Source organism: Cricetulus griseus, chromosome 9, assembly GCF_003668045.3.
Source record: "Cricetulus griseus strain 17A/GY chromosome 9, alternate assembly CriGri-PICRH-1.0, whole genome shotgun sequence".
NCBI lineage: Eukaryota > Metazoa > Chordata > Mammalia > Rodentia > Cricetidae > Cricetulus > Cricetulus griseus.
In genome coordinates, this window is record NC_048602.1 from 26,020,702 (window position 1) to 26,156,686 (window position 135,985).

At 38.7% G+C, this 135,985-nt stretch overlaps 3 protein-coding genes and 1 pseudogene across 5 annotated transcripts; 3 read left to right on the forward strand and 1 right to left on the reverse strand.

Annotated features, from left to right (window-relative positions):
* Positions 1-6,253: 6,253 nt before the first annotated feature.
* On the forward strand, positions 6,254-72,193 carry LOC100751624 (bile salt sulfotransferase 1). Of its 2 annotated transcripts, XM_027434006.2 has the most exons (6): positions 6,254-6,386; positions 7,854-8,062; positions 15,310-15,436; positions 54,621-54,715; positions 64,530-64,707; positions 72,081-72,193. In XM_027434006.2, the coding sequence occupies exons 1-6, from the start codon at positions 6,254-6,256 to the stop codon at positions 72,191-72,193; spliced, it is 855 nt and encodes a 284-aa protein (XP_027289807.1). The 2 variants fall into 2 exon arrangements, with proteins under 2 accessions (XP_027289807.1, XP_035305429.1); XM_035449538.1 differs by lacking the exons at positions 54,621-54,715; positions 64,530-64,707.
* Positions 72,194-80,590: 8,397 nt separating this feature from the next.
* On the reverse strand, positions 80,591-109,055 carry LOC100751331 (bile salt sulfotransferase 1). 2 transcript variants are annotated; one of them, XM_027434008.2, is made up of 6 exons: positions 108,923-109,055; positions 107,215-107,423; positions 105,507-105,633; positions 91,918-92,012; positions 84,864-85,041; positions 80,591-80,703 (listed from the first exon to the last, which is right to left on the reverse strand). In XM_027434008.2, the coding sequence occupies exons 1-6, from the start codon at positions 109,053-109,055 to the stop codon at positions 80,591-80,593; spliced, it is 855 nt and encodes a 284-aa protein (XP_027289809.1). The 2 variants fall into 2 exon arrangements, with proteins under 2 accessions (XP_027289809.1, XP_027289810.1); XM_027434009.2 differs by lacking the exons at positions 84,864-85,041; positions 91,918-92,012.
* Positions 93,061-93,258, forward strand: LOC118237958 (annotated as a pseudogene).
* Positions 99,239-101,520, forward strand: LOC100752978 (regulator of nonsense transcripts 3B-like). The gene is given in 2 exon segments (XM_035449447.1): positions 99,239-100,330; positions 100,332-101,520. Coding segments are annotated over 2 exon segments (1,413 nt in total). The 5' UTR covers positions 99,239-99,274; the 3' UTR covers positions 100,689-101,520.
* Positions 109,056-135,985: the final 26,930 nt, after the last annotated feature.

Genomic DNA, 135,985 nt, shown 5'->3' on the forward strand with positions numbered 1-135,985 from the left:
GGGTTTGTGTTGAGAAACTCCCAGTGCCTTTGCTCAACTGGATGACTCCCATCCTCCCTATCCCCCACCAATGCCTCCAACTAGGGAGACACTGCAACCACGCCTCCTAAGGACTGGCTACATGTGTGCCTGACCACGCCCATCAGGGTGTGGTCAAGGTGATATCAGGGTGACATGGGAGAGGTTTTTAAGGGACAGACAAGGCACATGAGAGCTCTCTCGCCTTGATGCTTTGGCACTCTCTGGCTTGCTGTTGGTTGACATTTATCTATTAAAAGTTATCCTAACCTTAGACAGATATCATATCAGTTATTCACCACTTTATCCAACCCTTGCTCATATTTATGATCTCTTCTTTAGTTTTCATTGCTACATGTATAAGAACACACACACACACACACACACACACACACACACACACACACACACACACACCTGAGTCCATTTAGTTCTGTGTATATGTGAATGTAAAGCCGAGCACTTGTGACTGGACATCAAATATGGGGTTTTCACTGCTGAAGCATCTGATTGTATTTTCCTCTCTGCTCACAAGTGTATCATGAGTTTTTCCAATTATTTTCTCAAATCCTAGAGCAAGGAAAAGTATTCTTTCAGACCAAGTGTACTATGACATGGGAAAGCACCCTTTGTAGGTGATGATAGTATTACAGCTTTAGCAACCTGTTAAGGTTATAGCATGTCTTTAGATGTTTAGAGGTAAAGTTAGAGTGCACACAAGGGAATTCATTAACACCCCATAGTTAATTGTGAAACTAGATTCTGATAGGAAGTAACAGATACTGTAACAATCACCCAAAAGTTGTTGTGTTGAGCAACTTTGAACTTATTCAGAGATTATTCAGCAATATCTTTGAGCCTGAGTTCATGAACCACAACAGAATCTCAATAACAAGTATTAGGACATGGAAATTTGGTTTAATTTAATATGTTTTAATATAATTTAATTTTCAGATTGGTTTCAAAGGTGAAGAAATATTACAGAGATAATACAAATTATTGCCATGTACAATGATTTTATTAAAGTGTGTTTGTTTTGAGAATCTCATAGTGCCTTAGCTACCCTATATGAATCACATGCTCCCTTCCCCCCACCAATGACTCACTCCCTTTGCCACTATGTGATCTCTTATTTAATTGCTGCCTGGATATGATCACATGTATATATAATCTATGAGTCCAACTAGTCCTGTGTGTATGTGGATGTACCCTGGGCTGAGTACTTGTGAATTGACAGCAAAGATGTGATTTCACTTCCATTTCTGAGGCAGCTGATTCTTTCTCTTTTGACAGTTCTTGACCTGCTATATTCCTTCATCTCATGGTTAGACCATGTAGAATTTTCCTGTCTACAGTGGTATACAAACTGGTGCCCACTTGATGATTCCTTTGTGTAAATATAATATTCAGAGTCCATAGGTGTATTCCCCTGTCATGGCTAGGGGATATATCTTATCAATTGGGATCCTATGACTGTAGGGCATTCTGTCCTCTCCTCTCTGGTTTTCCCAAGCCATGGGTTGAAGGGACTCATCCAGGATATATAACTTGGAGTTGGGCACATTTCAGTCAATTATTCTCTGCATTTTATGCAGTTGTGGTACTTTGTGATAGTCTCCATATTTTGCAAAAAACATTTATTTTATGAAGATTGAGAACTATATTTACCTGTGCACCTAAAGATAGGCATTTAGAAAACAGTTAGAAAGTTTAAGAAACTGTCATTAGAATGCATAAACTACGAGTCATGGCTTTCCCTTTTCATGGGTGGGTCTTAGTCTAATTAGACAGTGCTTCAAACCCCCAAAATGGAAGTTCCATGATTCCACCATTGTGAATGTCTCCTCAGTCCAGTTTGTGTTGGGGTTCACAGATATCACATCTGGATAAGTCGACTGATTGCTCCTTTCCCTTTTCTGCTTTTACTTTATTAAAATCATTTCTTTGGGAATAGGTACTAGGTAAGTTTCAATTCAATTCCTCCAAAGTTTGAACCTGAATTTTATTGTGGCTTCTGCAACAGAGTCATGTTTTCTTGTTCTGTGACAATCAAGGACAGAAATAGCTGATTTAGTTTTTGAGGATTCTTGGAGTACACCAACCAACAGCTTGACAGGAGGTTTAGCATGCATGGTACTGGCATTTTCCTGCATAGTCCATGGCCAATGACTGGAGTCTTATCAATATAAATGGCATAACATCTTTAAAATGCATGTTAATATATACACATATACATGTATATATATATGTGTGATTTTAGGTAAATATGAGACAATATGATTGTATATATTATCCCTAGTGTTTCCTATAATTACTACTAAATATGTTTTTAAAAGCCATATGGACACCTGCTACTTTAATTTAGTTTGCATTATGTCATAGAGGGGAGATGATGTCCCAATTACAAATCATATGCTACTAAGTGAAATCTCAAGTACCAAGAATTGGTTACATCTTGTGGAGTCCCATAGAATCCCCACAAAACATTATAGGCTACTGTCAACGCTATTGGTTACCTTCCACAAAATGATGGTAAGACCTTATTCCTGAAGACAGAACTTAGCTTATAGAACTGAATATGGAGAAGCGGGGCTGGAGTACAACCAGAAGCATCATATCTACTGTCATTAATAGCACTAGAATGTACTCTGCACAATACAGAGGAAAGGGAAACCCAGTCTCAAACATCTAAAAATCATGTGACCTAGAACAGTGTCCTAACTTCACAATATATTAAATAATGGCACAACTATTATGTGAGTAATTAACAATCTTTTAATTGGATTAAAATCCAACTCCATCAGATGGATCCTACATCTTACACTGACAATGAGGCCAAGAACCCGATTCTACATAGGTCATGGACTTAAAGCAAAATCTATTAGTAGTATTCTGCTAAATGATCATGGCAATAAAATGACTCCTGATGACTTATTGCTATAACCAAAGCTCAGTGCATTGCTCAAATGTCATCAGAAAAGCAATTTTTTGCAGTTGATAGGAATTAACACAGAGGTTCAGAACTGGACAATGTGTGGACAGTGAGAAACTTGGAACACTCATTCTACAACAGGATGTTTTCATAAAATCCATCTACTCATGGCATTGAGATCTATGAAAACCAGAAAATGGATAAATTCTAGGAGCCATAAGTGTTGGCTGACTTAAACCAAACAGAGAATTCTTAAACAAAACAGGGATTGTGCACATATGGTACCATGCAGGACAGGTTCAAACAAGACAAAATTCCAGGACAGAGAAATGGAAGTAGAAACAAAGCCTCACTCTGAACAAAGAAGAAATATGCAATTGATTCCTTCTAGGAAAGCCAAAGTCAATTGTCTGCAATGAATTGTCACTGTTTGTATCAACCGTAATGCAGTGTACCTCTCATACCCAGGTGTATTTGGTGAACACAAAACAAACTCCAAAGTTATTTACTTGAGGAATGGTCTCTTAATTAATTTTTGTTTGGCTTGGGTTTTTGAAAGTTTATTTGTGCTTTTGTGTTTAGAGATACAGGATAAAGCTGAGTGGGTAGAAATTTGAGGATGTTCTGAAATTTGTTGGTATATGATGAAAACTATGAAAAATATATCACACTGAACAAATTAAATAAAAACATATGAAAAGAATTTTTAGAAAGTAAAAAAGTATCAGTAAAAAGTGCTGATCTGTTTAAAAACTGGAATATACTGAAAAAATGACTGTTATCTCTGACCAAAATTTTCTCAAGAGAAGAAATTAAAACAGCTAAGAACTAACTTTTAAATTGGTCAACATCTTTAAAATTAAGGAATTCAAAATTAAAACTACTTTGAGATATTATTTTACTCCAGTCAGAATAAATGGCGATTATTGAGAAAACAACCAAAATCTAATGCTGGTGAGAATAAATATTGGTGAATAAGTAGGGAAAAATCTGACCCTCATTAACTCTTAGTGTGATTGCAAACTGTAACAATCATTTTGAGAAACAGTGTGGAAATTTTATGACATGGCCCAGATACACTATTCCTTGGCAAATATGACAAATAATTTTATATTCTGATTCATAAATAGTTCCCTAGCCAGGTTCATTATTTCTCTATTCAAATATCTTAGGAAGGAATACAACATAAATGTCATTCATCCGATGAGTAACTGATGAAAATATGGTACATATATGCAATAGAATTCTAATGAGCTGTGGAAAAACCTGAAATCATGGCATTTCCAGGTAAAGGGGTAGATCTAGAAAGCATTTTACTGAGTGAGGTAACCCAGACACAGAAATACAAATACTAAATAATCTGTATTATGTGTGCTTTCTGTCTTCGAATATGTAGATGTGAGTTTATAAACAGGAATAAATGTGAAACCAAGTAAGTAAAATGGGACCAATTGGGGAAGCAACTCTAGATACTGGAATGGCATGCCGGTGCTACAAAGGGAGAAATAAAATAAGCAGAGGGTCTCTTAACTGCTTCTCAGTTCAGTCAATAATATGGAATGACATAGGGATAAGAGAGATAAACAATACTAAGGATGTTTGAAAAGACATAGAGAATCACATTATCTCATATTTATCTAGAAACACACATAATAAACCTGTATATGTGTATAAAATGTATTTTTAAGACTTTATGTCATCATCATCATCATCATCATCATTATCATCATCATCATCATAATATTCTCCCAAAGTGCCATGGACTATGTAAGGAAACCTCAGTACCATTCATGAGAAACCTCAACAAGTCAACTTGTTGGTCAGGGAAGTCCAAGACACCTCCAAAACCATATGAACAACATTGACTGACTCACAGAACTTGAAGATACAATTCTGTTGCAGAAGCTACAATGCACTTCAGATACAGAAATTGGAAGAATTGATCTGTAACTGACCTGGAATTTCTTCCATGAGAAGTGGCTTCCATGAGGTGAAAATCTCCAAAGGGAGAAGTGCAATCACTCAGGCTATCTAGGTGTGATCTACGTGAACTGCGACAAAACCTGGATTGGCAAGACGTTCACAATGTTTCAATAGTGGAGCTTTTACTTTGGGGCTTTGAAGCACTGTCTAATTGGACTAAGACCCATTCATCAATAGAGAAGCCATGCCTGGTACAATACACATTCTAATGGCAGTTTCTTAAACTACAATACTTTCTATCTGCTTTCAAAATGCCTGTCTTTAGACACACAGGTAACTACAGTTCTCACACCTCATCAAAGAAACTACTTTTTGCAATAAATGGAGACCATAAAAAAATCTCACAACTGGTGAAAATGTAGAGAATACTTGTCTCAATGGTGCCCAACCCCAACTTTTATATCTGCAATGAAACCCTTCAACACAAGGCTTTGGAAAAGCCAAAGATGAGTGGAAGAAAGCTCCCCCCCCCAAGGCACAGGATCACTGCTGATGCTATACATCTCCTAGACATGACAGGGAAATACACCTATTAAATTACAATAGTATATTTACACAAAAGAACCAGCAAATGGCACTTAGAAGGATGGGTAAATTCTACATGGTCTTCCCCCGAATGAAGGAATATAGCAAGGCAATGGCTGCCAAAAGACAAAGAATCATTTGCCTTAAGGGGGAATATCACATATTGGTTGTCCAGTCACAAGTGATCACCTGAGAACACATTCACATACACACAGAAATAAATGGACTCTGTAAGTTATATATATGAATATGATCATAGACACGTATCAATGAAGATTAAAGAAGAGATCATAAATATTTGAAAGGGAGAGAGGCATTGGAAGGGTAGAGGGAAGGTGGGAGGCAAACAATGCACCTAAGTCACTGTGACCTCAAAACACAAGCACTATTCTCATAAATGAATTTCACATGTTAAAATTTTGTATGGTCTCTGCTATTTTTATGCACATTTCCTACCATTCCGAAAGATGATTTAAATTAGAAAACATTTTAAATTATGCCCCATTTTCAATTTCCTAGTACTTGTTATTGAGTTTCTAATTTGGAATCATGAATTCGGGCTCACAAATGCTGTAGAAAAATATCTAAATGAGTTCACAGTTTCCCAATACAACAACCTTTGACCGTTTATTACAATATCCATTTCTCCCTATTAGTAGCTAGTTTTACAGTGAACTTTGGAATGTTAATGGTTACTTTTGTCTACACTATAAATTTTACCCCTTAAGATTTCCTACAAACTGAACAGGTGGCTACACCTGGAATCCAAACAGCACCCACAAGGAGCTCGTTGCCATGGCAGACTACATTTGGTTTGAAGGGACACCTCTCCCTAATCTACAAAATAACAAGGAAATACTTGAAGAATTTCTTCCTGAGTTTGTGATCAGAGATGAAAACATAATCATAGAGAGTTATCCAAAATCAGGTAAGGAATATCAGTAAAAGTGATCATAAATTTTATGAGGAATCTTAAGGCTTTGATCCTTATTCATTTGGGTGATAAATGAAGTGTTTTCTATATCTGATGTTTCAAATTCTTTGTGAGCATGGGGATCTGTGTGTGAGTTCATTTCCACTCAAACTAAGATGTCTACCTTGGTATGTACTGGTGGAGGATAAGTTAAGGCAAAATAGCAATGGCAGTGGATCTGAATGCAGACACTAATATTGCTGTGCCTCTGTGTGGCAGAGAGAGTGGAAGAGGGATGATAAGAATAAAGAGAAAAGATAGCATCAAAAAATGGCGTGGGTGAAAGAATATGGGGAGGAGAGGACACTGTCAGGTAGAACAACTACCGTGAAACTCAGGTAGTGGGAAGAGTCTTGCAATACAAGTACCCAAAAAGAGGCATCTTGGGTGTTGGGGAAGAGCTGTTGGATGGGTGTCGGAAGCACTGAACATTAGATAAGTATTAGGTTGCTGTGTAGCATGAATAACAAAAACAATGAGGCAGATATTGGGGTTCAAGCTGAAGATCAGAAAATCAAGGCTCTCTACCAAGGTTGAAATGAAGATCCTACCTTCCCTTTGACTGGAAACTGGATATCTCATCGAACCAATTGTTTTCCTTATATACCTTTGCTAGTGCTGGATATAAAATTTTGAGCTCCGTTACTCCTTTAGACTGACCCACTCTAGTACGGCACAGGGTCTTGGACTCATAGAGATCTATTTACCGCTGTAATTTAGGTCCTGGGATTAAAGGTTACTACCACTTCCTGGCATCTGTGGCTAACGAGTGTGGCAAGATTTACCTTCTGATCCCCAATCAAGTTTTGTTAGGTTATAAACATTATATTGCCACATTGCTGACATCAAAAGTTCAATAACACAGAATAGCCAAGGTCATTGGAATGCGTGCAAAAGATTCAGATATACGCCCAAAGAAAGAAACTAGAGAAATATCCATTGACAAATGAGCATGTAAAGAGAAATACAAGGGAGTGTGGTAACTAGACTCAACAGGATTTATTTACCTTACAGATAAGCAATACTCATACATTCACTGCAGCATGGATGTATCTCAACAGCATTCTTTTTAATAAAAGGAGCCAGAGTCAAGGACTGATTCCATGACTGCACTGCAGGCAAATATCTGAGATAGTTGAATTCCCTGTATGTAATGCGAATGATGGTGGCCCAGGAAGGAGGGAAGTTCAGTAGGCTGGTGGAGTGTATTGAGTGTAGAGTCTCAGATTTTCCAATTTAAGCATTGGGAATATAGAGGAGGAATATACTTTGTACTTACACCATTTGGACACTGAGAACACCATATGTTTGTGTGCTTGAAAGCAGCTGCACAATAAATTGTATAGGCATGTATTGTATTCTACTAGATGCTTTTTCAAGTAATTTTGAAGTGAGTTACCACATCTTTTTCTTGTTGTTCAGGAACTAACTGGCTGATTGAGATTGTCTGCTTGATTCAGAACAAGGGGAATCCAGAGTTGATTCAATCTGTGCCCATTTGGCAACGCTCACCATGGATAGAAACTAAAATAGGACATCAAACTTTAATCAATAATGAAGGACAACAACTGATTAGCTCCCACCTCCCCTTCCATCTTTTCCCGAAGACTTTCTTCAGTTCCAAGGCCAAGGTCAGTGTCCAGTGGTTGAGAAATCTTGACCAAATGCTCATTGAACTTATTCAACTATGATGGGCCCTAGAGCTCTGCCTGAAGTGCAGTCTGACTGTGCCGATTGTGGGAGGGAATCTGGGATTCACATGCAATAGGTGGTGCTGTTGTGTCCCCTCCTCAGAATACTCCTCAGAGTACCAGGATGTCAAACACCACATAGGGATCCTGGCCTGATATATGAGACAAAGTTAATTATCAACAAGAGCATTCAGGAAACTATAGGTACAAGTCAAACAGAGTATAAACTCTCATCTACAGTGAATATTACACTTTTGCTGTCATCAAAATTAATTAGATAATTTTGGTTTTACATAAACCCCATGCCTATTGGGTGAATCATACAAGGCATAGTTGTGCATAGGAGAAGCAGCCAGAAAAGGCACCAATAGTTTAGTCATGGACATCGCTTAAAGTACAGGCTCTTTGTACCTACTATGACTTGCCGTGTCTAGCTGTGCATTGAGAACAGTAGCTACAAGAATCACCCATGTCACCGATAGAGAATCCCCAGAAGGGATCAGAGATAGCCAGATTCTTACCTATTATAGCATCTTGTTAGTAAGGAAGTTCTCTGGAAATTCCTCCAACACAGTATATAAAAATTTTTATATTTAAACTACAGGGGGTAGACTTAGAGAGGCTATCTCTCTTGAAACTATCACAATTGAGTTGTATCCTATATTTCTGTGTTATCTGGATATGGCAAACTCTTGGCTGGAGGAATTGAGGCCAAAGGACATGAATTCTAGAATAACGTCACAAAGAGCATTGGTACAAAATATAGATATTATTTTATTAAAATTATTACTTATTTTCAATTTATTTATTTAATTTTTGTGATTATAATTACACACATCCTTTATCCTTCCTTTGCTTCCCTCCAAGTTTACCTATGTGTCTGTCCTTTGTCTCTTTCAAACTTATGGTCTCTTCTTTCATTAAATAATATCTGTACATGTATCTACATATTTCTCAATATTTAAATACAACTTGCTTAGTTGTATGTATGTTTTTAGGGGTGAGCAATTCACATTGTATAATCTATTGCTATGCATTGCACAGGGGATGTCAATTACTCTGACTCTACATTTCTTCATTGCTTGAATGTGTTGGTGTTCACCATTTGGCAATGACACACTGGCTTTATGATCTGCACAGTTTTTGGTTTGCCAAGATTGTATTTGTTGTATTTTTCCTAGATGTTTTAAATTTAAATTAGAAACAACTTTATTTTCCATATCAATCCAATTTCCCTTTCCATTTCAACCTCCCATGCCACCCACTATCCCCCTATCCCATCCCCCTTCTGCTCCCCAGGGAGGTGAGACCTTCCATGGGGGAATCATCAAAGTCTATTATATCATTTGGGGTAGGGCTTAGGCCTTCCCACATGTAACTAGGCTGAAAGAATATCTCCTATGGGAATGGGCTCCAAAAGTCCATTCATACACTAGGGATACATACTTTTTCTTTACTAGAGGCCCCATAGACTGCCCAGGCCTCCTAAGTGACACCCACATTCAGGGGGCCTGGGTCAGTCCTATGCTGTTTTCCCAGCTGTCAGTCTGGGTGTCATGAGCTCTTCTTATTTAGGTCAGCTGTTTCTGTAGGTTTCCTCAGCCTGATCTTGACTCCTTTGCTCATTAATCCTCTGTCTCTACAACTGGATTCTAGGAGTTCAGTTCAGTGTTTAGCTGTGGGTTTCTGCTTCTGAGTCCACATGCTACTGGATGAAAGCTCTAGGATGGCATTAAAAAATTCATCAGTCTCATTATATGAAAAGGGAATTTAAGGTAGCTTCTCCATTATTGCTTAGATTCTTAGTTGGAGTCATCCTTGTAGATCTCTGGACCTTTCCCTAGTGCCACAATTCTTTTTAAACCTACAATGGCTCCCTCTATTATGGCATCTCTTTTCTTGCTCTCCTCTATTCTTCCCCTGACTTGATCTTTTTCTCTCTTATGTCCTCCTCTCCCCTCCTCTTCTCCCCTTCTCATTCTCCTAACTCCTTCTCCCCTTTCCCCAAACTCCCAATTTGCTCAGGAGATCTTGTCCCTTTCCTCTTCCCCAGGGGACCATGTATGTCTCTCTTAGGTTCCTCCTTGTTTCCTAAATTCTCTGGTGGTGTGGGTTGTAGGCTGGTAATCCTTTGCTCTGTGTGTAAAATCCATATATGAGTAAGTACATACCATGTTTGTCTTTTTGTGACTGGGTTACCTCACTCAGGATGGTTTCTTCTAGTTCCATCCATTTGCCTGTGAATTTCAAGATTCCATTGTTTTTTCCACTGAGCAGTACTCCATTGTGTAAATGTACCACATTTTCTCTATCCATTCTTCACTTGAAGGGCATCTATGTTTCTTTCAGGTTCTAGCTTTTACAAATAATGTTGCTATGAACATAGTTGAACAGATACCCTTATTGTATGTACGTGCATCCTTTTGGTATATGCCTAAGAGTGGAATAGCTGGATCCTGATGTAGACTGATGCCCATTTTCCTGAGGAACCACCATACTGATTCCTTTTGTTGTTGTTGTTGGTGGTGGTTTTTTGGTTTTTCTTTTTTGGAGTTTTGAGGCAGGATTTCTCTGTCTTTGGAGCCTGTCCTGGAATTTGCTCAGTAGACCAGGCTGTCCTCAAACTCACAGAGATCCATCTGTCTCTGCCTCCCAAGTGCCAGGATTAAAGGCGTGCACCACCAACACCCAGCCCATACTGATTTCTAATGTGGTTGTAAAAGTTTGCACTCCCACGAGCAGTGCAGAAGTGTTCCCATTTCTCCACAACCACTCAAGAATGAATTGTTGGTGGTGTTTTTTTATTTTAACTATTTTGACAGGTCCAAGATTGTTTCTCACACTTATTTTGATTTGCATTTCTCTGATGGCTAAGGATGCTGAGCACTTTATTAAGCTATTTTAGATTATTCTATTGAGAAATCTCTATTTAATTCTGTACCCCTCTTTTTAATTGGATTATATGGTGTTTTGGTGACTAGCTTCTTGTTGACTGTGTCCTTTGACTTACAGAAGCTTCTCAGTTTCAGTAGGTCCCACTTATTAATTGTCGATCTCAATGTCTGTGTTACTGGTGTTATGTTCAGGAAGTGGTCTCCCATACCAATTCATTCAAGGACAGCTCGACCTCGTACTCTTCTAAGAGGCTCAGTGTGGCTTGATTTATGTTGATGTCTTTGATCCATTAGGAATTAAGTTTTGTTCATGACAATAGATATGGATCTATCTGCAATCTTCTTCATGTTATCATACAGTTATGCCAGCACCATTTGTTGAAGATGCTTTCTTATTTTTCATTGTACAATTTTAGCTTCTTTGTTAAAAATCAGGTGTTCATAGGTGTGTGGATTAATATCAAGGTTTTTAATTTGATTCCATTGGTCTTCCTGTCTATTTTTGTGCCAATACCAAACTGTTTTCAGTACGATAGCTCTATAATAGAGCTGGAAGTCGGGGTTGGGGTTGCCTCAGGAAGTTCCTTAATGTACAGTTTTGTTTTGGCTATCCTTTCAAGGTCTGTGAAGAATAGTTCTGGTATTTTGATGCCGATTGCATTGAATGTTTATATTTCTTTTGGCAAGATTGCCATTTTTACTAGGTTGATTCTACCTATCCAAGAGCATGGGGGATCTTTCCATTTTCTGGTACCTTCTTTAATTTCTTTCTTTAAAAACTAAAAGTTATTGTTATATAGATCTTGTACTTGTTTGCTTAGTGTTACTCCAAGATAGTTTATGTTTTTGTTGCTATTATAAAAGGCTATCTTTCTATGATTTCTCTCTCAGTCCGTTTATATAGTAGGGCTACTGTTTTTTTTCAGTTGATATTGTATCCTGCCACTTTGCTAAACATGTTTATCACCTGAAGAAGTTGCCTAGAAGAATTTTTTGGGTCAGCTATGTGAACTATCATATCATCTGCAAATAGTGAAAGTATGATTTCTTCCTTTACAATTTGTATCCCATTGATCTCCTATTGTTGTCTTCTTGCTCAAGTTAGAACTTTAAGTTCCATATTGAAGAGATAAGGAGACAGTGGATAGCATTGTCCTTTTCATGATTTTAGAGGAATCAAGTTTAGTTTCTCTCCATTTAGTTTGATTTTGGCTGATTTTGTTTACTGTATATTGTTTTTATTATGTTTATGTTTCTGTTATCCCTGATCTCTTCAGAGCCTTCATCATGAAGGGGTGTTGGATTTTTTCAAAGGATTTTCCAGCATCTTGTGAGAGGACCTTGTGTTTTTTATTCCTCAGCTTGTTTATATGGTTGATTACATTGATGGATTTTCATATATTGAAATATCCCTGCACCCCTGGAATAAAGAATACTTTTTCGTGCTGGATGATTTTTCTGAAGTTTTCTTGCATTCAATTTGCCAGTATTTTAATTAGTATTTTTGCATCAATGTTCATGAGGGAGTGTAGCTTGTAAGTCTCAATCTTAGTTGTGTCTTTGTGTTTTATAGCCTCATAAAAAGAGTTTGCTAATGATCCTTCTGCTTCTATTGTGTGGAACACTTTCAGGAATATTAGTATTAACTCTTTGAATTTCTGGTAGAATTCCGTACTGAAACCATCTTTCCCTGGGCTTTTATTTTGGTTGAGATAATTTTGATGACTGCTGTTATTTAATTAGGGGCTATAGGTCTATTTAAACTGATTATTTGTTCTTGATTTAATTTTGACAATTGATATCTATCTAGAAAATTGTCCATTTCCTTTAAACTTTTGAATTTTGTGTAGTACATGTTTTCAAAGTATGTTCTGATTATTCTCTAGATTTCCCCAGTGTCCATTGTTATGTCCACATTTTCATTTCTGATTTTGTTAATTTGCATGTTCTCTTTCTGCTTTTTGGTTAGCTTGGATAAAGGTTTGTCTATCTTGGTGATTTTCTTGAAGAACCAACTCTTTGTTATATTGATTCTATATATTGTTTTGTTTGTTTCTACTTTATTGATTTCAGCTCTCAATTTGATTATTTCCTGGCATCTACTCCTCCAGGGTGAGTTTGCTTCTTTTTGTTCTACAGCTTTCAGTTGTTCTGTTCATTTTTTAGTGTGGCTATTCTCCAGTTTCTTCATGTGGGCAATTTGTGCTATGAAGTTTCCTCTTAGAATTGCTTTCAGAGTATCCCACAGGTTTGAGTATGTTGTGCCTTCATTTTCATTGAATTCTAGGAAGTCTTTGAATCCTTCTTTATTTATTCCTTTACACAGGAGCGGTATAGTTGAGCATTGTTCAATTTCCATGAGTTTATAAGGTTTCTGCATTTTGTGTTGGTGCTGAATTCTAATTTTAAGCCATGGTGGCCTGCTAAGATAATTATTTTTATCTGTTGAGGTTTGCTTTATTGCCGAGTATGTGATCAAGTTTCTAGAATGTTCCATGTGGCATTGAGAAGAAGGTATATTCTTTTTGTGTTTGGATGGAATGTTTTATACATGTCTACTAAACTCAACTGGATCATAACTTCTGTTGCTTCTTTTGTTTCTTTGTTAAGTGTCTTGAAGTTCTGTCCAGTGCTGAGAATGTAGTGTTGATGTCTCCCACTACAAGTGTGTGGGTTTTAATGTGCAATTTGAATTTTACTAAAGTTTCTTTTACAAATGTGGGTGCCTTTGTGTTTGGTGCATAGGTGTTCAGAATTGAGACTTCATCTTGATAGATTTTTTCCAGTGATGAATATGAAATGCCCTTTTTTGTCTTTTTTGATTAATTTTAGTTTAAAGTCTAATCTGTTAGATATTTGGATAACTACACCAGATTGATTGTTAAGGTCATTTACTTGGAAAATATTTTCCCAACCCTTAACTCTGAGGTTATGTCTGTCTGTGAAGGTGAGGTGTGTTTCTTGTATTCAGAAGATAAAAGGATTCTGTCTTCATATCCAATTTTGTTACCTTGTGTCTTATTATAGGTGAGTTAAGACCGTTGATATTGAGGGATATTAATGACCATTGATCATTGATATTTGTTTGTTTTGGATTTGTTTTCAGTGGTGGTATGTATGACTTTTTACCATATTTCTGGCTTTTGGTTAAGTGAGATTATTTAATTGCCTATGTTTTTGTGAGTGTTGTTAACTTCCTTGCATTGGAGTTTTCCTTCCAGTATTTTCTGTAGTGCTAGATTAGAGGATATATTGTTTAAATCTGACTTAGTTATGGAATATATTGCTTTTTATCTATATTGATTGAAAGCATTGCTTGGTATTGTTGTCTGGGCTGGCATCCCTGGTCTCTTGGTGTTTGTATAATATATACCCAGGACCTCTGGCTTTCAGAGTTTCCATGGAGAAGTCACGTGTAATTCTGATAGGTGTGCCTTTTTATGTTACTTGGTCTTTTTCCTTTGCTGCTCTTAATACTCTTCCTTTATTTTGTATGTTTGGTGTTTGATTATTATGTATTGAGGGGACTTTTTTGTTGTCCACTCTATTTGGTGTTCTGTAAGCTTCTTGTACTTTCATTGGCATGTCTTTCTTTATGTTGGGAATGTTTTCTTCTATGATTTTGTTGAATATATTTTCTGTACCTTTGAGTTGTGTTTCTTCACCTTCTTCTATACTTAGTATTCCTAGGTTTGGCCTTTTCACTGTGTCCTATATTTCCTGTTTGTGAACAAAAAATGAAAAAAACATTTTTTGTTTGTGATTTTTTGGATTTAAGATTTTCTCTAGTCTATGAATCTATATATCCTAGTGTACCTCCAATACCTGAGATTCTTTCTTGCATTTCTTGTATTCTGTGGGTTATGTTTCATCTGTAGTTCCTTCTCATTTACCCAGCTTTTCTATATCCAGCATTCCCTCATACTGTGTTTTTATTGCCTGTATTTCAGCTTTCAAGCCTTTAACTGTTTGAATTGTTTCCTTCACTTGTTTAGTTGTTTTTCTTCACTTTCCTTGCTTTCTTTAAGAGATTTGCTTATTTTTTTGCAGTTTTTTGATTTGTCTTTCCGTCCATTTCTTGAATTTGTATTTGTTTTTTCTTCTATTTCTTTAAAGGATTTATCATTTCCTCTTTAGAGTCTATCATCGTCATGAATTTGTTTTTAAGGTCATTGTCTTCTGCTTCATCTGTTTTGGGATGAACATTTGATTGACCTTTCATATAACTTGTAGTAGTTAAAATGTGGGGAATGACACCATATTGACCTTTATGTACATGTTTTTCCATTTAAGATGATATATGTCATCAGAAATCCCAGAGATGTTCTTGTGTCTGGTTATTATTACTGGAGTAAGACAAAATTTGCCAAGAATCCAGAATCACTGACAACTTATTTTGAATGGTTCCTCAAAGGAAATGGTGAGTGTCTTATTTAATATAGGTGTTCAGGTAAGCTCAGAGACATTTTTAAGACAAGGAACATATAGCTTAGGCTGGTCTTGAACACTCTATATAGTTGGGGATGATTTTGAAGCTCTTTTTCTTCTGAATCTCCCTATTGAGTTCTTAGACTACAAGTACCTGCTATCATGTCCTGTTAGCTCATAATATCAAGAATGTTATGTAACTTGCCAATATTCCTAGACTTTAGTTTATACTGTAATACTCATTTGGTTCCCTATTGCCTCTATACTTTCAGCCAGTCTGTGGCTCCAAGGCTCATAACCATTTTGAATGTAATATTGAAGCCCTAATGTTCTCACACATCATAGCATAACAGGGCACAGCCATATCTTACACCATGACACACCATCCTGGCAGCAATAGGGTTTCTGGTCTTCCCAGTATATAGTTTGTGGGTATTAAGTGAGAAATTCTCCAAATAGACATTAAAATTTGGACACTTGTTTCACACTTGATGGCACTGTTTCAGAAGATTTATGAGTCACAACACTGAAGGAAGAAGTATATCTTTGAGTGTGGGCTTTGGGAGGTTTTTAATTACTTTTATTATGTTTATGCTTTTATTTTATGTCCTGAACACAGTTTTCCTTCCCTCCTCTCATCCAATTCCTTCCACCCACCTCTCTCTGTTCCCCACTCCCAAATCACTGATCTGTTTCTGTTCAGCATGGGTGTCAACAAAGCGTGCCATATCAAGTTCAGTTAGTACCAAGCTCCTCTGCTTGTATTAAGGCTCATCAATGCAACCCATTAGAAGTAATAGGTTCCCCAAAGTCAATCAATGCAATGAAGGTAGGCCCCGTTTCCACCACCAGGAGTCCCACAAGTAGAACAAGCTACACAACAGTCACACACATGTCGACACCCTAAGTCAGTTTTGTGCAGACTCCCTAGGTGTCAGTCCAGAGACTTTGAGCTTGTAACAGCCCATGTAAGTTGTTTTTGTGGATTCTTGTGAGATGACCTTGACCCATGTGGATCATCGAATCCTTAATCTCTCTCTTCAATAGTTGTCTTTGAGCTAGGCCCAGTGCTTGGCTCTGGGTCTCTGTATCTTTTTTCTGTCAGTCACAGGATGAAGGCTCTCTGATGGCAAAGTGGGTATTTCCAACCTGATTACAAGAGATGGCCAGTGAATCCCACTTATCTGTTATTGGTGACAGTCTTAGTTTGAGTTATCCTTATATATTCATGGGAGTTTCTCTTCCACCAGGTTTCTATCTGACTCCAAAATGCCCCCATTCAGATATCTCATTCATTCCTCTACCACTCCACCCATGCCCACAACCTAATCTGCCATGTCCCCATCCACACCAGCCCCCAGTCAACTCAAGAGATCTGTTCCATTTTCCTTTTCCAGGCATAACCATGGATTCTTGTCTTCCTCTGGGCCCTCTTTGTTACCTCTTCTCTCAGAGAATATGGATTGTAGCATGTTATACATTACTACACATCTAGTAGCCACTTATGAATGAGTACATATCATGTTTGTCTTTCTACATCTTGGTTACCTCACCCAGGATGATTTTTTTCTAGTTCTACCCATTTTCCTACAAATTTCCTGATGACATTTTTTTTAACCAGTTGACTAATACTCCATTATTTAAATATACATCAATTTCTTTATCTATTTTTGGTTGAGGGGTGCATAAGTTGTTTCCATATTCTGCCTATTATAAAAAAACACTGCTATAAATATAGGTCAACAACTGTCCTTGTTTTTGTTGTTGTGTTGCTGTTTCAGTTTTTCGAGACAGGGTTTCTCTGTGTAGCTTTGGAGCCTATCCTGGCACTCGTTCTGGAGACCAGGCTGGCCTCAAACTCACAGAGATCAGCCTACCTCTCCTCCCAAGTGCTGGGATTAAAGGTGTGTGCCTCCAACGCCTGGCTCAACAACTGTCCTTGTGGAAAGATACATCATTTGCATGTATGCCTAAGAATTGTATAGCTGGGTCTTGCCAGAGATTGCTTCTCAGTTCCAAGTGGAGTTTTTCATTGGTCTAAGTAATAAAACCAGCAGTCAAATATAGAGGAAAATGCTGAAAGATCAGAGAGAAGGAGCAAGCGACCAGCACACATTACCTCCTTAGCATCTCAGCAGACAAGAGAGTGAGTTTATGTTTCTCTCTATTCTTATCCTGTTTTCCTGTCTAACTCACTTCCTATTTGTCTGTACAGACCTCTAAACCTCTATGGTTAGCTAGTAGCATTCTCCATTCTCTGACCTTCAGACAGCCTTTATTTGCACAAGAAAGGTACCTTCTCAGAAAACTGAGAAAAATGGCATGTTGTTTTCCAAAGTGTCTCTACAAGATTCCAATACTGCCAGTAATGTAGGATTGTTAACTTGTGTCCACATCAAAAGGATAAGTTCTCAAGCCATTTCCAGTTTCTTCTCTGTTTCATCCTTGTAGTTAAATCAGTGAACTCTCAGATTCTTGCTCGGTAGCCCTGCCTGCCATTTGCTGCCCTTGCCACCTTTCCCTACATTTGTTCTCATGCCTCTAGAAACATAAGCCTTAATTAAGCTCTCTCTTGATTACTTAAGTTGCATTTGATCCTGATGTTTTATCTCAGCCACAGAAAAATAACAATTGTAATTCCCTTCTGACCACACTTCTTGTTTGTGTATTTTCTTGGTCTTTTGTTTTCATTGCCTTCTCATATATTAGCCCGACTGTCCATCATTTAAAGGTGCATCTTTCCAAATATTGAAAATCTTATTTTCTTCACTGTCAAAAATATTTTCATGGGCAGAGATCACTTTATAATGAGTTTGTCTTTATTTTGATATATAATAATTACAAATAATAAAAGGTTTCATTCTGACATGTTCATACATGTGTACAGGTATTTTTATCACATTAAAGGCCCACTAAACTCTCTTGTCCTCTTGCCATTCTTGCTGATTCTTTTCCTCTCCCCAAAGGGTTCTGCTTTGTTCTTCCATGTCCCATTTCTTCATGCGTGTGGTTGTGAGCCAGTGATGTCCATTGAGATTGCTTACTGGAGGATAGGGAAGGAATCATTTACAGAATCATGGGTGCCTTACTAGCAGCTACTCTACTGAAAAAAAATGTCTTCCTTCATCAGCAACCACTAACTACCTGTAAACCCTGGAAGGAGGGATGTCATGAGCCCTGTAAATTAACTACTATTAACTGCTTATGAAGCCACAGGAAAGGTGTGGTTGCTTGTAAGTCTCTCCTATCTGCTTGATAGAGTATGTTAGGGCACACTCTTATTTAGGTCTTGTACACAGCTACTATGAGTTAAAGACTGTTACATCCATATAACATTTAAAGGACCATATTCCATATCATCTTTAGGCATTTACATCATTTTTGTACCTTCTTCCTCTGTGTTTTTATGCCTACAGGTATTCTAGATGTCTCATTTAGGGTGAGCACTGAAAAGGCACTTATTGTCAGCATTTTGACCAGTGTTGAGTCTCCAAAATTACCTCTTCTCATTACAAGAAGTATCTTCTTTGACCAAGAAGACTGTAGTGATATATAAGGATAAAGTTAGCTATTTAGAAGATAATATGATGTGCACATCAATTTCATCTGGCTGAATGATAGTGATACTTTCAACACTAGTGTCTATTCCCTCCCCAACATGTAAAGTTGGCCATCTTGACCGTATCAGCTTTGAACTCTTCCTAATCAGAAAATGATTGCTTATCCTGATATTACAATTGCTATTACTTCATTGGTGATCATATCATATAAGGCTGTGTAAAGTACAGGTCAGAGTGTCCACAGCTGAGTAATGCTGTTGGTGACAATCTCCCATTATCAGACTGCATAACACTTTCTGTTACTATGAGAGCTGCTCATCAGAAAAGGATATTTCAGAGAACAAACATTCCTAGTTTGTTCTCTTATGTACTGTGGCAATTGTATGAAGACGTCTTTAAATATAGGATCTTGTCAACTAGTTTCTTGGGAAATTGACAACACTGACAATTGCCTATATTTTGGAGCCTCAGGCCATTTCTAGGCAATAACTCCTAGGGAGGTATCTTACCACTAGCTATGAAGTTTTCATACAATATCTTGTGATTTCTGGGAGCAGTATTGTACTCAGACTTAAACTTTTCAATATTTTAATGAAATTACAAACTAATGACTTTCCATAGGCATTTTCATAAATTCTTTGTTTTGGTTAATTTTATCCCTTATTCTCTGACACCACCAACACATTAACTCATTCAATATTATATTCCCTCCCTTAACATTCACAATATAGGTCTTCTGGAGCCCTTACCTGTGAGGAGAATTTGGCTGGGAGGGCTAGGGAGGAGGGTAGGGAGGATGAGAGGAGCTAGGGGGAGGAGGTGAAGGATGGGAGGAAGAACTGCAGTTGGATTTTAAAATGAATTCAAAAAATAAAAAAAATTGAAATAAGGAAATCATTATCCATGATTCCATCTCAAAATGGACTTCCTACTTTTTCGGAGTAGGGTGAATTCCAGTACCTCTCTCTCCCTCTCTCTCTCTCTCTCTCTCTCTCTCTCTCTCTCTCTCTCTCGTGTGTGTGTGTGTGTGTGTGTGTGTGTGTGTGTGTGTGTGTGTACATGTGTAATGAGGGATTAAGATCTAAATTGTTTCTACTAAACATAGTTATCCAGTTTCCATTGCATCATTTAGTGAAGATCGTCTTACTTCTAATGTATAATTGGAGCATTTTGTAAAAAAAAAAAAATCAGGTGCCTGCAGTTATATGAACTTATGTCTTGGTTTTCTATTCCATGAATCTATATATGTTTTGTATCAGTGCAGTGCTGGATTTTATTACTATGTCTCTGTAGTGTAACTTGGAATAAGGTACTGTTTTCTCAAGTATTAGTTTGATTATCTGGGAGGTATTATTTCATTTGAATTTATTATTGAAGTTGTTCTTTGAAAATTTCATTCCTTGTATAAATTATATTCTGATTGTTAAAACCTTTCAACCTATCTAACGATACTCTCATCTCTTCCAAGCCCCATGCCTTACAATTATCTTTTAAAACTTCCAGCAGCTGATGGAAGTAGAAGCAGAAACCCACACTAAACACTGAGCTGAACTGGAATCCAGTTGCAGAGAAGGAGCACTGATGAGCAAAGGAGTCCAGACCAGGCTGGTGAAACCCACAGAAACAGCTGACCTGAACAAGAGGGAGCTCAAGGCCCCCAGACTGATAGCTGGGAAACCAGCATAGGACTGATCCAGACCCCACAAACATGGGTGTTAGTGAGGAGGCCTCGGAAATCTATGGGGCCTCTTGTAGTGGATCAGTACTTATCCCAAGCATATGAATGGTCTTTGGTAGCCCATTCCACATAGAGGGATACTCCCTCAGCCTAGACACACAGGGGATGGTGGTGGGTAGGCTCTATTCCAAAGGATATGACAGATTCTGAAAATGCCCCATGGAAGGCCTTACCCTCCATGGAGAGCAGAAAGGGTAGAGGATAGGGTGTTATGGTGCGCAGGGGAGGAGGGGAGGGAGAGGGAACTGGGATTGACATGTAAAACAATCTTGTTTCTAATTTAAATAAAAACATAAAAATAACAAAAAGGAAAAAATACTTTATGTATGTTTATTTGAGAACCACATAATTTAGTCAAGATTAGGATCACCTGTGGGATAGCGGGTTTTGTAGTACCCGTTGAAACTTAGTTGGCACATCAATGGGGCAGAAATGAAGACAGAGATTTCTTGTCACCCTGAATTCTTTAGAATCCAGTACTTACAGGGTGTAGTAGTGTCCCAGGTGTGTTCTCCCCCATCCATGGTGTATCATTTGTGGGCCAGTCTTTGGCAGGCCCATGGGAAGCAGCCTCAGTCACTGTGAGATTATGCTGCACTTGCTCTGTTATGTGAACAAGTCAGAATTTTCCAACTGTTCTTTAGCTATTTCCAGCTCTTACATTCTTTCTATTCCATCTCCTGCAATGGAACTTGCGACTTAAGGGTAGTTCCATAATGTTCCATTTAGCAGGCACATCCAATCATTCTGTATTCATTTTAAGATTTTTTTGTATAATTACTTTAAAAACCATGATTGTGGTTGTGTTGAATCTGGACATTGCTTTTGGTAGGATGGCCATTTTTCACAAAATTAATCCTTTTAGTCTGTGAACAGGGGACACTTTCCCTATACTAGTATCTGTACCAGTTTCTGCCTTCAGTGTGCTGAGCTTTTCATTACAGAAGACTTTGAATCCTTGGTGTGTTTGTTATTTTTCTATTGCTGTGATAAATCACCATTAAAAGGCAACTTACTGAAGGAATTGTTTGTTTGGGACATAGGGTTCTAGACATGTGAGTCCATCAGGTCATTGACAGGAAGCATAGCACCAGATGGGCAGGCATGGCAGTGGAATAAAGCACCTAAGTTCTCATACCTCTTTCCACAAATAGGAAGCAAAAGTTATATAATCAGAATGGTGCCGGTACTTTGAAACCTTAAATCATACCCAGTAACATTGTTAGTATTAAGGCATCTGTATTGCCCTGCCCTTGGGTTTCTGACAGGATACCTTCTCAGCTGCAGACAGTAAGAGTACCACCTGTGTCCATTCACTATGTTCCCTTTTAAAGGGGTCCTATCCACCTTCCGTGTTTCTCTCTTTCTCTTTCTCTCTCTCTGTTTGTCCTCCTCTCTTTCCTTCTCTGAGTGTCTCTCTGTGTCTCCTCCTCTCTGCCTCTCATCTCTCCTATGTTGCTCCTGTCCCCAGAGGCCGGTCTCCACAACACCTCCCCCATTTTCCCTTCCCCTTACCTGTAATTAAATAAAACACCCCACATGTGCTCTGTTACATGGCATCTTTCTTTGTTGAGATGAATTTTAAATTACAGCAGACATGTTTCCTCCAACAAGTTCATATGTTCTAATCATCAAAAACATCTACCAACAGGGAACCAAGTATTCCAATGCCTGAAGATTATAGGGGACATCCCTTTTATTGTTTTGTATTGTGTTTTTTTATTTTACAAACCAATCTCAGTACCCCTGAATCCCCTCCTTCTGTTTCCACTTCCCCCCATCTAACCCCTCATCTACTCCATAGAGAGGGTGAGGCCTCCCACTGAGACTCAATGAAGTCTGTCCCAAAACCACATTAAGGCAAGACCAAGATCCTCTCACAGTGCGTAGGCTGAGCAAGGTGTCTCTCCATAGGAAAAGAGCTCCAAAAAGCCATTTCATGTGCTAGGGATAGATCCTGCCCACCCCACCGCACCCCACCCCCCGCCCGCCAGTGACGACACATATTGCCCAAGCAGTCCTCTATCACCCGAATTCAGAGGGACATTTTTTTTTTTTTTGGTTTTTCAAGACAGGGTTTCTCTGTGTAGCTTTGGAGCCTATCCTGGCACTCGCTCTCAAGACCAGGCTGGTCTTGAACTCACAGAGATCCGCCTGCCTCAGCCTTTTGAGTGCTGGGATTAAAGGCGTGCACCACCAACGCCGGGCTCCGAGGGACTATTTGGGTCCTATCTCAAGCGATCAGATCAGAGTCAGTGAGCTCCTACTTGATTGGATCAGCTGTTCTGTAGTTTTCCAATGATGGTCTTGATCCCTTTGGTCACATTATCATTCCTCCTCCTTTTTGGTTGGACGCCAGGAGCTCAGCCTAGTGGTTCGTTGTCGATATCTTCATCCGTTTTCATAAGTTATGGGACAAAGTTTGTATGCTGACAGTTATGGTAATCCTCAATATGATTACAGGGGAGGGTCAGTTCAGGTACCCTCTCCACTGCTGCTTAGAGTTTAATCTAGGGAACATCCCTGTGGATTTCTGAGAATTTCCCTAGTGCCAGATTTCTGGATAATCCCCAAATGGCTCCCTCTGTTCTTGAACTGCCTCTGCATCCACCCACCAACTCGAGCATAGCATTCCCTCATGTTCTCCTCTCCACTTGCCTCCTCTCCTTCTCTCTATCCCTGCAAACTGCCCTTGCCCTCCCATGCTACCATTTTCTAAGGAGCTCTTGTGTATTTCCCTTTCCTAGGAGGATCCAAGTATGTCTCTCTTAGGGTCCTCTTTGTTACCAACTTTTCTGGGGTTGTTATGTGTAGACTGGTTATCCTTTGCTTTGCGTCTAATATACACCTATGAGTGAGTACATATCATGTTTGTCTCTATGGGTCTGGAATAATTCTCTCAGGAGTTTTGTTCTAATTTGAGCATTTTCGCTGCAAATTATAAATTGTCATTTTTTTTTTTTTACGGGTGAGTAGTACTTATTGTGTGAATGGCTTACATTTTCTTAATCCATTCTTTGGTTCAGAGGCATCTAGGTTGTTTTCAGGTTCTGTCTATTATGAATAATGCTGCTATGAACATAGATGAGCAAATGCCTTTATGCTATGAATGTTCTTCCTTTGTGTATATTCCAAAAAGTGGTATTGCTGGGTCTTGATGGAGATCTATTCCCAAATTTCTGAGAAATTGCCTTAGTGATTTATAAAACGACTGTATAATTTTTCACACTCACCGGTAATAGAGGAGTGTTGCCTTTACACACTCTCTTGAACTTAGCCATTCTGACAGGTGTAAGATGGTATCACAGAGTGGTTTTGATTTGCAATTCCCTGATGGCTAAGGATGTTGAGAAATTCCACAAAGGACTTTCAGCCCTCTGAGGTTCTTTGGTTGAGAATTGTTTGTTTATATCTGTACCCCTCTTTGAAGTTGGGTGATTTGGTATTTATTGCCTATTTTTAAGAGTACTTTGTATATTTAGGAGATCAGCCCTATGTCAGATGTGGGGGTGGTGAAGATCTTTTCCCATTCTGTAGGCTGCTTATTAGTCTTGCTGATCACTTTGCATTACAGAAAATTTTCAGTTTTATGATGTCCCAGTGCCTATGCTACTGGTGTTTTATTTTATTTATTTTTTATAAATTTTATTTAAATTAGAAACAATCTTATTTTGCATATCAATCCCAGTTCCCTCTTCCTCCCATGCTCCCCACAGACCTGCTCATCCAATCCCCCAACCACTCCAAAGGGAGGGTGAGGCCTTCCATGGGGGATGATCAAAAATCTGCCAAGTCATTTGGGGCAGGGCCTAAGACCTCCCCTTTGCATCTAGGCTGAGAGTCTCCCTCCATGGAAAATGGGCTCCCGAAGTCTGTTCCTGCACTAGGGATGCATCCTGTTTCCACTGCCAGAGGCCCCATTGACTGCCCAGTGCTTCCAGCCTCCACATTCACGGGGCCTGGATTGGTACTATGTTGGTTCCCCAGCTGTCAGACTGGGGTCCATGTTTTCCCATGTGCTCAGGTCAGCTGTTTCTGTGGGTATACTCACAATACTCTCACCATACTCACAATTTTTTCAGAGGCTCTTGTCACTTTCTGCTTCACTGGGGGACTGTATGTCTCTTCATTGTGTCTCTCTTAGGATCCTCCTTGTTTCCTAGCTTCTCTGGAGGTGTGGATTATAGGCTGGCAATACTTTTCTCTGTCTAATATCAATATATGAGTGAGTACATACCATGTTTGTTTTTCTATGACTGTTACTGCACTTAGGATGGCTTCTTCTAGTTGCATCCATTTGCTTGCAAATTTCGAGATTCTATTGGTTTCTTTTGCCCATAGTTGTACTCCATTGTGTAAATATACCACGTTTTAAATCTATCCATTCTTTGGTTGAGGGACATCTAGGTTGCTTCTAGGTTCTGGCTATTACAAATAAGGCTGCCATGAACATAGTTGAGCAGATGTCCTTGTTGTATGAATGTGCTTCTTTAGGGTATATACTTAAGTGTGGAATTGCAGGATCTTGAGGTAAACTGGTTCCCACATTCCTGAGAAACCACCATGCTGATTTCTATACTGGCTGTACAAGTTTGCACTCCCACCAGCAATGGAGAAGTGTTCCCTTTTCTTTACATCATTTCCAGCATAAACTGCCCTTGATGTTTTCAATTTTATCAATTCTGACACATGTAAGATGATACATCAGAGTTGTTTTGATTTGCATTTCCCTGATAGCTAAGGATGTTGAACAATTTCTTAATTGTCTTTCAGCCATTTTAGATTCCTCTATTGAGAATTCTTTGTTTAGTTCTGTACCCAACTTTTCACTTAAACTATTTGGTGTTTTGGTGACTAGCTTCTTGAGTTCTTTGTATATTTTGGAGATCAGCCCACTGTCTGATGTAGAGTTGGTGAGGATCTTTTCCCATTCTGTGGACTGCCATTTTGTCTTTTTGACTATGTCTTTTGTCTTACAGAAGCTTTTCAGTTTCCGGAGGTCCCACTTATTATTTGTTAATCTCAGTGTCTGAGCTACTGGCGTTATGTTCAGGAAGTGGTCTTCCGGGCCAATTCATTCAAGGGTACCGCCCACTTCTCTTCCAAGAGGTTCAGTATGGCTGGATTTATTTTGAGGTCTTGGATTCATTTGAATTTACATTTTGTGAATGGTAATAGATATGCATCTATCTGTAATTTTTTACATTTCTGCATCCAGTCATGCCAGCACCATTTGTTAAAGATGCTTTCTTTTTTCCCTTGTATAGTTTTATGTTCTTTGTCAAAGATCAGGTGTTCATAAGTGTGTGGGCTAATATCATGGTCTTTAATTAAATTCCATAGTTCTACCTATCTGTTCTTGTGCTAATACCGTGCTGTTTCCATTACTATAGTTCTATAGTAGAGCTTGAACTCAGGTATGGTATTGTCTCCTGAAGTTTCTTTATTGTACAGTGTTGTTTTAGCTTTCCTGGATCATTTTTTCATATAAAGTTGACAATTTTCCTTTCAAGGTCTGTGAAAAATTGTACTGGGATTATGTTAGGGATTGCACTGAATCTGTAGATTGGTTTTGTGACTATTGCCATTTTTACTATGCTGATCCTATGTATACAAAAGCATGAATGTTCTTTCCATTTTCTGATATTTTCTTTAATTTCTTTCTTTAATGACTCAAAGCTCTTGACTTACAGATCTTTCATCTGTTTGGTTAGAATTACACCAAGATATTTTATGTTGTTTGTTGCTATAATAAAGGATGATGTTTCTCTTAATTCTTTCTCTGCCCCTTCAATGACTATATATATTAGGGCTACTGGATTTTTTGAATTAATCTTGTATCCTGACACTTTGCTAAAATTGTTTATCAGCTTTAGGCATTCCCTGATAGAATTCTTCAGGTCACTTATTTAAACTATCATACCATCTGCAAATAGTGAAAGTTTTACATCTTCCTTTCCAATCTGTAACCCCTTGATCACATTTTGATGTCTTATTGATCTAGGAAGAACTATAAGAATAATATTGAAGAGCTATGGAGAGAATGGACAAACTTGTCTTCTTCCTGATTTTATGAGAAACACATTCAGTTTCTCTTCATTTATTTTGATGTTGGCCATCTGTTTGCTGTAAAATACCTTTATTATGTTTAGGTATATTCCTGTTATCCCTGATCTCTCCAAGACCTTTATCATGAAGCGATGCTGATTTTTTTTCATGTTTTTTTTTTTTTTTACCATCTTGTGAGATGATCACATGGTAGTTCTGCTGCAGAGTGTTTATATGGTGGATTACATTAATGTATTTTATTTTTCCCATTTTTTATTTGAATTAGAAATAATATTGTTTTACACGTCAATCCCAGTACCCCCTCCATCCCCTATTCCTCTGCTAACCCCCAACCAAAACCCTACCTATCACATACACTTTCTGCTCCCCAGAGAGGGTGAGACATTCCATGGGTGGTCTTCAGAGTCTGTCATAGCCTTTGGGATAGGGCCTAGGCCCACCCCAGTGTGTCTTGGTTCAGGGAGTATTCCTCTATGTGGAATGGGCTCCCAAATCTATACCTATGATAGGGATAAGTACACATCTACTAGAGGAGGGCCCACAGATTTCCGAGGTCTCCTCACTGACACCAACTTTTATGGGGTCCGGATCAGTCCTGTGCTAGTTTCCCAGCTATCATTCTAGGGACCAGGAACTCCCTTTATTCAGGTCAGCTGTTTCTGTGGGTTTCACCAACCTGGTCTGGACAATTTTGCTCATTATTCCTGCTTCTCTGCAAATGTATTCCAGTTCAGATCAGTGTTTAGCTGTGGTGTCTGCTTCTATTTCCAGAAACTGTTGGATGAAGGCTATAGGATGGCATATGAATTAGTCATGAGTCTCAATATTAGGGGAGGGCATTTAAGGTAACCTCTTCTCTGTTGCTTAGATTGCTAGTTGGTGTAATCTTTGTAGATATCCAGACATCTCCCTAGTGCCTGATTTATCTGTAAACCCATAATTTCTCCCTCTATTGTTGGTATCTCTTATCTTGTTCTCCTCTATTTTTCCCTGACTCAATCTTCCTGCTCCCTCGTTTCCTCCTCACCCCTCCTCTTCTACCCTTCTCACTCTCCTAGCTCCATCTCCCCTCCCACATGCTCCCAATTTGTTCATGAGGTCTTGTCCCTTTCCCCATCTCCAGGGGACCATGTATGTCTCACTTAGAGTCCTCCTTGTTTCATAGCTTCTTGGGTAGTATGGATTTTAGGCTGGTAATACTTTGCTCTGTGTCTAAAATCTCTTTACAAGTGAGTACATACCATATTTGTCCCTTTGTAACTGTGTTACCTTGCTCAGAATGGTCTCTTCTAGTTCGTTCCATTTGCCTGTGAATTTCAAGATTCCATTGTATTTTTTCAGCTGAGTAGAACTCCATTGCGTAAATGTACCACATTCTCTCTGTCCATTCTTCTGTTGAGGGGCATCTGGGATCCTTCCAGATTCTGCATATTACAAATAATGCTGCTATGAACATCGTTGAACAGATGTCCTTGTTATATGAATGTGCTTCTTTTGGGTATATGCCTAAGAGTGGAATTGCTTGATTTTGTGGTGGACTGATTGCCATCTTCCTGAGGAGTCACCACACTGATTTCCAAAGTGGCTTACAAGTTGGCACTCCCACCAGCAGTGGAGGAGTGTTCCTCTTTCTCCATATCCCCTCCAGGATAAACTGTCATTGGTGTTTTTGATTTTGGCCATTCTGACCGGAGTAGGATGGTATCTCAGAGTTTTGATTTGCATTTCCCTAATGGTTAAGGAGGTTGAGCAATTTCTTGTGTGTCTTTCAGTCCTTTTAGATTTCTCTATTGAGAATTGTCTATTTAATTCTGTACCCCACTTGTTAATTGGATTGTTTGGTGTTTTGGGGACTGGCTTCTTGAGTTCTTTGAAAATTTTGGAAATCAGCCCTAGTCAGATGTGGGGTTGGTGGATATATTTCCCTATTATATGGGCTGCTGTTTTGCCTTGCTGACTGTGTCCTTTGCCTTACACAAGCTTCTCAGTTAAAAATCGGGTGTTCCTAGATGTGTGGGTTAATATCAGGTTTTTCAACTTGATTCCATTGGTCTACCTGTCTATTTTTGTGCCAATACTGAGCTATTTTCAGGACTATAGCTCTGTAATAGAGTTTGAAGTCAGGGATGGTGATGCCTACAGAAATTCCTTTATTGTACAGGGTTGTTTTAGCTATCCTGGGTCTTTTCTTTTTCCATATAAAGTTGAGACTTGTTCTTTCAAGGTCTGTGAAGAATTGTGTTGGGATTTTGATGGGGATTGCATTGAATCTGTAGATTGCTTTTGGGAAGATTGCCATTTTTACTCTGTTGATCCTACGTATCCAAGAACATTGGAGATCCTTCCATTTTCTGATATCTTCTTTAATTATTTTCTTCAAATACTGAAAATTCTTATGACACAGTTATTTTACTTTTTTGGTTAGCATTACCCCAAGGTATTTTATGTTGTTTGTGGCAATTATAAAAGTTGATGTTTCTCTGATTTATTCCTCCATGCATGTATCATCTGTATATATTTGGGCTAATGATTTTTTGAGTTAATCTTGTATGCTGCCACTTTGCTGAAGGTGTTTATCAGTTGTAGGAATTCCATGGTAAAGTATTTATTTATTTATTTATTTATTTATTTATTTATTTATTTTATTAATTCAAATTAGGAACAAGCTTGTATCACATGTCAATCCCTTCTCCCTCTCCCTCCCCTCACCATCACCCCTTCTACCTCACCCCCACCTATCCCCCCACCCCATCCACCCACCACTCCCCAGGCAGGGTAGGGCCCTCAAAGGGGGCTCCACAAAGTCCACCACATCCTCCTATGCTGGTCCTGGGCCCTTCCCCATGTGTCCAGGGCCAGAGTGTAACCCTTCATATGGGATGGGCTCTCAAAGTCCCTTCTTACACCAGGGAAAAATACTAATCCACTACCAGAGGCCCCCTAGAGTGCAGAGGCCTCCTGATTGACATCCATGTTCAGGGGTCTGCATCAGTCCTGTACTGGCCTCCCAGACAGTATCTGGGGTCGATGTGCTCTCCCTTGTTCAGGCCAACTGTTCCTGTGGATTTCTCCAACCTGGTACTGACCCCTTTGATTTTCATTCCTCCCTCTCTGCAACTAAGTTCCAGAGTTCAGTTCAGTGTGTATCTGTTGATGTCTGCCTCTGCTTCCATCAACCACTGGATGAGGGCTCTAGGATGGCATAAAAAGTAGTCATCAATCTCATTTTAGGGGAAGGACATTTAGGTTATCCTCTCCATCATTGCCTGGATTGTCAGTTCGTGTCATCCTTGTAGATCTCTGGAAGTCTCCCTAGTGCCAGATCTCTCCTCAGACCTATAATGGCTCCCTCTAACATGGTATCTCTCATCCTGCTCTCCTCTATTCTTTCCCCAACTCAATATTTCTGCTTCTCTGTTTCCTCCACTCCTCTCTACTTCTCCTGCTCTCATTCTGGCAGCCTCCCCTACCCTCATGCTCACAATTAGCTCAGGAGTTCCTGCCCCTTCCCATTCCTGGGGTCCATACATTTATCCCCTAGAGTATTTCATATTTCTTAATTTCTTTGGTGAAGAGGATTGTAGGCTGTTAATCCTTTGCTCTATGTCTAAAATTCATATATGAGTGAGTAAATACCATGTTTGTCTTTTTGTGACTGGGTTACCTCACTCAGGATGGTTTCTTCTAGTTCCATCCATTTGCCTGCGAATTTCAAAATTCCATTGCTTTTTTCTGCTGAGTAGTACTCCATTGTATAAATGTACCACATTTTCTCTATCCATTCTTCAGTTGAGGGGCATCTAGGTTGCTTCCAGGTTCTGGCTATTACAAACAATGCTGCTATGAACATGGTAGAACATATGTCCTTGTTGTATGAATGTGCATTATTTGGGTATATACCCAAGAGAGGAATTGGTGGATCTTGAGGTAGACTGATTCCCATTTTTCTGAGCAACCGCCATACTGATTTCCAGAGTGGTCTTATAAGTTCCCACTCCCACCAGCAATGGAGGAGTGTTCCTGTTTCTCCACATCCTCTCCAGCATAGATTGCCATTGGTATTTTTGATTTTAGCCATTCTGACAGGTGTGAGGTGGTATCTCAGAGTTGTTTTGAGTTGCATTTCTCTGATGGCCAAGGATTTTGAGCACTTTCTTAAGTGTCTTTCAGCCATTTCAGATTCCTCTGTTGAGAATTCTCTATTTAGTTCTGCACCCCACTTTTTAATTTCATTGTTTGATGTTTTGGTGGCTAGCTTCTTGAGTTCATTATGTATTTTGGAAATCAGCCCTCTGTCAGATGTGGGATCAGTGAAGATCTTTTCCCATTTTGTGGGCTGTCATTTTGCCTTACCGACTATGTCCTTTGCCTTACAGAAGCTTCTCAGTTTCAGGAGGTCCCATTTATTAATTGAAGATCTCAATGTCTGTGCTACTGGTGTAATGTTCAGGAAGCAGTCTCCTGTGCCTATTCGTTCAAGGGTATCTCCCACTTTCTCCTCTAGAAGATTCAGTATGGCTGGATTTATGGTGAGATCTTTGATCCATTTGCACTTAAGTTTTGTGAATGGTGACAGATATGGATCTATCTGCAATCTTCTGCATGTCCGAATCCAGTTGTGCCTGCCCCATTTGTTGAAGATGCCATCTTTCTTCCATTTTATAGATTTAGTATCTTTGTCAAAAATAAGGTGTTCATAGGTGTGTGGGTTAATATCAGGGTTTTCAATTCGATTCCATTGGTCTATCTGTCTATTTTTGTGCCAGTACCAAGCTGTTTTCAGAACTATGGCTCTACAATAGAGCTTGAAGTCAGGGATTGTGATGCCTCCAGAAGATCCTTTGTGAAGAGTTGTTTTGGCTATCCTGGGTTTTTTATTTTTCCATATAAACTTGAGAATTGTTCTTTCAAGGTCTGTGAAGAACTGTGTTGGGATTTTGATGAGGATTGCATTGACTCTGTAGATTACTTTTGGCAAAACTGCCTTTTTTACTATGTTGATTCTACCTATCCAAGAGCATGGGAGAACTTTCCATTTTCTGGTATTTTCTTTAATTTCTTTCTTTAAAGTCGCAAAGTTCCTACTGTACAGGTCTTTCACATTTTTGGTTAGTGTTATTCCAAGATATTTTATGTTGCTTGTGGATATTGTGAAGGGTAGATGTTTCCCTTATTTCTTTTTCATTACATTTATCATCTGTATAAAGTAAGGCCACTGATTTTTTTGAGTTAATTTTGTATCCTGATACTTTGCTGAAGGTGTTTATCAGCTGTAGGAGTTCCCTGGTAGAGGTTTTCCAGTCTCTTTTGTAGACTATCAGATCATCTGCAAACAGTGAAAGTTTGACTTCTTCCTTTCCAATTTGTATCCCTTTGATCTCCTTTTGTTGTCTTATTGCTCTAGCTAGAACTTCAAGTACAATATTGAAGAGATATGGAGAGAGTGGACAGCCTTGTCCTGTTCCTGATTTTAGAGGAATCGCCTTGAGTTTCTCTCCATTTAGTTTGATGTTGGCTGTTGGTTTGGTGTATATTGCTTTTATCATGTTTAGATATGTTCTGTTATTCCTGTTCTCTCCAAGATCTTTATCATGAAGGGGTGTTAGATTTTGTCAAAGGCTTTTTCATCAACTAGTGAGATGATCATATGGTTTTTCTTTTTCAGTTTGTTAATATGGTGGATTACATTAATGGATTTTTGTATGTTAAACCATCCTTGCATCCCTGGGATGAAGCCTACTTGATTATAGTGGATGATTTTTCTGATGTGTTCTTGGATTTAATTTGCCAATGTTTTGTTGAGTATTTTTGCATCTATGTTCATGAGGGATATTGGTATGTAGTTCTCTTTTTTAGTTGTATCTTTGTGTGACTTGGGTATCAAAGTGATTGTAGCTTCGTAAAAAGAGTCTGGCAATATCCCTTCTGTTTTCTATTGTGTGAAACAACTTGTGCAGTACTGGTATTAGCTCTTGTTTGAATTTCTGGTAGAATTCTGGCCCTGGGCTTTTTTTGGTCGGAAGGCTTTTGATGACTGCTTATATTTCACTTGGGGTTATAGGTCGATTTAAACTGCTTATCTGTTCTTGGTTTAACTTTGGTAAGTGATATCTATCCTGGAAACTGTCCATTTAGCTTAGATTTTCAAATTTTATGGAGTACAGGTTTTCAAAGTATGACCTGATGACTCTCTGGATTTCTTCAATGTCCGTTGTTATATCCCCCTTTTTGTTTCTGATTTTGTTAATTAGCATGCTCTCTCTCTGCCTTTTGGTTAGTTTGGATAGAGGTTCGTCTATCTTGTTGATCTTCTCAAAAAACCAACTCTTTGTTTCATTGGTTCTTTGTAATGTTTTCCTAGTTTGTACTTTATTGATTTCAGCCCTCAGTTTGATTATTTCCTGGCGTCTACTCCTCCATGGTGAGTTTGCTTCTTTTTGCTCTAAAGCTTTCAATTGTTCTGTCAATTGTCTCATGTGACTATTCTCCAGTTTCTTCATATGGGCACTTTGTGCTACGAACTTTCCTCTTAGCACTGCTTTCAAAGCGTCCTATAAGTTTGGGTATGTTGTGTCTACATTCTCATTAAATTATAGGAAGTCTTTAATTTCTTTTTATTTCTTCCTCAACCCAGGAATGGTGTAATTGGGTGTTATTCAATTTCCATGAGTTTGTGTGTTTCCTGCAATTTGTATTGCTGTTGAATTCTAGCTTTAAAGCATGGTGATCTGATAAGATACAGGGGTTATTTGAATTCTCTTGTATCTGTGGAGGTTTGCTTTTTTGCCAACTATGTGGTCAATTTTAGAGATGGTGCCATGTGGCGCTGAGAAGAAGGTATATTCTTTTGTGTTTGGATGGAATGCTCTATAGATATCTGTTAAACCCAGTTGGGTCATAACTTATGTTAGCTCCTTTGTTTCTTTGTTAAGTTTCTGTCTGCTGGTCCTGTCTAGTGGTGAAAGCGGCGTGTTGAAGTCTTCTATAAGTGTGTGTGGTTTTATGTGTCATTTGAGCTCTAGAAATGTTTCTTTTATGAATGTGGGTACCTTCGTATTTGGGGCATAGATGTTCAGGATTGAGACTTCATCTTGATGGACTTTTCCTGTGATGAGTTAATATCCTTCTTCATCTCTTTTGATTGTTTTTAGTTTGAAGTCTAATTTGTTAGATATTAGCATTGCTACACCAGCCTTTTTCTTGGGCCCATTTGATTGGAAACCCTTTACTCTGAGGTAACACTGGTCTTTGAAATTGAGGTGTGTTTCTTGTATACAGCAGAAGAATGGATTCTGTCTTCATATCCATTCTGTTAGCTGTATCTTTTTATGGGCAGGTTAAGACCATTGACATTGAGGGATATTAATGTCCATTGATTGTTTGTTCTTGTTTGTTTTAGATTTAATATTGGTGGTGTCATTGTGTGTGGATTTTGCCCACCTGTTCCTTTTCATGTTTGGTAGAATTGGATTATCTATTGCCTATATTTTCGTGAGTGTAGTTATCTTCATTGGGTCAGAGTTTTCCTTCTAGAATTTTCTGTTGTGCTGGATTTGTGGATATGTATGGTGTAAGCCTGGTTTTGTCATGGAATATCTTGTTTTCTCCATCTACAGTGATTGAAAGTTTTGCTGGGTACAGTAGTCTGGGTTGGCATCCATGCTCCCTTAGTGTTTTTAGGATATCTATCCAAGACCTTCTGTCTTTCAAAGTTCCATTGAGAAGTCAGGTGTGATTCTAATAGGTCTGCCTTTATATGTTGCTTGGCTTTTTTCCTTTGCTGCTCTTAATATTTTCTCTTTATTCTGAAGGTTTGGTGTTTTGATTTTTATGTGTCGGGGGGGACTTCTTTTTGTGGTCCAGTCTGTTTGGTGTGTAAGCTTCTTGTACTTTCATAGGCATATCCTTCTGTAGGTTTGGGAAGTTTTCATCTATAATTTTGATGAATATGTTTTCTGTACCTTTGAGGAGTGTTTCTTCACCTTCTTCTATACCTATTATTCTTAGGTTCGGCCTTTTCATGGTGTCCCATATTTCCTGTATATTTTGTGGATACTTAGTGTTATGAACTTTCCTCTTAGTACTGCTTTTAACGTGTCTCATGAGTTTGGGTTTGTTGTGTCCAAATTCTCATTGAATTCTAGGGAATCTTTAGTTTCTTTTTTATTTCTCCCTTGACAGGGGAATGGGGCCATTGGGTGTCCTTCAATTTACAGGATTTGTAGGTTTTCTGCAATTTGTTTTATTGTTGAATTTTAACTTTAAAGCATGGTGGTCTGATAAGCTTCAGGGTTATTTTAATTTTTTGTACTTGTTGAAGTTTGCTATGTTGCTAAGTATGTGGTCCATTTTGGAGAAGGTTCCATGTGGCACTGATAAGAAGGTATATTCTTTTGGATTTGGATGGAATATTCTATAGATGTCTGTTAAACCCAATTGGGCCATAACTTCCATTAGTTCCTTGGTGTCTTTGTTAAGTTTCTGTCTTGTGTTCCTGTCTAGTGGTATATTTTCATATGTTGAATCATCTCTGCATCCCTAAGCTGAAGCCTACTTTAAAGGGCAGGGGGTAGTTCCAGACAGTGTTTCTCTGTATTGCTTTGGAGGCTATCCTGTTACTCACTCTGTAGACCAGGCTGTCCTCAAACTCATAGAGATCTGCCTGCCTCAGCCTCCCAAGTGCTGGGCTTATTTCCATTCTTCATGCCTATTATTCTTAGGTTTGATCTTTGTACAGTGTCCCATATTTTCTGGATATTTTGTGTTAAGGATTTGTTGGATTTAAGATTTTCTTTGATCGATGAATCTATTTCCTCTAATTTATCTTCAGCATCTGAGATTTTCTCTTCCTTCTCTTGTATTCTATTGCTTATGCTTGCATTTGTAGTTTCTGATCGTTAAGCCAGGATTTCTATTTCCAGAATTTCCTGTTTGTGTTTTCTTTATTGTTTCTATTTCAGTTTTCAGCTTTTGAACTGTTCGAATTGTTTCCTTCATCCATTTGATTGTTCTTTTTTTTTCTTGGCCTTCCATGCTTTCTTTAAGAAATTGTTGATTTATTGCCTTTTTGGTTTGTTTTTTCTTCCATTTCTTTAAGGGATTTTTGCATATCTTCTTTGAGGGCCTCTATCATTTTCATGAAGTTGTTTTAAGGTCATTCTGTTCTGCTTCATCTGTGTTGGAATGTTCAGGTCTTGCTGGTATAGAATTCCTAGACTGTGGTGTTGTCATATAAGTCTTTCTGTTGTTGTATGTGTTCTTATACTGTTGTCTTCCCATCTTTTCTTCCTATGGGTACAGATGGGCTCTCTCCATCTTCTGGTGCATATGGCTTCAAGTCTCTATAATCTCCTCTCTCCGGAAGGGTGCAGGGGCAACACAGGAATGGTGGCTGATGATGCTGGCTACTACTGGTGTTTTATTTAGGAAGTGATTTCCTCTGCCAATGTGCTCACGGCTACTTCCCAATTTTCTTTTCAGAGGTTCAGTGTTGCTGGATTTATGTTGAGGTTTTTAATTCATTTGGAGTTGAGTTTTGTGCATGGTGATAGATATGGGTCTATTTGCATTCTTCTACATGATGCCCTCCAGATATACCAACATGTTTGCTGAAGATGTTTTCTTTTTTCCATTGTCCAATTTTAGCTTGTCAAAAATCAGGTTTTCATAGGTGTGGATTTCTATCAAGCTCTTTGATTCACTTCCATTGGTCTACCTGTATGCTTGTATTCCAATTCCTAGCTGTTTCCATTACTGTAGTTCTATATTAGAGTTTGAGTTCAGGGATGGCAATTCCTCCAGAAGTTCCTTTATTGTACAGGTATGTGTTTGCTATCCTGCATTGTTTGTTTTTCCATATTTAGCTGAGTATTTTTATTTGAGATCTGTGAAGAATTGTGATGGGATTTTTATTTTTTATTTTTTATTTTTTACACTCCAATCCAAGCTCATCCTTCCTCCTCTGCTCACACTCTACCCACTCGACCCACTTTCCCCCATTTCCAATCTGTTCCTCACAGAGGGTAAGGCCTCCCCTAGGAAGTCTAATAAGTCTGCCTTATCATTTCATAGGCATGTCCTTCTTCAGGTTGGGGAAGTTTTCTTGTATGATTTTGTTGAAGATATTTTCTGTGCCTTTGAGTTGGAATTATTTATCCTTCTATTCATATTATTCTTAGGTTCTGTCTTTTCACGATGTCCCAGATTTCCTGTATATTGTGTTAAGGATTTGTTAGATATAAAATTTCCTTTACCTGATGAATCTATTTCCTCCAAATTATCTTCAATGCCTGAAATTCTCTTTCATATCTTGTATTTTGTTGTTTTTCCTGCTCATTTACCTAGATTTTCCATTTCCAGAATTCCTTTGGTTTGTATTTTCTTTATTGCCTCTATTTCAGATTTGATGTCTTGAATTGTTTCCTTCAGTTGTTTGATTGCTTTTTCTTGGTTTTCTTTAAGAGATTTATTGATATCTTCCGAGTTTTTTGATTGTCTTTCCCTCCATTTCATTGAGAGAATTTTCCATTTCCTTTTAAGGCCCTCAGTCATCCTCCTAAAGTTATCTTTAGGTTGTTGTCTTTTGTTTAATCTGTGTTGGGATGTTCAGATCTTGCTGTTGTAGCACCGCTAGTTTCTAGTGGTGCCTTATTGTTCTTTATATTGCTGAGTTTATTCTTACCTTGTTGTCTACACATCTCTTCCTCTAATCAGTATAGGTGGAGCTTGTGCCACAGAGCCGGAATGGCCTTTATGAAAAGCACTTGTTTATTTCATTTCACAGCTTGTAGTCTATCAGCCTCCCATCACCTCATCAGCCAGTCTAGCTTATGTGAAATGGCCCAAGTAACTTTCCTCAAGGCTCTATGAGACTCCTGCTGCAGTGCATGTCAAGACTCTCAGGTCCCTCCAATACCCTGTTATTCCTGCTTAACCCCTGTTCTTCCACTCCCACTGTGCACGCTCCAGACTCCCCATGCTTTGCCCCAGACTGGCACTCACGGCATCTCTCCTCTCTTCCTGCTTTTGCTGCAAAGTCCTTCAGCCTGGGCTCACTGGTAATTTGTGATGACATCATCAGAATTTTATTCTTTTAAGCTTCTTGAATGTGTTCCTTTTAAAACTGAAGTTCCGGGCAGTGGTGGCACACACCTTTAATCCCAGCCCTTGGGAAGTAGAGGCAGGTGGAGCTCAGTGAGTTCAAGGCAAGCCTGGTCTACAAAGTGAGTTCCAGGACAGCCAGAACTGAAACCTTGTCTCAAAAACAACAACAACCAAAAGAACCCTGAGGTTCAACATGTTTCCTATAATGTTAGACTCTGCTTTCTGTAAGCCCAGGATACTTCTCAAATCTTGCCCATCCTCCTTCCCTTTCTCACTTTCTTTGCACTGTACTCTAAATCAATCTGATTTGGAGTAGACATAGAAGACTACCACCTTCAGGCAGCCTGCCATGTCTTCCTCTGTGAATGTTTTAGATGGCTACCAAAAGCTAATATCTCTGAGAAGCACTAAACAAGGGACATAGAGGACCTTTGGGAGACTTTTGTATTTAACTTTCACCTGACTTTTAGAAACAGCAAAAACTAAACGATAGGCTTTAATCCCTGTTGATATCATCCTCAGCAAGAAGATGAATTTGAATCTATGTTGTAAACAGGAACAGCTCTCTGCTATGTCCACAGGAAACCTGAAGTGCGTATGCTTTTGTCTCCTTATTTATAACCCTAATTTCACTGTAGTTTTTTTGTTTTCTTTTTGTGGGACTGGAATTGAACCCAGGGTCTCATGAATGCTAGAAAAGAGATCTCTCCTAGAGCTGTATCCACAGCCTCCTCCCTCATCGCACTGTTTCATAACTGCTTTTGTTTATTTGGCCCACTATCATGTAAATACGACTTCTGATTTGTCTTTATAGCCTCAGTTCCCAGTGAGATATCAGGCTTACTGTGCATACTTAGTAATATTGTTTTTATATGAAATATAGTTGGAAGGGTGCCATGATCCTCCTATACAATCATGAAAACTGCTTGAGTAAAATACTTAAGTATCTGTTTTTCCTGAGGAAAAAAGTTTTAAATTCTGTCTGGCTATTTTCTCCCCTACATCCTGCTTTCTTCTGCTTTTGTGGAAGTATAAACACAGGACACCTCAGATGACCATCTTGGCCTCTTGTCTAGTTTGGTAATTCCACATAGTCCATTGATCTCTGTCTCTTATTGTATATTTGTTAGAGACCTATGACTTTTGTATTATAAATGGTGTAAAATTAGGATTACATTTTATATGTGGTCAAGAGTTTAGTTAGTACGGCTGGAGAGATGGCTCAGTGATTGAACACTTGCTGTTCTTGCAATGGGCCTGGATTCAGTTCCCAGTGCCCATGGCTCACACTGCAGGTCCAGGGTTTCAGATGCCCTCTTCTGGTCTCCTTGGACCCTACACTACAGAAAGACTTTGGTCTCAGTTTCCCATGGAACTTTTCTAAAACAGGTCGTATATCAGGAAATAAAGAATGTATCAACAAATATTGGGGAAATGAAATAATTTGTTACATTCTATCTGACAACAATGGAATTACTACAAATAAATAACAAGAGAAACTAGAAGCAGGGCAAACATATGGAAATTAAAATACTCACAACTCAATGACAAATGAGTTATGACAAAATCAAGAGTAGAAAGACTCTCATATTGAAACAAAAATTATATTCCACATCCTGTAACCTGTGATATGTAATGGAAACAGTCCTAAGAGCAATGTTTAAAGGTCAATGTACCTACATTAAGAAATCAAAGAGATGTCAAATAAACTAGTTAATGTTTAAGCCTAGGGATTTGGAAAAAGAACAAGTCAAATCAAACACAAAAATCAATACATCCAAAAAAGCAGTGGAATGAAAACAGCAGCAATAGCTGTTATTGCAAAGTATAAGAATATGGACAAACTTTAGATTAAGTAAGCAAAAGAAAGAATGAATGCCAAATCTTCTACAGTAAGAGGTGAAAAATGGAATCTTTATGACAGGCACCAGTGAAATTGAGTGAATTATTAGAGTTTACCTTAAAAACATTGCACTAAATTAGAAAAATCTCAAACACTTGGATGAATTTCTACATAAATAAACACTACCAAAATTCAACTAGGGTGACATTTTAAAAAGGAAAGAGGTAAGGATGGGGAGAAACTCAGATGTTAAAAGCATTTGACTGTGTTCTTGATGACCAGGATTCAATTGTGAGTACCCAAATGATAGCTCACAATGCTTTCTTCCAGCCTCTGTGGGCACCAGACATATATGCAACTCTCTCTCTCTCTCTCTCTCTCTCTCTCTCTCTCTCTCTCTCTCTCTCTCTCTCTCTCTCTCACACACACACACGCACACACACACACACACAAGAAAAAATAAAATAAAAATCCTTGAAAATAGTCAGGGCTAGACCCTAACCCTTGCATACACCTTTGTGGCAAGGGAAAGGCACAACATGACTAGGGCCAAACAAACTATCCTACTGTTGATGCCAGATCCAGGGCCTTGAGTTGACCCATGCCAACATCTCCCCATCTATGAAATACTGGAGCAAATAAAAGCTCTTGTCCTATAATAATCATAGCCACATGATCTCCATGAATCTGTGCAATAGTAGGATATCTGAGAGAGTTGGGATGAGAGTCCAGTGTTGATGGTGTAGCAGAAACAAGAGCCTCTCAGTCAGACCAATGACCATTGCAATAAACATTTGCAAGGAAAGCTGTTTGGGAAAAAGTTTATACTCTGTGACATACCTCAGCTCCCCATGCCATTATGATGAACAAATATGTAATGGAGAGCAGGGAAAGATGGAGGAACAATGTGGCACATGTATGGGGGAACTGGAGACACCACAGCTGTGACTGGAATGAGAGAAGATTGTCATTGATACAGCTATTACAAATAGTGCTGCTATGAACATTGTTGAACAGAGGTCCTTCTTTTATGAATGTGCTTCTTTTGGGTATATGCCTAAGAGTGGAATTGCTGGATCTTGTGGTAGACTGATTCCCATTTTCTTGAGGAGTCACCATATTAATTTACACAGTGGTTGTACAAGTTGGCACTCCCACCAGCAGTGGAGAAGTGTTCATCTTTCTCCACATCCCCTCTAGCATAAACTGTCATTGGTGTTTTTTATTTTGGCCATTCTGACAGGAGTAAGATGGTATCTCAGAGTTGTTTTGATTTGCATTTCCTTGATGGCTAAGGATGTTGAACACTTTCTTATGTGTCTTTCAGCCATTTTAGATTCCTCTATTCAGAATTGTCTATTTAGTTCTGTACCCCACTTTTTAATTGGATTGTTTGGTGTTTTGGAGACTTGCATTTTGAGTTCTTTGTATACTTTGGACATCAGCCCTCTGTAAGATGTGGGGTTGGTAAATAGCTTTTCCCAGTGTGTGGGCTGCCATTTTGTCTTGCTGACTGTGTCCTTTGCCTTACAGAAACTTCTCAGTTTCAGGAGGTCCCATTTATCAATTGTTGACCTCAGTGTCTGTGTTAATGGTGTAATGTTCAGCAAGTGGTCTCCTGTACCGATTAATTCAAGGGCATTTCCCACTTTATCTTCTAATATGGTTAGTGTGGCTGGGTTTATGTTGAGGTCTTTGATCCATTTTGACTTAAGTTTTGTGCATGGTGTGTCCTAGCCTTGCCTGTCTCAGCTCCAAGCCACAACAGCTATGAGGTTCTGCCTGAGTGGGGGATCATGGGATTGGAACCTCCTAGCAACCCAGCAGTGATAAAGACCAAACACAGGCATCTTGTCATCTTTAGAGAGCTCTCAGTTTCATGCTGTAAAACTAGAGTCTCTTGTTTATTTAGCATCTTCTTGGCTGTTTCTTAACCATGCTTCTATCGCTACGAGGAGGCCATTTCTGTCCTTCTGTTGACTCCTCTCTGTTAGATGGTCCCTAACTCTCTGTTCTCACTTGTTACTCACACACCTCACCTCCAGCCCAGGTGCATGCCTATTCAAAATGCTTAGTCCTATAGAGATGCAAACTAGGAGGCATTCTATACTGAGGCTATGGTAAACAATAGCAGACCTGCTAGCACTAGTAATACAATAGTGGGCCTGAGCTCCCAGGTGCTCCTGTTTAGTGAAACCAGAGGCTGGACCTCAAGACATTCCATAACAGAACTATTTTGGTCCCCCACAATGGTGATAGGCTTGAGTCTATGTGTAGTCTCCTACATGTCCACATTTAGTCATGTCAGCACTGTAAGACCCCCGGAAGCTCAGGCCTCCAGGATCTTTTCCCAGGACCACGACCACCCCGATCACCATGTGGAGGCAGAAACTTGATGCAAACAGCAAGAAGCTTTAATGAAAGGTGAACATTTGTACAAATGGGCCTCCTCAGCACACAGGCTAGAGGGCAGCCCCATCCCCCAGGCACAGGCATTTTTAAAGGCCAAAACCACAAGCTTAGGGAGGGGCTGTGACTCTCTGTCCATTGAATATGTGACCAGAGTCATGGGTTCCTAGGAGGCCCTTTGTCTTGAGGGGAGGGCTGGGAATCAGATGGCCTCCTGACCCACCAGTTGTAAAACCTGCAGACCTCAGGATGTGCTAACTAATCTTGCCTGAGAAAATGGTAGCTATCTCTTTGTTTCATAGGCAACCTTAATTGTTAATTATTGACACATTGGTCGGTGGGGCAACCTGTTTCCTTCATGAGCCCCTCGGGGGAGGGTGGCCAACTGGGAATTCTTGGTACCCAGTTATATTATGGTCTTGTAAGGGACTAATTGCTGGCAAATTCCAGGCACTAAGTCATAGCAGTGGCTTTAGTCAGTTTCTGGGCTATATTTCTTTGCTAATTTTTAAGTCTTTCAAGCACCATTTGTTGAATTTGTTCTCTTTGTTCCAGCATATAAATTTGGATTGTTTGTCAAAAATTGGATGTTCATAGGTGTGTGGGTTAATATCAGGGTTTTCAACTCTATTCCATTGGTCTACCTGCACACTGAGAATTTTTCCCCTCATTTTGTTGTAAGGCTCCATCTATCTTTTATGACTAACACCAAATATATACCTCCTACTTTTTAATTCCAGTCTTTCTAGCCTGTGATTTTGATTAAGAATTTTTCACTATTAAGTATTCTTTTACTACTGAAAGATGTCTATTGATTCTTATCATTTTGATGGTTTTGGCAAGAAGCCCAAGCTGTTTTGTTGTTCAAATGTTTCTAATTTTCTCTATATTCTTCATAATAAAACTCTCTTACTAGAAGCAACATAGGAGAAGAAATTGTTTATTTGGTTACACTTTCTTTTTTTCATGTTTTATTATTTGATTTAATTTTGCTTTTCAAACACAATTCTCCCTCTCACTTCTCCTTCAACGCCTTGCCTCTTCCCACTCCCCTCATCTACCTCAACCCTCCCACAGTCCAGTTCTTCTCACAGGTTTGGGCTACCCTGAGAAGTCAACATAGGCTGGCACAATATGTTGGGTTAGGGCCATGTCCCTCTCCCATGAATTAAGACTTAGCATGGCATCTTACCATAGGGAATTGGCTCAAAAAATTAGCTCATGTGCTAGGATTATATCATGGTTCTACTGCCACTCATCATGGCAACCCACCCTAAGTAATGGGCTCCGACAAGCTAGTTCATGTATCATGTTTTTATCATGGTCCTACTGCCAGTCCCCCCTCAGCTAGTCCAAAATTCACAACTGTCTCCCACAAATGGAGGACCTTATTCAGTCTCCTGGAGTCTCCACAGTTGTAGGTCTAGAATTCATGAGTTTCCACCAGCTTGCTTCAACTGTCTCTCTGTAGATTTCTCCATCATGATCTTGAACTCCCTCACACATATATTACCTGCTCCCTAACTTTGACTGGATTCTCAGAACTCAGACTCATTCTTGGTTGTGAATCTCTGCATCTGGTTTAATCAATTTCTGGTTGAGGGCTCTATAATGATAGTTGGGGGTATTTATCAATCTGATTACAGTGGTAGGCCAATTCAGGCATCTTATCTAATGTTGTTGGCATTCTGAGCTGGGGTCCTCCTTCTGAATTCTTGGGAGTTACCCTAGCACCAATTTTCTCCCTAAGTCCATAAGTAAGTGGCTCTCTCTGTTAATATATCTCCTTAATTGCTCTTCACTGTATCCCTCCACACCTATGCAATCTCATTCCCTCACGTTCTCATCATCCTTCTCCTCCCATTTAGCACCTCCCATCCCCAGATTGCCCCGGAGATATCATCTGATTTCCTTGAAAGTGTGATCATTTGTCTCTTTAAGGTACTTCTTGTTACACAGGTTCTCTGGAGCTGTGTGTTTTGGAATGATTATCCTTTGCTTTACATCTAATACACACTTATTATTGAAAACTGACTGTGTCTTTCTGAGCCTGGGTTATCAAACTCAGGATTTTTTTTTCTAGTTCCATCTATTTGCCTGAAATATTCAGGGCATCATTTTTTTTTTTTACCACATTTTCCTTATCCATTCTTTGGTTAAGTGGAATCTATGTTGTTTTCAGGTTCGGACTATTACAAATAATGCTGCTATGAACATTGTAGAGCAAGTGTCCTTGTGGTATGTTTGAGCATCTATTGGGGTTATACCCAAGAATGGTATTTTTGGGTCTTCGGGTAAATTGATTCCCAATTTTCTTAGAAACTGCAATGCTGATTTCTAAAATGGCTGAACAAATTTGCCCTCCCACCAGCAATGGAGAATTGTTCCTCTGACTCCACATCCTTTCCAACATAAGTTTTCCTATGTATTTTTGGTCTTAGCTATTCTGACTATCTGTGTTGTGTGGTATCTGAGAGTTGTTTTATCTTGCATTTCCCTGACTATTAAGGATGTTCAGCACTTCTTTAAATGTCTTTTGGCCATTCGAAATTCATCTGATGAGAATTCTGTTTAGCTCTGTACCCCATTTTTCAATTAGGTTATTTTGTATTTTGATGTGTAGTTTCTTGAGTTCATTATAAATTTTGGAGATCAGCCCTCTTTCAGATGTGGGATTGGTAAAGATATTTTCCCGTTCTGTAGGCTTTCATTTTGTATTATCTACCAGTGTACTTTGCATTACAGAAGCTTCTCGGTTTCAGGAGGTCTGATTTATTGAATGTTGCTTTCAGTGTCTGTGATCCTGGTCTTATATTTAGGAAGTGGTCTCCTATGCCAATGCATTTCAGACTACTTCTCATTTTCTTCTCTATCAGGTTCAATGAGGCTGGATTTATGTTGAAGTCTTTTTTCCACTTGGATTTGAATTTTGTGCATGGCAGTGGATATGGATCTATTTGCAATATTCTGCATGTTAACATTCAGTTATGCCAGCATCATTTGTTTAAAAGGTTTTCATTTGTCTATTGTACCATTTTTTTTCTTTTTGTAAAAAATCAGGTATTCATATCTGTGTGCACTTATATCAGGGTCTTCTATTTGATTCCACTGATCTATCTGTCTTTTTTCATGCCAGTACAAAGCTGTTTTATTACTATATCTTTAGACTAGCATTTGCAGCCAAAAGTGGGGATGCATGCAGAAGTTCCTTTATTATAGAGGATTGTTTTACTTATTCTGGGTTTTGTCTTTCCACATGAACTTGAGTATGGTTCTTTTAAAATTCCTGAACAGTTGTATTTGGTTTTCATGGGAATTACATTGAATCTGTAGATTACTTAAGGTAGTATTGCCATTTTTATTATGTTGATCCTATCTATCCAAGAGCATTGGAGATCTTTCCATTTCTGAGATCCTCTTCAGTTTCTAACTTTGGGGATTTAAAGTTGTTCTCATCAGTTCTTTCACCTGATGGGTTAGAGTTACCACAAGATATTTTAAAATTGTAGTTATTGTAAAGTTTGATGTTTCTATGATTTCTTTCTTAGTCCCTTTATCATTTGTATGTAGAAGGGTTACTGATTTTATGAGTTAATCTTGTATTGTGCCACATTATTGAAGGTGTTTATCAGCTGTAGGAGTTCCCATGTACAGTTTTTGGTATCATTTATGTAGACTATCTTATCATCTGTAAATAGTGACAGTTTGACTTCTTCCTTTCCAAATTGTATTATCTTGATCTCCTTTTGTTGTATTGCTGCTGTGGCTAGAATTTCATGTACAATGTTGAATAGAAAATGAGAGAGTAGATAGCTTTGGCTCCTTCCTGAGTTTACTGGAATCACATTGAGTGTCTCTACATTTGTGTTGATGTTGGTTATTGGTTTGCTATACATTGCCTTTATTACGATTAGGTATGTTCTTGTATCTCTGATCTCTCCAAGACCTTTATCATAAAGGGAGTATTGGATTTTGTCAAAGGCTTTTCCAGCATGTAATGATATGATGATATTTTTCTTTCAGTTTGTTTATTTGGTGGATTACATGGACAGATTTCCATACATTGAACCAACCCTGCATCTCTGGGATGAATCCTACTTAGTCATGGTGGATAATTCTTTTGACGTGTTCTTGGATTTGGTTTGCCATTATTTTATTAAATATTTTTGCATCAATATTCTTGTGGGAGAATAGTCTGTAGTTCTCTTGCTTTTAGCATCTTTGTATGTTTTGGATATCAGGGTATCAGGATTACTATGGCCTCATAAAAGGAGTTTGGCAATGTTCTTTCTGTTTTTATTGTGTGGAACAGTTTGAAAATTATAGGTATAAGATCTGCTTTGAAGTTCTGGTAGAATTCTGGGCCAAAACCATATGGCCCTTGGGATTTTGGGTTGGAAGACTTTTGATGACAGCTTCTATTCCCTTAGGGTTTATAAGTCTACTTAAGTTGTTTATCAGGTCTTGATTTAATTTTAGTATGTGGTACATATCCAGAATATTGTACATTTCTTTTAGATTTTCCAATTTTGTGGAGTACAAGTTTTCAAAGTAGGAACTGATTGTTGTCTGGATTTCCTCAATGTCTGTTGCTATGTCTCTCTTCTCAGTTTTGATTTTGTTAATTTGGATTTCCTCTCTCTGCCTTTTGCTTGGTTTGGAGAAGCATTTGTCTATCTTGCTGATTTTCTCAAAGGAAAATCTCCTTGTTTCATTGATAATTTGTATTGTTCTCTTTGTTTCTATTTTATTGATTTCAGCCCTCAATTTGATTATTTTCTGCCATCTATTCCTCTTGGGTGAGTTTGCTTTCTTTTGTTCTAGGACTTTCAGGTATTCTGTTAATTTGATAGTGTGGGATTTCTCTAATTTCAGTAATAGGAATTTAGTGATATGAATTTTCCACTTAGCACTGCTTTCATAATGTCCCACAAGTCTGGCTATGCTGTACATTCATTTTCCTTGAATTCTAGGAAATCTTTAATTTTTCTTTATTTAATCCTTGACCCAGGGGTGATTAATTTGGGCATTTTTCAGTTTCCATGAGTTTGTGACTTTCTAGAGTTTGCATTGTTGTTGGATGCTAACTTTAAGCCTTGGTGATCTAATAAGTTGGAGTTACTCTAGTTTTTTTTTTTTTTTGAGATATGCTTTGTAACTGAGAATGCAACTGAGTGTGTGGTCAGTTTTAAAGAATGTCCCATGGGGTGCTGAGAAGAAGGCATATTCTTTTGTGTTTGGGTGGAATGTTCTACAGATGTCTGTTAAGCCCATTTGAGTCATAACATATGTTAGAACCCTTATTTCTCTCTTAATTTTTCTGTCTGCAAACCTGCCCCCTGCAGAGAGTCTTCCACTCTTAGAGTATGCTGTTTGATGTGCAATTTAAATATCAGCAATATTTTTTAATGGTTTGGGTGACCTTGTATTTCAGACATATATGTTCAGAATTGATACTTCTCGCTGGAATTTTCATGTGATGAATATGAAATATCCTTCATCATCTCTTTTGCTTACCATTGTTTTGAAGTCCATTTTGTTAGCTATCAGGAGAGCTACACCAGCTTGCTTTTTAGGTATCTTTGATTTGAAATTCTTTCCCATTCCATGATTACAGTGAAATGTCTGCCTTTGAAGTTGAGGTGGGTTTCTTGTATGGAGCATAAGTTTGGATCTTGTTTTTTATCCCTTCTATTTGCTTGTTTTTTTTTTAATAGGTGAGTTGAGTCAATTGATATTAAGGGATATCAATGGCCAGTGATTGTTTATTCTGTTATTTTTTGGTGGTGGTGGTGGTGTGTGTGCGCGTGCGTGCGTGCGTGCGTGCGTGCGTGCGTGCGTGCGTGCGTGCGTGTGTGTGTGTGTGTGTGTGTGTGTGTGTGTGTGTGTGTGTGTGTGTGTGTGTGTTTCCTTTCTTTAGGATTTTCTGGTGTATAAGCATTTATTGCCTGTACTTTCCTGGGAATACACAGTCACCTTGAGTTGTACTTTTCCTCCCAGTGCTTTCTGTAGGCCTGGATTTGTGGATAGGTATGCTTAAATCTGGTTTTGTCATGGAATACCTTGTCTTTTCCATCTATGTTAATTGAAAGTTTTACTGGGTATGGTAGTCTGAGATGGCATTCATTGTCTCTTAGAGTCTGCCTAATGCCTGTCCAATACCTTCTGGCTTTGAGAGTCTCCACTGAGAATTTGGGTTTTTCTCACGTGTCTGTTGTGATGTGTTACTTGAACTTTTTCCATTACAGCTCTTAATATTCTTTCATTTTTCTCTATATTTTGTCTTTTAATTTTCAAGTGGTTGGGGGAATTTTTTTGGTCCAGTGTTTTTGCTGTTCATAAGTTTCTTTTATCTCCATAGGCATTTCCTTCTTTAAGCCAGGAAAGAATCCTTCTCTGATTTTGTTGAATATATTTTCTGAGCCTATGAGCTGGTATTCATCTCCTTCTCTCTCTATTATTCTTAGATTTGGTCTTTGTGTTTCTCTGCTGCCAGCTTCAATGTACTTTCCTTTTTAATTATCTTGTTATGTGGAGGGTTTCTTTTCTGGTCTTGTCTACATGATATCCTAAAGTACTCCTGTATCTGAATTGGCATCTTTCCCAGCAACACCCACATATAGAAAAAATGGATTTATTTTGGTTACAACTCCTGGTTCAACGTATTATTGTTTAAAAGTCTTGTTAGGGAGTTAAAGTAAATGTTCACAGTAAAGAGGCAATTATGTCTACCCTTGCTTTCTTGCCCCCAATATCTTTATCTTTCTTTATGCTTTCCTGGACTCCCATGATTAGTGAATTTTGTTGCCCACTATGTGATTGGTTAACAATCCAGACAATCTTTCAGTGACATGCCCACAGGTGATATGATCAAATGATTTCTCATCAAAACTCTCTTCCAAGGTGATTTTAGGTTGTGTCATGTTAACATTAGAAACTATGCAACACAACATCTGCTTTCCTAACTATGGTAAATGATTTTTAAGATGTTTTCTATGCCTATGAACTTTAGATTTGGTGTTTTCATACAGTCACAGATATACTGGAATTCCAACATATATGTTCTTATTATGCTATCTTCGTTATAAATGGATTGTCCCATGTCTTTCATCCAGTATTAATATTGTGATATTTTTCCTTTTTAACTATTTCCCCACTTACTATGATCTGATGGGAATGAGCACATAAATGTCTGTGTAGGTACACACATCTTACCCAACTTTTGTGAGAACCCAAGGATAACTTTGTGGAGTCAATTGTCTACTTCTAATTTATGTGGGTTACAGATAGACATTTATAAGATAAGCATTTTTACCCATTGTCTTCTCATCATTCCTTTTTGTACCTCTATCTAATTTACAATTTCTTATTTAAATCATTTTGTGCTGGTTTCCATTTTCCATTGTGCAATATAACTTACTTTTAAGTTTATGTCTTTAAGAGCTTGAGAGATGGCTCAGTGGTCAAAAGCACATGATGCTTCTTTTTTATTAGAAACAAACTTCTTTTATGTGTCAATCCCAGCTCCCTTTCCATCCTTCCCTCACCTGACCCCCACCCCTCATCCCAAACCACTTCTGTTCCCCAGGGAAGGCAAGGCCTTCCATAGGGGATCTTCAATGTCTGTCATAGCATTTGGAGCAGAGCCTAGACCCTCCTTTGTGTGTCTAGCCTGAGAAATTGTCCCTCCATGTGGAGAGGGCTCCAAAAGTCCATTCATGTACTAGAGATAAATACTGACTACTACCAGAGGCCTCATAGATTGCCCAGACCTCTAAACTGACATCCTCGCTCATGGAGACCAGAACAGTCCAATACTGGCTTCCCAGCTATTGTTTTGGGATCCATGAGAAACCCCTTGTTCATGTCAGCTGTCCCTGTGGGTTTCCCCAATTTGGTTCTGACACCTTTACTCATAAGTTCTCCCTCTCTGCAACTGGATTCCATAGTTCAGCTCAGTGTTTAGCTGTGGGTGTCTGCCTCTGCTTTCATCAGCTATTGGATAAAGGTTCTAGGATGGCATATAAAGTAGTCATCAATCTCATTATCAGAAAAGAACATTTAAGATAGCCTCTCAAATCTTAGTTGAGAAAATTTCCAAAGATTGACCTGTAGGCAAGTCTGTGGATGTATTGCCTTGATTAATGACTGATATGTGAAAGCATGATTTTTTTTAATACTGAATGAATGTTTCACTTGTATAAAGCTGTAATAAAAACTAATAGCAAAAAAAGATAGCCTCTCAACCACTGGTTAGATTGTTAGTTGACATCAAACGCATAGGTTTCTGGACATTTCCCAGGTGCCAGAATTCTCTTTAAACCTATAATGGATCCTCTAAAATGATATGTACTCACACATATATGGATTTTAGACATGAAGCAAAGGATTACCAGCCTACAATCCAAACCACCAGAGAAGTTAGGAAACAAGGATGACCCTAAGAGAGACATGCATGGTCCCCCAGAGAAGGGGAAAGGGACAAGATCTCCTGAGCTAATTGGGAGCATGGGGGATGGGAGAGGGAGGTAGAAGAAAGAGAGGAGGTGAACAGGAGGGGAGAGGAGCAAGGTTTAGTCAGGTGAAGAATTGAGGAGAGCACATGATGCTTCTTAAAGAAAGTCTCTGTGTTTCCCAGCACACACTAGAGTGGCCCACAACTTTCAGGTACCTGACACTCTTTTCTCATCTCTGCAGGCACACACAATCACAGATTCATACTCACATAAAACACACAAACATATTCAAAAATAAAATAGATCTTTTAAAAAGTATTTCATTAACCACAAGTTTCTAGGGCCATGCATATTGTCGAAATATCCATAAGCAAATTCTTGTCTCCTGATCTCTCTCCCTCATCCCTAATCAACCTTTTCCCCATCTCTTTTACACTCACTCTCAATCAGAAGACTTATTCCCTCACTCTGCTCATTGATTTGATTGTTAATGGTGTCATACAAACTTGATGCATACTTTTATTTTATTTACCTCAAAGGTTTGCTGTATTGATGGGAAACATTCTTGCCAACATCATAAACAATTCTTTACATCTCTGTCACTGAATCTGTATGTCCTCCTAATGCACGTCACCAGGAGGCATTACTTGTATGCCTCTTAAACATGACTCCTCACTAACACAGAGATATTATGGAGTGTTTGTTTTTGTTGGATACATCCACTAGGTCTCCTCACTTGACACATGAAATAAAGTGAAAGAAAATTGACCCGACCCGCGGGTCCAGTTATTCAGGGTCGGAAGGGGGGGCTGCCTGAAAGAGTCGTGGGTGAGAGAAAGAAAGGAGACCAAGCGGCACAAGAAAGGACAAGAGTCTGTCCATGCAATGTCAAGGTCTCGATTTATTGGGGCTTAGATTGGGCTTAAATAGCCCTGCAACAATAGAATTGGGGGGAATAACAGAAGGAACATCTGGTATTTGCTGGGACTGGAACATTCTTCTTATCAGCCGGAACATCTAGTGGTCTTCCTTGGAACAGCGAACAGAAAAGCCCCAGACCCTTTCTTGGAACAGAAGCAGTTAGCAGTTCCGCTTGGCCAAACTGTATCTAATTACAGGTTACAGGAGGCTCACAGAGCTGGCTTTAAGCCGCAAACTTAAAGGCTTACAAAAGTGGGCTTTAAGCCACATAGTTTTGGGCCCATGGCCCCTTACAGAAAATAATAAATATCCAGGCAGAATAAGATGGTGTAGGCTACAATCCTAAAAATAATGTGGTGGGGACAAGTCAATCAATAGTTCAAGGTCATACTCATCTACATACCATGACTTGTTGGCAAACTTTTACAATCCCTGCCCTGAAAGAAACAAGCATATTTAAAACAACTTCCAAGGCAGAACCACTGTTGATTATTATCTAAATATGTGTTGTTGCCTTATTTTTGGAACCATTTCTAATGTTTTTTTTGGTTTGTTTTGTTTTGCAACACGATCTGTTGTATTCAAGGTTGACCAGAAATTCATTATGTACTTGAAAATGACATTGAACCTCTAGTCTTCTCTTATCGCTACCTCCTGAGTTTGGGCATCACACATGTGAGCTGCCACATTTGGTTTGGCCTTTAGCCTTTCTTTTTATGTGTCTATGTATGTGTGTTTATGATGATGAGAAAGCAAATGTGTGAAGGTTGGTGTTCTTGTGCTAAAGATAGACAATAATATCAAGTGTTGAGCCTTAAATTCTGCCATGTTTGAGACAGTGTCTTTCTTCTGGTTCATCCCTGTGTGTGCCAGATTAGTGGGTCTAAAGCCTATGTGCATTCTCCTGTCTCTACATCACACGTCATAGAAGGACCGCTGGTGTAAAAGAAAGAGGCTGCATAACCATCTTTAAATGATTTCTTAGGATTGAAACTCAAGTCATCACACATGCAAAGCAAATGCTTTCCACTGAGCCATCAACTGAGCCAAGCTATCAATATTTAATTCTGTCTTGTCTTGAGCAATTCTTTTCCTCTCTACAACATCTCTGTAAATCATTTACCTGTAGATTTCAATCAATTCTTAGATTTTTTTGGATCATGTATCCTACTGCCTCATGTCTCATGTGCTCTTCTCAATTCATTAAGTTGTTTTTTCATATAACAGCTGAAAAAAGCAAGTGTTCAATGGAGGCTGAGATAGGAAGAGAAAGTAGAACCAGTCCAGGAACAGTGAAGATATTGTGACTGCGAAAATAGAATCATTGTAGCACTAGGGATATAAATAAAGCTTTGGGGTGAATGTGGAAGGATATGTCTGTAAAGTCTCCAGTTTTCTGTGCTTTGGTGGCTTGGGTGTTCAAGAGATACTAATGAGAAGTAGTGGAACCTGACATGTAAATACCAGTGGGAGGGGATCTCCCTCAGATAGGGTTAAGATTTTTCTCCAGACATGATGTTAATGAAAACTTCTAACATGTCCACGTCCCTCTGTTTACCTTTATTGTTTTGATCACTATTCACCAACTCATGCTTCTGTCATTGCTACCTGCCATGAGGATGTCTTCTCATGGCATCAGAGGTAAGACTGTATGGAAAAGGGTTGGCTTATCAACTTGATATTATCAGCTCAGCAACTGTTGTGTGTGTGTGTGTGTCAAATGCCACTACATGAGGTTGAGCCGTCAGTAGCTCAGGGATTGGGGGAAACCACTGAGTCAGTGAAAAAATCACTCCACTTGAATTTTCTTTCTGAGGGATAAAACTTAATTCTATGGGGCCAGTGAGGGAGCTCAAATTAACTCTCTGGTAGTATAATAAATGTAAATAACATACATGTACCTTTAGAGTCTTTAAATCACCTTCTCCCTGTGTTGTCCTCCTTGATCTTTTACACATTATATACCCAAACAAAGTCTTTCAGGTAATATGAAATTATAATGTGGTGTAAATGATTATAGTGAATATACATGAAACACATGATTTTCATTTCTCTTACATGATTAAGCATCCTATTATAAATGAAAAACAAATTATCCCAAGAACACACATGTGATCATATCTAAACAACTTATTATAGATCAATAGAGTATACACAAGAAAGGTATTTTCTCAGCCAGTTCTTTTACTAGCAGGCTGGATTTTGCAGTTACAAAGAAAGAGTAAATTACTTTTTCTCATATCAAAAGATAATCTTAGAAGGAAATTTTAAATAATCACAAATCTGTATATGAAAATCACTAACTCATCTCTATTTTAAATCCTCATGATGCATACCCATGCACCCTGTTTTTCAACAGATTTTTATATCAGGAAGATGATGACAGAAATATGGACAAGGAATTGAACAACATATTTGATTGTAAAGCCACACTTACACATCAGCTAATAATAACTGGTCTGTTTTGTTCTTCTTCCATCACATCAATGAGTCTGCTCACTCAATTAGGTGCCTTTTTAAACTTTGAACTATTTCTCCAGGTTTTTCACCTCAAAGCTATTAGCAATAACATTTTAACATAAACTTAAGTCATATTTGTAGTTTAATGGTAGCTATGATGCACACTGAAAGCTGTGAACAAATCTCTCAACATTAAGATTTTAAACCCTTAGCTAAGTTAGATTATGGATCACATTTTTTTCTTAAGCATTAACCTAAGCCATAGTCTATATTTCTCCTCAAGAGAAATGAATTGAAAGAGTAAGATATTTCCTTACTCTTATTTTCTGTCTTCTGCAGCCCCTGCTGTATCACAGATAGGGGAAAAACATACCTTCCTTTTACCTATATTAGGTTTTTCATTAAGCTTTACTTCCTGGTAAGCCATTCTCCTGAAATTTTATTGCCACTTGCTGATCCTTTGACATGGCCAACAGCAAAACGTGACATTGAACACTTTAAATGCTTGCTTGATTTTTCCTGGTGAAACTATCTGTCAAATGCAGCAAAGTGAAGACTATCAGGCAGACTTCAAGTTCATTGTTTGTAATCAACACTTCCTTTCCCCTTTCACACAGTACCCTATGGATCATGGTTTGAGCACACCCGTGGCTGGCTGTCCATGAGAAAATGTGAAAACTTCCTGCTGCTGAGCTATGAAGACATGAAAAAGGTAACTGCTCTTACAGCAACCATGCAACCTCTCATCAATTCACACCACTCAGTAACCCACGTTCCTCCAAATTTCATTTCCACCTACTTTGTCAGTGTTAGGCTCATGAAGAGTTCATAAAAGTGAGAATATTCCCTGTTTCCTTTTTTGAACTACATTTGGCATTTCCTAACCAGCCTTCTCGTCCATCACTCTCCTCTTCACCACCCTACTCCACACTGAATTAGGGTGGGATATAATACACTTGCACTACAGATTTTTTTTAAAAATTCTATTTACACAAAACATTCCATACATCTAAATACCTAGTGGTGAGTGACAAATGGGTAAACCAGGGTCATGACACTCTTGTGCCCAAATGTATACCATCACTTATTACCACAAGAAGAAGCAGAAAGACATGAAATCCATTTCTGAATCCTGGGTGAGTACAAGTGCTGGAGTTACATGAACAGTACTGTGAGAGATTCAAATCTGACCAGTTGTGTACAGGTTGTGGCAAATCAGGGAGGGTGGTGTCCTGTGTAGTTCATTACAGAGGGTCTGCGTGCTGGGCTAGAATACAATGGAGATTTCAAAAGTTTCATTAAGGAATACAAAAATGTTTTAATATTATGTAATGGCATATGTATAAATAGACTGATAGGCTAAACCCTTATCTGATCATGGTGGGTTTCATTTCATTGAAATGCCCCACCAAATGTTAGAAATATGGTTAAGAACTGTGTGTGGGACTTAAACATCTCTTACTTTAAAAATTAAGAAATATTATCTTGATAGGGTGCTATATGACTGTAAACTTAGCACTGGGAGATAGAGACAATTCAAGGGTTCAAGGTCATGCTTGATTGAGGTCAACATTGGGTATAAGAGACACTATTTCAAAAGACCATTAAGAAAATTTTTTTCAGATGTTGTTTTATTTGAATAGGAAATTAGATTGTTTTACATGTCAATCCCAGTTCCTGCTCCTTCCCCTCCTCCCCTACTACCCCCTCTCCAACTAAAACCCTAACTATCACATATCCTTTCTGCTCCCCAGAGAGGGTGAGGCCTTCCATAGGGGGTAATAAGATTCTATCATATCCTCTGGTATAGGGCCTAGGCCTAACCCCATGTGTCTTGGATCAGGGAGTATCCCTCTATGTGAAATGGGATCCCAAAGTCAACACCTATTCTAGGGATAAGTACTGAACTACTGCAAGAGGTCCCGTAGATTTTTGATGTCTCCTCACTGAAACCCACTTTCCTGGGGTCTGGATCAGTCACATGCTGGTATCCCAGCTCTCAGTCAGGGAACCAAGAGCTCCCGTTGTTCAGGTCAGCTGTTTCTGTGGGTTTCACCAGCCTGGTCTAGACCACTTTGCTCATCACTCATTCTCTGCAATTGGACCAGTTCAGTTCAGTAATTAGTTGTGGGTGTCTGCTTCTACTTCCACCAGCTGCTGCATGAAGGCTGTAGGATGGCATACGAGTCAGTCATTGATCTCATTATCAGGGGAGGGCATTTAAGGCAGCCTCTCCTCTGTTGCTTAGATTGTTAGTTGGTGTCATCTTTGTAGCTCTCCAGACATTTCCCTAGTGCCTGATTTCTCTGTAAACCTAAAATGTCTCCCTCTATTATGGTATCTCCATTCTTGTTTTCTTCTGTTCTTTCCCCTACTCAACCTTTCTGATCCCTCATGTCCTCCTCACCCCTCCTCTTCTCCCCTTCTCATTCTCCTAGCTCCATCCCCCATCCCATGCTCCCAAATTGCTCAGCAGATCTTAACCCTTTCCCCTTCTCCAGGGTACCATGTATGTCTCTCTTAGTTTCTGCCTTGTTTACTAGATTCTCTGGCAGTGTGGATTGTAGGCTGGTAATCCTTTAAAGAAAAATAATTTTTAAGTTCATTTGTATATTGTACTTTCATTTAGTCAAAATATCATTAGTTAAGTAGTTTGGAAGTTATAGTTGAAAGGTACCCAGTATTTTGATATCACAGACAAAGGTATCAATTTTACTTTTAACTGCACAAGAGAAATTGCACTAACCATACAATCTGTCAGAGGAAACACTAGCTCATCCTTAGAACTGTCCAAAAGTTTAGTTATGAAGGATAAGAAAATGTCTTATAGCTATTGTTTACGTTATAGAAATAGACTCTGGTGATGATGAAGGTTTCTGATAGTTCTGCATTCTTTGTTTTTTTTGTTTTTATTTTTCTTAGTATAATTGTAGTATTCAAAACAATTTTTTAAATTTAAACTTATTATGCTCATATTATTTACCTCCTATGATTCCTTCCACATCTTATCCCCATCCTTACCCACCTAACCTTAAATTCTTTCTCAATAAATACAAATATAAACTAATAAAAAAGCCCTGCCCCAAATAATAAAACACTGAAAAAGAAAAAAAGTTAAAACACTGAACTGTAACCAAATAAAAGAAGTAATGAACACAAAACTGTGGAGTCTATTATATGTTGGTCAACTAACATAAAGACTTCCCTGGAATGGTTGATATATCGGGTATCTCTGCATTTGAGAAAAATGATTTTTTCCTCTCCCAGCTTTCATAAATGACAACTTAGTTGTTAACCTTTAACCTAGTGGCTGTATATTCATCCATTCATGTAAAAACTATAAAACAAAATAAGATACAATATGATGAAATAATATTGTCACATCAGAGTTGGAAAAGACAAAACATAAATAAAACAGCACGAGAAAAGGCACAATTGGAGAACCATATGTTCACACATACAAGAAGCCCATAGAAACACTAAACCAGAAACCTAATTTCTTTTCTTTCACTTTTTTATTTGAATTAGAAACAAGATTGATTTACATGACAATCTCAGTTCCCTTCTCCTTCCCTTACCACCCCCCAACTAAAACCCTACCTATCACATAACCTTTTTTCTATTCTTCATCTGACTCAAACATTCTGCCCACTCGTGACCTCTGCATCTTTCCACTTATTCCCTTCTCATTCTCATAGCTCCATCCCCCTTCTTCCCATGCTCTCAATTTGCTCAGGGGATCCTGAACCTTTCCTCTTCTCTAGGGGGAAAATGTTTATCTCTTTTAGGGTCCTCCTTATTTGCTCGTTTCTCTGACAGTGTGGATCGTAGTCTGGTAATTCTTTGCTCTATGTCAAAAATCCATATATGAGTGAGTACATATCATGTTTGTCTTTTTGTGATTGGGTTACCTCACTCAGAATTGTTTCTTCTAGTTGAATCCATTTTCCTGCAAATTTCAAGATTCCATTGTTTTTTTCCCCACTGAGTAGTACTCCATTGTGTAAATGTACCACATTTTCTCTATCCATTTTTCGGTAGAGGGGCATCAAAGCTGCTTCCAGTTTCTGGCTATTATAAATAGTGCTGCTATGAACATGGTTGAACATATGTCCTTGTTGTATGAATGTGCTTCTTTGGGGTATATGCCTAAGAGTGGAATTGCTGGATCTTTTGGTAGACTCATTCCCATTTCTTGAGGAGTCGCCATACTGATTTCCACAGTGGCTGTACAAGTTGGCACTCCCACCAGCAGTGGAGGAGTGTTCCCCTTTCTCCACATCCTCTCCAGCATAAACTGTCATTGGTGTTTTTGATTTTGGCCATTCTGACAGGAGTAAGATGGTATCTCAGAGTTGCTTTGATTTGCATTTCCCTGATGGCTAAGGATGTTGAACACTTTCTTATGTGTCTTTCAGCCATTTTAGATTCCTCTATTGAGAATTGTCTGTTTAGTTCTTTATCCCACTTTTTAATTGGGTTGTTTGGTGTTTTGGAGACTAGCTTCCTGAGTTCTTCGTATATTTTGGAGATCAGCCCTCTGTCAGATGTGGGGTTGGTGAATATCTTTTCCCAGTCTGTGGACTGCCATTTTGTCTTGCTGACTGTCTCCTTTGCCTTACAGAAGCTTCTCAGTTTCAGGAGGTCCCATTTATCAATTGTTGACCTCAGTGTCTGTGCTATTGGTGTAATGTTCAGGAAGCAGTTTCCTGTACCAATTAATTCAAGGGTATTTCCCACTTTGTCTTCTAATAGGTTCAGTGTAGCTGGATTTATGTTGAGATCTTTGATCCATTTTGACTTAAGTTTTGTGCAAGGCGATAGTCTTGGGCCTAACTGCAGTCTTCTACATGTCTTCATCCAGTTATGCCAGCACCATTTGTTGAAGATGTTCTCTTTGTTCCATCATATAAATTTTGATTGTCTGTCAAAATCAGGTGTTCATAGGTGTGTGGGGTAATATCAGGGTTTTCAACTCTATTCCATTGGTCTACCAGTCTATTTTTGTGCCAATACCAAGCTGTTTTCAGGACTATAGCTCTGTAATAGAGCTTGAAGTCAGGGATGGTGATGCCTCCAGAAATTCCTATATTGTATAGGGATGTTTTGGCTATCTTGGGTCTTCTGTTTCTCCTTATAAAGTTGAGAATTGTTCTTTCAAGGTATTTGAAGAATTGGGTTGGGATTTTGATGGGGATTGCATTGAATCTATAGATTGCTTTTGGCAAGATTGCCATTTTTAATATGTTGATCCTACCTATCCAAGAGCATAGGAGATCTTTCCATTTTCTGGTATCTTCTTTAATTTCATTCTTTAGAGACTCAAAATTCTTATGGTACAGGTCTTTCACATTTTTGGTTAGTATTACCCCAAGGTATTTTATGTTGTTTGTGGCAATTGTAAAGGGTGATGTTTCTCTGATTTCTTTCTCCACCAATGTATCATCAGTGTATAGTAGGGCTATGGATTTTTTTGAGTTAATCTTGTATCCTGCCACTTTGCTGAAGGTGTTTATCAGCTGTAGGAGTTCTGTGGTAGAGTTTTTTGGGTCACTAATGTAGACTATTATATTGTCTGCAAATAGTGAGAGTTTGACTTCTTCCTTTCCGATTTGTATTCCCTTGGTCTCCTCTTGTTGTCTTTTTGCTGTAGATAGAACTTCAAGGACAATATTGAAGAGGTATGGAGAGAGTGGAAAGCCTTGTCACTGATTTTCGAGGAATTGCATTGAGTTTCTCTCCATTTAATTTGATGTTGGCTGTCGGCTTGCTGTATATTGCTTTTATTATGTTGAGGTTTGTTCCTGTTGTCCCTGATTTCTCCAAGACCTTTATCATGAAGGGGTGTTGGATCTTGTCAAAGGCTTTTTTGGCATCTAGTGAGATGATCATGTGATTTTTTTCCTCAGTCTGTTTATGTTGTGGATTACATTGATGGATTTTCATATGTTGAAACATCCTTGCCTCCCTGGGATGAAGCCTACTTGATCATGGTGGATGATTTCTCTGATGTGTTCTTGGATTCAATTTGCCAGTATTTTATTGAGAAGTTTTACATCAATGTTTATGAGGGATATTGGTCTGTAGTTCTCTTTCTTAGTTGTGTCTTTGTGTGGCTTGGGTACCAAGGTTATTGAAGCCTAATAAAAAGATTTTGGCAATGACCCTTCTGTTTCTATTGTGTGGAATACTTTGAGGAAAATTGGTATTAGTTGTACCTTGAATTTCTGGTAGAATTCTGTACTGAAGCCAAGTGGCCCTGGGCTTTTTTTGGTTGGGAGGCTTCTGATGACTGTTTCTATTTCATTAGGGGTTATAGGCCTATTTAAGTTTATTATCTGTTCTTGATTTAATTTTGGTAAGTAAAATTTGTCCAGAAAATTGTCCATTTCCTTTAGATTTTTGAATTTTGAGGAATATATGTTTTCAGTGTATGACCTGATGATTTTCTGGATTTCCTGTGTGTCTGTTATTATGTCCCCCTTTTCATTCCTGATTTTATTAATTTGCATGTTCACTCTCTGCTGTTTGGTAAGTTTGGATAAAGGTTTGTCTATCTTGTTGATTTTCTCGAAGAACCAACTCTTCATTATTTTGATTCTTTGTATTGTTCTCCTAGTTTCCATTTTATTGATTTCAGCCCTCAATGTGATTATTTCCTGGAGTCTGCTCCTCCAGGGTGTATTGGCTTCTTTGTGTTCTAAAGCTTTCAGGTGTGCTCTTAATTCTCTAGTGTGATTATTCTCCTGGCAAACCTAAATTCTAAGCAGAGATTTGGTACAGGCTGGTGTGGCACTTGGAATCATACACCATACTGTGGGTTCATACAAGCTTTTCTAATGTTGATATGACAGACCTTTTTTATTTGTTGTCCTTTGTCCTCTTATAATTTTTCTTCTTCTAAAGAATTCTCTGTGCTATAAAGGGAGGGAGTTGATGGAGACACACCATTGAGGACTGATTTTTCAAAAGTATCTCCCTGTGTGGACTTTCTGGCTGTGGGTCTCTATATTTGTTCCCAACTCCTTTGGCAGAAAGCTTCTCCGATGATTGTTGAATAAGCACTAATCTCAGCATAGCAGAATATCATTAAGAATCATGTTGTCACTATTTTTAGGCCCCTATTATTTGGTTTTAATCAAGGTTCCTGGTTTATCTAGTCTCTTGTCATCAAAGGAGTGTCAAGTATGTGTTCAATCTTGATAAGAAGGCCTTATGTAGAATAAGTTATTGGTTGGTTACTCCTGTGAGTTTTATTCCTAACATAGCTTTCGTGTACTACAGCATTGTAGAGCAAATGTATTTTGGCTGGCTTCATGTTTACATTTCTTTTTTGATAGTATGCAGAGTACCTTCCTATAACAAAGTGGCTGAAAAGTAGGGCTGAAAGCTGCATTTAATTATAAGCCAAATATTTCCATGTTCGATGAGTTATGCAGGTGTATTCAGGAATGGGACCTTGCTGTCAGTTTTGTAGAGAAACCTGTAGTCTTTACAATCACTCTTTTGTTTAGGGATTTACATGGAATGCATTTGACCAACAACTCAATTAGATGTACTGAATCTCAGCACTGGAAATCTACTTTGTTGACAAGAGATGACCATTTGGGATACCATCTCCTCCATTAAGTTATATTATTTAGATTGCCTTCATATGTGTTTGTGTGTATACACACATATATAAGATGTTTCTCCTTTACTGGGTTATATATATATATATATATATATATATATATATATATATATATCCTTATATATATAACACCTTAATTTTAAATATCTCTATGTTCACCCCCTCCATCTCTCTCATTGCGCCTTCCCCACTTGGTCCAACCATTCCTATTCTTCATTAAGTTTTCCTCTGTATTAGGTTTTTAGTTATTTTGCACTCTGGGGACTCTCCATATTCAGTCTATTTGGTGTTCTATATGCTACTTTTACTTGTATAGGCATCTCCTTCCTTAGGTTAGGACATTTTTCTCCTTAGATTTTGTTGAAATTATTTTCTGTGCCAAACACTTTTGTTTTACTTCTTTCTCTATTACTATTATTATATCTGAGGTTTTCATAGTGTCCCAGATATCCTGAATGATTTTGGCAGGAATATTTTGTATTTCACATTTTATTTGACCTATGTATGTTTTTTTTTTCTATTTTGTCTTCCATGGCTAAAATTCTCTTGTCTATCACTTATATTAAGTTCATAAAGCTCAGATCTGTGGTTTCTTTTCTAGTTCCTAATTTTATGCCTTTGCAGATTTTCTTGAGTGATTCTTTTTCCACTTTCAAGTTTTAAGTGGTTTTATTAGTGACTTTCCATTGTGTTTTTACAGATCTCTTTATGGATTTTGTCCATTTCCTCTTTAAGGACATGTAACACCTCCATACAGACTGCTTTAAGGTTCTCATTTTGTTTGGTGCCTATGTTGGAATACTTGTGGTCTACTGTAGTATGGTTTCTGGGCTCCAGTGAAGACAGCCTGTCCTGCCTGTTATTGACTATTTTTAGGAGGGAGGGCATGGTGATTGGGAAAAGTGTAATTCTAGGTGCTGATATCTGGTCCTGTCTTGTTGGGTTGCTGCTTCCTTCATTATTATTTGTTACCTGTCTGGCACTTATAGGGGTAATGTGACTGTGTGTTTCCCGGTAGGAAATTCTTCTGAGATCATGATAAGTGAGGCCACTGGCTTTCAGGAAAAATGTGTTTGTTTGCATATAGAAAGATGACACTTATGAATGGGGATGGTCTAGGGTGGCATAAGAAAGTCCACAAGAGGGAGGAGTTCAGAGTTTCCCACAGGTTCTGTTTAGTCACCTGTGAATAGTACAATGATGGAGGACAGACCCCAGCAGGTGGTTGGATATAAAGCTGCTGATGAGACTGAATTTGGAAGAATGGAGGGAGAGCTGAAAATCTGTATTTAGCCTATCTGCTTTTCTTGTTTGAGTGGCCTGTGGGTTCTTACCCAGTGTCTTCTGGAATTCAGGTCTAGGACAAAGCAATGGGTACAAAAAAGTAATTTTGGAGGTTAAGATCAATGTGAGCCACTTTAGACAGAGCAATTCCAGGGAGGGAGACTGTATCAGATGTTCCTCACAGAACTGTGAATGATACTAGTATACTGGACTTGGGTGAGCAAATTGAGAGGTAAAGCATTTAGCCTACATGCTTCCCTGCCCATCTTTATCTATGGGTTCCCAAGGAATGCTTTCTCATTTCTTGGTGCCATTTCTTTCTTCATGACACTTTTTCTTTTATTTTCTTTCCGATGTTTTTATTTAAATTAGAACAAGCTTGTTTTAGATGTCAATCCCAGTTCCCACTCCTTCCTTTCCTCCCCTGCCCCCCAGCAATACCCTGGCCCATCCCCTTTCTGCTCAGCAGGGAGGTTGAGGCCTTCCTGGGGGACCTTCAAAGTCTGTCTTATCATTTGGAGGAAGGCCTAGGCCCTCCCCCATGTGTCTAGGCCGAGAGAGTACCCCTCTGTATGGAATGGGCTCCAAAGTCCACTCGTATAATAGGGATAAATATTGATCCACTGCTAGAGGTCCCATAGATTTCCCAGGCCTCCTAATTGAAACCCACAATCAGGGAGTCTGGGTCGATCTTATGCTGGTTTCCCAGCTATCAGTCTGGGGTCCATGAGCAACCACTTGTTTGGATCAGCTGCTTCTGTGACTTTCTCCATCCTGGTCTTGACACCTTTGCTTATCACTCCATCTTCTCTGGAACTAGATTCTAGTAGTTTGGCTCAGTGTTTAGTTGTGGGTATCTGCTTCTGCTTCCAACAGCTACTGGATGAAGGGTCTAGGATGGCATATAAAGTAGTCCTCAATCTAATTATCAGAGAAGGGCATTTAAGGTAGCCTCTCCACTACTGCTTAGATTATTAGTTGGTGTCATACTTGTAGATCTCTGGACATTTTCCTAGTGCCAGATTTCTCTTTAAACCTATAATGGTTCCATCTATTATGCTATCTCTTGTCTTGCTCTCCTCTATTCTTCCCATGTCTCAACCTTTCTTCTCCCTCACGCCCTTCTCTCCTTCTCTTTCTCCTAACATCTTCTCCCCTTGCCCCACACTCCCAATTTTCTCAGGAGATCTTTCACTTTCTGCTTCTCCCAGGGACCTCTTTGGGTTTCTCTCTTTGGGTCCTCCTTGTTTCCTAGCTTCTCTGGAAGTGTGGATTGCAGGCTGGTACTCCCTTTCTCTATAACTAAAATCCTTATATGAGTGAGTACATACCATGTTTGTATTTTTGTGACTGGGTTACCTTGATTGGGATGGTTACTTCTAGTTACATCCATTTGCCTGCCAATTTCAAGATTCCATTTTTTCCCACTGAGTAGTACTCCATTGTATAAATGTACCTCATTTTCTCTCTCCATTCTTCAGGTGAGGGACATCTAGGGTTGCTTCCGGGTTCTGGCTATTAATGCCTCTATGAGCATAGTTAACAGATGTCCTTGATGAATGAATGTGCATCTTTTTCTTATCCACATTTTTGTTTCTTCTTCATTTAGGACACAAGGAGAACCATCGAGAAGATCTGTGACTTCCTAGGAAAGAAATTAGAGCCAGATGAGCTTGATATGGTCCTACATTACAGCTCCTTCCAAGCCATGAAAGAAAATAAAATGTCCAATTATAGTCTCCTCAAGAAAGAGATTGTTGCTGATGGTTTTGTCTTCTTGAGAAAAGGTGAAGACATTTTCTAATTTCAAAATATTTCAGAACATTTGGAAGGCTTGTTCCAAGGTTACTCTAAAAAAGAGTTGGGAATGTTTCATATTTCATTGCATACCAAATCAGCATTTCTCAAAGATCTTATAGGGGAAATTTTCCAGGGTGTTCATGTGGGCTTCAAGAACTCTTAAAAAAATGATTTGTTCTGGGAGAGAACTTAATGAATATAGAGCGCCATGTCTAATACTTTCAATGGTAAGCAAAATGGTAGACTTATTGCAATGAGGTTTTGTAAGGCTCCCTGTATCTTTGACCTCAACTTTCTCAACATGTTAAGAAGATGTTTAGTTCATGGGACCAAAGAAATATTTGGGATGATAACCACAGAAACTACTTCCATTCACAGCTGGAAAAGATTATGAACATGTCAAAGATTGCTGACCCACACTATAAAGACTAAGTGAAATTTTCACCACTGTTACACTGTGACGGTGTTTGCCAATGTAAATTTGGATTGCTTCAGGCTCAGTGCTATTCCATTTTTACTGTATTGTCTCTCCGGGAATGAGAATATCCCTTTTATCTATGTCTGTGCTCCATCTCTGTGCTGGGAGCAAGTTGTGGTTGTGGCTTTATAACTGTAATATTGAGGAAGTATTTTTCCAGAATGAATCACACTTGCAGTCTCCCCTCACATAATTAGCAAATAAGTGTTGATATAGGAATCAGGGTTGAAGAAGAAATGAGAAAGATGCCATGTCTTTATGGATGAATAAGGATGTTGGACATAGAGGCAGGATGTACAGAGCTATGGGCTTCATTTTCTTCTCTCAACAATTTACATGTTGAATATTTAACATTCACTCTTCCCCTGCAATAGAGTATAAAGATTAGGTTGTAGGATTTAAAGTCATGAGGAGTATAAATTGAAAAAAGTAAGTTGAAGTTGTCAGCAGGTCATATTTAATATAATACTCAATGTCCTCACAAGAGGAAGTCTGGACTCATATTTGAGCACACATACATGTCACCTCAAGAATATTGTCATCTGTACACTAAGGACTGAGAAGAATCCACTGATGTTGACAGATAACCTCCAGTGGTCCAGACTCTGGGGAGACAGAGTCATATGCACTAGAACTTCAGGTCTCACAATGAAGAGCAGTTGCCATTATTTGGATTTCCTGTAGTGAAACAGAAATTGACAGAAGTAAAAAAAAAAAAAAGCACGTATTCATAAAAGGCTTTAATGAAATGACAAAAGGAATGAAATTACTTGTTTAATAGGAAAGTCTATGGAAAATAACATGCACAAGTTTTATCAGAAACACACAGAAGCAGATGTGAGAGAATTTAGGACACAGTTCCATAAGGACAACTCTCATTTTTTTCCAGCTAGATTCTTCCAGGATGAGACCACAATAAGGAATTTAGTTTAATCTCTTTCAAAACATAGTATTTTTCCTGTACCATATAGATTAGGAGGAAATAAATATATGTAGTATTTCTGTCAAAAAAACTTGATCTGACTCCATAAGTCATATATAGTTTAATTATCGTAGTGATTATATGTGACATCCACGTCTTTTGCATTTGAAAGTAACTCACATTTTAGAAGATTATTTTTATTGTACTAAAACTCATAAGTCATGTGTCTCACAGGAAACCAGGTCATTGAAGGTAGAGGCCAACTTCATTAACCAACCCTCCCTGATTCATGACTTCAGGATAGAGGATGCTGATAAGGCTATATTGTGAAAGACTTTTGAAAAAATAAAATGCTTGAGGATTAATGTGGGAAATTACCAATACAGAGCCTGGTAAAAATACAAAGGGAATTTAATATGGAAAAAGCTTTACTTACAGAGCAACCTAGCCAGCCGGCGGGGCAGCAGTAAATACAGCAAGCTGAAGATGAAAGCAAAAGGAGGGCCTCCCCGTGAGCACCACTCACTCTTAAACCTTCCCTATGTCACCCTGACCACACCCTCGCAGGCATGCATGGTCAGGCGTACCTGTAGCCAGCAGGTGTGGCTACAGCATGCCCTACAATTCCCCTTTTAGTCTAAAAGAGGATTAAAATTTAACAGTGTAAAGTATCCAAAATTAACAATCATAAAGGTGAAATATAAGAAGAAACAGTAATCTGCTTATGTCATGTCCTATGTCTATATAGGCTAAACTGTAAAGTCATCTGAGAAGAGGTGTCCAAGCCTGAACAACTCCTTCCAATCTCAACCATAAATAACAGTAAGCTATCCTTAACTAGGCTTACACTAACCTAATAGACAATAATAGGGGAAGGGGGCATAGCATCCTCCAAGTTACTTCCTGCTGAAATGGGATGGCGGTAGCCTTGTGGGGTCCTGTGGGAAGAAAATGTTAGTATATTGAAAGTCTCTAATGGATTATATCAGTCAATGTTAGATGGAATTTGCTTGATTGAAGATCTAGGTTGAAATCCTCAACTTGATTAAAGTCAGTACCTGAAGCTCTGGTCGGAGTGTCAGTTGAGTTCCCCCCCCCCTCAGGGTTTCCCAGCCTTAACTGGTTTCTCAAGTACAGCTGCCACCAGTTTCCCAGTCTGTGGGTGTCACCCTGCTAAAGGTTGCCTATGAATGTAATAGCTGTTTTACATCTGGGCTATGGAGACCATATGAGACAACTGATTCTTTAATATTCTTAAGATCCTTCAGCTGTATAGGTTGCCATACATAAGCCATCTGTCCATGAGGGTGTTTCTTAGAAGGTAGGTTTTCTACCATGTTAGCTGGGTACACTAATGGTGTATGAGTAACAATCTTAGAAGAATAGTCATGATACCTGAGTGGAGTAGGTGCCTCGGATTGGAGTTATTCTGTATCTGAGGCATCCCAATATCTTTAAGCCTATTAATGATATCCTCATGAAAAGTTTCAATTTCCTTAATAATAAAAGATTCCAAGCATGTTAGTGAATCTGTAAATTGTTCTAACTGCTCCTCTACTCATTTTTCTAGGTCTTTAATATGCTCATCCTTAGACAGTATCTGGATGGTATGGAAACTGCCTTCTAAGTATTGGAGTCTAGATTCGAGGTCATGATTTGCTGATTTTGAGTCTTCAGCAATCAACCATATGGACCATTCTAATCTGTCAGCCCTGTTCTGTAAATTATCTTCCAAACATTCAAACCTAGATTCAAATTTGTGATCTGCTACCTTAGATGCTTCAATAATTGATTGAATGGCATTGTCCAATTCTTCAAACCTATCCTGGGTATTTTGCACCTTTGCATCTAGTTTCTGGGACACAGAACCTATCTGAGTTTCTAGCTGGCTACAGATATTCTTTAGTTTGTCATGGTCCTCTGACAGCCTAGCCTCTAATGCCTCAGACATGGAGGATCTCTCTGTGTTTATCTTATCATAAATATGCTGCATCTCATATTAGGTAACAGACAACTCTGTCTTTAGCATATTGGAGATAGGCCCAAGCCTATCATCCAATTTCTGTTCCACTTGCTGCACAATGGTGGTCTGACCTAATCTGTTCTCCAAAACCTCATTGAGCAAAGCTGTTATTTCCTGTAAGCAGGTGGTGAGGTTATCTTTGTCGCTGTTCCTGAGGATTCTGGCTCATAATGTTATTTATACCAGCAAGCTAACTGCCATTACTGCATATAGGCTGGTAATTAGCAGATTAGTGTCCTCCTCAAACATTGAATTCATGTAATAAGCAAAAATATTACCAATTTTAGCAAATGCTAAATATTCTGTCATGCTTTTTTGGGGGCGGTTTTCGAGATAGGTTTTGTCTGTGTAGCTTTGGAGCCTATCCTGGAACTTGCTCTGGAGACCAGGCTGACCTCAAACTCATAGAGACCCGCCTGCCTCTGCCTCCCGAGTGCTGGGATTAAAAGCGTGTGCCACCAATACCCGGCTTCTGTCATGATTTTACCTAATGATTTCTACTCCAGATGCAGTAACTATCTTTGACAAGCAGGTGGTGCAGGCATTCAGCTAGTCCACGTGGCCTTCGGCAGCGGACAGTCAGGCAAGATGGCAGTGGTGTCGGTGGTGCTGAAGTCACACAGGCGGCTATGCTTTAGCTAGAAGTTTATGGCCTTGAGGCTGCAACCACTGAAAGAGTGCAGTTTTATGGCCAGCATGGCCTGAGGAAGCCATGGACCCTGCTGAAAGCCATGGCCTATTCCCAAGGCCTACTCGGCTCAAGGACAGGAGGCCTCTGGGTGCTGGTAGACTAAAGTCCAGGCTGGTCCCGTGTGCACAGCTAGAAACTATGGTGTTAAAACCGTCGGGAGGTCTGGAGAACTCTCCCTGCTGGGCAGACTGTTCAGAGAGGCTCAGCAGCAGCGGGAATGCACTCGTGTGGCCAGTGGGTCTGCTGCAAGCCAGGAGCACCCGTGGAGAGAGGGAGCACTTTCCTGGACTAGTCTTCTGCCTGGGTGCATCCAGGTGGGACCCACAGGCTCTCCCAAGCAGGGCCTACGTTTACAAGGTCCCACTTCTGAGAACCAGATAATGTGGGAATTACCAGTACAGTGCCAGGTTAAAAAAAAAAATAGAAAAGAATTTAATAGGGAAAAACCTTACTTACAGAGCAACCTAGCCAGCCAGCGGGGCAGCAGTAAGTACAAAAAGCCAAAGATGAAAGTGAAAGGAGGGCCTCCCATTGAGCAACACTCTTAAACCTTCCCTATGTCATCCTGACCATGCCCTTGCAGGCGTGGCTACAGCATCCCCAACAGAGGATACTTTTGGTCTTTTCAAATTCTACATGTGATTGGTTCCTTTTTCAGTCTTGATGCTATGATTAAATAAAAGTTTAATTCATTTCTTACCATTACATACCTAATTCCTAAATCATAATTCATGAAAAGCTTGTTATGTGTTATGCTGTACTTATCTTGGAACCATTCCCTAGCTCTATTTTCATTGTGCTTTACTTGCTCTTCTTGGAGAACAAGAAAAATACCTCTGATGTGTTATTTTTATCTGGAAGACTTGGTCATCTGGCTAGTTAGCTTTAATATGGTTTTAATCTTCCAGCAATAATTTTCCATAAACAATTTTGGTCATTATTATTTCATATTTAGATACTGAAGAAAATGCAGACCAGAGAGATGGTCATTCCAAATCAGCCACTGTTTAGTTGACAGAGCATTTATGATGACATTGTCATAATCAGGACATATGATAGGAAATGTCTTCTAACAAACTTAAAATGTATTAAACCTCATTAGCTCCCAGTGGTGTTTCCTAGACAGAATGTTTGAGATATTAAACATTTACATTGGTTTCCTGATAGACATCAATTGGAGACACAGAGAGAAAATACATAGGGGGAAGTCTACTATCTTAAGACCAGAGAGAGAGAGAGAGAGAGAGAGAGAGAGAGAGACAGAGACAGACAGAGACAGACAGAGATTGACAGAGAGAGAAGGATTGACAACAAACTTTTGTGGGAATTAAAGTCTCCAGAACAATGAGGAAGTTCCTTCCTAACAAAAGTTAAGCCACATTGAATTAGAGATATCCTGTCCTCTGACACACAATGAGTTTTAGGGATTTAAGAAAGAAGGAATGAAGAGAAATATGTGTTTGTATGCTGCACAAGATTTTGACATAGTTGGACTTAGAACTACATGTGTGTACCTGTAAAGACATGTTTGTCTCATATGGACTGATTCATTCCAGTGGCCAGCCATATTGAATTTGCTGAGAGATTCTGATAGCTTGACTTACAGTCTGTATTGTCAGGAGCCAGGCATGCTGTGAAAAACATTACCAAAATTTATTCTAATAATAAAGCTGAGAGTAGCAATGCGTATTAGAGTTACCCATCTTAACAAATGAAAATATTATAGTCATATAATGGTATAGTCAAATTAATGGTATTTTATTTGAATATGCTCTATCAATAATAACCTTTTAATCATGTATACTTTATATTTTCTTCTATAATACCACTGATGATTTGAAGTAAACTTAGATGATTCAAAGGAAACGTAATGTGATGAGGAAAAGCATGACTTCTTTTGTCAGTCTTTTTGGCTTCAAATCCATGTCCATCACTATCATTTTGGGCAACATCTCATGAACTAATTTTGCTCATCAGCAAAGTAGGGAAAAGGCCTGTACCTTCTTCACTCATTCACGAACGTTCTCAACAATTCCATACTGATTGTGTCCTATATTTCTGGTACGATTTGATAATGGTGCCTTTGTTGATATTAGAAGCATTTTTCTTTTCACATATATTAGATACGTATTTCAGGCTTTTATACAAAAAGGAAATGTGTAAAAGTGTCATCCCTATGAGATAAAATGACCAAGGATGGGGCATTCAGAGTTCTAGATGGAAAGATGACAGGAAGGAGGGATCACAGTGTCATTAATAAGGGAAGTAATGTTTAAGAAGTCACTATATAGATAACATCAACACTCTAGGGTGAGGAAACACACAATGTGAGCAGTTACTCAGTTTGACATCTGTATTGTTAAAACTAAAAACATCCTAGAATGGAGTGCTGAGAACCAATGTTTAATAAAAGGTATGGTAAAAATATCATGTAGCTCTTCATGCATCACCAAACACCATATCCAGTGAAACAGATACATTTTGATGTTTTCAGCTGGCAGTATCTGGGTCTCCTGCCTCTGATGGAAGGATCAGATGAGTAGCATAAATCTCACAACAGTGTGTCTCTCTAGCTTCAGGGGCTCTGATATCTAAAACCACTGGAGGCTCCTGTATTCACGCGCACCTATGCACACACAAATAAAATTAATGATAAAAACTGATTTAAAAGTTATTTGCATGCTTTGCAGAACTTTTATAAGTTAAAAAACTAAAATGTACCTTTAATCCCAGCACTCGGGAGGCAGAGGCAGGTGGATCTCTGTGAGTTCGAGGCCAGCCTGGTCTCCAGAGCGAGTGCCAGGATAGGCTCCAAAAGCTACACAGTGAAACCCTATCTCAAAAACAAAGCAAAACAAAACAAAACAAAAAACTAAAATGTAAAAAGAACAATTGAAATCTGCTTGGATGATTGATATGAGAAACTCTGCTGGGTTGGATAGTGTGATGGTATCATGTGTAAGGGGATGCAGGAGTAATCTGGACACATGAAAAGGTGAAGCCAGTTTTGAGGCAGTTAGATTGTATAGTTGATATGCTGGGGTAGAAGAAGGTAAGACGTTATTTCTTCACAGGCAAAACTCAGTTTGAATATTATTTCTAGGCATAAGATATTTTCTCCAGGAAGTCACTGGCAGTTCCACTATCAACTGTGTGGTCCTTGTTAAGCAGATGCTAAGAACATGTTAAGGAAGGGTTGAGATCAGTTTTAAGATCAACATTAACCCATCTATGGTTATTTTATAGGCACAACTGGGGACTGGAAGAATCACTTTACAGTAGCCCAAGCTGAAGCCTTCGATAAAGTATTCCAGGAAAAAATGGCCGGTTTTCCTCCAGGGCTTTTTCCATGGGAATAACTTCTTAAGACTTCATGTATGGACATTTGGGCTTACTTTCCTGTGCTTGTAGATGTGAATGACTTCATGTGGTCATAAAATAAATCCAATTACTGAATTGTGGAGGTTTTTTTTTTTATATTTGTAGTAGCATTAGAATTAGTGGTAGTAGTGCAGGAGTAATGGTAGTTCTTAGGTGTGTGTATGTGTGTGCTTGCATGTGTAAATGTGTGTGTGTGTGTGTGTGTGTGTGTGTGTGTGTGTGTGTGTGTGTGTGTGTGTGTGTGTGTCTGCATGGGCCAGAAGAGTTCTGTAATACTCATGCATTGTGTCAAAGGAACTGAACTCAGATTCTCTACAAGGATAGTACAGTGCTCTAGACCTCTGAATCGTCTCTGCAGGCCTGAAACTTAGAGTCTCAAGTCATCAAATATTTGCTTCTTTTATTACTGGTTTGGTATATGTTATCAGATAACACCAGTAGGTTTCATGGAATTTCAGCCTAAAAACAGACCTTGTAATATTTTAAACATGAAAAGTACAAGAAACTATGTAATTTTTATTCTGTGATATTTGGGGAACAAGTTTTCCCTTGTTCAGGTCAGCTGTTTCTGTGGGTTTAACCAGCTAGGTCTGGACCCCTGTGCTCTTCACTTGTCCTTCTCTGCATCTGGGTTCCTGTTCAGTTCGGTGATTAGTTGTGGGTGTCTGCTTCTACTTCCACCAGCTGCTGGATGAAGGCTATAGGATGGCATATAAGTCAGTCATCAATCTCATTATCAGGGGAGGGCATTTAAGGTAGCCGCTCCTCTGTTGCTTAGATTGTTAGCTGGTGTCACCTTTGTAGATGTCCAGACATTTCCCTAGTGCCTGATTTCTCTGTAAACCTAAAATGTCTCCCTCTATTATGGTATCTCCATTCTTGTCATCATCTATTCTTCCCCTGACTCAACCTTTCTGCTCCCTCATGTCCTCTGCATCCCTCCTCTTCTAATGCCCCATTTTCTGCAGTGTAAATACTTGGCCCATCATTAGGTCCCAGGTCCCAGGTCCCAGGTCCCAGGTCCCAAGACATGCTTTAATGGAGGCCTCCCTCAACCTCCAAGAATGTTTTGCAACTGTATAGGAATTTTTCCTGCTTTATCTCAGGTCACAGGGAGCATGTGACCCTGCAACTCAAAATCATAAACCTGCAAGGCACAGCTTCAAAGCCAAATGGGGAAGAATGCAAATCAAAACAGCCTTATGAGCCTTTTGGGGGGTTTCAAGGAAGGGTTTCTCTGTAGCTTTGGAGGCTGTCCTGGAACTCACTCTGTAGATCAGGCTTGTCTCAAACTCAAAGATTTGCCTTCTCTGCCTCTGGAGTGCCTGGATTAAACGCCTGGTCAACCCCCACACACCTTTTAAAATTTTTTAAATAAAAACTCCTCCTCTGCTGGTAACAAACTCAACCGAGAAATCAAATCCATGGCCTGTTAAGGAAATGCATTGCGAACTGCAGCACCAAGATTTTTCTCCCTTGGACACTCTATGCGCAGTTTTCAGCTGTCAAATTACAACTTCAAGAAAACACTATCATTAAAATTAAAAAAACAAAACAAAACAAAAAAAGGCTCTTACCACAGAGCCACCTGGGTTGCAAGAATTTGGCAGGACCATTTCGAAGGAAGGAGGGCAAAGAGAATCCAATCCAGCCCCTGCCTTCCCAGATCAACCTAGATCTTAAATCAAACAAATCCCACCTAACATGGACTAGATACAATCCATTTGAGACTTTCATTATACTAACATTTTCTTCCTACAGGACTCCACGAGGCTATCGTCATCCCATTTCAGCAGGAAGTAACTTGGAGGATGCTACGGCCCCTTTTCCCCATTGTCACTAAGGATAATGCACACCTAGTTAGGGATAGATTCCTAGTGTTTAGGGTTGGGATTGAAGAAGATGTTCAGGCTTAGACAACTCTTTCAGATGACTTTAGGGTTTAGTTAAAATGCACAGTTAGGACATGACATAGCAGATTATTGTATCTTCTTGTATTTCATCTTTATGATTGTTAATTTTGGATACTTTACACTGTTAAGTTTTGATGCTCTTTTAGACTAAAATGGGAGGGAGACACTGTAACCACCCCTCCTAAGGCCTGGCTACAGGTGTGGCTGACTAGGGCCGGTCAGGGTGTGGTCAAGATGATGTCAGTGTGTCGTGGTAGAGTTTTAAAGGGACAGACAAGGCACATGGTCCCTCTCTTGTCTTGCTGCTTTGGCATGGTCTGGCTTCCTGTTGGTTGGCATTTGTCTATTAAAAGTTATCCTAACCTTAGGGACTACACATCAGTTATCCACCAGGATAAGATTCCTTAAAATGGAGTTCCTAATGAAGTGTTTTCAATAAAAATGTACCTCAGGTTCATAGGAAAGGGAAAAATTTGAAGGTGTGGCCTTGTTGGAGTAGGTGTGGCTTTGAAGGAAGAAGTACAACACTGGGGATGAGCTCACAATTTCAACTGCTCAGGCAAGATACTATGCCACTCTCATTTTCTGATTGCTGCATATCTGGATATCAAACTTTCAGCTTCCTCTATAGGATCATAACAGCCTGTGTGCCACCATGATTCCCAGAACAATGCCAATGGACTAAATCTCAGAGACTCCAAGCAAGCCTCAATGAAATGTCTTCCTTTATAAGAGTTTCGGTGGTCCTGGTGTCTCTTTATAACAATCAACTAAGTCACCTGATGTGGGCACTGAGAAGTTAGCCCAGGTCTTCTGCCAGAATGATGAATTTCATGTCTGTTTGGCTTGCATTGACTACGTTGGGTAAGTGACAATTTTGGAAAGGGAAATACAGTATCTAAAATAAAACTTTACAACCTGACTTAAGGATGCCTTGCCTTCCTAGGGGCAATTAGAATTTCCCGAGTAGTGCTCCCTTAGCCAGGTCCCTTACTATGACCCAAAATACATGATATATATGTATGAAAATATCTCTAAGGTGGTGGCTCACACCTTTAATTCCAACTCTTTGGAGACAAAGATAGGCAGATTTCTGAGTTCAATGCCAATCTGTCTAAAAGAGTGAGTTCCAGGGCAGCCAGAGCTACAGAGAGAAATCAATGACTAACTCAGTGACAGATAATGGGGGTGCAGCAAGGGAAAGAAGCCTCCCATATCTCCTCATCTCCCCCAAGGCTGCGCCGTGGCCCTACTGGCCCCTGTAGGCCTAATGCTAGCCAAACTTGGGGGAGCCCCTGGTCAGGGTCAGGGGCAGGAGCTGGTGTTAGCATTTTCTATACTGTGAAAAGACACATTGACAATAGCAACTCTTATAAAGTCTATTGGCAGATTACAGTTTAGAGGTATAGTCCATTATTACTTAAATGCTTCAATTTACATGGTTGCTGCTGTCAAGGTTTCTTTAAACAGCATAGAAAACGATACCAAGGACAGAAGTATAGGGAGGAAACACTTAACCAAAGGAAGACTGGAACTAAGCAGGGGAAACTCCAAACCCTTTACCTGCATGTCTTATGTCAGCAGAATTACATGGCCCTAAACATCTGTTTCTTCCACTTTCGAGAAAACAATTCTTTCACAGGATTGTTACACTACCTTGATGTGGCATTTCCTTCTTATATGTTTTTCTTATTGGTTGATGAATAAAACACTGTCTGGCCAATGAGGCAAGGATATAGGTGGCAATACAATGAGGAGAATTCTGGGAAAGTTAGGCTCAAAGAAACTGTCAAAAACAGTTGCCATGTCGTTAACAAAGGTGTAGAAGTTCCAGACGCTCTCCAGCAAGGCAAGACCATGTAGTAACACATAGATTAACAGAAATGTGTTAACAATTAAGATGGATCAAGCCAGTTAGAAGCACTAGCATCAACCAAGAGTTTTAAAATTAATATAGCATCTGTGTGTTTCTCTGGGACTTAAGCATGGCGGGACCAGGAGGGACAAGAAAAACCACCAGCAACAAAGTGCTGAAGAACAACAAATTGCCATTTAAAACCTGAAAACATGATTAAAAAAGGATTGTCAAATCAAAAGAACAGAGGCAAGAAGAGCTTCCTGGTAGCAGCATTTTCTCTGATGGGCTCTGTTTCCTAGAGGCAAGCAGAGGCTCTCAGCTTCTTTGAGGGAGACTTCTTGACTCAGCATAAGTCACAAAAAGTGCAAGGCACTTTTAGCAATCCTGTTTAGTAGATAAAAGAATCTTGGCCAGAAAAGATAGAGACACACAATAAAGACAAAGATAAAGAAATCCTCTAAAGGGTTTACAGTGTGTTTTAAAATATATATAGGCTTGGGAGAGAAAAGAAAAAGGATAAAGTAGTTTAAAAACATAGAGTAGCAGGGGTGGTAACACCCCTTTAATCCAAGCACTCCAGAGGCAGAGGCAGAGGCAGGCAGATTTCTATGATTTCAAGGTCAGCCTGGTCTACAGAGTGAATTCCAGGACAGGCCAAATACACAGAGAAACCTGTCTCAAACTGAAAGTAAAAGAAATAGAGTATTTAAAAAAGCCATGTAAAGATGGAAAGTACACAGAGATTCTGGATACTGTATGATATATATACAGTATATATATATATATATCCTTGGCTTCAAGATTGAAGTCTAAGAAAATGTTACTTTAGAAAAGAGGTTTTGCTCTTCTTTTTTTCCACAGAAAATGAAGAGCCGGGGATTCCTTCAAAATTAATAATGATTTGAAGGAGCAAGACTCCCTGAAGCAGTGGCCCATGTGATCCAACATCCAATAGAGTTGGAACCTTGTAGCCTTGTAGACTACTATGGCCTGGTTTCTGGGTTTCTGAGGCTCCACATGACAGTGTTGTGCTCCCAAATAGCAGGAAGCAATTTGGAGAGAATGAGGACCACATTATGAAATATTGTTTATAATTTTTCACTTAAATTGGGTTAGTCATAAATGGGTAATGATCACATCAAATCTCTTTCTAAAGGAAAACAAGGACATTAATATAGAAAGGAATAGTTTGCATTGATATGGATTTGGGTTTATTGATACAAATTTAATGTCTATTTTGTTATGTGTATATTTCTACTCTTGTTTAGCTATTGTGTTTTAGAAATATGATGTGTAATTAAATAGACCTGGCTCGAGCACTTAAAATTGTGAGGCCATCCCCAGAGGAGATGCTTCACTGTGAGTGGAGGCTTTGAGGTTTTAGATGCTCATGCTATTCCTCTTTCTTGAAGTTCAAGATGGAGAACTCTGAACACTTCTTCTTCTCCAGCACTATATCTGCTGGAGTCTGCATTCCTCTTTGCTTCCCATCATGATGATAATGGACTAAACTTATGAAACTTTAATTCCTTTCCCTTTTAATAGTTGCCATGATTATAGTGTCTCTTCGCAGCAATAGAAAAATATCTAAGGCAGATGGTCAAGAGAAGTAAATTCAAATGTGTAAATGAAAGATGTAATGGTCTGAGGATGTAAAAGAATTAATTGGGAGCATTTAGAAAGTGATTTACAGAGTGCAATTTGTTTGAAGAGATAAACATTTCATATTTCTTAATCTCTTTCTGTAATATTCTTATACTAAGATTTTAAAGGTTTAGAGTTTTAATATTAAACGAAGGAATTCTGATAAACTATTAATCTAGCCCTGATAAAATATTGACTACTATTATCATAGTCACAAGCTCAAAAATTTAAGATTTTTAAGTTTGTTGTTTTCTAAGTATAGATTTAAATGTGCTTCTCATTGTGTTGAAAACATCTCATTCTAGTCTTTATATATCCATACCTCTGGACAAAGGAAAATGTGCTTGTGCTTTTAACACAAAACCATAGTATTTGCTGTGACATCAAGGCATGAGACTTCTATATGTAGTTTGGATGCCTACTAAGTGGTTTCTCTGCATCGAGAAATTCAGTACAGATTGTAAGAAGTGCAAATGCTTATGCATCCAAAATATTTAACTTTTTGTAAACTTGGAAAAATCATCTAAGTTTCCAGGAGTCATGACTTGGATCCACCTGTCACAGGTTAAACAGACTCCCAATATGTACCCTATCAATCGCCAGCTTAAGCTTCCCCACCTTCCTGCTGGGTATTGTGGGTTCTTTCTCACTTTCTCTGCTACACCTACTCTTAATACTACTTTCCACACACCAACTATCAGGATTGCAGTTCTGGAAGTTTCAAGGGCCCAGCCAAGGAAAATATTTTCCACTAAGCTCCTTAACGTTACCTTATTTCTCTCATCTTTTATCTGTCCCATAAGTTTCTAATCATGTAAAGATTATAAACTTGAAAGCATACAGCCCATGCTTTATGTAAAAACCCATGTAAACTCGATGCTGCCAATGAAATTTCTAACTGGCCTGATCCTTGTTTTTAACCAGAATTTTCAGACTGCTCCAAAGCTGCCTTGTATTTTGCTAGCACCAGGTGGTCACACAGAAACTGAGAAGCCTGCATTTGTTTCCATCCTCCTAACTATTGGTCAATACTCCAAAATTCACAGGTCCTGACAATATCCACATCTCAGATATGAAGGAGTTACAGAAAGATTGCATTGGCACTTTCATCAACAAAAAGCCTGGAATTCCTGGCCCAAAATATTCTCAGGTAAAATGGCTAACTGTGGGGCTTATTACCATAGCAAAGTTCATGCTGTTCTCCAAACACCATGGCCAATTACCTGCTACTGCATCCAGATAGGAATCCATATGCTGGTTGAATTTTCAGCCCTTCTCACTCAGCCTCTACCCTAAACTTCTGCAGATTACAGGGTTCCGTTCCCCAGATTCTGGTTTCTATAATATCCTGCCAATTTGACCATGAACCCTTTTAGTTTTTTTTTTTTTTGGTCTTCTTGGAGACTCTCTCTCTCCCTCTGTCTCTTTCTTCACTTGTCTTCCTCTCTTGCTCCCCACAGCATGGGCCGACCTCTTCTGAGGGCCATGTTCAGTCTAATACTTCCTCTCCCTCCTCTGGACTCTTCCAGATGCTTCTATCTGTATTCTCCATAATATCAAACCAGAAAAACCTCCTGCTTAACCATAAAAAGAAAGACCATGTTACATTCTTTCTCCTTTATGAAAATCAAGATTTAAATATAACTGAATCTCTATATCATTCAAACAGAACAGGATTTTGTGAGAGAAGAAATTGCAAACAGAAGCAAAGGGACAGGACTAGGCAGTAGAGAAGAAAAGTTGAATAAATTACAATGATGTGTATGTATGCATCGAAGTTTCAATATGAAGCCCATTATTTTAAACACCCTCTGAAATTTACAAAAAAAGAGAATAAAAAAGAAACGCAAGTGCAAAATACTGAGCAGACACATTAGATTATAACCATAGGTTATTTGAGTACAGTTTCAAGATCAATAAATTAAATACAATTCATTAATTTTGCCCAAATATCACAGAATAAAAATCACGTAGTTTTGCTGTTTTTATGTTTCAAATATTACAAGGACTGCGTTTAAGCTGAAATCCCATGAAGCCTATTAGCATTAGCTGATAATTTGTACCAAACCAGTAATAAAAGAAGCAAACATTTAATGGCTCAAGACACAAAGTTACAGGGCTGGAGAGCTGATTCAGAGGTCTAGAGCATTGTACTACTCTTGTGGAGAATCTGAGTTCAGTTTCTTGGACACAAAGAAGGAGCATTACAGAACATGTAACTGCAACTCTGTGGTGACCATGAAGAACTGTACACACACACACACACACACAGAGAGAGAGAGAGAGAGAGAGAGAGAGAGAGAGAGAGAGAGAGAGAGGGAGGGAGGGAGAGAGAGACAGGGAGAAGCAGAGAGAGAAGGAGAGACAGAGAGAGAGAGACAGAGAGAGGGAAAGAGAGGGAGAGAGACAGAGACAGACAGAGAGAGAGGGAGAAAGAGATACAGAGAGACAGAGAGAGAGGGAGAGAAAGAGAGAGAGAGACAGACAGACAGACAGAGAGGGAGAGAGAGACAGACAGAGGGAGAGACAGAGAGAGAGGGAGAGACACAGAGACACAGAGAGAGACAGAGAGAGGGAGAGAGAGGGAGAGAGGGAGAGAGAGGGAGAGAGAGGGAGAGAGGGAGAGAGAGGGAGAGAGAGGGAGAGACAGAGAGGGGGGGGAGAGAGAGACAGAGAGAGAGGGAGAGAGACAGAGAGAGACAGAGAGAGACAGAGAGAGACAGAGAGAGACAGAGAGAGACACACAGAGAGAGACAGAGAGAGGGAGAGATATTCACACACATAAGAACTACTCTTACTCTAGTGCTTCTACCATTATTTCTAATGCTATTATGAATGTCTTTAAAAGAAACAAAACTTCTCAATTCAGCAACAGGATTTATTCTATGACCGCATGCAGTCAATTGAAATTACAAATACAGAAAATTAAACCTGAATGTCATACACGAAGTCTTAAGAAGTTATTCCCATGGAAAAAGCCCTGGAGGAAAACCAGCCATTTTTTCCTGGAATACTTTATCGAAGGCTTCAGCTTGAGCTTCTGTAAAGTGATTCTTCCAGTCCCCGGTTATGCCTAGAAAATATGAAGCAGACACATAGATGGGTTATTGATGATCTTAACACTGCTCTCAATAAATCCTTCACCTGTTCTTAGCAGCTGCTTAGCAGCGACCACACAGTTAGCAGTGGAACTGCCAGTGACTCTCTAGATAAATTATCTTATGTCTGGAAACAATATACAAAGAGATGCAAACAGACTTTTAACTGTGAGGAAATCACGCCTTACCTTCTATCCCAGTGTATCAATTACGCAATCTACCAGCATCAAAACCGGCTCTATCTTTTCATATGTCCAGATTATTCCTGCATTTCCCTACACCTGTTTCCATCACTCTATCCAACCCAACGGGGTTTCTTACATCAATGATCCAAGATATTTCAATTGTTCTTTTTACATTTTAGTTTTTACTCATAAAAGGTCTGCAGAGCCTGCAAGGAACTTTTAAAATATCTTTATTATTAATTTTAATTGTGTGCGTATAGGCGCATATGAACACAGGTGCTTCTGATGGTTTTATGTATCACATCCCCTGAAGCTGGGGATACATAGTGTTGTGAGATACACGCTAATAGTCTTATCCTTTCATCAGATGCAGGAAACCCAGCTCCTGCCGGCCGAGAACATCAAAAGATATCTGTTTCAGTCAATACGGTGTTTGGTGATGAATGAATATCTACATGGTATTTTTGCCACACATTCTAGTATGTCTTTAGTTTTGGCTAGAGAAATGTCAAGTTGTGTAACTGCTCCTGTGGCATTGTGTGTTTCTTCACACTAGAATGCTGATGTTATCTATATAGTGACTTCTTGTACTTTTCTTCCCTTGCTAATGACCCTGTGGTCCCTTCTTCTTATCTTCCTTACATCTAGAAATCTGAAGACCACATCCCTGTTTATTTTATGTCATAGGTATGAAATTCTTACACATTTCCACTTTGTATAAAAGCCTGAAATATTTATTTAATATATTTGAAAAGTAAAATATTTCTAATGTCACTGAAGGCTTCATTATCAAATCATACCAGAAATATAACACATACTCAATATGGAAATTTTTAAAGCATTCGTGAATGAGTGAAGAAGGTACTGGGCTTTTTCCCACTTTGCTGATGATGAAAATTAGTTCATGAGATGTTGCCCAAAATGATAGTTATGGATGTTGATTTGAAGCCAAAAAGACTAACAATAGAAGTAATGCTTTTCCTTATTACATTACATTTCTTTTGTATCATGTAAGATAACTTCAAATCCTCACTGCTATTATAAAGAAAATACAAATTATTCATAATCAAATGGTAATTATTGATACAGCATATTCAAATAAAATACCATTAATTGATATGACATATTAATTGATATGATTGTCATCTGTTATAATGGTTAAATATAATATACATTGCTACTCTCAGCTTCATTGTTACCTTCATTATTAGAATGAATTTTGGAATTGTTTCTCACAGTATGCCTGGCTCCTGACAAGACAGACAGGAAGCCTAGCCACCAGAATCTCAGCAAATTCAATATGGCTGCCCACTGGAATAAATCAGTTCACATGAAAGAAACATGTCTTTACAGATACAGACATGAAGTTCTAAGTTCAACAATGTCAAAATTCTGTTCAGCAAACAAGCACGCATTTTTCTTCATTCCTTCTTTATAAAATCTCAAATTCTGGTGTGCCAGGATACAGGATAACCCCAATTCATGGTGGTTAACTTTTGTTAGGAAGGAACTTCCTCATAGCTTGGGAGACATTAGTTCCCATGAAAGTTTGTTGTCCAGACCTTCTCCGGCTTTTCCTTTTTGGTCTTAAGATAGTGGACTTCTACCAAGGTCCTCTTCCCTCTGTGTCTCAGACTAATGTCTTCTCAGAAAACAAGTATAAATGCTTATATGCTCAAACATTCTATCTAGGAAACACCACTGTGAACTAACTAGATTCAATACATTTGAAATTTGTCATAAGTAACTTCATATCATATGTCTTGATTGTGACAATATCATCATAAAATCTTTGTTAACTAAACAGTGGCTGAATTGGGATGACCATCTCCCTGCTCTTCATTTTCTGCAATATGTAAATATGGAATCACAGGACCAAAATTGTTTTTCAAAAATTATCCCTTGCAACTTAAAACCATATTAATTCTATCTAGCCAGATGACTAAGTCTCCCAGATAAAAAGTAACACTTCAGAGTTACGACAATGCATTTTTCTTGTTCCCTGAGTAGAGGAACTAAGGCACAATGCAAATTCATCTGGAGAATGTCTCCCATCTATTTCCAGAATAACACTTAATACAGCTTTTCATACATTATGATTTAGAGAATTAGGTATGTAATGTTATCAAATGAATGAAACTTTGATTTTCTTATAAGCTCAAGACTGAAAAGAATTAACCAATTGTATGTAGGATTTGAAAAGACCCAAAAGTATCCACAAACGTTTTATTTTTCTAAAGTATTTCACAGAATATCCATATCAGCATCCTGTAGCCAATGTCATGAATCAAGGAGGAGTGGGTAATGAAGTTGAGCTCTCCTTTCAATACCTGGTTTCCAGTGAGACTCATGATTTATGAGTTTTAGTACAATGAAAATAATCTTCTAAAATATAAGTTACCTTCAAATGCAAAAGAAATGGATGTCACATATGATCACTCTGACAATTAAATTATATATGAGTTATGGAGTCAGATTAAGCTTATTGACATAACTACTATATATATTTATTTTCCCCTGGCATATATGGTACCCCCCAAAAATACTGTGTTTTAAAAGAGATTGAAATAAAATCCCATTGTCCTCTCATCCTGGAAGAACCTAGCTGAAAAAAATGAGAGTTGCTCTCATGGAAATGTGTCCTAAATTCTATCGCATCTGCTTCTGTATGTATCTGATAAAATTTTTGCTTGTTACTTTTCATACACTTTCTCATTAAATGAGACACTTCATTCCTTTTTTCTTCATTTCACTTAAGCCTTTTATTAATACATACTTCTTTACTTCTGTCAATTTCTGATTCACTACAGAAAATCCAATAATGGGCAACTGCTCTTCATAGTGGAGATTACTCTGTCTCCACAGAGTCTGGAACAAAGGAGGTTATCTGTCAACAGCAGTGGATTCTTCCAGAGACCTCAGTCCTCAGTGTACAGAGGAACACATTCTTGAGGTGGCATGCATGTGTGCTCGAATCTGAGTCCAAACTTTCTCTTGTGAAGACATCAGGAGTATTGTATTAAAAGTAACCTGCTGATAACATAGCTTATGTTTTCAATTTATACTCATCATGTCTTTAAGTCCAGGGACCTGATCTTTATAGTCTATGGTGGTGGGAGAGTGAATGTTAAGTGTGAAACATGTAAATTATTGGGAGAAGAAAATTAAGCCCATAGATTTCCATATCCTGCCTCAGTATCCAATTTCCTTACTCATCCAAAAAGACTCATTTCTTCTCCAATCCCGAGTCCTATACCAACGTTTATTTGCTAATTAGGTGCAGGTGAGACTTCAGGTGTGATTCCTTCTGGCAAAATACTTCCTTAATATTACAGGTAGCAAACCACAATTGCAATCTGCTCCCAGCACAGAGAGGTGGCACAGACATAGATAAGATGGTTATTCCCTTTCCCAGAGAGACAATTCAGAGAAAAGGGAATAGTCCTGAGTCTGAAGCAATCCAAATTTAGGTGGGCACATACCATCAGATTCTAACATTGGTGAAAATTTGTTTAGTCTTTCTAGTGTGGGTGACCAATCTTTGACATGTTAATCATATTTTCCATGTGATAATGGAAGTGTTTTCTGTGATTATCATCCCAAATATATCTTTGGTCCCATGCATTAAACATTTTCATTAAAGTTGAGGTCTAAGATACTGAGAGCCTTACAAAGCCTCTTTGCAATATGTCTACCATTTTGTTTACCATTGAAAGTATTGGACATGACCCTCTACATTCCGTAAGTTCTCTTCAAGAACAAATCAATTTTTTCAGAGTTCTTGAAGCCCACATTCTCACTATGGACAATTTCCCCTATAAAGTCTTTGAGAAACTATGATTTGAACTGCAATGAATTATGAAACACTCCCAAATTTTTCTTGGACTCTCCTTGGAACAACAACACCTTCAAATGTTCTGACATATTATAAAGCTATAAAATTTCTTTACCTTTTCTCATGAGGACTAAGCCATTAGTAACCAGATCATCTGTGATGAGACTAAAATTGGACATTTTATTTTCTTTCATGGCTTGGAAGGAGCTGTACTTGAGGACCATATCCAGCTCTTCTGGCTCTAATTTCTTTCCTAAGAAGTCACAGATCTTCTCTATTGTTCTCATTGTGTCCTAAATGAAGAAGAAATAAAAATGTGGATAAGAAAAAGAAACATCTGAGAGAACATATGCAGAAATGGGGACTAAAAATGGATGATGAAAAAAGGGACATGAATAAAGAAATGGCACCATGCAATGAGAAAGCATATATGGGAACCCATAGGTAAAGCTGTGCAGGGAAGCAGGTAGGCTGAATACAGATCTTCACCTCTTCAATTTGCTCATGCAAATCCAGACTTCTAGTTTCATTTCATTACAGTTCTGTGCAGAGTTTGTGTTGCAGCCTCTCTCACCCTCTGTCTAAAGTGGCTTTCAAAGTCTTAACCTCTAAAGTTCCTTTTCCCCATGCATTGCTTTGTCTGGATTCCAGAAGACACTCCCTAAGAACACATATGCCATTGTAAATAGGAAAGCATGTAGGCTAACTGAAGATCTTCAGATCTCCTGCCATTCCTCCAAGTCTGATCCTCAATCTCATCAGCAGCTTTATGTCAAAACTTCTGTTGTGTATGAAGAAAACCTGTGGGAAACTCTGTACTCTTCAATTTGTGGACCTTATTGTGTCCTCAGATCTCATCCCCATTCATAAATGTCATCTTTCTATACCCAGAAAAACCTGAAACACCAGTGGACTCACTTATCATGATATCAGAAAAATTTCCTACAGGGCAACACACACCCACAATACTTCCTTCAATACCAGAGAGGCAACAGAAAATAAGGAAGCAAGTAGCAATCCAAGAAAGACAGTACTATACATCAGTAAACAGAATTTCAGTTGTTCCAAACCACAGATGACTATATGCCACTACCAACCAAAAAAAATCAATAACATGCAGGACAGGATGTCGACCTTGAGCCCAGAAACTCTATTAAGGAGACCCTGAAGATTCCAGAATTGTTGCCAAACAAGAAAAGAACCTTAATGCAGCCTGTATGGAGATGTCAGAGGTCCTTAAAGAGGAAATGGACAAAACCAATAAAGAAATCTCTAATAGCACAATGGAAAGTCATTAATTAAACCATTTAACCAGAAAGTGGAATTAGAATGAATCAAGAAAATGCAAAGTTAAGGAAATCTACAAAAGAAAAAATTAGGAACTAGAATAGAAATCACCCATCTCAGCTTTACAACTGAATATAACTGATCTCCAGGAGAATCTCCGGCATTTAAGACAACATAGAAGAAATATATGCACTTGTCAAATAGAATATAAAAATCCTAAAAATTCCTGTCAAAACATCCAGGATTAATGGAACACTGTGGAAACCCCAAATATAATAATAGTAATAGAGGAAGAAGAAATTAAACACAGGTCTATGGCACAGAATATATATATATATATATATATATATATATATATATATCCAAACAAGCTTCTTTTACATGTTAATATCAGTTCCCTCCCCTTTCCCCCCTTCCTTGCCCCCCACCCCCTACCCAAACCCTCATCACCTCCCCAGGGAGGGTGAGACCCTCTAAAAAAGATCCTCAAAGTCTGTCACATCCCCTGGAGCAGAGCCTAGACACTCCCCATGTTTCTAGGCCAAGAGAGCAGCTCTCCGTGTGGAGTGGGCTCCCAAAATCCATTCCTGCATTAGGAATAAACACTAATCCACTACCAGAGGACCCATAGGTCGTCCAGAACTCTGAACTGACAGTCCTATGCTGGTTTCCTAGCTATCAGTCTGGGTTCCATAACCAGCTATTCAGGTCAGCTGTTTCTGTGAGCCTCCCCATCCCAGCCTGGTCATGACCCATTTGTTCACCATTCCTCCCTCTCTGTGACTGGACTCAAGAGCTATGTGTGTCTGCTTCTGCCTCCATCAGCCACTGGATGAAGGCTCCAGGATAGTGTATAAAGTAGTCACTAATCTCATTATCGGAGAAGGGCATTTAAGGTATCTTCTAAACCATTGATCAGATTGTTAGTAGGGGTCAAACTTGTAGAGCTCATGCCATCTGTGTATAGTAGGGCTACTGATTTTTTTGAGTTAACTTTGTATCCTGCTATTTTGCTGAAGGTGTTTATCAGCTATAGGAGTTCCCTGGTTGAGATTTTCTGGTCAGATATGTAAACTACCATATCATCCGCAAATAGTGAAAGTTTGACTTCTTCCTTTCCAATTTGATCTCCTTTTCTTGTCTTATTGCTCTAGCTAGAACTTCAAATACAATATTGAAGAGACATGGAGAGAGTGGACAGCCTTGTCTTATTCCTGATTTTAGAGGAATCATTTTGAGTTTCTCTCCATTTAGTTTGATGTTGGCTGTTGGTTTTCTGTATATTGCTTTTATCATGTTTAAATATGTTCTTGTTATTCTGGTTAGGGATTTTGGATGTTGTCAAAGGCTTTTACAACATCTGTTGAGATTATCATGTGGTTTTTCTTTTTTGGTTTGCTTATATGTTAGATCACATTGATGGATTTCTGTATGAAAATCATTGCATCCCTGGGATGAAGCCTACTTGATCATGGTGGATGATTTTTCTGATGTGTTCTTGGATTTGATTCACCAATATTTTGTTGAGTATTTTTTCATCGATGTTCATGAGGGATATTGGTCTGTAGTTTTCTTTTTTAGTTTTGTCTTTCTGTGGCTTGGATACCAAGATAATTGTAGCCTCAAAGAAAAAGGTTGGCAATGTCCTTTCTACTTCTATTGTGTGTAACAAAGTGAGGAGTACTGGTATTAGCTCTTGTTTGAATTTCCAGTAGAATTCTGCAATGAAGTCATCTGGCTCTGGGCTTTTTTTGATTGGGAGACTTTTGATGACTGCTTCTATTTCATTCAGGTTTATAGGTCTATATAAATTACCTATATGTTCTTGATTTAATTTTTGTAAGTGATATCTATCCAGAAAATTGTCCATTTCCTTTAGATTTTTGAATTTTGTGGAGTACTGGTTTTCAAAATATGACCTGATGATTCTCTCGATATTCTCAGTTTCTGTTGTTATATCCCACTTTTCATTTCTGATTTTGTCAATTAGCATGGTCTCTCTCTCTGCCTTTTGGTTGGTTTGGATAGAGGCTTGTCTATCTTGCTGATTTTCACAAGGAACCAACACTTTGTTTCATTGATTTTTTTGTATCGTTCTCCTAGTTTCTATTTTATTGATTTCAGCCCTCAGTTTGATTATTTTTTGGTAACTACTCCTCCATGGTGAGTTTGCTTCTTGTTGTTCTAAACCTTTCAGTTGTTCTGTCAATTCTGTAGTGTGACTATTCTCCAGTTTCATCATGTGAGCAATTAGTGCTATGAACTTCCTCTTAGCATTTCGTTCAAAGTGTCCCATATGTTTGGGTATGTTGTGTCTTCATTCTCAATAGATTCTAAGAAATCTTTAATTTCTTTTTTTATTTTTTCCTTGGCCCAGGAATGCTGCAATTGGGCATTATTCAATTTCCATGAGTTTGTAGGTTTTCTGCAATTTGTGTTGTTGTTGAATTCTAACTTTAAAGCATGGTTGTCTGGTGAGATACAGGGGTTTTTTCCAGTTTTTTGTATCTGTGGAGGTTTGCTATATTGCCGAGAATTTGGTCAATTTTAGAGAAAGTCCCATGTGGCACAGAGAAGAAGGTATATTCTTTTGTATTTGGATGGAATGTTCTATAGATATCTGTTAAACCCAATTGGGTCATAACTTCTGTTAGATACTTTCTTTTTTTGTTAAATTTCTGCCTGGTGGTCCTGTCCAGTGATGAGAATGGGGTGTTGAAGTCTCCTACTATAAGGGCATGAGGTGTTATATGTAGTTTGAGTTTTAGCAATGTTTTAGCAAAAAATCTAGGTGCTTATGTATTTGACACATAGATGTTCAGAATTGAGACTTCATCTTGATTGACTTTTCCTGTGAGAAGTATGAAATGCTCTTCTTCATCTCTTTTGACAGATTTTAGTTTGAAGTCTAATTTTTTAGATATAAGATTGCTACACCAGCTTGTTTCTTGGGTCTATTTGATTGGAAAATCTTTTCCAAACTCTTTACTCTGAGGTAATGTCTGTCTTTGAAGTTGAGGTGTGTTTCTTGTATACAGAAAAGGATGTATTCTGTCTTCATATCCATTCTGTTATCCTGTATCTTTTTATAGGCAGGTTAAGACCATTGACATTGAGGGATATTAATGTCAATTGATTATTGGTTCTAGTTTGTTTTGGATTTGTTGTTAGTGGTGTCATTGTGTGTAGATTTTACCCCCTTTTTTTCTTTTCCTGTTTGTTAAACTGGGATTATCTATTGCCTATGATTTGTGTTTGGAGTTATCTTACTTTGATTGGAGTTTTCCTTCTAGAACTTTCTATTGTGCTGGATTTGTGGATAAGTATTGTTTAAATCTGGTTTTGTCATGGAATATTTTGTTTTCTCCATCTATAGTGATTGAAAGCTTTGCTGGGTACAGTAGTCTGGGTTGGCATCCATGTTCCCTTACTCTTTGAAGTACATCTATCCAGGACCTTCTCAAAGTTTCCATTGAGAAATCGGGTGTAATTTAGATAGGTTTGCCTCTATATGTTACTTGGCCTTTTTCCTTTGCTGCTCTTTAATATATTCTTTTTATTCTGTAAGTTGTGAGTTTTGATTATTATGTGGTGAGGGGACTTCTTTTGTAGTCTAATCTATTTGGTGTTCTGTAAACTTATCGTACTTCCATAGGCATTAATTCTGTAGGTTGGGGAAGTTTTCTTCTATGATTTTGTTGAATATGTTTTCTGTACATTTCAGCTGTATTTCTTCACCCTCTTTATGCCTATTATTCTTAAGTTTGGCCTTTTCATGGTGTCCCATATTTCCTGGATATTTTGTGTTTGGGATTTCTTGGACTTGAGATTTTCTTTTGTCAATGACTGTATAACCTCTAGCAAGTCTTCAACAACTGAGATTTTCACTTCCATCTCTTGTATTCTATTTGTTATACTTACATCCTTACTTCCTGATTATTTATCCAGCCTTTCTATTTCAAGCATCCCCTCATTCTGTGTTTTCTTTATTGTTTCTATTTCAGCTTTTATGCCTTGAACTGTTTCAATTGTTTCCTTCACTTGTTTGGTTGTTTTTTGTTGTTGTTGTTGTTTTTTTTTTTTGTTTTTTGGCTTTCTTTAGATTCTTTGAATTATTATTTCTTGAAATTTTGTTTCTTTTTTCTTCTATTTCTTTACGAGATTTTTCTCATTTCCTCTTTAAGGGACTCCGCCATCTTCATAAAGTACTTTTTAAAGTCCAGCTCTTCTTCTTCCTCCGTGTTTTGCTTTTCAGATCTTGCTGGTGTAGAGTTCCTAGATTCTGATGGTATCACATTCATCTTTCTGTTGTTGAGTGTGTTCTTATTCTGTCTTCTTCCCATCTCTTCTTCCAGTGGGTACAGGTGGGGTCTCTATCTCCTCTTGTCACATGGTGGTGTATTCATGCTACTTCAGTGTCTGCAGCTCTGGATGCTCTTGACTCTCCTAGTATTCTCCTCACTCAACAGAGGTCAGGGCAGAAGGGGAACCAATCTTTAGGGTTTTCTCACACAGGGAGGTCTTTCCTATGTGCTGGTGTCTTCTCTATGCCAGGCAGAAGCCCAGAGAGTTCAAAGGAAGGGGTGATGGCAGGAGTCTGGCAGGAGTAGAGGGGATACTCACCTCAGCAGATACCAGGGTGGAGGGGGAAGGAACAGTGAGGTGTTTCCAGACTCAGAGAGGTTCTCCTGTCTCAGTAGGTCCACTCTATGCCAGGTGCAGGACCAGAGAGACCCAATGTGTGATGGCCAGACCCAGGCAGGAGCCAGACAGGAGCAGAGGGGACACTCACCTCAGCAGAGATCAGGGAGGAGGGGGAATCCAGAATATATTTTCAACAAAATCTAAGTAGAATAATGACCTAACCCAACGAAGGAGATGCCAATCAAAGTAAGAGGCGCATACAGAGCACCAAATAGACTGGATGGGGACAAAGTCTCCTCAATTCATTATAATTAAAAACCTAATTCAGAGGAAAAGTTATTGAAGGATGGGCAAGGGCTGGCATGGGAAGATAAATGAGGAGGGAGAAATAACTAAGCATTACCTAGAACTCCTGAATATGTCTCTATATCCCAGTGCTAGGTTTACTGCCATACAGCAACCTGCCAAGATATTCTTCGATTTTTAAGATAAGAGAGGTTTGACTCCCACACAGTAGATAACCATATTTCTAACCTTCTGTGTGACATTTCAGTGAAATGAAACTTGCCATGATCATATAAGGGTATAGCTTATCAGTCCATTTAGACATATGCTATTATGTAATATTGTAACATTTTTTATATTCTTTAATAAAACTTTTGAAATCTCAAGTATATTCTAGCCCACCATATAGAACACTCAGTAGTGAACAGCACAGGAAGCCATCTTCCCTCATTGGCTGCATCCTGTAAACATCTGGTCAGAAACGAGTCTCACTCAGTACTGTTCATGTGACTCCAGCACTTGTTCACTCCCGGGATTCAGAGACAGATTTTATGTCTTTGTGCTTATTCTTGTGGTCAAAGGGTGATGCCATACATTTGGGTACAAGCATGGAATGACCCTGACTTACCCATTTGTCACTCACCACTGGGTTATCAGATGTATTGAAGGTGTTGCATAATCAGAATTTTAAAAAATCGGCAGTTCAAGTGTGAGCTATTTCACACTAACTCAAGGTGGAGGAGGCTATAGAAGATGAGGGTGATGGAAAAGTAGGCTGGATAGGAAATACCAGATGCAGGTCAAAGAGGACATAGGGCATAATCTCACTTTTAGGAACTCTCCATGAGCCTACTCCTGACAACATATGTGGAATGGGGATATGGAGGAATGTGGGGTACTGCATGAGGTGAGCTGGGGAGAGGCTGTGTGGTTACTGTAAGAATGGCAGTTACCTTTTTCATGTCTTCATAGCTCAGCAACAGGAAGTTTTCACTTTCTCTCATGGACAGCCAGTCACGAGTATGCACAAACCATGATCCATATGGCACTGTGTGAAGGAAGAAAAAGTGATTACAAACAATGAAATTGAGGTCTGCCTGAAATTCTTCTCTTTTCTGCAAATAGCAGATAGTTTTATGATTAAAAATCAAACCACTATTCATAGTATTCAGTGTGACATTTTTCTGGTGGCCATGTCACATGATCACCAGGTGTCAATAAAATTTCAGAAGACTGGACCAAAGGAAGACAAGCTTATTGAAAAAATTAATATAGGTAAAATCAAGATATGGTTTTGTTCCTTCCTGTCATACAGCAGGGACCGCGTAAGATAGAAACAAGAACAAGGAATTATCACCCAGTTCTTTTCTCTTGAGAAGACATGTAGACTATGGCTTAGGTTAATGATTAAGAAAACCATTGTGTCCCAGAAGCTAAGTTAGCTAAAATTTTTTAAAATCTTAATATTGAGAGACGTGATCATGGCTTTCATTGTACACCATAGCTAAAAATAAGCTATCAATATGACTTATGTTTACGTTAAAATGTTATTGTTAATAACTTTGACATGAAAAGGCTGGAGAAGTAGTCTAAAGTTTAGAAAGGCACATAGTTGTCTAAGGGACTCATTGATGTGAAGGAACAAGGAACAAAACAGCCCAGTTATTTTTAGATGATGTGCCATTCTTGTTACGATGGGTTGATGTTCAAATATGTTGATTAATTCCTTGTGCATATTTCTCCCATGACCTTCCTGATATAAAAAAATGTGTCGATGAACTGGGTGCATCATGAGGAATTAAAACAGAGATGAGTGAGTGTTTTTCATATATATATATATATATATATATATATATATATATATATATATAAATATAAAATCTTTGAGTTTAGATTTGTGATTCTTTAAACTTTCCTTCTAAGATTATCTTTTAATATAAGAAATAAGGTAACTTGACCAGTCAGAAATTGTGCTGGGTTTTTTCCTGCTGCCATTTTCAGGCTTGGCTTTGCAGAAACTGTTCTGGTGGTCTTGTGTGCTATTCTGTGAGTGCTGCTGCAGGGAGCTGAGCATAGAGGAGGTGGAAATCCATGACATGGATGCAGAGAGATATAATGATATGTATGTCAACTTCTCTCAGGAAGAATGGGCTTTGTTGGACCCTTCACAGAAGAATCTCTAGAAAGATGTGATGCTGGAGATCTATATTTACCTCACTACCATAGGCTACAAATGGGAGGATAATAATATTGAAGAACATTGTGTAAGTTCTCAAAGACGTGGAAGGTGCTGACACTTTGAATCCAGTAGATTCTGTGTTACAAGTTCCACAGACTAAGGTGATAACTTCAAAAGAAGATGGTCTCCTGGAGATGGTTGTGAAACTCTTGGCTGGAGAAAAATATTGGGTCGGGGTTCTCATGGCACTTTCTCTTATTCTATCCGTGTTTTCATATTAAATGTTTTTTAAAGCCTATTCTGACATTTTAAACAAATAGATAAGAAACCATCCTCTGAGATGAGTTTGATAGCCATATCATCTATAGAAAAACCAGCACTTTCCAAATCATTCACTTCATTCACTTAAGTACAAATAGTAAAAACTTCCCCAACAATAAAATTTCATATGGCTGTACAGGTGTCATTGAGAATGGGTTTAAGTATTTGGTAAAGAAAGCTTTTAATAAGATAGAGTTACAATAGTTAAAATAGCTCAATATTTTCAACAAACTCACAAGAGCTAGGTAATAGATGTTACATACTAACTGCTCACAAACATTTATTAACTTGGGTTAAGAAATATGTGGCTATATTTAACCAAGGACAATCATGTGTATTGATTAACCCTGGATGATCTTATGTTTGTATTTCTACTTTACTGTGCCAAGTACCAATAGTGTCATGTGTTTGGGTTTGCTTCACAAAAACATCCCATGAGATTGAATCTGTACAAAAATCCTTGCTTGAGAACTTCAAAATAAGATCAGATTCAAACTGGAAAAAATTAATAAAGTAATTTATCCATTCTTTGTAACTGCAAAGTGCAGCCTGCTAGTAAAAGAAGTGGCTGAAAAAATAACTTGCTTATGTACACTCTATTAATCTATAATAAGTTTTTTAGATATTATCACGTGGATTCTTGGGATAATTTGATTTTCATTTATAATAGGATGGTTAGTCATATAAGGTAAATGAGAAACATGATTATAATATATATATAATAACCATTCATTTGAAAAATGGAATGACACCACATCATATTTTGCCAGAAAGATTTTGATGGGGTAAAAGATAAAGAAGAACAGCAGAGATAGAAGGTTATTTAGAGACACCAAATATATGTATAAGACTTGTTTTATTTATTATAGTCCCAGAGAGTGAATTTGAGCTCCCTCACTGACCTCAGGGAATTAGGTTTTATCCCTCAGAAAGAAAATTCAAGTTGAGTGATTATTTCACTGACTCAGTGGTTTTCCCAAATCCCTGAGCTGTTGAATGACTGTTGTCATGTCAGTGACATTTGACACACACACAGATGCTGAACTGATAAACCAAGTTCACTAGCAAACCTTTCTCCTTATATTATTACCTCTGATGCCATGAGAAGACATCCTTCTGGCAGGTTGCAGTGACAGAGGCAGGAGTTTGTGAATAGTGACAAAAACAATAAAGACAAACAGAAGGGTGTGGGCATGGGCATGTTTGAACTTTTTATTACCATCCTGTCTGGAGAATTATCTTAACACTTTTTGAGGGAGATCCCCTCCCACTGGTATTCAGATGTTAGGTTCCACTATTTCTCAATAGTCACTTTTGAAGACCCAAGCTTTGAAAGCACAGAAAATGGAATACTTACTGGGAATTGCCTTTCACATTCACTCCAAAGTTATATTTATGTTCCTAGTGCTACTGTGATGTGATTTTAACAGTTACAGTATCTCCCCTCTTCCTGGAATGGTGGTACTTTCTCTCCAAGTCTCAGCCTCCATTGAACACTTGCTTTGTTCCCCATTATATGAAAAACCAACTGAATTAAGCAAGCAGAGATGATGAGATATGAGCCATGGAGAGAGAAGTAGGATACATGATTCAAGGAATCTAAAATTTGACTGGAATCTGGGGTAAATGATTATAGAGAGGAAGAGAATTGATCAGAACATGACAAAATTAAAAGACTGAAAGCTTGGCTCAGGTAATGGCTCAGTGGAGAGCATTTCCCTTGCATGTGTGAGGACCTGAGTTTGAATCCTCAGGAATCATTAGAAAATGGTGAAGCATCCTCCATCTGTTTCCCTGATGTTTCTTCTGTGATATGGGATGTGGAGACAGGAGAATGCCCAGAAGCTAAGAACCAGCTAATCTGGTTCACACAGGGATGAACAAGAAGAAAGCAACTGTCTCAAACACAGTAGAAATTAAGGCTCAACACCTGATATTATTGTGCAACTTTAGGAAGAACACAAATCTTTACACATTTGCATCCAGTCATCAAAAACACACATAACTAGACACATGAAGAAAAAAACTTCAAGCTAAGCCAAATGTGGTGGCATGCTGCTGTAATGACAATACTCAGGGAATAGAGACAAGAAAAGACCTGAGGTTTAATGTCATTTTCAAGTACAAATGAATTTCTGGTCAACCTGAAATATAACAGATGCTGTTGTAAAACAATAACAACTACAACCCAAGAGAACATTAGCAATGACACTAAAAATAAGGCAATAACACATACGTAGATAATAATTAACTGTGGTTCTATGTTGGAAGGCTTTTCAAAGATACTTATTTGTTTGGGGACAGGGATCGCAAAAGTTTTGCCAGCAAGTCTTGTTATGTAGAGTAGGATGGCCTTGAATTATTGATCTACCTGTCCCCTCTGCATTATTGCTGTGCTCGCAGGCCTGCAACATCATATTCTCCCTGGATAGTTACTATTACGTTTCACTTTAATTCATTTGTGTCAAGTGAAGAAACCTACTGGAATTATCAAAAACAAAAACAAAACCAAAAAAACCCACTCACATGATCTGTCAGTGAGCAGTATGTTCACTATGCAGACAAGTAAATATCTGCCTCCTGGTGAAGTGTGCAAGAAGGACAGAAAGACTCAATGACAGAGATGAAAAGAATGCATCATATGTGGTGTTGGAAAGAATATTTCCCATCAACAGAGCAACATTTTTAGGGAAATCAAATAAACGTACGCATTACCGTTTTATGACACCATTAATAATAAAATCAAGCAATGAATAGAGTGAGGGGAATAAGTCATCTAGTTGAGAGAGATAGATAGAGAGAGACAGAGACAGAGAGTGAAAGAAAAAGAGATGGGAAAAGAAGGGAGAGAGACAATGAGAGATTTTATACATGGATATTCAGAAAATATGCAAGGTGTAAAAACTTATGGTTAATGAAATCATTTTTAAAGATTTACTTTCTCTTATTTTTGTATATTTGTGTGTTTCATGTGAGTATGAATCTGTGTTTGTATGTGCCTGCAGAGATGAGAAAATAATGTCTGTTCCTCTGAAATGTGTGAGCCACTATGTGTGGGTACTAGGAAACAAAGAGACCTGTTTTAAGAAGCATCATGTGTTTTGGACCACTGAGTCATCTCTCAAGCTCCTAAAGACAAAAGTTTAAAGAGTAAGTTATATTGCACAATAAAAAATAGAAACTAGTACAAAATAATTTATGCAGTAAATTGCAAATTAAATTGAGATACACAAAGTGATGATGGGATTATGATGGGTAAAAATGCTTATATCTATATCTATCTATCTATCTATCTATCTATCTATCTATCTATCTATCTCTATTGTAACCCACACAAATTAGAAGTGGACAATTGATTCCACAAATTTTCCTTGGGTTCTAATAAAAGTTCTGTGAGATGTGTATACCTACAGAGACACTTATGTACACATGCACACAAGATCATAATAAATTGGGCATATAATAAATATAAAAAGAAAACTCTCACAGTATTACTGCTAGATGAAAGACATGGGACAATCCATTTAAACAAAGAAAATATAAGTTGGAATTCCAAGTTATCTGGGACTCTATGAAAACACCAAATCTCAAGTTCATAGGCAAAGAAAATATCTTAAAATAATTTTCCACAGGTAGGAAAGCAGATTTTGTGTTGCATAGTTTCTAATGTTAACTTGACCCAATCTATAATCACCTTGGAAGACAGTTTTAATGAGGAGTCATTTGATCATATTACCTGTGGGCTTGTCATTGAAAGATTGTCTGGATTGTTAACCAATAATGATTCACATATTGGGCAGTAACATTCACTATTTTGGGGAGTCCATGAAAATATAAAGAAAGAGAAACACATTGGTGGAAAGAAAGAAAAGGTAGATATAATTGTCTTTCTGCTCTTTACTGTGAACATTTGCTATGACTTTCTGCCAAGATTTCTCATCAAAACACATTGAAACACTTTGTTGTAAACAAAATAATCCTTTTTTAATATAAGTGGGTTTGCTGGGTCAGATGCTATTTCAGATACAGGAGGAAATTGGGACGTCTCATGGACAAGACAAGAAAACAAATGCTCCAGATAATATGATAATTAAAAGTAAGTACATTGAAACTGGCAGGAGAGAAACACAAAGACCAAACCTAAGAATAATAGGGAGAGAAGGAGGAGAAGAATATAAGCTTAAAGGCACAGAAAGCATATTCAACAAAACCAGTAAACAGTAAGAGCATGATATAATGCTAGTACTTGATTTTTTTTTTTAGCCAATTCCCTATGGTAAGATGTCATGCTCAGTTATAATGCAGGGAAGAGGTCCATGGCCGTGCCCCAACATATTGTGCCAGACAATGTTGACTCCTCATAGTAGCCCTGACCTGTGAGGAGAAATGGATTGTGGTAAGCTAAGGGTAGATGAGGGGAAGTGAAAGGAGCCCAGGGACTTGGGTTCAAGCTTCTTGCCAAAAAATCATCAAAATGATAAGAATCAATAGACATTTTCAGTGGTAGCTGAATCTTAATGGTGAGAAATTCTTAATTAAAATCACAGGCTAGGAGACTGAAATTCAATGGTAGGAGGTATACATTTGGTGTGCTTAGTCATAAAAAATAGAACCTTACAACAAAATGAGGGAAAATGCTCAGGGCAAATGAAGCTAGAAAACAAGAAAGTGTTGTTGACCTTATCAGACAAAATAGACTTGAAAACAAATCCTGTGAGAATTACTTCGTACTGATTAGGGCAACAATATATGGGAGAACAATACAATTTCACACACAGGTGCCCAAGTTTTACATAGCAAATATTACTTATTTTAAAACCATAGGTTAGCACTAGGTATTATAGTACTCTTGCCATCATCCTTAACCCGTAATCCCTACTGAAATTTAAAAGTATTAAATGACATTACAGGTAAAATATCCTTAAAAGACATCTGTAGAATATCATATAAAAAGATAATCATGACATCATGAATAATGTCCTAAAGAATTTGTAATAGATGGAACAAATTTCACCATAATATTTGCCATATGTTAGAAAACTATAGTTACTATTTCATTAAGCAGGAGAAAATTCCAATGCATAAAAAGTTCAGTAAGTCAGGGATGTATACTTTATCCACTCTATTTTCAATGTAGTACCAGAAGCTAAGCTAGAAGTAAAACACAAAGGAATGAACAAAATATACAGATAAGAACAGAAGTCAAAGTACCATATTTTCAGTTGTAACAATTCCATCAATAAGAGAACTGAAAGGGTTTACCAGAAAATGTTATAAAAGACTTTTATCTAAGTTACAGGATAGAAAATTAAAATAAGTTCCCCATATACTAATGATAAAAGACTGAGAAACGTATCAGAGAAATTGGTCTATTCACAATTGCCTCAAGAAAATAAATCAGAAAATCTAATCAAGTGTGGTGGCTTGAAAAGGACGTTCCCTGAATCCAAAACCCCTTAATGTTAAAGGTCATGGAGAGATCAGAGAAAGAAGGAACATCCCTAAAATAATAAAGGCAATATACAGCAAACCAACAGCCAACATCAAACTAAATGGAGAGAAACTAAAAGCAATTCCACTAAAGTCGGGAAAAAGACAAAGTTGTACTCTTTCTTCATATGAATTCAATATAGTTTTTGAAGTTCTAGCCACAGAATAATACAGGAAATGAAGACCAAGGGGAGACAAATTGGAAAGGAAGAAGACAAACATTTGCTATTTGCTGATGATATTATAAGTATATAAATGACCAAAAAATGTACGAGGGGATTGCAGCTGAGCCACGGCTCTGAGGAGCGTGAACCGTGGCCATGAAGGAAGAGAAAGATCACAGGCCTAAGGAGAAGCGAGTGACCCTGTTAACGCCTCAGGGTGCCACAGGCGGCAGCGTGGGAGCTACTGCCGAAGGCGCCAGAGGGGAAGATAGGCACGATCACAACAGAGACAGGAAAGACGCTTTGAGCAAGGTGGTAATTCGAAGATTGCCTCCCACTTTGACCAAGGAGCAGCTTCAGGAACATCTTCAACCTATGCCTGAGCATGATTATTTTGAGTTTTTTGCTAATGATACTAGTCTGTATCCTCATATGTTTGCCAGAGCATATATCAACTTTAAAAACCAAGAAGACATCCTTTTATTCAGGGACCGATTTGATGGCTATGTATTCCTTGACAATAAAGGTCAGGAATATCATGCTATAGTAGAATTCGCACCGTTTCAAAAAGCTGCGAAAAAGAGGATTAAGAAAAGAGATACAAAAGTTGGGACTATCGATGATGATCCAGAATACAGAAAATTTTTGGAGACTTATGCCACAGATAATGAAAAAATGACATCTACTCCAGAGACACTGCTGGAAGAAATAGAAGCCAAAAATCGAGAATTAATAGCTAAAAGGACAACCCCACTTTTGAGCTTCCTGAAGAACAAGCAGAGAATGAGAGAAGAAAAGAGGGAAGAAAGGAGGAGACGCGAAATAGAAAGGAAAAGACAAAGAGAAGAAGAGAGAAGAAAATGGAAAGAAGAGGAGAAACGAAAAAGAAAAGATATAGAAAAGCTAAAGAAGATAGAAAGAGTTCCAGAAAGAGAAAAAATAAAGGATGAACCAAAGATTAAGCTGCTCAAGAAACCAGAAAAAGGAGATGAAAAAGAACTTGATAAAAGAGACAAAGCAAAGAGACCAGACAAAGAGAATCTGACTGAAGAAAGAGCCAGTGGGCAAAGTTGTACTCTGCCCAGGCGTTCTGATGTTGAACTGAAGGATGAAAAGCCAAAGAGGCTTGATGATGAGAGTATCAGAGATTACAGAGACAGGGATCGGGATTATGAAAGAGATCAGGAGTGCATGATGCGAGAACGAGAGGCTGCTGAAGCGGCAGGAAGAAGAACGCCGCAGGCAGCAGCAGAAGGAGCGCTATGAGAAAGAGAAGGCTTTCAAACGAAAGGAAGAGGAAATGAGGAGAGAGAAAGAAGCATTTCGAGATAAAGGAAAGAAGAGTGAGAATCCAGAATCAATATGTGCCTCAGACAAAATTGAAAAGAAAGATGAAGTGATTAAGAGAGACTGCATAAGGAACAAGGATCGTCCAGCAATGCAGCTTTACCAACCAGGAGCTCGAAGCCGAAGTCGACTCTGTCCCCCTGATGACAAGCCTGGAGACTCACCAGTGGACAAAAAGCAGGAAAGTGGTATTAGCCATAGAAAAGAAGGAGGAGAGGAGTGAGAAGTCCCGATGGCCATAGGTGTCCTGACTGTCCAGGCAGCCAAAGAGCACGTATTATGCTATCCAGAAGTGCCTTCAGGGCAAAGGAACAGAGAACAAGAAAACGGGTCGCTGTGCTGGTGGGGTGCACTGCAGAGGAGTGTAGTGTGTCTAAGCAGGAATAAGATTGCAGGCTCAGAATCAGAAGAACAATTTCATTGTCTTTTGCAGTTTTCACAATTTTAATGTCTCAGAAAAAGAAGGTAGGAAGAGCATTGCAAGTGAAAAATGTCAAGTAAGGACTTAACTTTGACAAGCCAAAAAGGAGCAGGGTCGAAAATCAACAGGTGTTCTAAATCCTGGCTTGGAGTGTCTTAGTTGGAATGGAGCAGAAGCACACTAAGTCTTGTTGGGCTCTAACTATTTTGCATTGTTGGTGATAACCATTGACTTGGTAGTGTAGAAGCAACAAGCATGTAATTATAGCACAAGTAGAGTGCAGGATAGAACAAATTACGGCTGATGGAAAAGATTAATAGTCACCTTACATCTATATCCTGTGTCTGAAGTTTTTGTAATTATAGCTTGTTTTGTTTACTTCTGTGAAAGTAGCATCAAAAAATATTTGTAAATGTCTTATTTTGCCTTTAGCATTTTTTCTATTAATAGGTAAAGTGTAATCCTTGTTTAGTTGCTGACAATCTAGTGTTTGTTTTATCTTAGGTGTGATGACTTAAGTGCATACCCTCTCCAGGACGGAAACTACGCCAATATCTGTTCCTGTTAAATGGCAGCTTTCAGTCATAGCTTGTTTTGTATTGCTGTCAATAAATTTTGAATTCACTCAAAAAAATGTACGAGGGAACTACTACAACTGATAAACACCTCCAGTCATCCTATATACAGATGATAAACAGGCTGAGGAAGAAATAATAGAAACAATAACTTCACAATAGACACAAAGAGCATAAAATATCTTGTGGTAACTCTAACCAAACATGTGAAAGACCTGTATGACAAGAACTTCAAGTCTTTAAAGATAGAAATTCTAGAAGATATCGAAAAATGGGAAGATCTCCCATGCTCTTATATGGTGGGATCAACATAGTAAAAGGGCATTCATATCAAAATAAATCTACAAATTTAATGCAATCCCCATCAGAATTCCAGCACAATTCTTCAGAGACCTTGAAAGAACAACACTCAACTTCATATGGAAAAACAAAAAACACAGGATAGCCAAAACAATCCTGTAAATTAAAGGATCATCTTGGGGCATCACCACCCCTGACGTCAAGCTCTTCTATAGAGCAATAGTAATAAAAACAGCTTGGTATTGTCATAAAACCACACAGGTGGACCAATGTAACCAAATCTAAGACACCGATATCAGTACAAACACTCACAAACACTGAATTTTTGACAAAGAAGCTAAAAATAGAAACTGAAAAAAAGAAAACACATTCAACAAATGTTGCTGGTATAAATGACTGTCAATACATAGAAGAATGCAAATAGATCAGTATCTATTGCCATGTACAGAACTCAAGTACAAATGGGTCAAAGACCTTAATATATATCCATCCACACTGAACTTCATAGAAGAGAAAGTGGGAATAACCCTTGAACACATAGGCACAGGAGACCAGTTTCTAAATAGAACACTAGTAGCATAGACACTGAGAGCAACAATTAAGAAATGGGCCCTCCTGCAACAACGAAGCTTCAGAAAATCAAAGAACACATTCAACAAGACAATACAGCTCCCTCCAGAATGGGAAAACACCTTCACCAACCCCATCCCTGACTGAGGGCTGATCTCTAAAATATAAAAAATAATTCAAGAAACTAGAAATTGAACTACCAAGCAGTCCAATTTAAAAAATGGCATACAGCTCTAAACAGAGAATTCTCAACAGAGCATCTTAATCCTTAGTCATCAGTGAAATGTAAATCAAAACCACTCTGAGATTCCATTTACACCAATCATAATGTCTAAGATCATAAACACTAGTGACAGTTTATGCTGGAGAGGATGTGGAGAAAGTGAAACTCTCCTCCATTGCTAGTGGGAGTGCAAACTTGTACAGCCATTTTGGAAATCAGCATGGCGATTTCTCCAAAAATTAGGGATCAACCTACATCAAGACAAAGCAATATCACTGTTGGACATATACCCAAAGAAGGCAATTCATACCAAAGGACATTGCTCAACTATGTTAATGATGTTAATAGCATCATTATTTGTAATATTCAGATCTTAGAAACAACCTAGATGCCCTCAACTGAAGAATGGATAAGGAAAATGTGGTATATTTAAATACTGGAGTATTGCTCAGTGGTAAGCAACAGTGACAACTTAAAATTTGCAGGCATATGGACATAACAAGAAAAAAAATCCTGTGTGAGGTAACTCAAAACCAGAAAGACAAATATAGTATGTACTCGCTCATAAGTAGAAACCAGACACAAACCTAAAGATACCCAGCCTACAATTCACAATCCCAGAAAAGCTAGATCGCTTTTACAGAAATAGATCAAAGCAGATGCAGAAATACACAACTAACCGTTGTGCCAAGCTCCTAGAATACAATCAAAGTGAAGGACCAGTGATAATATGAACAAAGGAGTCAAGCCCAGGTAGGGGAAACCCCCAGAAACAGCTGACCCACGCTAGTGAGAGATCACTGACACAGGACTACTATAATTTTCAGCATATAACCTTTGTCTGATAACTCATGAAATCAGATGCAGATATCCACAGCTAACTACTAGACCAAGCTCCTGGTATACACCCAAAGAGAGGGAAGAGTGATAATATGACCAAAGACATCAATACCTTGATTGGGAAACCAACACAAACAGCTGAACCAAACAAGTAGGAGCACAGTGACCCTGGACTGACCGCTGGAGAATCTGCATAGGACCAAAACAGTCCCCCTGAATGCAGGTGACAGTGGCCAGCTTTGGGAATTTTGTGGTCTTACTGGCAGGGGTCCAGGATCTATCCCTAGAGCATGAAAAGGCTTTTCAAGCTCATTTCCTATGGAGAGATACCATGCTCAGCCTACACAAAGGGTGGGTTGTGGCAGGATCTTGGTCAGGTCTCAATGTACTTTGGGGACAGACTTCAGTGGGAGCCCTCACCATGTCTGAGGAGCAGATTGGGGGTTGAAAGGGGGAAGGTGGAGGCAGAAGGAGGAGGGTAGGGAGGGGTACTGGGATTGGTTTATAAAATAAAAAATATAAAACAATAAAGGGATGTCACCTATAATTTTCAGGCATTGCAGTACTTGGTTTCCTATTGGTTGATGTTTTTCAAGGATTAGAAGATATGAACTTATTGGAGAAAATACATCTGTTGGAATTTAAAATGCATCTCAGGAGAGAACGATGCCATACATCGGATCACATGATGCACATTTTATATAATTAGGGGAAAGATGATGGGAAAACAAGGAGGGTAGTGGGGGGACCAGCCTTTTGGGACAGGAGCAACAGAAGAGAAATGAGAGGCAGAGAGGGGGGAGACACAGAGAAAGACTGAGGAGATTGAGGGAGAAGCATACAGACAGAGGGAAAGAGAATGAGAGAAAGATAGAAGGGGGTAGGGTGCCTTTAAAGGGGAACATAATGAATGTGTACAGGTGGTGATGTAACAGGCTGAAGCTGAGGAGGGATCCTGTCAGAAACTCAAGAGCAGGACAGTACAGATACCTGAATACTAACAATGTCACTGGATGTGATTAAAGGTTTCAAAGGACTGGATTAAAGATTAGATGATTCACATGCATCAAGGTCGTCTCACAAGAAACCATAGAAGCAACTTACATGGGCTTGTACAAGTTCAAAGCCTCTGGACTGACAGCCAAGGAGCCTGTATAGAACTGACTTAGGGTCTCTACATATGTCTGACTGTTGTGTATCTTTATATACTGGTGGGACTCCTGGTGGTGGAAATAGGGCCTGACTGTATTGCTTTGATTGACCTTTTGGGAACTTGTTACTCATAATGCATTGCATTGACCAGCCGTAATACAAGAGGAGAAGGGTAGTCTTACCTGAACTTGATATGCCATGCTTTGCTGACACCATTGCTAAGGCCATCCCCTTTCTGAACACAATCAGATTAATTAATTTTAAGTGGGGTGCAGAAGGAGGTGGAATGAAGGAGTGAGATGACAGGAGGGAGGGAAAACTGTGGTCAGGATATAAAATAAATGCATAGATTTAATTAAAAATAATTAAAAACCTTTCTTTTCCTACACTCAGTGACACACTTCTTCCTACAGGGTTGTGTCTCATTAATTTTCTGAAACAGTCCCATCATGTAGAAAACAAGTGTTCATATTTTAGTATCTATTTGGAGAAATTTAACACCCACAAATGATTACTGAGGAGACCAGATACCCTATTGTTGCCAGGATGGTGTGTCATGGAGTAAGCAGTGGCTCTACCCTGATATGCTGTGGTATGTGAGGAAGGGAAGACTTCAATATTACGTTCAAAATGGTGATGAGCCTTGGAGCTGCACACTGGTTGAATGTAGAAAGATAATAGAGAACCAAGTGAAGTCCACAGAATAAATTAAGTCTAGGAATGTTAGCAAAGTTAGATAACTTTCTTGGTATCATGAGCTTGAGCCCCAAAATTCAGTTAACAGGACAAGTGAGTAGGTGATTGTAGTCCAAGAACTCAAGACAGAAATTCAGAATAAGAAGGACTTCAAGGTCATCCCTGACTATACAGAATGTTCAAGGCCAGCCTAAACTATATCTCACCTTGCCTTAAAAACATCACTGAGCCTTCACAAACACATATATTAAGTATGAAACTCACCGTTTCCTTTGAGGAACCATTCAAAATAAGTTGTCAGTGAATCTGTATTCTTGACAAGGTTGGTATTACACCAGAAAAAGTAACCAGACACAAGAACATCTCTGGGATTTCTGATGACATATATCACCTTAAATGGAAAAACATATACATAAAGTCAGCATGGTCATTCCCCACATTTTAACTAGTACAAGTTATATAAAAAGTCCGTCAAATGTCCATGAGGTTTCTGAAACCATTTATTATTCCATTTGGACAAAATAAATATGTAAATACAAAATATTTACACTCAGAATCCTTTTATACAATTTTGCTTGGTTTACAAATATGGGACAGAATTAGATTAAGTTCATTAATAGTGTAATAACAATTATAACAAAAATCAAAGATTGATTCTATACTAGTAAAGATCAATATCTTAGAGAGTAAGAGACGATGAATCTGCTGTGAAAGAACACCTTATTTACACAGAGTGGTGTGCAATATGGCAAGCCCATTGGTTTCTGTAAGTGTAACTCTTATATATAACTCTCAAAAGAAGAACATTGCAGAGGATAAGGCCAGCATATCATTGCCAAATGGTGAACAGCAAGTTGTTCAGGCAATGAAGACATGGAGAGCCAGAGGGATTGACATCCCATGTAAAAAACATAGGTATGGGTTATACAATGTTAAATGCTCACCCCTGAAAATCATAATACAAGTAACCTTGTACAGACTAAGCAAGTTGTATTTTAATATGAAGAAATATGTAGATGCAAGTGCAGGGAACAGCATTTAATGAAAGAAGAGACCATAAATTTGAAAGAGACAAAGGAGGGGGATATGGGTAGCCTAGGAGGGAGGAAGAGAAAGGGTAAATGATGTTTGTAATTATAATCTCAAAAAAATTAAATAAATAAATTGAATATAAATAATAATTTTAATGAAATAAGATCTACATTTTGTACCAATGCTCTTTGTGACATTATTTTAGAATTCATGTTCTTAGGCCTCAATTTCTAGAGACAAGAGTTTGCCAAACCCAGATAAGACAGAAATATAGGACACCACTTGATTGTGATATTTTCAAGAGAGATAATTTCTCTAAGTTTACCTTTGTAGTTTAAGCATAAAATAATTTTAGGTTCTGTGGTGGAGTAATTTCCAGAGAACTTTCTTAATAACAATATGCTATAATAGATCAAAAACTGGATGCCTCTGATCCCCTCTGTGTATCTTCTTTCAGTGACATGAGTGACTCTTGTGGCAAATGTTCTCAATAGACAGCCAGACACTGCAAGTCAGAGTGGGTACAGATGAGCCGTGTCCTTTGAGCAATGTCCATGTCTAAACCATTGGTGCCTGCTCTGGATGGTTCCCCTATGAGCAAGTCTGCCTTGGGTGATTCAACCAATAGGCATGCTGTTTATGTAAAACCAATATTATCTAGTTGTCTTTGATGACATTAAAAGAGTAGTATTCACTGTTCATGAAGTTTTTAACTCTCCTTGAATTGTATATATAGTTTCTTGAATGCTCTAGTTATTTAAATTCATCTCATATATCAGGCCAGGATCACCTTGTGGTAGTTGACACACCAGAATTATCTAGTCATGAAAATCCCAGATTCCCTCCCACAACCTACATAATCAGAGTGAACTTTGGGCAGAACTCTAGGACCCATCCTAGTAGAATAAGTTCAATGATTTCTCAACCACTGGACACTGACCTTGGCCTTGGAACGGAAGAAAGACCTGGGGAAAAGATGGAAGGGGAGGTGTGAGCTCATCAGATGTGGTCCTTCCTTATTGGTTAGGTTTTGATACCCTGATTTGGTTTCTATCCAGGGTGAGCGATCCCAGATTGGCACAGATTGCACACACTCTGGATTCCCCTTGTTCTGAATCAAGCAGACAGTCTCAATCAGCCAGTTAGTTCCTAAACAAGAAGGAAAATATATGGTAACTCACGTCAACAGTACTTGTGAAGAAGCCCCAAGTGGAATAGATACCCATACAATTTCTGGTGCAGCTTCTTTCAAGCATACAAACATGTGGTGTCCACAATGTTCACATACTGTAAGTACAGAACATATTCATCCAGTAAATTCCCAATGCTTAAACTGGAAATCTGAGAGTCTATACTCAATAAACTTCACCTGCCTATTGAACATCCTTCCATCCTAGGCCACCATCTTTCTACATTCTCGTGTAGGGAATTTGACTATCTCATATATTTGCAAGCATGGCAGTCATGGCTTCTGCCCTTCAGACTGGCTCATTTTATTAAATAAAATGCTGTGGAAACACTTCTGTGAGGCCATGAATGCATGAGTATTGCTTCTCTTTAAGGTCAATAAATCCTGTTGAGTCTGGTTACCACACACACTGTTTGTGATAAATGAGCATCTCTTTACATGCTCATTTGTCAAAAGATATTTCCCTAGCTTCTTCTTTACACTTAATGTATGAATCTTTTTCATGCATTTCAATTCCCTTGGCTTTTTCATGTTACTGGACATTTGATGTCAGCAATGTGACAATATATTGTTCATAACTTAATAAAGCTTGACTGGGAATCAGAAAATAAATATGCCACACTAGTTAGCCACAGATGCCAGGAAGCAGAGGTACACAACTTTAATTCAAGGACCCATGAGACAGGGGTAAATGGATCTCTGTGAGTCCAAGAACACCCTGTGTGACACTGGAATGAAACAGTCTAAAAGAGTAACAGATCTCACAACTTTAAAACCAGCACTAGGGAGTTATATAAGGAAAAAGCAAAGGGTCTCATGAGAGATTCAGTTTCCTGTCCAAGACAGGATCTTCATTTCAGCCTTAGTAGAGGTAAGAGATACTGGCTGAATGCTTTGCTTTTCTGATCTTCATCTTGAACCTTAATATCTGTCTCTGGGATTCATGCTACACAACAACCTAATACTTACCTAATATTCAGTGTTTTTGTCATCTATCTAACAGCTCTTCCACAAAACACCCATGATGCCTCTTTTTGGTTCCTTGTATTTTAAGACCCTTTCCACTACCTGGACAAGGTTGGTGGTAGTTCTTCTACCTGACAGTGTCCTTTCCTCCACATATTATTTCATCCAAACTATTTCTCTTGATGTTATTTCTTCTGTTTATTCTCATCATCCTCTCTCTTCTACTCTCCCTTCCACACAGAGACACAAAAATGTCAGAGTTTCCTTTGGATTCACTGCCATTGCTAATTTGTCTTAACTTATCATTCACCAACACAGACCAGTCTAGACATCTTAGTTTGATTGGATATGCACTCTCACACAGTTCTCCATGCTCACAAAACATTTTAAACATCAGATATAGAAAGCACTCCATTCATCACTCAAATCAATGAAGATCTAAGTGTTAAGCTTCCTCATACAGTGTAGGATCACTTTTATTAATGGTCCTTACCTGATTTGGGGTAAGTCAGTATGATAGTGTCTTCATCTCTGATCACAAACTTGTCACGAATTTCTCCAATTATTTCTTTTTGATAGTCTATAGCAGGGAAAGGTATTCCCTCAAACCAAATGTAGTCTGACATGTCAAAGAGGTATTTCTTGATGTGGTTAGGATTCCAGCTCTAGTTAACTGTTCAGCTTATAGCAAATCTTAAGGGGTAAAGCAGTCAAAAGAAATCATTAACACTACATATTCTGTTGTAAAACTAACAAGTGATAGGGAGAAATAGATTTTGAAACAACCAGTCAAAGGTTACTGCATTAGGCAACTGTGAACTCATTCCATATCATTCTACAATATTTGCCAGCCTGAATTTATGAACTCACACTAGAAACTCAGTAACAAGTCCTAGGACATAGAAATGGGGCATAATTTAAAATGTTTTCTAATGCAACTTAGCCTTCAGAATGGTTGGAAATGTGCATCAAATAGCAGTGATAATGTGAAAATTTAAACGTGCAATTATTTTATAATAGTGCTTGTTTTTGAGATCATAGGGATTTAGGTGTACTGTATCCCTCCCACCCATTCTCTACCCTTCCAGGGTCTTCCTCTCTTTTACACATATTTACGTTATCATCTTTAATTTTAGTTGTTTCCTGAATATGATCATATATACATATAACTTACAGAGTCCATTTATATCTGTGTGCATTTGAATGTATTCTTAGCTGAGCACTGTGATTGCACAACCAATATGTGATTTCCCCCCTAAGGTAGATGACTCTTTGTCTTTTGGGCCCCATTGCCTTGATATATTTCTTCATGTAGGGGTAAGACTATGTACAACTTACCCAGCCCTATAAGTGACATTTTGCTGATTAGGCAGTGTAAATACAGTATTGCAAGTTATTAGGTGCATTTCCCTGTCATATCTATACTATTAACAGGGATCCTGTGCCTCCGGGGACTTTCTGTCTGCTCCTCTTTGTTTTTCCCAAGCCTTCTGTTGAAGGGATTCATAGCCAATATATCAGTCAGGGTTGGGGATGATTCAGCCAATTTTTCTCTGAATTTTGACCAGTTGTGGGACTTTGTCATAGTCTCCAGATTATGTGAAAAGTACTTTCGTTTCTTATAAATTTTATTTAAATTGAAGCAATCTCATTTTACACATTACTACCAGTTCCCTCTTTCTTCCATGCTCACATGCTCCCCACCTACCCCCATCCCATCCACCATCTGCTCCCCAGTGAGGCTGAGGCCTTCCATGAGGGATCATAAAAAGCTGTCAAGTCATTTGGGGCAGGGCCTAGCCCCCCCTCCCCCAAGTATATAGGCTGCGATAATATCCCTCCATTAGGAATGGGCTCCCAAAGTCTTTCTGTACCCTACAGATACATCCTGGTTCTATTGCCAGAGGCTCCATAGACTTCCCAGTGCTCACAGCTGATGCCCACATTCAGGGGGCCTGGTTAAGCCCTATATTGGTTCCCTAGCTGTCAGACTGGGGCCCGAGAGTTCCTGCTTGATCAGGTGATCTGTTACTGTGGATTTAGCCAGCATGGACTTGACCCCTTTGTTTGTCACTTTTCCCTCTCTACAACTGGATTCCAGGTGTTCAGCTCAGTGCTTAGCTGTGGATCTCTGCCTCTGCTCTATGATGACACTTAAAGTGTCATCATTCTCATTATAGCAGAAGGTCATTTAAGGTAGGCTCTGCACTATTGCTTAGATGCCTAGTTGGGGTCATCCTTGTGGATCTCTGTAAAATTCCCTAGTGCACCATTACTCTTTAAACCTATAATGGCTTCCTCTATTGATGTGTCTCTTTTCTTGCTCTCCTCTTTTCATCACCTGACTAAATCTTCCTAATCCGACAAGTTCTTCTCCCTCCCCCCTCCTCTTTTCCCCTCCTATTTCTTTTACCTTCCTTTCCCTCCCACCATGTTCCCAATTTGTTCAGGAGCACTTGTCCCTTTCCCCTTCACTGAGGAGAGAGTGTGTGTCACTCTTACCATCTTTCTTTCCTAGCTTCTCTGGAGGTGTGTATTGTAGTCTGCTCATCCATTGCATCCTTTCTTTTTCCTTTTTTTTATTAGAAAGAAAATTATTTACATGTCAATCCCAGGTCCCTCTCTCTCCTCTCCTTCCCTGCCCCCCCCAACTAATGCCCTACCCATGCCATACCCTTTCTGCTCCCCAGGGAGGCTGAAGCCTTACATAGAGGGTCTACAAAGTCTGTCATATCCTTTGGGATAGGGCCTAGGCCAACCCCCTTGTGTCTAGGCTCAGGGAGTATTCCTCCATGTGGGATGGCCTTCCACAGTCCATTCCTATGCTAGGAATAAGTACTGATCCACTACAAGAGGCCCCATAGATTTCCAAGATCTCCTCACTGACACCCACAATCAGGGGGTCTGGGTCAGTCCTATGCTGGTTTCCCAGATATCAGTCTGGTGACCAGGAGTTTTCCCTTGTTCAAGTCAGCTGTTTCTGTGGGTTTCACCAGCCTGGTATGGACCCTTTTGCTCACAAGTCCTCCTTCTCTGCAACTGGATTTCAGTTCAGTTCAAGGTTTAGCTGTGGGTGTCAGCTTCTACTTCCCCCAGCTGCTGGATGAAGGCTATACAATGGCATATGAATTAGTCATCAATCTCATTATCAGAAGAGGGCATTTAAGGTAGCCTCTCCTCTGTTGCTTAGATTGTTAGTTGGTGTCATCTTTGTAGCTCTCCAGACATTTCCCTAGTGCCTGATTTCTCTTTGAACTTATAATGTCTCCCTCTATTATATTATCTCTTATCCTATTCTCTTCTGTTCTTCCCCCAACTCAACCTCCCTGTCCCATCATGTCCTCCTCACCCCTCCTCTTCTCCCCTTCTCATTCTCCTAGTTCCCTCTCCCCTCCCACCATCCTCCCTGTTTGCTCCGGAAATCTTGTCCCATTCCCCTTCTCCAGGGGACCATGTATGTCTCTCTTAGCATCTTCCTTGTTTACCAGCCTCTCCAGTAGCCTGGGCTGCAGGCTGACAATCCTTTATGTCTAAAATCCACATATGAGTGAGTACATACCATGCCTGTCTTTTTGTGACTGGATTACCTCGCTCAGAATGGTTTCTTCTAGTTCCATCCATTTTCCTGCAAATTTTAAGATTCCATTGCCTTTTTGTATTCTGCTGAGTAGTACTCCATTGTGTAAATGTACCATATTTTTTCTATCCATTCTTCAATTGAGAGGCATCTAGGTTGTTTCCAGGTTCTGGCTATTACAAATAATGCTATTATGAACATAGTTGAACAGATGTCCTTGTTGTAGGGTATCTGCCTAAGAGTGGAATTGCTGGATCTTGTGGTAGACTGATTCCCATTTTCTTGAGGAGTCGCCATATTAATTTACACAGTGGCTGTACAAGTTGGCACTCCCACCAGCATTAGAGCAGTGTTCCCCATTCTCCACATCCTCTCCACCATAAACTGTCATTGGTGTTTTTGCTTTTAGCCATTCTAACAGGAGTAAGATGGTATGTCAGAGTTGTTTTGATTTGCATTTCCCTGATGGCTAAGGATGTTGAACACTTTCTTATGTGTCTTTCAGCCATTTTAGATTCCTCTATTCAGAATTGTCTATTTAGTTCTGTACCCCACTTTTTAATTGTATTATTTTGTGTTTTGGAGACTAGCTTCTTGAGTTCTTTGTAAATTTTGGAGATCAGCCCTCGGTCGGATGTGGGGTTGATGAATATCTTTTCCCAATTTGTGGGCTGTCATGTTGTCTTGTTGCATTGCATTCTTTCTAATATCCATATATGAGTGAGTCCATACCATTTTTGTCATTGTGGTATGAGTATGTATTATTTGGGTATATGCCTAAGAGTGGAATTTCTGGCTCTTGAGGTAGGTCGATTTCCATTTTCTCCAGATACTGCCACACTGACTTCCAAAATGGCTGTACAAGTTTGCATTTCCACTGAACACAGGAGTGTTCCCCCTTTTACACATTCTCTATAGCATAAGCTGTCATCAATATTTTGTTTTAGCCATTCTGACAGGTATAAGATGGTATCTCTGTGTTGTTTCGATTTGTATTTCTGTGATGTCTAAGGATGTTGAGCAATCCTTCAGTGCCTTTCAGGCATTTGAGATTGAGAAGTCTCTATTTGTAACTGTATCCCATTTTTCAATTGGATCATTTGGTGTTTTGTTGTCTAGTTTCTTGAGTTATTTGTGTATTTTGTAGATCAGCCATCTGTCATATGTGGGGTTGGTGAAGATCTTTTCCCATTCTGTACGCTACCGTTTTGTCTTGGTGACTTTTTGCTTTGCCTTACAAAAGTTTCTCAGTTCATAATTGTCAATCTCAGTGATGACGTTAATGATGATGATGGTGGTGGTGACTGCGATAATGATTGTGATGATGATGACAGTGTAATCATGTTGGTGGTTATGAAGATGGTGGTAGTAGAAATAATGATGGTGGTGGTGGTGGTGGTGAGGATGGTGATGACGACAAAGATGATGATGGTAGGGATGATGCTGCTGATGGGGGCGATGATTATTGTAGTGAGTATGAAGATGGTGGTGATGGTGACAATGATGGTGCTGTTGTTGATAGTGATGATATTGATTGGGATGATGATGATTTTAATGGTGATTTTGGTGATGGTGATTATGATGATGATATTGATGGTGGTGGTGATGATGGTCCTAATGGTGATGATGGTGATGATGATGTTGGCGGTGATGGTGATGATGGTGGTGATGGTGATGATGGTGGGGATGATGATGATATATTTGTGATAGCAATGACAATAATACCTCTCTTTTCATCTGTACCTAAGCTCGAATGCTTAAGGGCCTACAAGCATGACATCCTGCAGGTGTTTCTTCCCCCAGTTTCTCAGCATAGATAGATGAGTTCTTGGAGTGAGCAATTCTTTGCTTGGAGGTGGGCAATCAGGAAGGGACTATCTTCAAGTGTTGTAAGATGTTTAGTGGTGACCTTGGCCTCTGCCCACAGATACTGAAAACACCTGCCATCATAACTAGGACAACCCAAAATAGCACTTAGTCCATCGTGGGTCACCTGGCCAAAACACATTAATAGCCACCAGAGGGACGTCCTTAATCAGGTGTTCTGCCTAGTGTCGTAATACTATCTTTAAAAATGTCCCCCTCCAAATTAGTCTACCACAATATCCAGCAATTCCACTCCTAGGCATATACCCAAAAGAAGCACATTCATACAAGGACATCTTTTCAACAATGTTCATAGCAGCACTATTTGTAATAGCCAGAAACTGGAAGCAGCCTAGATGCCCCTCAACCGAAGAATGGATTGAGAAAATGTGGTACATTTACACAATGTAGTACTACTCAGCAGGAAAAAACAATGGAATCTTGAAATTCACAGGCAAATGTATGGAACTAGAAGAAACCATTCTGAGTGAGGTAACCCAATCACAAAAATACAAACATGATATGTACTCACACACATGTGAAGTTTAGACATAGAGTAACAGATTGCCAGCCTACAATCCACACTGCCAGAGAAACTAATAATCAAGGAAGACCCTAAAATAGACATACATGGTCCCCTGGAGAAGGGGAAAGGGTCAAGATCCCCTTAGCAAATTGAGAGCATGGGACAAGGGGGGAGGGAGCTATGAGAATGAGAAGGGAAGAAGAGGAAAGATGCAGAGGTCATGAGGGAGCAGAAAGGTTGAGTCCGGGGAAGAATAGAAGAAAGGATATGTGATAGGTAGGGTTTTAGTTGGGGGTGGTAGGGGAGGAGGGGAGAGATAAGGGAACTGTGATTGTCATGTAATTCAATAGTGTTTTTAACTGAAATAAAACAAAAAAGAAAAACAATGTCCCCCTCCATAATACTGTGATAGGTACCATACTATTCTCTTAAGAGAAGAATTAGTAATGTGTCTATGGTCTCACAGCCAGTAGGGAAACTCTCCTGGATCTCTATGGCTTCAAAGTACACATGCCATCAACAATATCACCCAGAACCTGGCCAACATATCACATTCCTGTTATATTAACAAGAGTCTATCATATCATTTGGGATAGGGCCTAGGCCCACCCCCGTGTGTCTTGGCTCAGGGAATATTCCTCTATGTGGAATGGGCTCCCAAAGTCCACACCTATGCTAGGGATAAATACTACAGGAGGTCCCATAGATTTCCAAGGTCTACTCACTGACACCTGGGTTCCTGCAGTCTGGATCAGTCCAGTTCTGGTTTCCCAGCTATCAGTGTGGAGACAAAGAGTTCCCCAATGTTCAGTTCTGCTGTTTCTGTGGGTTTCCCCAACCTGGTCTGGACTCCTTTGCTTTTCACTCATCTTTCTCTGCAACTGGATTCCAGTTCAGTTCAGTGATTAGTTGTGGGTGTCTGCTTCTATGTCAGTCATCAATCTCATTATCAGGGGAGGGCATTTAAGTTAGCATCTCTTCTGTGGCTGGAAAGATAGCTCAGAGGTTAAGAGATGTAGTTCTTGTATGTAGCAGAAGGATGGATTCTGTCTTCTTATCCATTCTGCTAACCTGTGTCTTTTTATAGGTGAGTTAAGACCATTAATATTGAGGGATATTAATGACCATTGATTCTTCATTCTTGTTGTTTTGGATTTAGTGGTAGTGGTGAAATTATGTGTGGGTTTCCACCCCTTTTTACTTTTGGCTGTTGGTAATGTTAGATTATCTATTACCTACATTTTTCTGGTTGTAGTTAACTTCCTTAGCTTGCAGTTTTCCTTCCAGAATTTTCTGTAGGGTTACATATTGTTAAAATCTGTTTTTTCATGTAATATCTCATTTTCTCCATCTATATTGATTGAAAGCTTTGCTGGGTATAATAGTCTGGGCTGGCAACCGTGGTCTCTTAGTATATGTAGAATATCTATCCAGGACCTTCTTGCTTTCAGAGTTTCCATGTAGAAGTCCTGTGTAATTCAGATAGGATTGCTTTTATATGTTACTAGTCCTTTTTTCTTTGTTGCTCTTAATATTCATTCTTCATTCTGTATGTTTGGGATTTTAATTATTATGCGATGAGGGGACTTTTGTGGTCCACTCTATTTGGTGTTCTGTAGGCTTCTTTTACTTTCATTGGCATGTCTTTCTTTAGGTTGGAAAAGTTTTCTTCTATGATTGTGTTGAACATATTTTCTGCATCTTTGAGTTGGGTTTCTTCACCTTCTTCTATACCTATTGTCCTTAGGTTTGGTCTTTTCACACTATCCCATATTTCTTGGATATTTTGTGTTAGGGACTTGTTGGAGTTAAGATTTTCTTTGCCTGAAGAATCTATTTTTCCAGTTTATATTCAGCATCTGAAATTCTGTCTTCCATCTCTTGTATTCTGTTTGTTATGCTTGCATCTGTGGTTCCTGATTGTTTACCCAGCTTTTCTACGTCCAGCAATCCCTCAGTTTGTGTTTACTTTATTGTCTCTATGTCAGCTTTCAAGTCTTGAAATGTCTGAATTGTTTCCTTCAGCTGTTTGATTGTATTTTCTTGGCTTTCCTTAAATGATTTGTTGATTTTTGCATCCTTTGGTTTGTCTTTTCTTCCATTTTTTTGAAGGATTTTCTCATTTCCTCTCTTAGGGTCTCTATCATCTGCATGAAGTTGTTTTTATGGTTGCTTTCTTCTGCTTCATCTGTGTTGGGATGTTCAGATCTTCCTTGTGTAGTCTCTAGTCTCTGGTAGCGTCACATTGGTTTTTCTGCTGTTGGATGTGTTCTCATATTGTCGTATTCCCATCTCTTCTTCCAGTGGGTGCAGGTGGTGGTGTCTCCTCCTTTCTGGGTGTGTATGGGTCCAAGGTTCTCTTGCGGTGGGTGCAAGAGGGTCCAATACTCTGATAGGTTTCAAGGTGAGTGCAGGCTGGCCTGACACACTCACTCTCTAGGGATTGGGACTAGTACAGAGATGTCAGCAGACTCTGGGTTGCTTGGTCCTCAGGGCTTAAGTCAACCTACCTGCTGGCCCCAGGAAGGATGTTCCCAGAATGGGGAGGCAGAAGGTTGGCCCAAGGCAGGAGCTGAAGCAGCTCACCTTTGTCCTGAGTGGGGGTGGGAGTATCCCAGCAATCTCAACATAATCAGGGTTTATTGGTCCTCAGAGGCCTGGTCCACCTGCCTGCAAGCCCCAGGATGTGAGTTCCCCTTATTTGTATTCCTAATAATGGTCAGTGATCATTTATACAAGTTTACGAAAATAAACATTCTTTTATTCCTCCATGTTTGTTTGAGTAATCCTCCACTAATTTTCTGCAGCTAATCTGCCATCCAGAACAGTATGATATTTTACAATAGGCATTGCATTTTGTAATTGTCCTGCAGAGGATTGTCCTCCACAGTGACTGGGAATGACTTAACCACTTTTGACTTGGGGGCCTTGGAGAGGCTCCCCAAGGAGTTTCCCAATTGTAAAGAGTTTCCTTGCTTGTCCCTGGTTGATCTACATTTATTGGTCCAGTGTCAGCCTTTGCCACATCTTCTACATAATGCAGAAGGTTGAGGCCTTCCATTTGATTCATTCTTAGAAGAAGCATTATTTCTAATAATGTCTTGACTACAATTTCTTCCTAGATGTCCTGTTTTACCACAATAAAAAACTGGTATTTGATGGCTTTCCAAACATTTGGAGATTGCTTCTCCTACCCAAGCTTCAGTATCATGATCATTATACTGAGAGTTGGTTGAGTGCAGAATACATTTGTCCAATGGTGCTGTTCTCATCGTTAAGGGCTAAAATCAAATTTTTTTTGCATTGAGGACTCACATTCTCATAAACTAAAGATTCTATGAGTATTTGCCCAGCTTCTAGATCTGCTAACCCTATTTGTACTACTCTAGAAAATCTTTGCAAAAATGCAGTATATCCTTCCCTCATTTCCTGCAACAACTTAGTATAGGGTTCAATTCTCTCCCCTGGTCCATGAACTTTATTCAAAACATACAAAGTTGCTGTATTGCACAGAGACAAGAGGTGTTCATCACATGCAGCTTGAGTTTCTGGATAAGCATAAAGACCCTCACCAAGAATTTTTTCTTGGGGAGCTTTATAACCGCTCTTTACATGTTAAAGTTCGAAAGTTTTAGCATTTTCCCTCCATAAAGCCCTCCATTGGACTTGAGATGAATTTTCAAGGACAGGTGATATTAATTGACCCAATCCTTAGGGTTCACCCTATTACTCTTTGCCCATGATGTTACTAATTGCCTCACATATGGTGAGTGCATGCCATAAGAGACTACTGCTTCCTTTATACCTTTTAAATAATTCATCCTTATTGGTTCCCACTGACATTCAACAAAACCTCTTGGATAATTTTCCCTGCTGGTTTTTCAGTGACAGCCATGGGGAAAACATAGTACATGATATAATGACCTTAGGTAGGTCTTCCCTGACTCTGAAAGGTGCAGATAATCTCTGCTTCTGGTGTATCAGATCAAAGGTCTTCTAAGGCCTGTAATTTATTCGCCATTGTTTCTCTGAGTTTTTGTATTCACTGGAACTTGTAAGTTTCTAAAGATTTCATTGAATAAGTCAGTTTCTTGTTCTCTTGTAAATCAGTATGATTCTAAACATTTAATATTCTCATCCTTAGATATTACCTGAATGGCATGTAAACTGCCTTCCAGAAACAATGTTGTATTTGTTAGCTTGTCATTAGTCTCAGACATGGAACAAATACTTTCTGTTAGTATTCCTATCTTATGTTCCAGTACTTTTCATTTTATTCGTCAAATTGTCAGACATGGAACAATTTTTTTCATTAAGTATTTCAATGTTATGTTCTATTATTTTTCTATTCTGTATGTTGAATCAGCAAACATGGAACACATTTTCCTGATAGCAGTTCAATGTTATGCTCCATCTCTTCTATATTATTTGTCAAATCACTAGACATGGAACTATTTTTTTCCTATTAGTATGTCATTTTTATGGTCCATATTTTGCATTCTGTTTGTCAGATCTCCATTGCCATTTTCAATATTCTGGATCTCTGTTTTTCTAAGTTCTCATTATTTGCATGTAAAGTCTGTATGGACCCTATAAGTTCCTTATTCTATGCTCTACTCTTGAATCCACTCTTTAAGGATATCATATGGATTATGAAACTAATTGCCATCAATAAGAATAATTATATTCCAGGTGTGTCATAATCCTCTTCTAAAATCCCATCTACACAAGAAACAGAAAGATTCCTAACATTCTTTATTGTAAGATTATATGCCATGCATATAGAGTAGTTAAGCTTATTTATTATTATTAGCTTGAAATACAAAAAATTCAGGCGTTAGTGGCATACGCCTTTAATCCCAGCACTCAGAAGGCAGAGGCAGGTGGATATCTGTGAGTTCGAGGCCAGCCTGGTCTCCAGAGCGAGTGCTAGGATAGGCTCCAAAGCTACAGAGAAACCCTGTCTCGAAAAACCAAAAACCAAAACCAAAACAAAAACAAAAACAAAGAATTCAGTACTTACTCTCAGTAGAATCCTTTGCTCTTTAATCTTGATGCTCTTTTTACCCCCCCACTTATAGGTCTCAACTTGTAGTAACCATGTTTGGCCAGCAGGTGGGAAGGGCGTACCACCAAACAACTTCTGTCAGCAAGATTCTCTCCAACTGGATTGTTTCTCATTTGTTAATTCAGTAAATTCTAAACAAAACTTTCAACAAATTCAAATCAAGTGATTGTTTTTTCAGAAAAGGAGAAAGGCAAGGCTCGCCTGAATTGTCGGGCCCATGGATCCAGCAGGCCCCAGGAACTGTACAAACAAATCAGTAGTGTTAGTATGGTCACACAGCAAGCAGCAGTGGAGCAGATCGCTGTTGATCAAATCAAAGCTCAAACTGCATGTGCCGAGCTGCCACCACAGCCAAGGAAGCCATGGTGGCTGCGGAACAGGCCCTCTATAGCCCAAGCACCAGCGGGGAGCAAGGGACCAGGCAGGCAAGCTTTTGAGTGCAGGAGAGGACCTTCGAGTGCCTTCACTGGGCCATGGCAGAAATAAGGAAAGTGCAGCATAGATGCCCACAGGGCACATTATCCTGCTGCACCTTGTCCTGTTGGGCTAGTCAAGGGACTCTGCCCATGTTCCTGGCTTGGGCACCCGATGAGGTGGCACACATAAGGATTCATGGGATCCTGCTGAATAGAGGATGCATGCTGCTGGTGTCCTTGATAAGTCTTATAAAATATATAGATTAATGGTTATGGTTTATACTGAAGACAGAACTAGCAAATAAGAAATCCTATTCATTGGCCAGCAGCATTATAACTAATATTAATCTCTGTGTGTTATTTGGGAAGCCTAACCTGGCAACAGAACTCAGGCAACTGGTGGAAAGAGTTATTGTTACAAATGGCGCCTATGTGGTTTTATGAACTTGTGCATAAAAACTTCACAAAAGCTTGAAAAGGGATTTTAGAAACAAAAGAACAGTGACAAGCATGACTGATTGGCAGCAGCATTTTCTTGTTTTGTTAGAGACAAGCAGATACTCAAGTGGCTCCCTTCAGGTAGGTTTCCTGATTCACCATAAGCAGAAAAAAAAAGAAAAACAGAGGGCTCTTTTAAAGAGGCCACGCTAACAACTGAATGGTTTATACAAGCAGCTGAAGTGGCAGTGACCACATCTTCAAGCAGCATGTTCCTTGATGTCAGCAGAGACCAATGCAGTAACCACAGCTCTCAGTGATGGCAGTAAATATACCCCTGCCATCTTGGAAAGACACTAGCTAAAACAGCCACCACTTTAATTTTAGCAATGTTGTTTGGCAGATAAAAGACTGCATGGCCAGAAAAAAGGTAAAGATCTACAGCAAGGACAGATTCAGACGAAAAAAACCCTCAAGGTTTACAACGTGTTTAAAAATATACATAGGCTTGTGAGAGAAAAAAGAAACAAGATAAGGTGTTTTTTTTTCTAAAAAAAAAAAGAAATAGAGTAGTTGTGTGTATGTGATGGCACATGCCTTTAATCCCAGCACTTGAGAGGGACAGGCAAGCAGATTTCTGTGAGTTCAAGGCCAGCCTGGTGTACAGAGTGAGGTCAAGGGCAGCCAAAGTTACATAGAGAAACCCTGTCTCATAAAAGAAAAAAATAAAAGCAAAGGAAATACAGATATAAAAATAGATAAATAAGCCACCCCTGAGGACCAAGCAACCCAGAGTCTGCTGACATCTCTTCTCCAATCTTGCTCTCGCCCACCTGAAGAGCAAGTGCTTCAGAACTGCCTGCACCCACCTTGACACCCATCAGAGTATCAGAGCCAATTGCACCCACCTGAAGAGAACACCGGACCCATACACACCAGGAAGATACACACATACATACCAAATGGAAGAAGAGATGGGAAGGCAACAATTTAAGAACACATCCAACAACAGGAAAACCAATATGACACCACCAGAGTCTAGGGACTCTACACCAGCAAGACATGAACATACCAACACAGAAGAAGCAGAAGAGAGCAACCTTAAAAAACTTCATGTAGATGATAGAGACCCTAAGAGACAAAATCAGAAAATCCTTCAGAGAAATGGAAGAAAAGATGAACCAAAAGATGCAAGAAAGCAAGGAAAGCCAAAAAAGCCAAGAAAATACAATTAAACAGCTGAAGGACCTGAAAACTGAAATAGAGACAATAAAGAAAACACAAACTGAGGGATTGCTGGAAGTGGAAAAGCTGAGTAAATAATCAGGAACCACAGATGCAAGCATAACTAACAGAATGCAAGAGATGGAAGACAGAATCTCAGATGCTGAAGACAAACTAGAGGAAATAAATTCATCAGGCAAAAAAAACCTTAAGTCCAACAAATCCTTAACACAAAATATCCAGGAAATATGGGACACCGTGGAAAGACCAAACCTAAGGATAATAGATATAGAAGAAGGTAAAGAAACCCAACTCAAAGGTGCGGAATATATATTCAACAATATCATAGAAGAAAACTTTTCCAACCTAAAGAAAGACACGCCAATGAAAGTGCAAGAAGCCTACAGAAATCCAAATGGAGAGGACCACAAAAGAAAGTCCTCTCTTCACATAATAATTAAAACACCAAACGTACAGAATAAAGAAAGAATATTAAGAGCAGCAAGGGGAAAAGGCCAAGTAACATATAAAGGCAAACCTATCACAATTACACTGGACTTCTCCATGGAAACTCTGAAAGCCAGAAGGATCTGGATAGATGTTCTGCCAACTCTGAGAGAACATGGATACCAGCCCAGACTACTATACCCAGCAAAGCTTTCAGTCACTATAAATGGAGAAAACAAGATATTCCATAACAAAAACAGATTTAAACAATATGTAACCACTCATCCAGCCCTACATAAAGTAGTGGAGGGTAAACTCCAACCTAAGGAAATTGACTACACTCACATAAACATAGGCAATAGAGAATCCCACTTTATGAAACACTCCCCCCAAAAAAAGCAGGGTAAATCCACATACAATACCACTACCAACAACAAATAAAAAACAAACAAGAATGGACTCAATGGACCTTAATATTCCTCACTATTAATGGTCTTAACTCGCCTATAAAAAGACACAGGCTGACAGATTGGATATGAAGACAGAATCCATCCTTCTGCTGCATACAAGAAACACACCTCAAATTCAAAGACAGACACTATCTCAGAGTAAAGGTTTGGGATTAGATAATCTAATCAAATGGACCAAGAAACATGCTGGGGTAGCTATCCTAGTATCTAACAAGTTAGACTTCAAACTAAAATCAATCAAAAGAGATGAAGAAGGTAATTTCATATTCATCACAGGAAAAATCCACCAGGAACAAGTCTCAATTTTAAACATCTATGCCCCAAATAAAAAGGCACCAACATTCATAAAAGAAACATTATTAAAACTCAAATCACAAATAAGACCTCACACAGTTATAGTAGGAGACTTCAACACCCCACTCTCACCACTGGACAGGACAACCAGACAGAAACTTAAGGAAGAGACAAAGGAACTAACAGAAGTTATGACCCAATTGGAACTAACAGACATCTATAGAACTTTCCATCCAAACACAAAAGAATATACCTTCTTTTCAGCGTCACATGGAACCTTCTCAAAAATCGACCACATACTCGGTAACATAGCAAACCTCAACAGGTACAAAAAAATTTAAATAATCCCCTGTGTATTATCAGACCACCATGCTTTAAAATTAGAAATCAAAAACAAAACAAATTGCAGAAAACCTACCAACCTATGGAAATTGAGCAACACGCAATTGCACCTGGGTCAATTCCTGGGTCAAGGAAGAAATTAAAGCCTTCCTAGAATTCAATGAAAATAAAGACACAGCATATCCAAACTGATGGAACACTTTGAAAGCAGTACTAAGAGGAAAGTTCATCGCTTTAAGTTCTCACATGAAGAAACTAGAGAATAGTCACACCAGAGAGTTGACATCACAGCTGAAAGCTCTAGAACAAATGGAAGCAAATTCACCCCGGAGGAGTAGATGTCAGGAAATAATCAAACTGAGGGCAGAAATCAATAAAGTCCAAACAAAGAAAACAATTCAAAGAATCAATGTAACAAGGAGTTGGTTCTTTGAGAAAATCAACAAGCTAGACAAACCTTTATTCAAACAAAGCAAAAGGCAGAAAGAGAACATGCAAATTAACAAAATCAGAAATGAAAAGTGGGATATAACAACAGACACTGAGGAAATCCAGAGAATCTTCAGGTCATACTTCGAAAGCCTGTACTCCACAAAATTTGAAAATTTAAAGGAAATGGACAATTTCCTGGACCGACATCACTTACCAAAATTCAATCAAGAACAGATAAGAAACTTAAACAGACCTATAAACTCTAAAAAAATAGAAACAGTCATCAAAAGTCTTCCAACCAAAAAAAAAAAAAAAAGCCCAGGGCCAGATGGCTTCAGTAAAGAATTCTACCAGAAATTCAAAGAAGATCTAATACCAATACTCCTCAAATTTTTCCACAAAATAGAAGTATGAGTGACATTGTCAAACTCTTTTTATGAGGCTACAATAACTGTGATACCCAAGCCAAACTTGATACACAAAGACACAACTATGAAAGAGAACTACAGACCAATATCCCTAATGAAAATTGATGCAAAAATTCTCAATAAAATAAAATTTGGCAAATCAAATCCAAGAACACATCAGAGAAATCATCCACCATAATCAAGTAGGCTTTATCCAAGGGATGCAAGGATGGTTCAACATACAAAATCCATCAATGTAATCCACAACATAAACAGACTGAGGAAAAAAATCCACATGATCACCGTACTAGATGCCGGAAAAAGTCTTTGACAAAATCCAACAACCCTTCATGATAAAGGTCCTGGAGAAATCAGGGATAACAGGAACATACCTCAACATAATGAAAGCAATATACAGCAAACCAACAGCCAACATCAAATTAAATGGAGAGAAACTCAATGCAATTCCTCTAAAATCAGGGACCAGACAAGGCTGTCCACTCTCTCCATACCTCTTCAATATTGTCCTTGAAATTCTAGCTAAAGCAATAAGACAACAAAAGGAGATCAAGGGAATACAAATCGGAAAGGAAGAAGCCAAACTCTTACTATTTGCAAATGATATGATAGTCTACATTAGTGACCTGAAAAACTCTACCAGGGAACACATAGAGCTGATAAACACTTTCAGCAAAGTGGCAGGATAAAAGATTAAGTCAAAAAAATCTGTAGCTCTATAGATGATACATTTCTAGAGAGAGAAATCAGAGAAACATTACCTTTTAAAATTGACACAACATAAAATACCTTGGGGTAACACTAACCAAAAAAGTGAACGACCTGTGCTGTAAGAATTTTGAGTCTCTAAAGAATGAAATTAAAGAAGATACCAGAAAATGGAAAGATCTCCCATGATCTTGGACAGGTAGAATAAACATAATAAAAATGGCAATCTTGCCAAAAGCAAATTCAATGCAATCCCCATCAAAATCCCAACACAATTCTTCACTGACCTTGAAAGAACAATTCTCAACTTTATATGGAGAAACAAGAAACCCAGGATAGCCAAGAAACCCAAAACAACCCTGTACAATAAAGGAACTTCTGGAGGAATCACCATCCCTGACTTCAAGCTCTATTACAGAGCTATGGTCCTGAAAACAGTTTGGTATTGGTACAAAAATAGACAGGTAGACCAAAGGAATAGAATTGAAAACTCTGATATTAACCCACACACCTACGTACACCTCATTTTTGACAAACAATCCAAATTTATACGATGGAACAAAGAGAACATCTTCAACAAATGGTGCTGACATAACTGGTTGCGGACATGTAGAAGACTGCAGATAGACCCAAGCCTATCACCTTGCACAAAGCTTAGGTCAAAATGAATCAAAGACCTAAATAAGTACCATCAAACTGAACCTTTTAGAAGATAAAGTAGGAAATACCCTTGAATTAATTGGTAAAGGAGACTGCTTCCTGAACATTACACCAGTAGCACAGACACTGAGATCAACAATTGATAAATGGGACCTCCTGAGACTGAGAAGCTCTGTAAGGCAAAGGACACAGTCGGCAAGACAAAACAGCAGTCCACTGACTGGGAAAATATATTCACCAACCCCACATCTGACAGAGGGCTGATCTCCAAAATATACAAGAACTCAAGAATCTAGTCTCCAAAACACCAAGCAATCCAATTAAAAAGTGGGGTACAGAACTAAATAGATAATTCTCAATAGAGGAATCTAAAATGGCTGAAAGCACATAAGAAAGTGTTCAACATCCTTAGCTATCAGGGAAGTGCAAAACAAAACAACTCTGAGATACCATCTTACTCCTGTCAGAATGGCCAAAATCAAAAACACCAATGACAGTTTATGCTGGAGAAGATGTGGAGAAAGGGGAACACTCCTTCACTGCTGGTGGGAGTGCCAACTTGTATTGCCACTTCATAAATCAGTATGTTGACTCTTCAAGAAAATGAGAATCAGTCTACCACAAGATCCAGCAATTCCACTCTTAGGCATATACCCAAAAGATGCACATTCATAAAAGAAGGACCTCTGTTCAACAATGTTCATAGCAGCACTATTTGTAATAGCCAGAAACTGGAAGCAGCATAGATGTCCCTCAACGGAAATATGGACAGAGATAATGTGATACATTTACACAATGGAGTACTACTCAGTGGACAAAAAACAATGGAATCTTGAAATTTGTAGGAAAATGATGTAACTAGAAGAAACTATTCTGAGCGAGGTAACCCAATGGCAAAAAGACAAAACATGGAATGTACTCACTCATATTTGGATGTTAGATATAGAGTACAGGATTACCAGCCCATAATCCACACTGCCAGAGAAACTACTAAACAAGGAGACCCTAAGACCCTTAGGGGAATGCTTCAAGATCCCCTGAGCAACTGGGGAGCAAGGGAAGAGGGGGGAGGGAGCTAGGAGAATGATTAGGGGAGAAGAGGAGGGATGCAGAAGCCATGAGGGAGCAGAAAGTTTGAGTCAGTGGAAGAATAGAAGATAACATGAATGGAGATAGCATAATAGAGGGAGACATTTTAGGTCTACAGAGAAATCAGGCACTAGGAAAATGTCTGGAAATCTACAAAGATGACACCAGCTAACAATCTAAGCAACAGAGGAGAGGGTACCTTAAATGCCCTCCCCTGATGGTGAAATTGATGACTGAGTTATATGCCACCTGATAGCCCTCATCCAGCAGCTGGTGGAAGTAGAGGCAGACACCCACAACTAATCACTGAACTGAACTGGAACCCAGATGCAGAAAAGGATGAGTGAAGAGCAAAGGGGTCTAGATCAGGCTGGTGAAACCCATAGAAACAGCTGACCTGAACATCAGGGAATTCTTGCTCCCCAGACTGATAGCTGGAATATCAGCATGGGACTAATTCAGACCCCAGGAACATGGGTTTCATTAAGGAAACCTTGGAAATCTACAGGACCACCTGTAATAGTTCAGTACTTATCCCTAGCATTTAGGAGCCCATTCCACATAGAGGAATACTCCCTGAGCCAAGACACATGGGGGTGGGCCTAGGCCCCATCCCAAAGGATATGATAGACTTTGATGACACCCTATGGAAGGCCTCACCATCCAGGGGGAGCAGAAAGGATATGTGATAGATAGGGTTTTAGTTGTGGGGGTGGTAGGGGTGGCCGGGAGGGAGAAGGGAACTGGGATTGCCATGTAAAATAATCTTTTTCTCTGAAGTTCATCATAGTCTGAACTTTTTTTTAGTTTAGAAATTCTTGTAAGTACTTTTAAAGTTGTATGGCTTGTTACATGCCTGAGTATTGTAACATGAATTTTTATTTAGTCTTTGAGAAAATCCCATTACTCACTCCAAACCCACACATTTCTCATCTCTTCCACATATGCCCTATACTGTTGCAACTTCCCAACAATTGAATATAAAAATGATAATAAAATATTTAAAAGCATTAAAATTTGATTATCTTTCTTTAATGAATAAGACATCAATAGAAGAAAACTATCTCCCAAGCTCATGGATTGGTAGGATTACCATAGCAAAAATATTGGACTTACGAAAGCAATCTACATATTCACCATAATTTCCATCAGAATTCCAAATGAAATCTTTACACAACATGAAAGAACAATACTCATCTTCATATTGAAAAGCAAAAAAAATCCATGACAACTAAAAATAAAAAAAAAGATGGGAGCAGATGCAGACCATTAGGCACACAATAGGGGATGTTTGGGAAATTCTGCTGAAGAGGATTAGAAAGTATTATAGGAGCTAGACTGGTCAATGATGCCATAAGAAGCCTAAAAGAGTAAAGTAATCTGTACTCATTTTAACTCACAGAGACTGAACTCATAAGCAGGGTAATGCATGGCTCTGACCTAGAACACTGCATAAATATTACAGATGTGTACCTTATTTTTCTTGTGGAACTCCTAGCAGTGGCAACATGGTCTGACTCTGGCACTTTTACAAACACTTGGAACTCTAATTCTCATATTTATTTGCTTTGCCCATCCTTAATACATGGGGAGTTACTTAGTCTTACTGCAACTTAATATGGCATGTTTTGTGGAAATCCAGGGTAGAGCTGCGTTTTCCTAAAGAGAAACAGAGGAGAAGTAGATTGGGGATGTAAGAACACAGGGAAGGGACTGAGAGGAGAAGAGGGTGGGGAAACTGTGGGCAGAATAAAAATTAAATGAATGAATAACTTTTTTTCAAACAGGCAAGGGAGAAAAAAGTAGAATACAAACATAAAAATGAACCATCTCAGCCAGGCGGTGGTGGCGCACGCCTTTAAACCCAGCACTGGGGAGGCAGAGGCAGGGGGACCTCTGTGAGTTTGAGACCAGCCTAGTCTACAAGAGCTAGTTCCGGGTCAGCTTCCGAAACCACAGAGGAACCCTATCTCGAAAAACAAAACAAAACAAAATGAACCATATGTCCAACATTATGCGCAATGACCTGCTCCTCTGCCAATGACAGACCTCTCACATTCCAGGCACAGCTGAGGTATCTCCAGTTTCCTATTCATGAACTACTTAGTTCCTCTATTCTTCCCTACACTCCACCACATATCTGTTCTTCATAATGGCATGGGGCGCAGAGGTATGTAACAGAGTATAAACTTGAGCTTAAAAAGCTTTCCTTGCAAATGCGTATTGCAATGAGTCATTAGTCTGACTGGGAGGCTCTGGTTTCTGCTACACCATCAATATTGGACTCTCATCCCAGCTTCTCTCGGATATCCTACTATTGTGCAGAATTATGGCTATCCTATGGTTATGGTTCCACAAGACCAGTTCTTTCACCTACTGCAGCATCTCATAGATGTGGCAGATGTCGGCATTGTTCAACTCAAAGGCCCTGGATTTTGGCCTCAACAGTAGCAGAGTTGTTCAGCCCAATTCATGCTGTGCCTTCCGTGGACTCAGCAGTGTATGCAAGGATCAGGGGTAGGCCTGACTATTTTCAAGGATTTTTTCATGTTTATTTTTTGCATGTATGTTTGTATGTTGCATATATGTCTGAAGGAGGGCATTGTGATCTATCATGTCAGTACTCACAATTGATTCCTGGTAGTCTAGAAGACAGTGAATACTTTCAATATCTGAGCCTTTTCCCCCATCCTTACCTGTTACAATAAATCTTTCCACCAAAAGCTGCCTGAGCCCCACCACCACCACGTGTGTGCTTTATGCCATCCACCTGCCCGAGTTAGGCCCAAATGAATACACAGAAACTTGTATTAGGTTCAAAGCTGCTTGGCCAATGACTAGGACTTCTCATCTGTTATCTCAGTCTTAATTATCATAAATCTATATATGTTATAAGACTTATCTTATCGGACCCCTTAATGGCGTCCCTCCTTGTCGGTGGTTCACATTGTGCCGCAGGAGCAGGAGCTGAGGGGAAAGAGGGCACTTCCTGTTTCTCCTTCGCTTAAATATGTCTCCTTGCTATGTCACTTCCTGTCTGGATCATCACTTCTCTGCTACATTTCCCAGAATCCTCTTTGACTCCTAGTCCTGTTTAATTTGCTGTCTCATTGGCCAAACAGTATTTTATTTAACTATCAATAAGATAAACATACACAGTACATTCCCCATCACTTACCAGTTTACTTTTGCTAGTTTAATTTTTGTAGTTTTTATCTATGTAGAAGTTCACCCATGTGTTTGGGCTTTCCTAGTTTAGTGCCACATTTTAAGGTAAACTAATAATTTACTGAATTTCCCAGGTGCTTGTCATAATGATTCCATTTTCATGTCTTACTGTAGTAGATTTGGCTTTCATTCTTTCATTTATTTAGTTAATCTAAAGTTTGTCCATATTCTTATACGTTGAAGTAGCAAATTCTATTTCATCCACTATGGTTTCTTTTAGTTGTTGCTGCTGTTTTCATTTCCTGCATTTTTCCAGATACTGATTTTGGTTTTTGATTTGACTTGACATTTTTTCCAAAGCTCTATGGTTAATCATTAACTAGTTTATTTGGCATCTCTTTGATTTCTTAATATAGGTACATTGACCTTAAAACATCACTCTTCAAACTGTTCACATTACATCTCACAGATTACAGGATATAGAATATAATTTTTATTTTATTGTAGGAGTCTTTCTACTCTTTATTTCATCAAGGACTCATTCATCATTAAGCTTTGAGTTGTGTAATTTCCAGAAGTTTCTTCACCATCTAAAGTTACTCTTGTTGTTTATGTTGTAATTTCATGGTTGTCAGAAAGAATGTAAGAAATTATTTCAATTTTCCAAAATTTGTTCAGACATTCTTTATGTACTAAAATGAGACATATTTTAAAGAAAGTTCCATGGGATGCTGAGACCAAAGTCTTTCTGTAGTTTTTGGATACAATATTCTACAGATGTCTTTTAAAGACATTTTACCTGTAATATCATTTAATACTTTTAAGTTTTAGTCGGGATGATGGCTTAATGTTGAGGGAAAGACTACTATAATACCTGGTGATTACCTATGGATTTACAGTAAGTAATACTTTCTATGTAAAACTGTGTGCACATGTGTTGAAGAGTTCTCCCAGGCATTGTTGTCCTAATCAGCAGGAAGTAATGTATGTCATTTGTCACAGGATTTGGATTCAAATATATTTTGTCTGATAGGATCAACAACACTTTCTTGTTTTCTAACTTCATTTGCTCTGAACATTTTTTCCTGAATTTTGTTATAAGGTACCATCTATTTGTTTATGACTAAGCCCAGCAAATATAGACCTCCTACTTTTTAATTTCATTCTTCTAGACTGTGATTTTAGTTAAGAATTTTTCACCATTAGTATTCAGTTACTACTGAAATGTGTCTATTGATTCTTATCATTTTGGTGATTTTGGCAAGATGCTTGACCCTAGGTCCCTGGCTTCTTTCAACTCCCTCTCATCTGTCTGTCTCCCAGAAATGGAAGGCTTTGTTAAGTCCCCTGGAGTCTGCACAGTTGTAGGTCTAGAGTTCATGAGTTTCCACCAGCTTGCTTCCACTGTCTCTGTGGAATTCTATGTCATGACCTTGACTTCCCTCACTCAGATTCTCAGAGCTCAGACTCATTCTTGGTTGTGAATTTCTGCATCTGGTTTCATCAATTGGCCTTTGAGGGTTCTGTGATGATAGTTGGGGTATTCATCAATCTGATTACTGGGTAGGCCAATTCAGACATCCTCTCTACTGTTGTTAGCATACTGTGCTTCAATACTCCTTCTGTATTCTTGGGTCTTCAGAAGTCACTATTGAGAAGTAATGGAACCTAACATCTGAATAACAGTGGGAGAGGATCTCCCCCAGAGAGTGTTAAGATAATTCTCCAGACAGGATGGTAATAAAAAGTTCAAACATGTCCATGCCCATGCCCACACCCCTCTGGCTCTCTTTATTGTTTTGGTCACTATCCACCAACTCATGCCTCTGACACTGTAATCTGCTAGGAAGATGTCTTCTCATAGCATCAGGGGTAGGGCTATAAGTAGAAGGGTTTGCTAATGAACTTGTTTTTATCAGCTCAGCAACTGTATTTGTGTCAAATGTCACTGCCATGAGAACAGTCATTCGGCATCTTAGGAATTAGGGGAAATCACTGAGTCATTGAAATAATCACTCAACTTGAATTTTCTTTCTGAGAGAGTAAAATGTAATTCTCTAGAGTCAGGGAGGGAGGCTTAAAATGACTCTCTTAGACTTTAATAAATGGAAATAAACTTATACACACATTCACTGTCTTTTCCTTCTCTCTCTGTTGTTCTTCGTTATCTGCTATACTTTTTATATCCATCAAAATCTTTCTAGCAAAGAAATTACGATGTGGTGTCAATCTATTTTGTAAGTGAGTGGTTATAATAAATAAAACACCTGTTTTACATTTCCTTTATATGATTAAACATCCTATTATATATGAAAAACAAATTATCCCAAGAGTCCATGTGTGATAATACCTAAACAACTTATTGTAAATTAATAGAGTAGATGCAAACAGGGTGTATTTTCAGCCAGTTCTTTTACTTGCATGCTGCATTTTGCAGTTACAAGGAAAGTATAAATTACTTTATTTTTTATATCAAAAGATAAACTTTGAAGGAAAATTTAAAGAATCACAAATCTTACGTGTGTGTGTGTGTGTGTGTGTGTGTGTGTGTGTGTGTGTGTGTATGAAAACCACTCACATCTCTATTTTATTTCCTCATAATGCATACCCCTGCACCCTGTTCATTGACAAATTTTTATATCAGGAAGCTGATGCCAGAAACATGCACCAGGAATTAATCAACATATTTGATCATCAGCACATCCTAATAAGAAAGGCACTTCATCTAATACTAGCTGGGCTGTTTTGTTCTTTTTCCTTCACATCAGTGTGTTCCTCACTCAACTATGTGACTTTCTAAGCTTTGCACTATTTCTCTGGGTTTTTCAACTCAAACCTATTAATGATAAAATTTTAAAATAAACTTAATTTATATTTATAGTTTAATTTTAGCTATGATGCACACTGAAAGCCATGATTACATCTCTCACCAAAAATATTTTTAAAATCTTAGCTAACTTAGCTTCTGCATCTCAATTGTTTTCTTATTCATTAACCTAAACTATTGTCTGTATGTCTCCTCTAGAGAAATAACTCTGTGATATTTCCTTGTTCTTATTTTCTGTCTTCTTCTGCCCCAGCTGTATCACAGGAAGGAGCAAAACCACATATCTTGCTTTTATCTATATTATTTTTTCCGTTAAGCTTTGCTTCTTCCTCTTGGTCCAGTCTCCTCTATTTTATTGCCACCTGATGATCCCAAGACTTTGCCACCTGCAAAATGTCACACTGACTACTGTAAATACTGGTATGATTTTTCATCATAAAACAATCTGCCATTTACAGAAAAGCAATGACTATCAGGCAGACCTCACTTTTAATTGTTTGCAATCAACAGTTTATCTCCCTTTACACAGTGCCATATGGATCATGGTTTGAGCACACTCGTGCCTGGCTGTCATGAGAGAACATGAAAACTTCCTGCTGTTGAGCTATGAAGGCATGAAAAAGATAACTGCCATTTTTACAGCAACCACACAGCCTCTCACCAACTCACCCCATGCAGCACTCCACATTTGTCCATACCCCCATTACACATATTTTATCAGGGTTAGGATCAGCAAGAGATCATAAAAGTGAGATCATGCCCTATGTTCTGTTTCAATGTGCACCTGAGTTAGTGGAATAGCTTACACTTGTACTGCAGATTTTTTAATTTTGTTTATGCAACATCTTCCATACATCTACTAACTTAGTGGTGAGTGAGAAATGGGTCAATCAGGGTCATTCCACACTTATGCCCAACAATATGCCATCATCTTTGACCACAAGAAGAAGCACAAAGACAAGAAATCTATCTCTGAATCCCGGAAGACTACAAGTGCTGGAGTCACATGAACCATACCGAGTGAGACCAGATGTGTAGAGCATCTTCATGTTGAATGAGTTGCATTCAGCAATGGAGCATTGCTGTCAGTTTCCATAGGACAACCTGCAGTCTTAGCAACAGCCTGGTTTGTTTAGAGCTTCACATGGGACACACTTTGTCAACATCCCAATTTGGTGTACCAATCTCAGTACTGGAAATCTACTTTGGTGACAGGAGATGGCCATTTGGGATACCAGCTCCCTCATTAAGTTATAGTATTTAGATTGCCTTCACATGTGTGCATGTGTGTATACACACATGTATAAGACGATTCTTCTATATAAGTTTGTATGTATGCTCTCTCAGATATACCTTAATTTTATCTATTTTTTCCATATTCACTCTCTCAATCTCTCTTATTTCCCCCCTCCTAATTTGATCCTTCCAATCCAGCCATTGCCAATCCATCAATAACTTTTCCTCTGTATTACGTTTTTAATTACTGAGCTGAGGGGAGTTTTTTCTCTATCCAGTGTATTTCGTGTTCTGTACACTACTTTTACTTTGATGGGATTCTCCTTCTTTAGGTTAGGACATTTTTCTCCTTAGTTTTTTTGAGAATATTTTCTGTGCCATAGACTTGTGTTTTACTTCTTCCTTTTTTCCTATTATTAGATTTGGGTTTTCATAATGTCCCAGTAATCCTGAATGTTTTTACAGAATATTTTTGGATTTCACATTTTATTTGACAAATATATGTGTTTCTTCTATGTTGTCTTAAATGCCTGTGATTCTCTTGTCAATCACTTATATTCAGTTAATAAAGATGAGATCTGTGTTCCTTTTCTAGTTCCTAAATTTTTACTTAACATATTTTCTTCAGTTGGCATATTCTTGATTAAGTGAGACTACTGGGATTTTAGGTAAAATGCTTTTCTGGATATAGAAAGATGACACTTATGAATGGGGATGGGATAGGGGGGCACAATAAGGTCCACAAGAGGGAAGAGTGCAGAGTTTTCCACAGATTTCACTTAGTTAGTAACCTGTGAATGGGACCATGACTGATGACATGCCATAGAATAAAGTTTGATATAAATCTGCTGATGAGATTGAGGATTGGACTCTCGAGAATGGCAGGAGAACTGAAGATCTGCAGTTAGCCTACCTGCTTTCCTACTTAGTGTGGCATAGGGAGTGTCTTCTGAAATTCAGGTTTAGGAAAAAGCAATGAGTTGAGAAAGGAACTTTGGAGGTTAAGATCTATCTGAGCCACTTTAAACAGAGGAATTTGGGGGAGGGAGGCTGCAGCGGATGTTTCATACATAACCATAGGGAAACTAGAAGTCTGGATTTAGGGGGAGCAAATTGAGAGGTGAAGAACTGCATTTAGCCTCCCTGCTTGCATGCCCAGGTTTACCTATGGGTTTCCAAGGAATGCTTTCTCATTTCATGGTGCCATTTCTTTCTTCATGTCCCTTTCTTCATCATCTATCTATAGTCCCGATATCTGCATCTATTCCCTCATATGTTTCTTTTTCTTACCCACATATTTGTTTCTTCTTCATTTAAAACACAAGGAGAACAATAAAGAAGATATGTGACTTCCTAGGAAAGAAATTAGAGCCAGATGAGCTGGATATGCTCCTCAAGTACAGCTCCTTCCAAACCATGAAAGAAAATAAAATGTTGAATTTTAGTCTCATCATAGAAGATACGGTTCCTAGTATTTTACCTGTTATGAGAAAAGGTAAAGAAATTTTCTACCATCAAAATGTTTCAGAACATTTGGAGGGCTTTTTGTTCCAAGAAGAGTCTAAGAAAGAGTTGGTAATGTTTCATAATTCATTGAACTTCAAATCAGAGTTTCCCAAAGACCTTCTAGGGGAAATTTTCCATGGTGATCTTGTAGGCTTCAAGAGTTCGGAAAAAAATTGATTTGTTCTGGGAGAGGCCTTAAGGAATGCGGAGAGTCATACTATAGTATGACTTTATAGTCATACTATAAAGACTAAGCAAAATTTTCACCAGTGTTAGAATCTGATGGTGTTGGCCAACCTAAATTGGGATTGCTTCAGGCTCAGGGCTATTCTCTTTTTTCTGAATTGTTTCTCCTGGAATGGGAATATCCATATTATCTATGTCTGTGCTCTCTCTCTATTCTGGGAGCAGAATGTGGTTGTGATTTCATAGTTGTAATATTGAAGAGTATGATGTCAGAATGAATCCTTCCTGGAGTTTTACCCACACCTAATTAGTGAATAAATGTTGGTATAGATCTCAGGGTTGAAGAAGAAATGAATCAGATGTCATGTGTTTTTTGATGAGTAAAGAAGTTTGGCATAGAGGCAGGATTTACATGTTTCAGATCTAATCTTCACTTCTTCTTCACCACAGAGTGTAAAGATCAGGTCCTAGGATTTAAAGACAGGAAGAGAATACATTGAAATAAGTAATTTAAAGCTGTTAGCAGGTTACGTTTAATATAATACTCCTGATGTCACCAAGAGAGGAAGTTTGGACTCACATCAGAGCACACATACATGTAACCTCAAGAATATGTTAATCTGTATACTAAGAACTGAGGCCTCTGGAAGA

Excerpts from the sequence above, each read along its gene's own strand:
- LOC100751331 (XM_027434008.2), bottom strand. The coding sequence starts at position 109,055 with ATGTCAGACTACATTTGGTTTGAGGGAATACCTTTCCCTGCTATAGAC. Across the intron at positions 105,634-107,214 it reads TCTTCCGTTCCAAGGCCAAG|GTGATATATGTCATCAGAAA; the intron begins GTCAGTGTCCAG and ends TTTCCATTTAAG. Across the intron at positions 80,704-84,863 it reads CTTAGTCCTCATGAGAAAAG|GCATAACCGGGGACTGGAAG; the intron begins GTAAAGAAATTT and ends CATATTTTCTAG.
- LOC100751624 (XM_027434006.2), top strand. The coding sequence starts at position 6,254 with ATGGCAGACTACATTTGGTTTGAAGGGACACCTCTCCCTAATCTACAA. Across the intron at positions 8,063-15,309 it reads TCTTCAGTTCCAAGGCCAAG|ATGATATATGTCATCAGAAA; the intron begins GTCAGTGTCCAG and ends TTTCCATTTAAG. Across the intron at positions 54,716-64,529 it reads GCTATGAAGACATGAAAAAG|GACACAAGGAGAACCATCGA; the intron begins GTAACTGCTCTT and ends TTCTTCATTTAG.